The sequence below is a fragment of the Sprattus sprattus genome (genome assembly GCF_963457725.1).
Source record: "Sprattus sprattus genome assembly, chromosome: 3".
Lineage (NCBI taxonomy): Eukaryota > Metazoa > Chordata > Actinopteri > Clupeiformes > Clupeidae > Sprattus > Sprattus sprattus.
In genome coordinates, this window is record NC_137922.1 from 17,442,931 (window position 1) to 17,587,109 (window position 144,179).

A 144,179-nucleotide genomic window follows, 5' to 3' on the forward strand; every position below is an offset into this window, starting at 1 on the left:
ATGAGTGGCGCATTATGATGGGATTTTCTCTGGTTACCACAGCATCGATATTGTCATTGAGCAATGACTCCAGAGGTCACGCAAAGATAGAACTAATTACATCCAGAGCGGGCGACCTGTCTGACAGGATTCGTGTTTTTGCTGATGACTGGTATCGCACCATCAGTCACACACAGCTATGACAAATGCCCCCCTGCCTTTTTTATTATCACCAACATATCATTATCATTTTTCCTTGTCAGCACCTGCCTAGGAAATCTTTGACACAGCGAGGTGACCAGGATAATGCATGCCAGCAAGGTTGAAGGTGGTTGGTACAAGAGGTGTCACCATTTTTATTGCTAATACAAGCATTTTTGTAAGACATTAATTTAGTTCAAGCAGGATAAATGTTCAGTCATTTTGTAATATTCCACTAATTCCAAGGAATCTGGTTTGCACAGAAACAGTAAGAAAGTGGGGGAATTCTAAACATGCAGCACATGCACAAACAACGGATGTGTTAATTTTTACTGTAGCCATCTCAAGAACACATTGTGCATGTGTGTTTGGATTAATTTGAGAAGCAAGACAGTTCAGCTGGGTCTCGGGAATAATAATTGGATTTTCTTTCCAGCGTCGGCCTCATTATTTCTCTTAATTAAGATGTAGGCCTGTGTTGTCCTTTGTGGAGTCCTTTGTCACCACAGTGTAAGCAATCCCATTGATTTTATTTGCTCATTTCTTTTTAATTGTGTGGAGCCTCTCTACCCCCTCAGAAAGAGGATCTCACCACAACCACACGATTCATGAATCTGCCAGTCAATAATTTTCTCTCTCTCTCTCTCCTCTGAGGAGAATCTTGGGAATGGGGACTGAGGTGAAAAGCATTCAAATGCCAGTTTAGAAACGCACAAATGCTGCCAAAAATGTGTCGCTTCACACCCTGAGCTCAGTCTGCAGCCCACGAAGAAATTATGTTTACTTACTCATCAAGACCATAGAATTACATGGAATTTTCTGGAATGCTGTGGTTTAAATCATAATGCTAGTAAAATTCTGGAGTAAATGAGTAGTCTTAGTCAATTATCCTCTTGTATAAATTTAAATAAAGCTCATCTCCAGATGTCGACGTTGCAAAATGATTGTGTCATTCATTCCACAATACATGAGAATCATGTTTTTTAATCATACACCATCACCACACAATTACTTCAAGACAGTAAGTAGCATCACACCATGTCTTCAGCATGTATCATGCTGCAGGTACACGACACTGATTCTACAGCTTGGGCTGTTCATGGTTTCAATACATGCCATTTTGCTCTGGCATCACCTGGTATCAGCTTCTCATTGTTGGCCCTGGGAGGTCTCTCATTGTTTCTTTTTTTTGTTCTGCAGAAGATGATTGAGTCACTAATGGGCTCGGTGACAGTCCTGACAGGTGCAAACTCGATACTGTGCTCCTGTCTGTCAGGAAGCTGGGGAGAGGATGAGTTACTTCAGTCCTTCACAAAATATTTTTTTCCAAGCATCGTTTTCTATATCTAAACCCTCCCGAACTCCCCAGTAATGTCTGCTTGGCCCAAGCCTGTGGTTCTGTGTCTGAAGTGTGAAGCACAGAATGTCCATCTCCTATATATGGTTAATACATCCCACATACATAACGTATCAGGCACATACTTTGTGTTGTGATTTGGATTATAGTAAAGCTAGAATGAGCAAGTATTTTATTAAGGGAAAAAGACCAGGGGAGCAGCCAACCACAAAACCCCAAATTACAGTAGTTATGTCCCATTTGGGGCCTCATATTTGGGCCTCATTTTGAGGATGTGGCAGGAGGCTTACCTAACAGGACGTTCAGCTAGAACCTGGTATAGACAGTAATTCTGTGCAAGTCTTGCAAAAAATATGTCCTACAATGCTCTCATAAGGCATTGATCTTCCCAAGTTGTTAACAGCCTTCTCTTATAACCAGTGATTTATTATTCGTGACATCATTTGTAAGATGTACAACCACAATGAAAAGCGGCAAAATTTGTTAAAATGCCAACATCATAGCATGTTAAGCATTCATGTCCATATTCTAAACTTGTCTCGTAAAGGTGGTTTAAGGATTGAGGGCCTGATTTACTAACAGGATTGCACCCATTTCTGGCGTAAAATAGCGGTCGTAAACATAAAACGGTATTTACTAAGGGGGCGCATTTGAGTAGAGTCGCATATTAACGCTTTGGGGGTGTGTACCTGCCAACAAGTGGGATGGCACGAAACGTGGGTGGTAACGTGGGCGTAAAGCGCTATTTAATGGGAGGAGTGCGCCTAATGATGTATTGCGTGGAATTTACTAAACTGCCTGGCGAGCGCACGTCCCTGATTTGCGGGCTAAATTCTCCGCCTCATAAAAGCACGTCTTAACAGGAAGCGCATTTTCATTGAGTCTGAAAATTGATATGGCAGCAGTTATAAGAGCAAGAGCAGGTTCCTCAACTATTAAATCACTTAAATCAGATAGTGAACCTGGCTGCTAGACTGTAATGTGGTGCACAACAGTCATGCACTTAGTGATCCATTATGTGGACCTCCAGTGGAAAAGAGGTATTTTTCCACTGAGTCATCTCAACATGCCACTACATCTCAATTCCTTTTATGATTTATTTTCTTTGAGTTGGAGTGTCATTTGCTTCACTTATGGCCATTACAGAGAATGTTCTAAGTTGGTGGCTTAATGTGTTATCATGTTGAAAATGTTATATACCTATGAACTCTTTGTGTGAGTTAAATCTATTTGAAAGAGTAGGTTAACAATGTATAAGTAAACTCTGTAACACTTTAATTTAGGAACATATATTAACCACTGATACATGGTTAGTTTATGTCTGTATAAGTGCCCGATAAGGTCTGCATTTAGCTTCATTGATCATTGATTATTAGCCTGGCCATTACCAGCCTGTGACTCCATTTCATTCCGTCTTTCAGTCTGGCAAAACGCTATGCATTTTCGTTTCAGAGATGAGCGGGTGCTTAGCTTGAGGTTTAAAATCATTGGAGTTCCCTTAACCAATCAGCAACGTTTAGTAAGCATTCGGTAGATTTAACTCTTCCCAAAGCCAGTTGGGAGAAGAGCTACGACATCCTTTCCAATCATAAAACTTCTCCTTTTAATTTTCTGACGTTCTCGAGAGTTGAGACAACTTTTCCGATAGCTTTTCGTGTATTTTCCTCCAAGGCGAGTTTTGCGTCACAGCTCTGAACTGTTCGCTGATTGGTCCTACAGGATTTCGAGTCCTGGAGACGATTGTCAACGGGGTTGGGCCAGACTGAGTATGAGCTTGAAATCAATTCAGGCAGAAATACGTAGGCTGGTGTCACCAGGCTAATTGATTATGCCCGTATTTGCCAATTTCTTATTGTCACTGAATATGTTATATATTTTCAACCTAAGCTTACTGATATATAATTAGAATAAATATAGATTTTTTTTAGCCTCCTAATGAACTGAATTTGAATATAGGACAGAGTCATTGTAGAATAGGTATTCCTACTGACAAGCGATGTTTCATTGCTCAATGCAATGGCACAGCAGGTCCAAGTTATGGTAATTGTACTCACCCTGGCTGCAATCAGTGATACGTACATAGTATATCATTACTGATCCAACATCAGTTCCCAAAGGATGAAATACTTGTGAAAATACTTGTGAAATACTTTATTTAGAAAATGAAATTTCTCAGAACATATGACATATCCAAAGGGCCCTCCCATACCCCTCGAAAGTGACCATCTTTTGTTTCCACAACACAAAGACCTTTTCAAAAGCCTCCATCAGGCTCTGACAGATGTCTTTGTCTAGTGAGATTACAAGATGGACTTTTTTCAGGTAGTTTGCAGGTAGGCATAGCTATTCTACAACATACTGTAACGTTTTCAGGTACAGACAAGTAGGAATCCAAAAGCACGACAACAAACAGGGTGTATATAAAGTATCTTTATATCGTTAATCCAAAACAGGGTCAAAACCAGGAAATCAGTCCAGAGAATAAACAATCCAAACAAGAAGCAGGCAGAGTAGTCAGAATCCGATGGACAGGCAGGCAGGGTCAAAACCGGGAGATCAGTCAGTCCAGCAAACAATCCGACGAGGGGCAGGCAGGGTAAACGTAATCCAAGAAACAGTCCAACAGTCTAAACACAGGGTAGTCAGAAATAGCAGATAGCAAAAGTACAATCGCGGGAGAGCTTGGCAAAACACACAAGACAATCTGGCCAAGAGCAAGTGAGAGTAGACAGGTATAAGTACACTGAAACTAATTAGGAGATGAGCTGCAGGTGTAGAGATGGGCGGAGAATACCAGGTGAGAGTAATGAGGAGATTGCCAGGCAAGAGGGAGTGGCCAGATCTGAAATGACAGGAGATGGTTAATAACCAGAAACACGAAATCAGATGCACACAAACTAGAATTCAGGGGAATTCGTGACACAAACAGACAGTATAGTTAAAGGCTATAAACCTTCTTGATTCTTGCTATACATCCCTAACCTTAGGTTTAGACCAACCCGTTGGTTATCAAGGTTTTACCAAGAGTACATTAGGGAATTTAGTGAAAACTGGCCTAATAAATTATGAATGATGCTTAATCCAGACCTTATTGGGCACTAATACAGATAGAAATAAGTTGTGTGTTAATAACTAATATTGGTTTCTAAAGTAGTTAATGTGATCTTCAGTAACCATACATGCTATACATGAAACATCCTCATAAAGGCATACTGTTTGGTGTGGCTAGACCCCTGTAGATAACAGAGGTCAGACTTTGAAAGGAATTACTTTGAATATCACACAGAAAAGACGCATGGATCTTTGAAAGTTTCAGGCATCTACACTGCCATTTATTCTGATGTATATGGCATATTGATGACACAGTGAAAAAGCTGTAATGAAAAGATGAAAAATACAACGAAGTGTATAAAGGTCGAGGTCCTTTATGTACACAAGAAGAGAGAGATCATCCTTCACAAAAGCTTGAATTTTGGGACAGAACGGAGGTTGCTCTAGGTCAGGTCTACAGATTATATGTTCAAAGTTGGTGTGTGTGTGTCCATGAGTGTGTGTGTGTGTGTGTGTGTGTGTGTGTGTGTGTGTGTGTGTGTGTGTGTGTGTGTGTGTGTGCATGTGCGTGCGTGTGTGTCCCTCTGTTCACTCTCCAGTGCCACAGCAGGGGTCACCCGAGTGGTACATGGTCACAGATCCATCACACTGTGATCATCCACTTCTGCCTCTTCGTCTAAAGCAGAAAAATCCTTTCATCCGTGGTGTGGGGAGGTTGTCAGAGCTCTGCTATGCGTGCAGCATCACGACCACACTGCCATAGCATGCAAACTGACCTCCAGCTTTGAATTTCTCCCCTCTTTCTGTGGATTAACATGACTGAAACTGGGGTGAAAAACAGACCAAATGAGAACAGCCATCTTTGAGAGCGATATTCAACATTACACAATTAGTATCACAATAATGTATCTATAAATTAAGAAAAGCCTGTCAATTAACCCCTCAACTAAGCCATAAATTAACTTCTGACTTCCACCGAACAAATAAGAAGGAGCTAGCCCTAAGATTTGGATTACATTCAAACCTAGTCTTACCATGAGCCTTAACCCTCTACAGTTCGATGCCTTTTAGACTTTTCTAAGTTGTCTGACATGCCTTGATGTTTTTGTACATTTCCCTTAACTAAAAACAAATGGAATATCTGATTATATATTCTAGGAGACCTCAGCAATAATATCATGTAAGTAAAAGGAATGTAGTAAAAAAAGGTTTAATTTAAATCAAATGTAAACATAACCTACAAAAAAAATTAAAAATCCCGGACGAGGGATATGGACTGATGACAGTTAACCTATTTTTATTCAGTATTTTATTCTATATTTCCCAACGCATTTGTAGACATTTCATGACTGAGTGATTGATTCGATGATGCCAAAATATGATTGATGCTCACCACCATCATAACATTTCTTCAGGTTCAATTGCCAGTTCTTCAATCTGAAGTGACTGTGAAGCACCACCAACCATATTCCCTCTTGTACCAGCATTTGTCTTTGACTCAGTCTTCCACCCCCTTTGTTCCCGCCGGCCCCTGACACCACACAATCACATCACAACCCCACCCACCCCTCCTCTCCTGGGCAACAACTGATGAGTTTCATCTGTGCTCAGCCACCTGGACGGAGGTAATTGGTTGTTTTAAACCCTCCATCCGGCTAGGAGACCGCCCCCCCCAGTCACCTAGTGAGAGGGCACTGGGTACCTCATCTTCTCAGAGAGGAGAGTCCAATGAAGCCCAGAATGTGGGGCTATTCAGTGTTCTCCTTGTCCATTACTGCTTCAGCGCTCCTTGGAACCCATCGGAAAATAGTTTTATAATAGCAACTGGGTCTCGCCACAAACTCGGTGACCAGGTTGATAACTGCAGGCCGAAAGCTCCAGTGGTAGAAAAGAGGATATAGAGAGTGCTGTTGAGATTTGTGGGTTGGCCAGAGTTTAATTATGTAGTTCCTTTCCCTCTTTTTTTGTCAATCTGTACAGTGTGACAACAGTTACAATTAGTCAGCATAGACAGCAGACTTTACTTCAGATGGATGATTGTAACTATGCAATTAACAGAAACTTAATGAGCTTAACAACTGTTACTTTGCCCTTCAGTGAGAAGCTTTCCTGGTTGTGAAGGATGTTCTGCTTGTGATTATGGATCTGTAATTAACATTATGCATTCTGTTATTGCACAGTATTTGAGGAATGTCTTCCCCTTAAAAGCAACAGCCATCTTCTGTACCTTCACTCAAGGGTGAATGGGACAGAGAATTTCTTCTCTGTCAAAAACACAGCCAGGTAAACAACCAGAGGCAATCAAAATAAAGTATTCTGCATCTTAATAAAAAATAAGCCAATTCATTTAGCAATTATAGCATTCCCATGTGCTGTCATACTCATGTTTGTGTTTTTTCCGTTAACACAGAGGAGGGAGTAATTCACAGAAGCCAAAGAAGATGAGCTGAGATATGGATGAAATATTCATCTGTGAAACAAAATCAAAGAAGAGAAATCACAGTGAATATTTATTACTAAGATTAGACCCCATGTAGTTTTTACTGAAACATCCGGATCTAGGTCAAAGAGAAGGAAAGATGGAAGTTGTATTACTTCTGAAGTCCTTGAATTTCTGTTCTTTGCCCAATGTACCATATAACAGTTGCTTTGGCTGAAGTAGAACATTTGTAGTATTTTATAGAACAGTTCATATGTGTAAGTCATTGAATAATTCTGTGTGACTTAAAGTGCGTCTAAAATCTTAACTGTGTGTCAAATAGTATCTGTGAAAAGGCAGTGTAATTATTGGGTGTATATGAGGTATGAGTTTAGTAAGTTGTTGCTTTAAAATAGCAGAACGAACACAAATGTTGTGTATCAACACTCGCAAAGATCAAAGGGGCAGTTTGGCAAAAAATGAAATGCATTTGTATTTTTAGCTTGGCTCTGGAGTTGTCAGTCAACAAATACCTGTTCAGCATCCAAACATTGTAACCGCCCTTTACACTAAAGCCATGCAGTTTGAATTACTTAAGGTGTAATGTCAAAGTTAGATATTTTACACAACCACCTTTATTTATTTATATACATATACATATACATATAATATCACAGCCCCTTTGTTACATTGCAATTACTATCCCAGCATCGCATTTTGCATCCAACACACAAATAATTCACTACACAAAGATTAGAAGAAATAGTCTGTTCCAGTCCTTGTGCATGGAGCAAATGATTACCTCATACTATCATTGAAATCCCCTACTTCTCACTTCACTTCACGCAAGTCAAGATAAAGACCCATGCTTTGACAGTTTGATAGAAAGAATAGTGGTCTGACAGTATGTCACAGTGCCACAAGAAGCAATGTGAGCTTGATTTTTGCAGAGAAAAAAAAAACATTTGGCCAAACAACTGGACATAATGTAGCTTGTCAGCTAAACTATATATGGGCTAACTTTATAGTAGATGCAAATAAGACCTTTATTTCACCGACCACTTCTTTGAAAATATTTTTTGTGAGTTGCTTTGGTAGCTCTCACCGACTGATTATTTCACGGGCCTAATTTATGGCTGAGCACAAGGACCATAAAAAAGTTTTGGTGTAAAGGGGTAATAAAACATACACAACAAAACAACAGTATCCCCCAGCCCAGCCGCACCCCCACCCCGACTTCAAAAAAAGAACAATGATTCAGTACTCAGCGGGAGCATCAAATTCATGCCACAAAGTCAGCTGCATCACTCACTGGCAGTGTGGGTTTTTATGTGCCCCTGTATATCTTCAAGTTATTTGGGTTTTTGTTTTGCTTTTGTGTCAGTTATAGGATCCCTTTTATGCTTAACTTCCCAAGGCTCATCTGCTAGGGCTATAAAGAGAATGTATGATGTGCTCCGTTGCACTGCAGATTTTTTGATACGGTGTTGAGGGGGCCTAAGTTGGATTAGGGCGGATTTGCGACAATGCGGTGTGCGGGGTCTGTTTGCTGATAGACCGGGGGATTTGATTTGATTCTAAAGGTCTAATGCCATTACTCAAAAGCACAGAGAGAAAAAAAATTGTATGTTTATGTCTGCTCCTGAGAAGTCTCAGTTTGTCTAGAATATGTCCTTTCATTGTTATTTTTGCAGCTTCAGGTTTTTGGCAATTTCTGTGTATGGTGCATGAGTAAAAGTATTTATATATGTATATATACAATACTACATAACATAACCAGCACTTGTTTTGTTTAACGTGATGTAAAACTGTGTCGAATACAGCCAAATTATAACAGTCATTGTATTACAAAATCTCTACTTCATGAACCCCTTTTCAGATCCAATACCATATTTGTATAAATATTAATAAATGAGCATAAAGTAACAAAGACAATTCTTATTATGTTATTTGTATGAAAAAATGGAATGTGACAAGCTCCTTAAGGCTTGTCGTATAGTATGCAAACCATGTCGACTCTGTCTTGGTTTCATTTAGCTGTGCCAAGACCTTGATGGAGTGAAGATGAGTGACTCTTTTTAATAGGCAGATAGAAAAGATCTTCAATTATGTGAGAGGGGAGGGGAAAAAAGACCAACCACCCAAATAATTCCCTCCTGGTCTTTAAATAATCCTTTATCTCTGAAGCAGCCAAAAGGATATACTCACAAGATGCTAATGAATTCCTTTGACGTTTGCCACAATAAGGTCATTCCTGAATGTCTTCCACTGGCTGTTTATCAATGCTGTCAAATATAATTGAAAGACGGACTAATTCTCCAGAGATTTAACCCTATCTTAATTAACCCCAAACCTGATCTTTGTCTTCAGAAGGCTCTTGTCATAGAGACAGATACACTTCTTGTAATTCTTCTTAGGTGATCGTGTAATCATGTTGATCAATGGCTATCTTCTGCAAAGACATCTAAATAGAACCACTAGAAACCATGACAAGAAACATTGCATAATCTTTTATTTAAACCCTTACAGTATAATATTAGGGGTCATGGTAACCTCATACCAAATACCAGAATTCTCCAGATTAGTAATGCCTTACTTGCCTCACCTGTCCAGTTTTAAGCTACAATGCTTACTTTAAAAGTATAGAGATGAGCTACTTCATGTCTGTGTTTGTCAAATGTCAATGACAAAAATACTTCCTCAGAAAGACATTCTCCCAGTCCTTCATGCAACACACAAGCACAAAACACACACATGCAGCTCCTCACACATTTCTCTAATCTTGGTCCTAAGACCATGGATCACTCTGAAGAAAAGGCAACACTCTTTGTCCTTCCTGAAGTGTTTATCTCAGTCTCCCCTGGGTCTCATTGCCTTCCCCAGGGAACGTGCAGAAGGGCAATCATGTCTCAGCTTACAAGCATGTCATCCAGGTCCTCACCACCCTGCCTGAGGAGACGTTCCGGGGGGACATTTAAAGCCGAACAGAGACGGGAAGGAGGGGACATCTCTACCGATGCTGTGCCGCTACTGCTGGTAAAGACACTCCATCACTGCAGATTCCCGAAAAAAGTCATGGATTGTGTACTGGGAACCTTTACTACACCGAGGCATACAGTTTCACATTATTTTATTTGTCAGGAGACCACAAGGTCCTTTGAAGATCAGACCTCAGCCGTCAGAGGGTGTTGGATCTGACCATAGCTATCATCTGAGCACGAATAATGATAATATCGGTAAGAGACAGGAATCAATATAAGGCTGTATTATACTGGATATGATATGACCCCCCTCACCCAGTAACTGTAAAACATTTAAGTCTTTTCAATGATTTTTATCATATTACGCAATGACAGACATTGTCCTAAATGCTCTATGATCTACATATTTAAATTAAAATGTTTAGTCCATGTTGTGCAAATTCTGCTAAATGAGATTTCACAAACAAGGTCTGAGGTCATCCAATGGCTTAGAGACGCCTGCTGCTTCGGAGCAAGGTCAGAGTTTCCATGGTTTTTTTCCCAGTATGTGCTTTACAACCTGGAATGAAAATGTGCACCACAAAGCAACACTCTTGACACTCTTGCCTGGGCGGAGGCGAGAGTGCTGTGCTGCGGAGGCACACCAAACAGAACTGAAGAGGCTCCAGGTCAGCACACCCCACACACACCTCCGAGCCAACTCCTGCCCCATCCCCCCCCCCCCCCCCCCCCCCCCGCGCTCTGACCTCCAGCCGGCCCCTGATGGAAATCTAACCAAGCATCACGGCCAATTTGAAGCCCCAGTGTAAACAAACAGAAGGGCTCTTCAAAAGGCAAGGGGGACCTAGCAGAGGATGGCTATGGAGGAAAAACTGGAGCATGGCGGATGTAGCAGGCCCATTCAAAGACGCGGATCCCTACTGTGTCTCAGCTTAAAGCCTCCCCAGGCCTCCTCCTGCATTTCACCATTACCTTCTCAAAATATCTTTTGTGTTTTGATATTTTATTGTGGTGTTTTTCTCTCCATATTCTGGTTCTTTCACAAGAGACCTACGTGTGGAACAGATTAGTCTGTCTAATCTGAGTGACAGGTACTCTTAAATGTTGTGCAAATACAATATAATCCTTTTTTTTGTTTAGTGCAGCTAACGGTGTGAAATACAACGACACAGCACTGCTTACAGTGTACTGTGAAGGAACGACTTCAATATGAACAGAAAGCTTCACATTCAAATGAACAATGGTGTGTTTTTAGGTATGGTGTCTCTGCGTGTGTGCGTGTGTGTGTGTCTGCGTGCACATGTCTGCTAGCATTAAAAAGAGAAAGAGACAGAGAAACTGAAAGCAGGAATAAGAAAGACAAAGAGAGATGCAGAGCCAGAATAAAGAACTATTGAAAATCAAACTGGAAGGTTTTTTTTTCTGCTGAGTGGAAATAAAATCTGTTATCTCGAATCCTCTTGGGCCAAAATGTTTTCTCAGTTTGGACATTGACTATCATTACCTACGATGACCTCTGTAAGGTGGTGCCCGTCCAGTGTGGAGAACACAATATAAGAGTAAGGACTTTCCATTCTCACTCATAGTAGTTATGCCAAAGGTTTTCACTTGTAAATTGATGTGTTTTGTAAAATGTAAATGTATGTGTTTAGTAGATACTATGTACTAGTCACTATGCTAAATAAATCTATGCAACAATCTGCACTTTTTGAGGTATTTCTTTCATGAACAACTGCTTTTGGTATCATCTTCAAATGAATACTGATGGAATATTGTCATGTGTACGACAGATAAACACACCTGTCATCCCCATTAGATGTTCAGGCTATGCGGTAAGTAGTTCTGTGGTTCGGGTTGGAAATGACGAAATGTAAGAAAAAGCCTTTGCAGCGTGACATTGCCATAACCACAAGCTATAGCATGTTAGCAAGCTTTTTTCAGTGCCAACTAGGCTGTTGGTGATGTTTGCAAGGTTTTTGCATTCCTTTAAGGTAGGTAGCTCGCTAGTTTCAGACCAAAACTTGATAATGCGCCATTAAATGACTATGTTCTGAAATGCAGCATTTTCACCATCTGGGTCGGCAATATCAGTTTTTATTTTCACAAAGACAAAACTTTATTATCACTAAAAAGTTATTTTCCAGCACTGTCTCAGTCCTTTTCAGGACTCAGGCAGGGCGACCACCCCACCTTGGAGACGAATGTTGTTGAGACGCTGAGTCTGCCCTATGGTGCTCCTGCCAACGATCCAGACGTGCCGCAGAGACCCAGGAGAGCTGGGCTCAGACGAACGCTGACCTGATTCCTGGAAGCCAGTGACGGCTGCGTCCTGCCCAGAGGCCCCCTTCTGCACCACACCTGCAGCCTCTGGATGGGCTTGTCACCTCACATTACTGCATGGAGCGGGGGCGCCAGAGTGTTGGCCTCACTTTTGGCTTCCACAGGCCTTAATATTTTTAGACGTGACAAAGGTCGGTCACTGCCACTCGCCCATTCATATTTCATGTGTCTGTTGTTATTGTTGTTGTTGTTGTTGCCAGTACAGTTCACATACTCCTATGTAATCCCATCTTTTTCTTCAGACAATTTTGACAAAGAGCACAGTGCCCTGAAAACTGAACGATCACAAGGAGATTTATTGAGTAGGCCTATAATGAAGAAGAAAAGATTTGTATTGATCTAGAAAAGTCAAATAACCAATTATTCATTACCGACAAGGGCATTCTTGGGAGGGGACAATAACATGTTTTTTTAGAGCAATTTCTGAGAGGGACATCAACACGATTAAAACGCACACCTTTCAAACACTAAATCAGCAGTAAGGAGTTTTGGTCTGACACTTGTAAGCTACTATTTAGAAGGCATGTAAAAGTCTTGCATACACCACCAAAAGCCTTTTTGACACTGATAAAAGCTTGCAAACATGCTCACTGCGGTCTTTTGGCAATACAGTTGGCATTGTTGTGCTATGAAACTTCTCTTGCATTTTTGCAGGGTGTTCCAGCCCTGAACATAGAACTACACAGTGCATATCCTGGATGGCTAATGGGAAGGACACAAGTCATTGTCTCTCAAATCATGATCACATACTATCAAAATGAATTTGGAGATGATACTAAAACTAGTTGCCTACGAAAGCATCCCCCAAAAAGTGTCCGACTACATAGATTTGCCTTAGGAGACACTCCCTACTGTAACATGTAACTAACTGTAACATGTTTTATTGTATTGAGTGGTACAGAAATGTACAGAAATGTCTGACATGTCCTAATAATGCGTTATTGTCTGTAGTTAACACAAATGTGTTATATGATTCCCCCCCCATACCTGGGATTCCACCAATGATTACAGACAGGGGGAAAACATTTTCACTATTGGACTGGTCATTAAGTAACGAATGATGAATCCCCCCTGAAAGCCATCCTGTCCAACAACACAATTCTCATCTGGCAACATCTGGCAGCAACTTGAGCAAAGTATGACTTTCGGTTAATGATACAATTCTTGATAAATGTATTCCACAGCAATTTTGCATCATACATTGTAATAATCTAAAGATGTTCGTTTTTACTGAGCATTCTTCAGACTATGGACCTTCCATATCAAAGATAATCACTTTGACGTTGATGGCATCTGCACTTTTATCAAGACAACACTTTTTAATTCCTTAAATTATTGTGTGTGTATAAAGAAACACTTTATAAATGAGGATAATCATCTCTTATTAGCGGTGCAGCAAAGCATTGTTTATTATAGAAAATGGGTTCTTTCCTCGCAAAGTTTGACTGATGGTAATTGTACAACCAACTCCCCTAAGTGTTGCACAGGGATTCAAGGTTACTGAACAAACTGCTCGTCCGCGCACAAAGAGCACAAATGTACTTTTTTCAATCTTCACCAACCCATCAACCCTTGTCTATTCGCCATTGGAGTGAACCATAGAGGTAACATCAGCAAACAGTGCCACCAGGAACCTAATCAAAAATCCCTTCAAAAAGCGTTTTCATACTTCAGCAAGAACAGTAGCAATCAATAGTGTCATCCTACCCCAAGTAATGGATTCTAGATGAACACAAATTAATAACACATTGGGTTGTTCTTTGATGACATTTTTTTTATTTTAGAATCATCTATTCTGTCATCGATTCTTCCCATAATCCTTGTAGAGTAAACTGACTGCTGTGGATGCCCACCTCTCGTCATTCTCCGCATACAATCTTCTTCTTTCATTACACACTTCAAATCTGAAAGACCTAGCGGCAGTACATATTATTTCAAAGTCAAAAAGGTTAGCATAAAAATGAACCCAAAACTACATATAGCTAGATCCTCTTGTGTAATTGCACATTTGCCGAATACCACTGTGATGAACTGGGTTGACAAGATAGAAAAAAGGACCTCATGTCTCTGAAGTCAAGTCATGACATGAAAGTGCCAGTATGTCTGACACTTTCATCATTTCTCTTCTCTGTGTAACATACTGTAAGTGTATCAGTACACCTTTGAAATGAAACCATTCAATTAGGGTGATCATAGAGCCTAAGAACGTTCAGCAGGACATGACATACTCCACAACCATCTGTCAGACATGTTTCTTTCATCAGCAATATTTGACCCAGATAATCTACCATATAATCCACAGCAGTCTCTGCAAAATGGCAATGGCTGGTTCCTGACTTGTTATGTTTACTCACTTAATACACCTAGGGTGTGTGAAAAGGAGTACTGGAGGAGTTCAGGGTGGCTGGCTTGAGACCAATGGGGGTGTTGGTGAGAACAGACTATTTCCAGTCAGGATTCACAGTTCAATTTCTTTATTGGAGTGTCCGGTGATGATATGAGTAGGACTGTATGGATGTGTGTGTGTGTGTGTGTGTGTGTGTAATAGGAAGGCGTGTGTGTGTAAGGACGGCTTGTGTGTGGGTGGTAGGAAGGTAGGTGTGTGGTAAGAAGGTAGGTGTGTGGTTTCTAGGAGGAAGGAGAAATAGTGTACAAAGGGGGTGCCAAACAAATACATTGTAGAGGATGCCACAGCATACAACGTGCACTCAAGTTATACAATATAAGACATACAGTCATACAAATCATACAGTGTGCCAAATAATGATAACTGTACAACATAGTCTCAGCCTACACAGGCAATTCTTAAGTAAACAAACTTAGGTGCATTTCCATTAAGGCAACAAATTAAGCTAGCAAACAATCCCAGGCACATCTAACACAACTAAAACAAGATCAGTCCATGAAAGTAACCATCAATACACTTAAATGGTTCAGAAAACGCACACAGGAGAAGCACAAGCAACAGAAATCAACTTCTTTGTGTCTCTGAGTGAAAGGGAAGGGGCTGTGGGCACAGGTGTAGCTCATAAGGTTGGTGGCAGGGTGGCAAGTGATCAGGGCTAATTAGAGCTGAGTGCAGCAGAATGGGAAAATGAACAGGCTGGGTAAGGGGTGTGGTCGTGAGTCTGTGAGGGAAATATGGAAAGTGAGAATCTCCCAAACAGTGTGCGTTAAACAACACGTTATACACATAGGGTGTGTGTTAAACAACACGTAATACACCTAGGGTATGTGTTAAACAACACGTAATACACATAGGGTGTGCGTTAAACAACACGTAATACACCTAGGGTGTGTGTTAAACAACTTACATTTACTCAAATAGAGTACAAATTAAGACAATATTACAAGCCACTGCAGTAAACATGGTCACTTGAACTGCTGAGGTGGTGCAAATTAGAATGTTCCAGAAAGAAAATGTAAGGATCTTAATGACCTTTCCTTACCTCCAGGTCCTTGTTTTCCTCCTCCTCCCTCCCTCTTTCTCTCTCTTCTTGTACTGCCCTTCCACAGTTGCAGTGTGATGTATAAGCAATTTCCTCAGGTTTTCACAGTTAATTATGTTAGGCAAGGCATAACTATCTGTGAATCCTCCATAGCCGTGGTGGCTGTAATTAGTTATGAATGGGTACAGGAACATTAATGCCTTCAGGTAATTGGATTTTTATTATTTTTAACAATAAAAGGACTGTCAGTTCTAGACCTATTTTTCGCACCTTAAGGTAACAGCAAGCATCAAGCAAGTTAGAGTCATGGGGGGTAAAAAACAGACCGGTTTTCAGAGATTTCTCAAAAGTGTGCCATCTCGCCCAGTGAGATTTATTGTAAGGCGCACAGGTGAATAGGAAAGCGGCCTTTGGCTTGCCCGGTAAATCCTTTATCATGGTAAAGGATTAGACTCTTACAGGGGATGTAGACAGCCTGAGCTTTGGGCCCACCTCTCTGGCTGTGCAATGGATCAGCCTTCACACAGCTATTGAGTTCTTGATCCAGAACAGGGTCAACAGGGGGGACTTGACTGGGCTTCAGAACAGAAACAAGTGGCTATACTTTCAGGGAGTAAGGAGAGTTTTTAAAAGTATAACAACTGTAACTTTGCTTCTCTCACGCACTTCTTTACCTCTTGTTGTCAATCATTTTCATTTTCTTCCACGTGAGTGTTACCATAAGTTCCCTATTTATTTGTTTACTTTGTTTTAACTGTATGCATATCTGTGTATATATATACACCCACTCACAAGTTACTCATGCAGGTAAAACAAAGCCTAACTAAGTCTGTGTAACTTTAACGTGCCACGTAACTGTATACAGACTGCCTATATTCTGGACCACCTGGCAGCAGAAATGACCTGCTTACGTGTCCTGTGAAATACCTCACTGGGTAATCATTGTGAATGATGGCCCGCCGGCACTAAAGAGACAGCTCCTGGTTGTGGAAGGCATGCAAGGCAATAAAGTCCTCCATCTTCATCTGGCGGGGACACGGCGACACAAAAGACAGCCTGAAATATTTCCCCGAGCGTCTCATCTATGGGGTGGGGGGGTGGGGATAGGGTGGAGGGGGTCATTGGCAATGTATTTATGCTGCCTCCATCACCAAGTTGTGGATAAGGACAGGGTGAGAGATTGACAAGATGAAACACGATTAACCTGGATAATGAAATGTTTTTCTTGTGTTCCTATAGTGCTTCCCACTCCAGACAGCTTAGCAAAGTGGAACATGGTTATTACGCGAGCGCATGTTGGCAAATGTTCAGGGACAAGACGTTTGCTCTTCCGATTGTTAGTTCATGCCTGAGGAAAATCACATTATTTTCAGACTTCCTTCTCATTTTGGCGTCCTAGTGCCAGTTAGGTAACTTGGAGATTGATTTGAGTACATCTGCTCAAACACCTGCATTTCTCATATTAGAGTCAACTCATCAATGCAATTCAGAATCCATTTAAAGGCTTTCAGCACGCTCACACATGCAGAAAATCAATGATGGTCCTAATTGAATGTTTCCGCGGAGGAGGTCTTCATTGGCTGTGTTCATGTACTTTCTCTTTCTAGGATGTTTTAATTTTCAAAATGGAATGTGCAGCAATTGATCAAGCCTCCTTTGTGTAGTAAAGATTCCTGTTTTTCCCTTTTCTGAGACAACGGTTTGAATCAATTCTGTATTTCCATTTAGGTTAAAGGTTGTAGTTCCTTTGCATATGCAGCAGACGATGTAGTTACTCCATGCTCCATGCTTAGCCGAGGAAAGAAAAATAAACATGCCATTCTGATTGCAGAGGTTACATGCACCAGGGTAATTTTGTTCAAAAACTATTTCTACAAATAGTATTCTGTGCTGGTATGAATTTATCTAGTTTTGCCAGAAGGTATCTAAAATCGATTTGCTCCTATGTAATCAAAGTGTAAAAAATGTAAAAGTCTAAGGTCTATTCTTAGAGAACTCCTTCCCTGTACTGCAAATCACTTTGGATAACAGCATCTGTCAAATGAGTAAGTGTTGGGTGCCAAGCACTGGTCTTTTTGGGGCACAGCTGAATGTAGAAAGGTATGAGCTCGAACAATGAAGACACATCTCCCCAGAACCATTCATGATGCATAGTGCACAGTCAATCTTTTTTTATCTTTAGATTATCACCTCTGTTTTGATCGATCAGAACAACTCAAAACTTCATATATTGATCGCACACTGTGGATTTAAGGCCAGTGACACTTTAAAAAATTGGAGCCCTCAGCCACATAATGACCCCATTCCATTTTCATATCTGTCACTGAAGAAGGCATGACAAAGAGATCTGGGAAAGGCCTTTTCTTAAGTGTGTCTCCTCCCGTCATTTCACTCACTGCATTCATGTTTCTGAAGCCTGCATGGACACATTCCTCTGAATGGCGATATTGTGTTCGCTGCCCATTTCAGGACGAAGGAAATGTCTGCCACAGCTGTTGGCGCATCAGGGCCAAGCCAAGCAAGCGCGGGTGCAGCGATAAATGTCACTCAAGCCCCTTGAAAGGAAACACTTGCAGCTGAGTTGGTGTGCGAGGCCGTCCACATGATGCCCAGTGCCAAGATTGCGGCTTTAAGTCCAGAGGCTTAAAAATCAACCCCACATCTCACTGGCACCAGCCTGCACATGGGGAAGAAAGGGGGCCGCGAGAAAGTATTCAGGAAATTCAGGGAAGACTTTGGGTCTACAGCGGATTTGGATTTGGTGTGCTCATTATTTTTGCTTTTTAAGATCACTTACATCACGTATACATATATATTTCACACAGAGATGTACTGGTTTTCACATTTTAGACCAGCAGTGGGCCCATTATGGTTTGGTGTACTGGTAAGGTTTATTTGTCCTGACAAAGGTCTGCTCAGTGCAGACCTCCTCTTGGGGAAGATAGACCACAGCAACTCTCTACATACTGTATGTGATGTGCACATGACCAGGATCTCACCTTTTCACTGGCTGGTGTAACTCACATTTCCCCTTCGATTTTCAGTCAACAACCACAGGAGGTGACGGTGCGGGTGTTAAAGTGCACCACAGTCACCAAATCCAGCTGCGGCGTGAAATATGCTATCAAAAGCTGTCTTACTCGTTTGCCTTTTAGACAGCTTTTGATAGCATGTTTCACGCCACAGCTGGATTTGGTGACTGTGGTGCAGTTTAACACCCACACCATCACCTCCCAACAGTAGGATCTTAGTAAAGGGTCTCCGAATACAGATTTATGGAAAATAACACCCCCTTCAGAATTAATTTGATCGGGCACTCCAGTTCAAATGGGGTTACTTGCCAATCAAGTGTGTTTCGTGGGGGAGGGTGTAGTGAAGAGTGTTGACAATGCAGAGGCCTGCATCTCTTGACATGAGTGTGGAAAGCTGTTATGCACTTTCAGACCCTGCCGATGTAGTGAAGCCAACTGAATAATTACTTGATTAAAGCACAAAAATATGTTTTCAACATTTTTTAATCTAAAAATGTTTTTTAATCTTTTTTTTGCAATACGAGTGGGATGGCTTGGCCAGGTACGCACACTGACAAGAATATATTTTGTGTCTGATTGATGAGCCATAAACATTCTACCACACTTGCTCGACAACTTTCAGCTAAGATATGTAACGGTTTCTGATCGCAAATGTCCAGTACCCTCTTCGCCAACTAGCTTTCACATTATGAATAACAGTGAGACAGTTATCAGTGGAGATTTGTTTAAGAGAAGACAATCTTTTAGCAATACATATGCTTTACAGATTGTCCCCCATCTTTTAAAAATTATAGCGCAATAGGATCAAATTACAGTTACTTCCACTCCATCAAATCTGAAACCCCCTGTAAATTACGAATGGATGCAGGGGTATCGCGTTCACATGAACAGATATGGTGTTATTGCAAATCCAATAGTGCAGTAAAGCAGATAATGCAGTAAATGTGCTATTAATTCACCTCCTTTGACAGCAGGGACGGCTCGTATTAAATAGTTGTTGATTAAGGAGTTGTGTTAATATTAAAAAGATCGTCCTTAGGGCTACTACAGTGGGGAGCCTGGGGAACATCTCACGGGTGCCATCCATCGAATGTAATAGAAGGTATTGCATTCCCGTCTAAAGCATGGGTATCGTATTGGCCCAGGGAATGTTTTATTTCTCTGTTTCTCTCGTCTACACTTCCAATGAAATCCCTCTTTCCTCTGCTTTACCTGTGGGATTGTCTGGAGGAGTAGTAGGAGGAGGATGGCACGTACAGCTCGTCAGGATTCTTTCCCTGACCTACCCCCAGTTTTACCTCGTCGTTTATCTTGAAACGCTGAGCTGTGTCATTTGTCTTTGCTGCTTCTGTCTCTGCTGTTTGTTCCCTCTCTCTTTCTCTCCTCCTGTCTGTTTTGAGTCTGTCTCTGTGCCTCTTTCTCGCACTCTCGCTCTATCTCTCTCTCTCTCTCTCTCTCTCTCTCCCTTTCTGTCTCCAAACACTGAAAAATCACATTACATTGCTAGCTGCACAGTTGAAATGCTATCCTTTTAACAGGCACATACAATTACAAAATGTAATCTTGGTAGCGTGCAGGAAAACTGTGTTTCCCATTTGTGCATAGTTCCCCCATAATACTGTGCGGGCCTGGTAGTGGGAGTGATTCATGTTACAATCTGTGTTGTGTTCCATTTTAGAATGCACTCCTGTTTCCCTGCCTGTGTTAACTTCATTGTGTATTTCTGTTGCCATTTTAGTCTGTGTGTTATGTGTAATGCCCTGGTATAGTTTTCAGATGATTTGTTAAAAATTCTTTCTAATTGTTCACTAAACATCACCTTTGCCCAAACCAACCTCTAACCCCACATCATAAGGAACACACACAAAAATCGCAAAACAATCACAAAACAGTATTACAGTTAGAGTAACTATCTGCTGTAGTTCAGATGCTTTTGCTAATGTGTTTGTGCAAACTTTCACACTTATACTTAATAAGTATAGTATGCTTTAGTAATATACTATAGTACTTTAGTATACTTTCTTAATTTTTCCTCTTCACCTTTTCTCAATCTGTATCCTCTGCATCCTATTCTCAGGCAGAGGGACCCCACCCCATGTCAGTGCTGACAATTTCTTGCTCTTTGATCCATAATACAACTAAAATTAACTGAATTGAACTGGCCTTAATTTAATTGAATTTAATTTACAGTAATTAAGCTGAACTGAGGTTAAGTGAATTATGGGAAATGTAGAAACTAACAAATTCGTCAGAGATTTATTTTGGTGGGCCGTGGTAAACAATTAACAATCAAGTAGCCTTTGAAAACTGGTGGAAATGTAAATTGTGACTCATTGGGATTTGCGGTTGTCATTGTGTGTGTGTGTGTGTGTGTGTGTGTGTGTGTGTGTGTGTGTGTGTGTGTGTGTGTGTGTGTGTGTGTGTGTGTGTGTGTGTGTGTGTGTGTGTGTGTGTGTGTGAGTGTGTGTGTGTGTGTGCGTGTGTGCGTGCGTGTTTGTGTGTGTGTGTGTGTGTGTGTGTGTGTGTGTGTGTGTGTGTGTGTGTGTGTGTGTGTGTGTGTGTGTGTGTGTGTGTGTGTGTGTGTGTGTGTGTGTGTGTGTGTAAGTGTGTAAGTGTGTGTGACGGGGGGTGGGGAGGTGTTGTGCACCCTTCACCTTGCCCTCACCTCTTTGCTTTCAAGGTAACATTTGCACTGATTTCCTCCAGCTGATGTCTGCATACGTGTAGCTTTTCTTTGGACCTGCAGTGTAGAAGGTGTGCTACCACTACTATATCCTCCTGCGGTCAGCTCCCACCTATCAACGGTAGATATAACACTACTCAATCATTCTGATAAAGCACAGCCATACATTTCAAAATGTGTTCACGCCCTCAATGCGTATATGTCCACTGCTGTCCCAGACCCATTCCTCTCAGCTGATCTCAGAAAACATATGCTGAAGACACTGATCATAAGTAAGGTGTACTGTGTGAGGAGTAGAGGCTGTGGTGATGCCCTTGCATTCCAGGATATCAATGTTTTGGGGCGGTTTTGGAAGATTGCTGCCATCTCCGTTAGAGTTTCTCCTCTGGGAACAGCATAACTGCACTGTTTGACCAGTAAGAAAGAGGTGTTCATACTTTATTCAGTGTTTGTGTTGCAAAATGTAACAACAAGCAGGCAGATGATTGTACGCAGCTCAAGAAGTCAAACATGAGGCTTATTGACCTTTTAAGCAGCAGATGATTGGATAATTAAATGTTTTCTGTGCTCACGCAGTCAAGCCAACACACTGAAAGGCTGTTTATTTCCCTATTAGACCATCAAGTAGATAACAACATTTCTCACATTTCTTTCCATGTTCAAATTATGCATGCACCTGTGGCAAAACTATTTTGTTGTTGTTGTAGCTCAACTGGTGGTGGACAAAGGTTCTCAAAGCATCAAGATTTGATACCCAGGGAGCACCCATGTTGATAAAAATGTACAACTGTACTGTATGCTACTTTGGATGAAATCATCTACTAAATGTAAGATACAGTATATGTGTGTTTTCCTATTCTGACCACATCTCACATCCACCTACAGGGACTCAGTTTTTTCATATTTGCTTTATGGCATGATGTGTGGCATTCAAATGCAGCCGCATGACAAGGTGACATGGGATTTGCTGTTCAGTATCTTTGCTTAGCAGAGATCAGGCATTGAGTTTAAACAAAGCGTATGAAAATGAGCTGAGTGATGAATTACATGCAGTCACCATGGATAGGTTGATTGATTTCTTACACAATTGATTGCTGAATGTTCTGAAAAGAAATTACATCAGAATACGAATGTTCATTAAATATTTCCTTTAAATGATGTATATGAAAGGATTAAGATTAGGTAGGATGTAAGGTTACGTTTAATTAATGTATTACCGTTCAATTTAGATGTTCTGAGATCAGTGATTATATGGGTTGTGTTGTTGATAACAAAGAGACTTAGATGCAGGGTGGTAACATCTCTTTTATATGCAGTCATGAATGAACGGAAACAAGGTTGAACACAAACCCACCTTTTGGAGCGCAAAGGACATCTGAAGTAAGATGCTGACCTGAGAATATATACTGTGCTTGCTTGTTGTTTTTGTGATGTAGTCAGCTCTGTGGAACTGGCACACTAGGTTTTATTCAAATGAAGAGCTTCCCTAACTGAGTAGGACAACAGAAACAGTCGCAGGCACTCACTTTAAAAAATGTTGTCACGGGGAATTAAAATAGGTAACCTAAATAACGACAGAGAAGAAGTTTTAAAAAATAAACAGCACTGTCGTTTGAGAAGTGCTCTGTCCTTCATGCATTATTTATCAAGATGCCATTCTCCTCAAATGAACATTTCCACTGCTGTCGCAATAATGGCATTTTGACTTTTCATTCCGTGCATACAGATAACAAGAGGGAACATGTCATTGCGTGGGGTGGGGGGTAGGGGGTGCGAGGGATTGAGCACCCTTCACCTAGCCTTCACCTCTTTGTTTTCCTGGTAACATTTGCAATGAGTTCCTCCAGCTGGAGTCTGCATACGGGCCTGCAATGCAGAAGATGTGCTACTACTGGGATTTCTCTAATATTATTTAAATGCAAATGAATTCTTTGGGAATGTGTGTCGGAGGTGATATCCACCATGCAGGCACTTTGGAGTGAAGAAGGTGCTGGATTGGAGAGGAAAGCCATCTCATGAATCCGAAGTACTTCTGAGTCGTCGCACGGCTCAATTCACATAAAAAAAAGTAAAATAAAAAAGTGACTTCAAGTTATGTTTCTGAAGAGGCAAACCCAGAGAGGTCCTGGCAAAGAACACAAACACTGACCGAATCCTATATCAGAATTTCCAGAGAGATATGTGATTGTAATGTAACCCAAAGGGTGATATTTAGTTTCTTCTATTTCCCTCTTTCTTTCTCACTGTATCTCTCTCTATTTCTCTCTCTTAAATTCTGCACCAATGGGGAACACTTAAACTCCCCCCTGCAATACATTAGGCCCTGTTACAGGCCTAATTGCTGGCCTTGCAACTGATAAACACTGGCCACTATTTAATTCCCAGCATCTTGCAAGTCACATCCACTTTACAGTAACTGCGAGTCTCACTAATCTATTTACTCGTCGTTGTCTAGCTGCTCTCGGTTTTCTCCTGCCGCTGTTATCTGAAGTTAAAGGTGGGCATGGTTCTGACTCTCTGATGGCTGCTTGTGTATGCTCTCGTTTCCCTCTCACCATGTCGTTGCTGTTGTTCGAACACGGTTCGCTTAATCATTCATGTCAATTGCAGCACAGCGGTTATTGCGTTAGCATAGCGTGCTGCTGCTTGATCACGGGAGGAGCTGTCAGTGACGAGCGGTTTGCTGTATCACTTCGTCAGGGCCTTTGACTGGTCTCTCTCCACCCCTCGCTCGGCCCCATACCCAGCTAATTGCCTTGACACAACGTCACTTTGCAGAGGCTTGAAAGGACTTTGAAGCCAGAATGGGATGGGAGGCTTTTTATGTACTCAGATGTAAGGAGAAGAGAGATTCCTGCAAATAATGTGCTCTGTTATCTTGGGCGGGGGATAGATAGGTAGAAGAGTGAAAACGGTGTGAACTTCAGTGTAGGCCTACATGTCCCATATATTACGTAGGACTTTCCTCAAGGTGTTTTGTTTTCACACCCAGGAATATTTGTCCCAAGTTGTCTTTGCCAGTAAATAAATGTACAAAGAGAGATGTTTTTGGTGGTAGAAGTTCTGGTAGAGGAAATATTTCATATCATATTTTACCTGTGTTAGGAAAAACAAACAAAACTGAGAAATTAGGTTTATATACATACAGTGCCACTTTAAAGTATGTGAACCCCTTGACCACTTAGGAGTTTTCTGTTGTTTTACCATGAATTTTCATTTTTTTCATCAGCAATTTTTCATAGAAGGAATGTCAGGTTTATGTTTATCATTTGCGTGTACTTTTTTTAGAGGGAATTGTTTGAGTAGCCAAAAGACTACATGAAACATGGAATTAGTCCATATCAAAAGTAAGTGAACCCCCAGCTGAATTGGTAAAGTCAAGCAGGTAACGGATTCAGTGAAACTTATTTGGGTGCCTAATTAGTCAATTAAGCAAACCGATCATCTGAGACATCCTTAGGGCAAGGTTTGGGCAACACAGATTAAAAGAGAGAGGAAACCAACCAAACTACTGTAGTGCCAAGGTGTACCCACACAGATCAACAATGCCGAAAGGAAACGAGATATCCGAGAACATCAGGAAGAAGGTTCTGACAGCCCATCAGTCTTGGGAAAGCTATAAGACCATCTCCAAAAGATTCCAGCTCCATCCATCCATCCAAGACAAATAATTTAGAAATGGAGGGCATTCAACATGAACGCATCTCTGCCTAGAAGTGGACGCCCATCAAGACCATCACCAAGAAGCACCAGAAGAAGAATAAATCAGGTAAAAGTCAACCCACACATAACCTCTAAAGAGTTTCGGACCTCTCTGGCAGCATCTGGGGTAAATGTACATGGGTCTACAATCAGACGAAAATTGAATAGACATAACATTCATGATCGGGTTGCTAGAAGGAAGCCTCTGCTCTCAAGAAAGAACAAAACTGCCCGTTTCAACTTTGCCCAAGAGCACTTGGATAAACCAAAGGCCTTCTGGAAGTCCCTTCTTTAAACAGATGAGTCCGAGATAGAATTATTTTGTCACGATCAAAACCAACAATTTTCGTCTGATTGTAGACCCATGTACATTTACCCCAGATGCTGCCAGAGAGGTCCGAAACTCTTTAGAGGTGATGTGTGGGTTGACTTTTACCTGATTTATTCTTCTTCTGGTGCTTCTTGGTGATGGTCTTGATGGGCGTCCACTTCTAGGCAGAGATGCGGTCATGTTGAATGCCCTCCATTTCTAAATTATTTGTCTTGGATGGATGGATGGAGCTGGAATCTTTTGGAGATGGTCTTATAGCTTTCCCAAGACTGATGGGCTGTCAGTACCTTCTTCCTGATGTTCTCGGATATCTCGTTTCCTCTTTGCATTGTTGATCTGTGTGGGTACACCTTGGCACTACAGTAGTTTGGTTGGTTTCCTCTCTCTTTTAATCTGTGTTGCCCAAACCTTTCCCTAAGGATGTCTCAGATGATCGGTTTGCTCAATTGACTAATTAATCACCCAAATAAGTTTCACTGAATCTGTTACCTGCTTGACTTTATCAATTCAGCTGGGGGTTCACTTACTTTTGAAATGGACTAATTCCATGTTTCATGTAGTTTTTCGGCTACTCAAACAATTTCCTCTAAATAAGTACATGCAAATGATAAACATAAACCTGACATTTCATCTATGGAAAATTGGTGATAAAAAAATGAAAAATCATGGTAAAACAACAGAAAACTCCTAAGTGGTCAAGGGGTTCACATACTTTAAAGTGGCACTGTAGGTAGTACACAAGCTGTATCCTTGGCAACTCTGCTCTCCGACATGAGCCTGTCAAAAAATTGAAAGGCGGTATCAAGTTGGTTAAGACTGGTATCTTAATTTACTTGCAGTTGCGCAATTTCACCGGGCAAGTAACTTCAGGAAGTTAACTATGACTTTGAGCAAGCACAAAACTCCTTTTTTGATCATTTACGTAGATGACCTCCTCATTATGTTAGCCTTCTGCCTTTTATTCACCACAGTACAGGCACAGTTATTAAATATGATGCTGTCCTTTGTGCACGTACTTAGCGTGTCCTTAACTCACTCGTGTGGGAGGAAATTAAATGTGCTCCCAGTTGATTAGGCAAGCGCCGCTCAACTCCCCCTGCACATTGTCGACGGCCAGCTTCAAGAGAGCCCAGGCGAACAGATGCAGCCTCCGCAGTCCTTGAAACGAAGGGATCAAAGCCGGCTTCCTATGACTTGCCATTCACAGCCACTCACCGACTTGCTTTCAAGGATGGAGTCATGGGAGAGTTCCAGGGCCACATATATTTGTATTCAGTCAGAGAAAAAGAGAAGGGAGGTTCCCTCCCTAAGAATTTATATTTGCGAGCAGTCTGTGTGTGATTTTGATTGAGATGTTTACGAATAGCAGTCAGTCCCAGATGACAGTATATAAGAGATATTATTTTGTGTGCCATGCAATTATTTTCAACCGCAGTATTGATGGGCATGTGACGTGAGGTAGATTGTGAGTGCACTTATTTCTGTGTTTACAGCATGGGCCGGAATACTACAGCAGCCTTCCATTAATGTTTTAACGACATCTCTTCATTCTGTCCTTAAACTATCTGTGAACGAGGAATGGACCTGTGATAGAAAGTAATGAGCATCTTTAAAGGCACCCAGTGCAACTTTATGTAAACATTCAATTAAAAATAAACATTCAATTTCTACTATTTTTTAGACGTAGTAAGTTTCAATAACGCCATACCATTACATATCGACATTCAAGGAGCAAAGATGAGACGTCGTTGTGTGGTGAGAACTGATAGAAAATCGTAAACAACAACAATCGCCGGTGGGGAGAAGCCATTTTTCCATTGACTGGAAGCCTGCTTTATTTATTGCAGGTTAAAAAAAATAAAGAAAATGGCAGCGATTGTTGTTGTTATCGATTTTCTATCAGTTCTCACCACACAACGACGTCTCATCTTTGCTGCTTGAATGTCGGTATGTAATGGTATGGAGTTATTGAAACTTACTACGTGTAAAAAAGACTAGAAATTGAATGTTTATTTTTAAGCCTCGAAAGTTGCACTGGGTGCCTTTAAGTAATGTTTTTCATAGATGTCGTGGTGGGTGTCTGAATTGAACATAGCTACAGGCAGCTTAGTAGTTCTTTGACAGTTTTGGCAAACAAAACACAGCACCTTTATATACATGTGCACTGTGTAAAATAAGGCATGTTAATGACCTCTGGCCAGTGTCACTGTGATTATTTTCAAAGAAATTTGAACATGCTTGTCACAGTGACAGCTAAATGATTATGCAGAGAAATGTCCTGTAGAGGAGCTATCTAAAGATTTCAGACATCATTCCAATCCTTCAATTTGGATTTCATCCAAGTGATGGTGCAATTGAGATTTCTGCACAACTGTCATTACTGTCAGACATTTATGTATGTCACTAATGGATGCCCCAGACTTTACACAAGGTAGTTTTTTCATGAAATATATTTAGATGGCCAGACAGTCTTTATCTTTCCTCTGTGCAGGAGTAAGGCATGCAATGTGAATAGCAAGTCCTTCACCCTTTTATTACATTTTATCGGTGAGCTCAAAAATAGGATCAACTTTTCTCATTGTATTCTGCAGGTGTCTGTGTGTGATGTATTAATCCACAGAGTGCTGTGTGAATATAGCGAAAATGTTAACGTTTAATTGTGCTCAATTTGGGAATGTATTTTTTGTCTTCCTTCTTGTGTTAATGTTAGCATGTATTTCTGTTAGTATTTTTAGTTTGGCATTTAGTGTGACTGTGACACATGGATCACAGATCCACAGATCCTGTGTAGTTGTATAGTTGTCCACCCTTACCCACTGTGTCCTCCATTGTGTGTTTTCCCATTCATTATCTCCTGTGTGCGTCACGATAAACATTTGTTTTTTGTGAAGTGTATATGAACTGTTGTGTTGTGACAGACTTAGTGGACTGATGGATGTACAGAGAGTAGCAACATGATGTTTAAGTCTGAAATAGCTTTTAGTACCGTTAAAAAACATCTGAGCTAAGGAATGCAGTGACAGTTACAAAGCTTAACAAAATGCTATGGGATATGTTGGCTTGGCAACAAGAAGTATGGAACTAACGACGAAGCTTTGGCCATAGCAACCATCCGTGTAGAACTAGTAACGGCAGTTTGCCCTAATGTAAGACTCAATACATGGAATCTGTGAAAAGAAGTAGTCCTCCAACAAGTTGGTTTCAGTAATCAAAACATGGAAACTGTATTTCCAAATTAACATAACACAAGAGTGGTTACTGTGGTGTAAGTGGGATAATTAACTTCATCATTTTCGAGTTGCAGTAAATAACACACTCCAAGGTGCAGCATTATGTGTTGCATATGCGTTCCTTTCTGCTACCCAAACATCATGTCGTCCATTATCCTTTACATAATATACCTTTTGCAACCCTAGTGAGTCATCCACTGACCATGGCCTTGAGTCTGGATGGTTGTTTGCCATTAGTCAGATGAGCCCAATGAACTTTGCTGAGGTAAACAGCCAGATCCTTGACTGATGTCATTTTCCAAAAATAAGAGGGGGCAAATGGATGACATTGCTTCCCTGCTGATTCCTGTATCTCATTAGTAACACTGTTTGTACTGCTATTATTTTGAGGCTGTCATCATCACTGGAGCTAAATCTATTATTTTGAGTGGCTCTGTAAATTAAGTTAACATAATTGAACTTAGCCTCTTGCACTGTCACTTGGGGAGCAAAACACGCACACACAGAAAGAGAGAGAGAGCGAGAGAGAGGCGGTGAGGTTTGCGCTGCATTCTAATGTTGCTAACGTTCTCCTCCCCCTTTCCTCATTATCATATCTGCAGCACCTCAGCAGCTCTCCCACCTCTTACCATTCTGTGCATGTCCTGTGCTGGCAAATCCATTCATTAATCCCTGCCAACAAACCCTGTGGTGCCCCACACACTCCCACTCCCTCCCTTTGTAGATCGACCCATATCCCTGTCTTGAACTCGCGGCTCATCCAAGGGTAACAGGCCAGCATGGAAGCCCATTCCAGTTCATAATCTCCTCGCCACTCTCCATCTTGTTCAATCATTTATCTGCGCAGAGGTGAAGTCCTATTTGTTCCCCATCTCAGTGAATTGTGAACCGCCTGAGAAAAAAGGTGGATTTAGAAGGGGATGTGGGGTGAGAGAAGTGGTGGGGGGAGAGAGAGGGGGATTCTCTTTATCTCCATGTGGAAGTGGTTTCATTTAAAGGTAGGGTAAGACAAACTGTTGATATTTGAGATGGTCCAGATGGAAGTGGATGTCTCTTCCTTATAGTTGATGCAAAACAAACATTATAACAGTAAACGTCATGAAATGAGTGACATGCAAACTCACAAACATAGCATCCAACACAACAGAGTTAAGTCTGGCTAAGAAACTTCACAAACGTACAAATCCTAAATGACATCGCAAGTGATTTAACTAACCTAACCTAGACTGGGGGTTTGCAAACTATTGCTTCAGTTGCTGCTGCAGAGCTAAAGTTCAAATGCAGGGGCACAAGACGGTCTCCCAGAGCAACCACGGCCAATCCAAACAACGATACTCACAACTGTCCTGTTACAATTGCTAACATCACAACAAGTGCACAGATTGGCCATTTAGAAAATAAGATGAATGTCCATGAAAAAGTAATTAAATATTACCTGACACAGGTACCTCTTTTCTAACTGGGATGATCACAAACATTAGCAAACTGGTTGTGTGAAATAGCAAAACTAATATTTGTTTGTTTTTTTACCTGAACACACAGCTGGCGAACTGTGAGGAGACATTCACTGGATTTGGTGTTTTGGTTTAGAAACATGTACCCTACCTCTCAGTACAAAAAAGTCCACACCCAAGATGGATGATTTATTGGGATTCTCTCTCTCTCCCCTCTCTCTCTCTCTCTGTTTCTGTCTTTGTCAGTGGTGAAGGAGGCATTCCTGTTGCACCCTGTTTCATAACTCAAGTTCATTTTGACGTGAACATTAATGGCAATCTGCCCAGTTAACGAAGTGAGAGCACATTAACTGTTAAGAGAGGTGTTTTGATCATCATCATAATTTCATTCAATCATTACTTCACCTCCTCCTAATCAGGCCCCCGCAGTAGTTGGCGGAAAAAAGATAGAAAAGGTGAGGAAAAAGGTTAGAAAATAACAAGATGATGCTTTCATCATTATTCATACCAAATGCACCTCAACTATTCTAGTGTGCTTTTACAGTAACTCACAGAGTGGCCTATGTGACCTTTCAAGGACCCCAAACTTGGACAAATATGGAGGTAGTGTGCCCTGTCCCAGAAGCCACTTCTCAGTAGCTTCACGAACGATCACAGGAGCAAAAACATTTTATCATATTCTGTCATTTGACGGAATCTAATTAAGAATGAAAGGAAGAAATCACTTGCGGTAACTTATAACTCTGTCAGCATTTTTTTTTTTTTTTGCCAAGTACGCTGTTGCAATCATCACAACCAACATGGATTGTTTAGCGTTCAACCGAGAAAGACTCAAGCATTCATGCCAACATCCAGCAATCAGCTGAATTGATGTGCATTCAATCCGCAGATGCGTTGTTTGTGCTAACATGCAAATGAGCACCATGCAAAGCAAGAGCTGCCTGAATCATACATCCATTAATCATGATAGCTTTGAGCGCTAGCATTGGCTCAGTCTAGGGGCACCGCAGAGCTACCTAAAAGGGCCCCCAAGTGAAACAGATTATATATTTGACAATATCAAAGACGTCTTAGTCTTTTTAGTCTTTCTTTGTATGTAGCATTTCACACAGAGAAAGAATTGGAGGTGTTCTGACCTTACATAAAACAATGGGCCTTTAGTTTGAGTGAGAGTTAGGGTGAGTAAGTGGAACACAGTTCATCGAGGACATCGGATGACAACTCAAATGGGATAATTTAAAACCTTACAGCATAGATAATAAGACTGCATGGTAAGTGTGATGTGCCTGATTTAGCCTGGACATCTGCTAGACCAGCACATATGGTGAAGTATTATTGATATTTAACTGAAATGTATGCAGTTTGTCGTGTAAGCTGTACATTGGTATGCACTGATCATCTTCAGATGAGGTCTGAGTCATTGTGGTCTGTGTTAGCGGTTTGCTCGTTGTTGTTGTTTGTGAAATGCAAGGCTGTTGACTCAGGTCGCCCAGTTCACAGGCAAGCCATTCACAGATCGCTTGCTCTCTCTCTCTCTCTCTCTCTCTCTCTCTCTCTCTCTCTCTCTCTCTCTCTCACTCTTGTTCTCAGTCTCTCTCTTTCTCTCTCTCTCTCTCACTCTTGTTCTCTGTCTCTCTCTTTCTCTCTCTCTCTCTCTCTCTCTTTCTCTCAGGACTACCTGCCAAGCTTTGGTGACGGTAACCACTGTAGCCCCCACCCTTCAGCACTGTGCCATCCACCCGCCTCTGTGCAGAGGTGAGGAATGTAATCACTGCCAGATGATGTTCAATAGTATTCACAGCAGCAACCCCAACAAAGAGGTTTCTCACCTCACCCTGCCCTGGCGAAAGACAGATGATTGGAAAGACTCATGTCAAGTTGTTTTGTGCTGCGGTTCACCAAGGATGGAGTCAAGGTGTTTTATCAGTGGCTGAAAAGCACATCTGCATGATGTCTGGACTGAAGCATCATTATTGAATATTAACTGAAAATACATCTACATTATAACTGCTAAGTGTGAGAGGATATGTTCAGTTTTTCATTGATTGAAACTAAATGTATGTGTGCTTGGATGATACATACCACACTGCAATATTGCAAAATGCCTTTCATCCAAGCCAACCAATATACTGGACATAATAGTATCGATTTCCCAGTGTGTCAAAGCCATGATATTGGTGATGTGACAACCTTGCTGGGTTCAACTGGGTTGAAACCATAACATTATTATTTGACCAACTCTTCAATAACATCAGGAAACAGAAGATTTATATTGAATGTGAAATGTGAGCCATCTGACTGAGTCCTAGTTTTTAGGTTTTGAGTCTAAGCTCCTAATAATGTTTTTGGAGTTGAGGAACACTTTTTATCTTTTAAAAGAGATGCCGGTAGAAACATTTTACACATTGACATTGGTTTCAACATGCAAGGTGGGTCATATATGAAACATTGATTTTTCATGACACATAATGCTATAATAATGTGTGTTAACGTGTATACAAATGAACAATTTGGTAGTATGTGATTCAATAGCCACTGTCTGACATATTTCAGAATGTCCGGTGTGTTGTAACTGCCATGTTATATCCTACACTTTTAAAACATAAAACCCCTTAAACTATGCGAAAGCCCTTAATTCATTTTAAGAGATTCTCAATTTGCAAAAATGCTCCCCTTAATTTACCCTTAAGTCCTTAGTTACTATTTAAAAAAATGATTAGGGTCTTCCTGAGTTCATCAAAATTCAAGGGATTATTAAGGAGTTGCGTGTTAACAGATTGAAAGCTATGTGTCAATTATCCTAATAGACAGATACCTTGTAAAGTTCGAGGTCCTATGATTAGTCTACTTAGTGTGAACCCATTTTGTACACACATACAAAAATAAGAGTGATCACTTGAGCAAGAGTATTTCAGAACATGACATTGTCAGTGTTGTCCCCAAGACACCAGTTAGCACATTCGCAAGCTTTTATCAGTGTCAACTTGGCAGTTCGAGGTATTTGCATGGTTTTAGCCTGCCTTTTAATTAGTTAACTAATTAGTTTCAGAACAAATCTCCCTACTGCTGCTTTAAACGTAACAATGTTTTGTGCGTCTTGCTTAAAAAAACAATTAAAACAGGAGCTGTGAACTGTTGAGAGAAGAATGTAGTCGCTTTGTGTAGGACTGTAAACACAATGTAGATGTTAACAGTAAAAGTAAAAACTTAAAGTATAAGTACAGACAAAAGCACACAAGTGATTATGTACATTCTTTAAAGCTGTGTGACGTATACTTCATTTTCCCACTGAAAAGTCTGTTTTATTTGTAAGGCTAATTTCAGGGGTAAATTAAGTTTTGTAGTCGGAAGCAGCGTGAGTCACAGGCAGCACCGGCCGAAATCACCTCCATTTCACAGGATTTCATCACGGCTCCTCACAGGCGTCATCATCATAGAGGTCATTTTTTTTTCCAATTATTTGCCACAGTGTCAAGGTGTCTGACCTTCAGGGCTCAGACAAGGCTGTCTAGGGTTGTCACCTGATGTGTCAAAGGTGCAATGATTAGCACCAGATGCTAAAAGTGTAGAAAACGTTAGTGACGACTCCACATCGTTGGAGAAAGTCTTGAGTCACATTCTGAAATTCAGGCAATTAAAACGGATCATTTGAATCTCTCCTTTTATGACATACTGCTACCAATTAAATATTGACAGGTTAAGGTGATACTGACTGCCTTGACATCGTCTGGGGACCAGCAGTGCCAGAACATGGAGGCAGCCTGCAGAGGAAAAATTAAGTGCAAATAGAGTGTGAACATTTGCTTCCCATCATGGTGGGCTCTGCACGAGCGAACGAGGCAGGTCTGTCTGGAGTGCTTTACGAGCCAGCGCCTGCTAAGCAGTGGGTGATGGAAATGAGGAACTTATGAGCTCAATAACTATGGGGCAGGCTGCTTTGTGTCTCTGATGTTTTTTGTTGTGAATAATAACAGGCTGTTTCAGAGCTAAAAGAGGGTCCATCCTCCTTCCCTTGGCGTCCTCAGGTGTAATATTTAGTTTCTGTTTTATATTAATGCACTAAGCTGGTACAGTGAGTTTTGCTATAAGTTACTTCATACACTGACCATCTTGCTGTCATACTCTGGAGAAAGTATGGAAACACCACTTAATGATGGTGCTCTTTCCTATGGGGTTCAAGAGTTAATCAAGAAAACAGAAGCATAAGTGCACTCTTGTTAAAGTCAACAATACTTTGTTGTTGAGCATGACCATTGTGCGTTATGCAATTCTATGCTATCCTAAAAGGTTTTATGGCATTGAATAGCCAGCTGAGCTCTATGTTTTACAGAATGTATAATACAATGTTTGCTTAGGGTACTAAAATGCATTCCTGGATGCTTTCCAAGAGATTTCCTTTTAAGTCTACATATTCAAGCTCTACGAATCTGGCACTTCCCGTTATCCAATTGGAATATGGGTCCTTATCTGCTCAAATGATACTTGATGATAGCACTCCACAGGTGCAGGCCAAGTCTTTGGTACAAAAAAAAAGAATCTCAAAGCAATTCGACCTCGAAGAGATGTTATCTCGCCCCAGAGCACAGAGCGTACCTAGTGTTGAATGGAATGATGACTTCAGGGTTAAGGAAAGTTGTATTGCCGGCATTTATCACCGCAAGAAAATTGAGCAGATATATCTAGGAGAGAAAGAAGGAGGGAGACCGAGCCATGTGAGTTATTTTTTTCTTCTTCTTCCTCTGGCGCGAGAGTGTGAGGATGCGAAGGTAAGCAGTCACACCAGCCTTCATCTTTCTCCTGTGCATTCAGCGCACTGCAGGAGACACTGCATGCGTGGCCTACACAAAAGCCTACTTGTCCAGATGAAGATTAGATGCTTGATTGCTTTGCTTTGATGTCAAGGCAGCCTCGCTTCCAGATGCAGCCCTCACAATTTGAAATGAGGCACAGAGTTTTGCAGATACTCACTACCACAGCATGAGAAGGGGGGTAAGCAATTTGGTACATCAAGGGGTAAAAGGGGAAAAAATACAAATAAAATGAAGACGTAAATCGTTCCAGCAATTGTTTCCCCCTCTGTCCTGTCACCATTCCCTGTATTTAGTCACAAGGTGTAAGCTCTCGGCTTCCTCTAACAGTGCTCAGTGACTGTAAAGAGAGTCTCATTAAAATGTTGGACTGATTTGAGCCAGCCCCCAGCGACAAGTGCTAAAAAGGAAGCAATCCCTGCATCCCTCATGCACCTCGTCCTGTTGGGATCACCTTTCACACCTTGGCAGTGAAGACAAGAACTGGGCCACCAAAAGCCTGGGAGTTTCTATGGTACTGAGAGGTAGAAGGAATGGACTGGGAGAGAGTTTCTATGGTACAGAGAGGTTCTAGGAATGGACTTGGAGAAGGAGGAAGGAAAAGGGTTGTGGGGTGTCATGGCAGATTACCTGTACCCTCATCTCTCAACAACATATCAAAAGTACACAATTAAAATCTATGGTTGGAGTAAGTTTATAGTGCTAGCACTGTTGCCATCTTGAAATACCTTTTGAAAGCACTATTCAAGGTATATTGAATATGTGGCAATGGCAGTATAGACAGACATTTAAAACTGCTTTACCCTTGCCTGATGTCCTTGGTAAATACTGTAAAGGGAAAATGACTTCACAAGCAATACAATTTCATTGCTATTCATTTGATGAACAAAGGTACTTCATCTGTCCCTTTCCGATAAAAAAGCACCTTCCTCAACACTCTCAATAAAGGGTTACAGCAATTTAGTTCCAATGGCAGTGACTAAAAACATCCATTCATTCAGGTTTATACCGTCTTTCAGATCACTTTAAAGGAGTTTTTTTTAATCAAACTTTCCCAGAACTACAGCCATGCTTCTCTGAAAGACTGCTGAGATTCTTCAGCAGAAATTGCCTCTTCAGGTCACGATGCGGAACCTCTTCTGGCTTCTGGTCTGGACTCTCACTGCAAAACTCACTGTATTGTTTTTCTCAACTCTTAGCTGTAAACATTTGTAATTCAAATCATTTTCTGTTTCTGCGTTGGCTTCAACAGACAGACAGATGGGCAGACAATATCTTTAAAACATTTATGATGGACAGAAATGCACAGGTTCTCTGGTTACAGAAAGTCAAACGGGTCCTGAGGCAGCAATGCCTGCTTATAGAATCAGTCTTCTTCCACAGCTCTTGAAGTTTCTTCTACAGCATGGCATTATCACATAATGGATTGCTATGATTTTTCGAGTTTCTACACTAGTTATACCTTCATGCCTTACATGCTCTTACAGTCACTTTTGCAGCATTGATTAGCTGAGGGATTCTCTCCTATCTTGGTGGATAACACTTTGTGGTAGACACTTTGTTAAATTAAATGCAGATTTCCTTTGCCCAGAATTATACTTTGATTGACGACCTTATTTTTATTTTATTTTTAAATATGCAGTGACAGAAAATCAGGGCAGTCATATTCTTATGTCGCTGTTCTTATTCTGGGGTAAATAAACAAACAAAAAAACAGGTCTGTAATAAGCATATATTACTTAAAGAAAATAGATGTTAGACAACGAGCGAGCTAGACGAGTACAGCTCCTCTGTCATGGGATAGTATCGATAGTGACCCTTAAGCATGCATTACTTTGAGAGTTGCCTAGTAACAGAGGTGCTGGTCGGTTTAACGCCATTCTACTGGGCATGTTTTTGTTGGATTTTTTACCATATTCACAATGTAATATTCACATTGTTTTCAGTACTTTTTTTCTCTCTTTATAACATAATAAGCCTATCGTTAGTTTGGCTACCAAATGTTATTTCAATTTCAATTACATTTTTTTTATAGCGTCAAAACAATACAATTGTCTTAAGGTGCTTTACAGAGCCCTGTCTACCCCTGTCTCAGCTTCCTATCTAGCTAACAACCTGTTGACCAAGAAACATCAACAGCCTGGATTGCTGCTGTTCTACTTTGCTGTCTAACTATACTGGACCCCCTCATACTAGCCATGGCTTTCTGAGGCTTAGAGGTTGACTGCCAGGCTGAGGCTGTGTGCTTGTGCAACTCCCTTCTGGACACGTCAGATTGACTGTGACTAGTGCTGTTTCTGTCGGGATCAGTTTCTGTCGGGATCAGTTTGTGTCACAGAGTTTGTGTGTGGCTCATTGTGAGTGCCCTTCAGTATTCAACCTGTGAATTTTTCTGAAGTTCTCCTGCGGTCAAGTCTCAGCTGCGAATACTGTACACCTGAGCTGTCGTCATACCCCACCAGAGATGTTAATATCCACTGCGACTCTGGTCGCACCTTTGTTATGGATGAGCAACGGAAAAAATACCCACCTGACCCTGAGGTACAATGTCCCCCGAAGTCTGCTCTGAACGTTGGATGCCCACGACCGCCTGCTGTGGGCATCACTCTGCATTTCTGGATTAGATGCTCCTTGTCCCTCATCATAACCACCCAGCCGTGAAGGAGCTAATAACAGCTCTACGCTATCCTCCTACACCTCCTGCACCGATGGTCGAATAATTAGTGTGCTTGCCCGAAGGGAAGCACACTATTGTTCTTCGTTTTTTACTATTTTTTTTATTCTAGTAGTTAGTGTGCTTGCCCGAAGGGAAGCACACTATTGTTCTTCGTTTTTTACTATTTTTTTTATTCTAGTAGTTTTTCTTGCAGCTAACTACTCCTCGCCCGATTGAGATAGAGACGCCGTTCAAACACCAAAACGTCCGGCCCGATCCGGTGCAAGCTGCTATGACTTTTCTTGGCGGTACTCCTTGCCACTCCTTTTTTATTCCTCTTTTTCCATCACCTTTTTTCTCCATAGACTTGCATGGCAGAACTTTGAGGCATTATGACATCATAATAGGCTCATTAAACTGGCTTGCACCTGTGATTCACTGACAACTCTCACTGACACCTGCGCACGGTTCCTCTTCTCTCTCTGTCCCTCTCCATTCAACTGTATAACTAGGAATATTAAGAGACACCTTCCATACCAGGGCTCTACTCACTCATGCATACTCACTCATGTTTACTCACTCGTGCATACTCACTCATGCATACTCACTCGTGCATACTCACTCATGCATACTTACTCATGCATACTCACTCATGTTTACTCACTCATGCGTACTCACTCATGTGTACTCACTCATGTTTACTCACTCATGCATACTCACTCATGCATACTCACTCATGCATACTCACTCGTGCATACTCACTCATGTTTACTCACTCATGCATACTCACTCATGCATACTCACTCATGCATACTCATTTGTGCATACTCATTTGTGCATGCTCATCCAGCAGGGAGAGCTGGAGAGCTGACACCTGCCCCAATTCCAAGGCACTTGTTCTCTCGGTCATGGCCGCAACAGAGCAAGCACACTCTCGCAGTTCGTTCACGAAACGCATTCTAGTTATCCTTCAAAGTTTTTTGTGTTGTAGACTTGCTCTTTTAATGTGAGATCTCTCTCTAATAAGACTTTGATTTAATTTCCTATAATAATTTGGAGATTTGTTTTTTTTAACAAAGACTTAATCAAGTTGATCACAATGTACTTTCACGTCTTTTCCCTTGTTGTTTGTGAACTGTATTTGTATTTTATTGTTGTGAAGCAACTTTCTGTTTCTTGAAAATGTGATTTTAAAGAAAATACATTATTATTATATTATTGTTATTATTATTATGCTTTCAATAAAGTCCATGGTAAGTGCCCGTCTTCTCATGTGCAAAAGGGTCTGGTTTGAAGGCTGACTGTACATGAACCACAGTGCAGCATCTTCACTTCTCCTACCTGTGGCTCGTCATACATTATCACATCAAGGCGTGTAATGTGGACGAGCCCCTCTCCCAGCCCACCCAATTATTTAAATCCCTACTCAGTGGGTTAAGACCTCTAATCTGCATCAATACAAAGTGCATTAGAGGGCCCAGGCCAGGGCTGAAGGGAGTCGAATTAGTCAAACAGGCTAACATGGCTGGAGTCCTCTCTCAGGGCTCCCTCAGCTCAGCTTTGATTAAGAGGTCAAGGTCCAGCCCTGTCTGAGAGGGAGTCAGACTTTCACTTTAGGTAGCACCATTGCTAACATAAGCTTTGGTAAGAAATTATATCATTTTAAAAAGCACAAAGTCTATTGGACATTCTATGAATCACCAAAATCATCAAGTAGCATCAGCTATGTTAGGATCATTTGTTTAGGCTGGTTTGGTCCAATATCTCCATATCTCAATACTATTGCCAGTTGCTACCAGTACAGTGGTAGCCTCTGTACCTTGTCTTGTATCAGTTCTGCTGCTCAGTCTTGTTAATCTTGCACAAATCACAAAGAATTTAGATGATTCCAAGATTATTCCTCCCTCCTGCAGCTGCCCCAGGGGCATGAACCCCTGTTCTCAACCTCACATACCCTTATCACTGTGACTCAACCAGGGGGAGTGTGGTGTTTGTAACACACAAGTCATATAGTCGATCTCTCTGGAGCAAGGCATACTTTATTCAAAAGTTCAGTTTCCAGTACGGTAAATTGCTGCGGATAAAAGTAACAATGTCTATGAAATAAATAAATAATAACAACTTTCTCGACTGCCTTGGCTCAAAGTTTAGAAACCAGCAAGGTGTTGGGTTTGTGTTGGTACTGAGGGGGAATGTGTTGGGTTTGTGTTGGTACTGAGGGGGAGTCTGGGGGTGTTGGGTTTGTGTTGGTACTGAAGAGGAGTTGGGGGTGTTGGGGTTGTGTTGGTACTGAGGGGGAGTGTGTTGGGGTTGTGTTGGTACTGAGGGGGAGTCTGGGGGTGTTGGGTTTGTGTTGGTACTGAAGAGGAGTCTGGGGGTGTTGGGGTTGTGTTGGTACTGAGGGGGAGTGTGTTGGGTTTGTGTTGGTACTGAAGAGGAGTCTGGGGGTGTTGGGGTTGTGTTGGTACTGAGGGGGAGTGTGTTGGGGTTGTGTTGGTACTGAGGGGGAGTCTGGGGGTGTTGGGGTTGTGTTGGTACTGAAGGGGAGTGTGTTGGGGTTGTGTTGGTACTGAGGGGGAGTCTGGGGGTGTTGGGGTTGTGTTGGTACTGAGGGGGAGTGTGTTGGGGTTGTGTTGGTACTGAAGAGGGGTCTGGGGGTGTTGGGGTTGTGTTGGTACTGAAGGGGAGTGTGTTGGGGTTGTGTTGGTACTGAGGGGGAGTCTGGGGGTGTTGGGGTTGTGTTGGTACTGAAGAGGGGTCTGGGGTTGTTGGGGTTGTGTTGGTTCTGAGGAGGTGTGTGAGGTAAAGGACGCTTCTTCAGCAGAGCTATGAGTCTGTGGAGTCCCTTGAGTGATTGATCCACATGCATAATGATACCATTGATTAGCCAAAGCTTGCACCGCCACAGGGGGTTAGAAGAGGTGTAGGGGTCAAAGACCACTGGAGAGGTCTCCTTCCCTCTCTCTTTCTCTCTCTCTCTCTCTCTCTCTCTCTCGCTCTCCTCTCTTTCTCTATGTCTCTCTATCTCTCCTCTCAAACCCATATCAGGACATGGTGAGAGCAGCATGCAAACGATCCATCCCACCGCCAAGGTGATTCCTTTTGAGCGGTGCAGCAACAACCTGCTCATCAATCAACCCCTCTTGTGCGTGCTTGTGCTGATAGATAGCTTGGGCCAGAATACATTCCTGCTACAAAAGGATGGAAGGGGATGTTCCGAAAGTTAAATTGACCTGGGGCCTGAAATCCTCTCGGCTCCAGCGTACAGACATGTGCCGTCCTCAGCTGTGAAACTTTACAGGTTTCACCAGTTAATTATTTACACATTTTGTTTTCCTCTCCCGGTACTTGTATTTGATATTCAGAGATTCTGTGAAGTTATTTATTCGTCTGGTACGATGGAAGTCAGCAAGAATACATGGAATGGTTCAATTCTGGAAAAGTGTGGAACATTTTTCATTCTCATTTTCAATTTAGATTCATTTTCCTGGGAGACAGAACTATCATTGTTGTTGTCAGCTGCCGCGGCTGATAATGATGTTATCAGCCCAACTCTACAACTACAGATCAGTCGTTGTGGATGCGGATCATTGTTTTGTTAGTTTGTCTCGGCCCCAGGGTATGACCAGCACTTTAATTAATAAATTACTTTCGGACATAAGCAAGCAATCACTTTTCAAGCAAACAATTTTCAATCCGCTCCCTCTCCCCGTCATTTCAGTGCTGTCCCCTCTCACATTCATGCAGACGTGTAGCAACATCTAGTGGCTCCAGCTGGAAGCTTTTCCGATTAATATATTCATTGTTTACATCAGTCATGTTTATATATTCATAGAAATGCATAACTAGGAGGGGCAAAGACTCCAGAAAGCATTAGAAAACAAATTGCATTTACAGTTTCTGTGATGTGCTCGCTTTCATTCCCCCCCCCCCCCCCCCCCTTTATTCTTTCTTTCCTTTTTTTCATGGGGCAAAACATTTCATGCAAAATAATCATTTGCCTATTCAGTCTGAGTCACTCAGCTCAGAATTCTGAAAGCAATTAGTTTGTTGTTTTGACACGCTTGGGCCAGGCTCTGCTCCCCCACTCTGTTCCTCACCAGGAACTTGTGTCAAAACATTCTTTAGTTCTTTTTCTTGCAAAACACATTTGTTTCATTTCACCGGCTGGTCGAATTAGAACAGGGGTAACAAATACCTTGGGAGCTCGGAAACAGCTGACACGGTGAAATGAGAGCTGCTTTACGATCACATTTGTCTAAACCCAATCCACATTTGGTATCACTAAAATATATAAACTACAGCACTTAAAATGTTATAGCTTTTCACCCAGGCCTATAAGCTCAGAAGGACCCAGAAGGTGCTTGTGAAGTCCGCTGCTTTTTTGTTGTGTATCAGGCGGCCTGCCTTGTAATTAAATGCCAGCTGGCTCTTCACATTTTATTTAATACTTTTCTTCTGTTTGTGCGGGCAATGGCAGATCTCCTCTGATGTCAGCCATAAAACATTGTCAGCCTCTCACCCTGGATTACCTCCGCTATGCATCGCCCTGATTGTCTTGCGGATAACACTTCATTAATGGAAAAACAGATAAAACATTCACACAGACAGAAACGAGCGTCAGCTTCCTGGATAGCTGCGTTTGTGAGATGAGTGAGCGGCACAAGCCTTCCCGAAGCTTCCATCAAGTGTCGTACTCTCCTGTGGGACTTGGAAAAGCAGAGTTTGCGAGGGGGCCTTGAAGTTGGGTGGTAGCGGCGCTTTGTGGAGTCTCATCATGGTGTCTAATGCCTCCATGAGTGGAGAGAACTGTTACAGGCTGTTTGGGAGCCTGCCAGCTAATCTGAGATGGCACTTTTTTTTTTTTGCCATGCCTTAGACTGTGTTTCATAAGCGGTCGATGCCTACCGATAAGACCAGAGCAAATCTGTGTATCATCAATCCTTTCTCTCCATGTTCTTATCCAGATAACAGGCGCTGGTGATATCTGCTCTCTTTTGAATTCACAGTGCCTTGAGAGAGTGTGAGAGGAGAGAGAGAGACAGCGAGAGAGAGAGAGAGAGAGAGAGAGAGAGAGAGAGAGAGAGAGAGATAGAGAGAGAGCAAAATGCTGTAGATTGACATTAGATATTTATTAGTCAAGGCGATAACCCGAATGTGAAGAATCCTTGTTCGTCCTCTCATGAACCCATATCTCCACAGTTAGAATCCCTTTTGAACTGTTGTTTGAATTTGTAATGCTAGTGATTCACCAGGGCTACTGGGAAAGGATACATAGATTTGTTTGCTATGATGTGCAAAGTAGGGTTGACCTTTTGGCCTGTTCAGCCATATGCCTTATTGCATGATTTATACCCATGATCTTCAACTGCATGCATGCATGTGTTAAATCCTTCTTCCCTGCATATTTAATACTGCCAGAGATCCCAGGTTGTTGCTAAAGGTATGAATTCACTGTCACCTTGGGAAAAAATAGCCTAAACACCAAAGAAAAGAATGTACAAAATCTCACCTGCTAATTTCTCAGACCTTAAAGTTTAGCAAGGCACAGGTGTTTAGGCCTGTACACATATCCTTTTTGTTTTCACTCACTCACTTTCACTCTCTCTCTCTCTCTCTCTCTCTCTCTCTCTCTATCTCTCTCTCTCTCTCTCTCACTCACACGCCTCCTCCCTGACTCCTTTCCTCTTCAGCGAAGCAGGCCAAGGAAGGGATGGAGTCATTCAAAAACGGTCTGGTGGCCCACTCAAGCAGATGGCGAGGGCTCAAAGGATGCGCACATGAGGCTAGAGAGGGCCAGAGTGCTGGAACGGTCACCCAGAAGGGTTGGTAAGGGGTTAGCACACTCCCAAACCCCCCTCCCCCAACCAACTGCGAGGGGGTGGCGCAGGGGCATATTTACAAATCACACGACATGCCACCCATATGGTGTTATCACCAAGAATAAGTAAAAATGGCTTCAGTAGGTGGAAGGGGCCAGCTGCAGGTTCAAAAAAAGTGGGAAGGAAATAAATAGATAGGGAGGAAGAAAGAAAAGATAAGATAAGGAAGAAAGAAAAAAGGACTGAAAGAAAGAAGGAAGGAAGGAAAAAGAGGGAACAGAAGCAGTGAAAGGAGAGGCATATTTATGTTTGTTTTTAATGCGATTTCACTGCCTTAGACATTATCCTAGCAATGAGCAAAGCACGACTAATTGCATTAGCAGCCGAAATGTGAGACACAAACAATTTGTTCAGCTTCGAAAAGCGCACGTCCTGAGGGAAGAGAATCAGAATGCTGTGAATAACTTTTCAAAATCCATTATGGCAGCCTTTGATTTAAACGTGATTGGCTGGTGATAGGAATGGTTTACGATTAAAAAGGGGGATAAAGATATCAGGAACGTTGATCATTTTCTCCTTTTCTCTCACTCTCCTCTCAAAGCCCCTGGAATGCCACTGCATAGATTTCAAACAACATAGCCCAGAGGAAAGGATGTAAGAGTCATAGGCATTTTAATTCCAATCACCGAAACGAAAACTTGCGTCAACTGAGTCAGTACTACAAATGCAGTGTATTCACGACTATTCAAAAGTGTGATAATGTGAGAAACCTTTCTTCAGTAAATACTTCGGGAAACTGAAACTTGAACATCATTCCTTACACCCACTACTCCATGGCGTGCGATCAGTGGAAGAAACACATAATATAGAGAAATAACCGTCCCTGTCTCGCCCCCCCTCCACCACTCTCCACGGTGTAGTTTTTAATGAAGATAAACCCTCTAAAGCACACCTGACGTGCAGTGGAGACAAAGAGGTCAGCACAAATATTCTGATTGCTCACTACAGACATGATGGATAACACCAAGCCAAATATTGACTTTCTCTCGGTTGGGCGTCGTGAAGACCGCGTAGGTTATGCACGGAGCGCAGAATGAGAAGCAGCTTCCAAAATTCTTTGGACAGGAGCTCCGGTGAGTGAACATAACCAGCTAACAGCGTCCTGGCAGCCAAGGTCACACGCCTGTCGATACGGGTTTTCGAAATGAAGCTTGTGTCCACGTCAGGTGCCGTTTTAATCACATCGAATCGAGAGCTTGGCCTCTTTTTATAGACTTTTCACAGGGAGACATATGATACAGTAAATGAGATATTGAAGCGAGAAAGAAAGAGAGGAGATTAGAATTAGCTCCCGCCTCTTTCCTTTTCCTTATCTCGCTCTGACTCACAGGGGACAAATGGTGCCAAAAGACCCAGACTGGGGCTCACATCTCCAGGCCAATCGACAGAGAGCCTCCCTCTCTTCTCCTGGACATCTGCCTCCTGTCTTTAATAACTTGCCAGAGGGTCTGGCAAGATACCCACCTCAGTCTGTCTCACCGGCCCTCCCCAAGTGATAATATCACCAGATGGTGTAATAAAAAATCCTTTTCATTACGCTGTTGGTGTCATTTCTGGTGTGGAACTGAGAGGCGAATACTCCTTTCATTGTCTGGCCCACTATTGCGTTTTTTTTTTTTTTTTTTTTAACAGCGTCGTAACACCAGTTCTTTTTTTTCTTTTTTTTTTGTCTGATACAAGATCATGCTTAAGCATATTTCAAACAGACTAATTCTATGAATACCAGTCAAGGGATGCCCTCCCCTTATGAAGCCGCCTCTCGATGAAGCATATGCCAAACTCAGGCCTTCAGAGAGGCCAATCAGAGCAGATGTGTTCAAACCAAACCGACAAGCGCAGCCCAGCGGAGTGGTTCCACTCAGCCAGTCCATGCGTTGACCTTTCAGCAAACCACCCACCTGTCAAACATCGGTGTGACAGGCAAGAAGGGCACGGCTGAAACACACCGGAGAGACGCGGTGTCTTCGCTCCTCTAGCTCTCCGCAGATGTTCCTTCTACTGCAGAAAGTGAGAGAGGAAGAGGGTAGAGAGGGAACATAGGAGAGAGAGAAAGAGAGAGAGAGATGGGCAATAGGATGATGGTAGACAGAGAGAGAGAGATAGAGAGAGAAAGAGACGGAGAGAAAGAGAGAGAGGGATCACGGGACAGGCAGTAATGCAGGCTGTCTGATCTGGTTATACAGCAGGCCGTTATAACCGCGTCAGTGCGCATGTCCTCCTGAGTGGCCTGGAGGGCAGGCAGGAAAATGTGCCACTGGCGCTAATACCTTTGCCGACTGGGCTCAGCGCACAGTGACTCTGCATGTCTATCATCTCTCCAGTATCTCCCCCTCGCCACTCTCCACATGCATGCACTCTCACTTAAGAGGCTTATGGCTGGGGAATGAAGTTCATCCCACCTGTGACTTTTATATTTCTTGACTGCCATTAATGAAGTGGCGGTGGGATTATGGGAGGCTGTAAGAGCTCGCACATTCAAGCGAAATGTCAAATAGATTTAACACCAGAGTGGTGTCACTTTTTTGTGTACAGGTCGTTCTGTACGCATGCTTTATGTTCCCGTGTACACTTAGCTGAAGCATCAATTTGCATGTAGTTACAGCACATTAACATTCACACATTAGAATCAACCATACCACATGAGCAGCACATTTAAGGATTAATATGACATGAGACTGTCATATGCTGATTTTGAAATTAAAATGAATCTGTCACACATTCTTAAGTATCACCAAGATGTAAAATGTGACATACTGCAGTTTACACTACAGTACATAGACATCATTTTTATGCACATTAAGTGAGCAGAAAATGTTTGCTGACAAATAAACATTTGGATAAGACTCACTTCTGTAGTCACGGCTTACTAACGTAACAAGTGCAGAGAGGAATGTTTGTCATGCTGATATGGTACAGCTGTGGAAGAAGTATCCAACGTGGTATTTCAAGGTCAGCAGTGATTGTGTAACCCATGGATGACCTGCCATGTCTATGAGGCTTCTTCAGTTTTCCACATCACAACAAGGCACGGCGGTCATGACAGAGTACACGTTCACATGGTTTGGTATTCATTTAAACAGAAGAGATAAGCTACATTTCTAATTTTGGAATGCAGTGCTTTTCGGCTTTTAAGTTTGTTTCCAATTTGTGAGGACTTGCGCAGTAGCCTTCAACTTGATTCAGATTCAGCTGATGTCATACAGAGGCCAAGCTCTCATTAAATTTGTCCACCCAGATGCAACAGCGTACACTATCTGACACACTGGAAAATGTCTCCCCTCCAGATGAATATGAACCACATATAGTTAATACATTACTCATTAATGGAACATATTTACTTGGCCCCACTTGACATGCTTAAATTAGCATACTGCACACACACATCTCCATTTTACAAACATGTCTAATTTGACAAATGTGTCTTTACTGTCAATCTGAGGTCAGGGGTTATAAAAAATGAAATTGTACTTAAGGGCCACCATACATGGATATACAGCCGCGGAAAAAATTAAGAGACCACTTCAAAATGATCAGTTTCTCTGGTTTTACTATTTATTGGTATGTGATAAAGTAAAATGTACATTTTTGTTTTATTCTATAACCTACTGGCAACATTCCTACCAAATTTCAAATAAAAATATTGTCATTTAGATCATTTATTTGCAGAAAAATGACAATTGGTCAAAATAGCAAAAAAGATGCAGTGTCTTCAGATCTCGAATAATGCAAAGAAAACAAGCTCATATTCATTTTTAAACTACACAATACTAATGCTTTAACTTAGGAAGATTTCAGAAATCAATATTTGGTGGAATAACCTTGATTTAAAATCACAACTTTCATGTGTCTTGGCATGCTCTCCACCAGTCTTTCACATTGCCGTTGGGTGACTTTATGCTACTCCTGGCGCAAGAATTCAAGCAGCTCGGCTTCTTTTCATGGCTTGTGACCATCCATCTTCCTCTTGATCACATTTCAGAGGTTTTTTATGGGATTCAGGTCTCGAAATTGGGCTGGCCATGACAGGGTCCTGATCTGGTGGTACTCCATCCACACCTTTACTGGCCTGGCTGTGTGGCATGGAGCATTGCCCTGCTGGAAAAAACACTTCTCAGAGTTGGGGAACATTGTCAGAGCAAATGGAAGCAAGTTTTTCTTCCGGGACAACGTTGTACTTTGCCTGGCTGAGGTTTGTAAAAGACCATAAGGATTGAAAAAGCGGACTGGAGGGTCTTCTAAGATAAAATGGGGACATGACTCTGGTCCACCCTGGTCCATGGACTAAAGAGACTATAAACATATCAAACATATACTGTATATAGGCAATATGAAAAAGAAGTGAAAGTGAAAGGATGAAAGTGAGAGATAACTAATAGAACATAGAACATTACATGTTCAAAATCATTAATCATAAAATCATAAATATGGATAAAAGAACAGAAAAAAACACCAAAACAATAAAGACACAATACAAAAATAACAAAAGCATGGAATAAACGTCGGACTGACTAAAAGCACATATAAAAGCCTGTCCTCAGAGTAGGCAAAGTGCAGCTAAAAAAGAATGCTTCACTGAGTTAAAATCCAAGGAAAACCAGTGTTTAAAGTGGGTTTTTTATGCAGGCAGTAAATCTAACATAAAATGGGAGACGATTCCATAACTTGAAACCAATTACAATAAAAGCTCGGCCATCCTCTGATTTAAAATTAGACAGAGAAAAAATCAGTAAAAGCTTAAATGTGGACCTTAAGGTCCTTGATGGAGTGTAAGTGGAGTGGAGATGAGAAATATATATTTCTACAATCTTAAAAATCAACCCTGAACCATGGGAGCCAATGTAGTTGGACTAAAACTAGTGTAAAGTGGTCATACGTCTTGGTCTTAGGTGGTATAACGTCTTGGTAGTTAAACTCATCACTCATCACTGTTGTTAAAATGCAAAAGTGAATCCATAACAGGTCTAGGTCCATAACTCTGACACAGCAGTGCAGTCTTTCCAAGTGAAGGAAACCCTTATGCAGTATGTGCAATAATGTATTCTCCACTCCAGTGTTCTCACGCGGTTATGGTTATGGTAATGGTAAGTGCCAACCCGAGGCATTGAAAAGACTTCAGAGGCTAATGTAACATGCATGGCTTACATAGCCCATCCACACCATTAGTGACAAGGTGAACTCATCCCTCATCACTATTGTTAAACTCATCACTCATCACTGTTATTAAACTTAACTCTGTCTTTAAACTCCTCACTCATCACTGTTATTAAACTTAACTCTGTCTTTAAACTCCTCACTCATCACTGTTGTTAAACTCATCACTCATCACTGTTATTAAACTTAACTCTGTCTTTAAACTCCTCACTCATCACTGTTATTAAACTTAACTCTGTCTTTAAACTCCTCACTCATCACTGTTGTTAAACTTAACTCTGTCTTTAAACTCCTCACTCATCACTGTTGTTAAACTCATCAACTCAGGTCTGCATGCCTCATTTTTGTAATGGAGACTCCCACACACGGATACCCTTTAACACATTATATACCTTTTTTCTATTAACATTTGTGTGCACATGAACTAGGCACAGTGACCTTGGTTAGTGCTGTTAGAATGATATGTGCTGTTTGTTTGGCATTCAAGATGCTGGTAACGGCAGTCTATTTGCAAAACTAATAAAGGATATAAAGTATCTTTTGAAGAAAAGTATCATTGGTTATCACATTGACTCCACACCACTAGGTACCAAATATGGTTTAGGTTGGAAAAAAATGTAAATATATAGGCCTTTAGAGTTTTAATGTCATTAGTAATGAAATGAGATAACATGTTGTATATTAGACTAAATATTATGATATATCCTATGAACCAGACAGAAGTACATCACATACATTCAGAATCATTTAGATATCAGAAGGCTCTCTGAACTTTGATAGCTATTGGGTACTTCTTTCAGTCAGAATGCCCTGCTGTTATCAGTGGGAAAGGGTGTTATTGCACTCCTGTACGGTAGGGGGCAGTGGAAAGCTAAATTAATCCGTCTGTGATAAACGTCAGAGAAAGAATACATTTTGTTTCAGCTGCTTCCTGGACAGACTTGGTGGCTTGATAATAGGACCTGTAAGACTTCTCTTTTAAATTGTAAAAATAATTCTGCTACTTGACATGATATTTATTTTGCATGTAAGTGACTTTATGTTTGCTTGCTTGCAGGTCACAGATTCCAGGTCGATCCGATTAGTGGTATGAGAAGCAAAACGACATCTTTGCTAACTTCAGCATTTGTAAGAGAATCTTGACAGACAGTAACGATATCGTTACCATTAAATATGGGGTTAGGAACACTGTTTAGTTACACAAGCCTCATTGAACATAGTAAATACGTAGTTAGACTTCAACTCACGATGTTGCACATAGGCTGCATAATGGCCATAATTCGAATTGCAAAATATTTTTAAATTTCAATGCATTCTCCGGCATAGTGAGTGCAAGTAAAAGGTTGAACCCAGGCACTCTGACCATCAAATCAGGAATCATGGTGGAATATTGTGCAGATGTTCTTAAAGATGAGGCAGCTATTGATTGTCTAATTCACATTATGTACCTCTGTTGAGATATAACTCACATTATGCAACCAGTGAAAGGGCTGTAAGAACATCTTTACTCTCAGTCTTTAGACTATGACTTAACGTGAGTACGACTGAAACAAGGAATGGTTGGATTTCTTTGCAGGGATTAGTGGCCTTTGTGCTGCCAGCAGTCCAGATGACTCAAATCTTTGTTTATGGGACACTGAAGAAGGGACAGCCCAACTACTTCAGGATGTTTGACCCTGTCAACGGGACGGCTTCCTTCTGTGGCCGAGCCAGCACCATTGACAGGTTCCCTCTGGTCATCGCTGGCAAGTACAACATCCCGTTTCTCTTAAACATTCCTGGAGAGGGTCAGAACGTCCAGGGGGAGATCTACTCCGTTGATGACCAGATGCTGGCATTCTTGGACCGTTTTGAGAGCATCCCCCACATGTACCAGCGCACCCTGGTGGGACTGAAGGTGGAGGAGCGGGTAGATGGGGCTGGCTGTGCCCATACTCCAGGGAGCACGATAGAGGCCTTTGTGTATAGCACCACCACCTACCAGCCAGAGTGGGTGAAGCTGCAGAGTTATGAGAACTATGACGCATATGGCGATCATGGTTTAGAGTATGTTTTTCGTGAAGCCAGGGATGATTAGAGCCTGACACTGTCTCACAAGGCAGTTGCTCCAGAATCTGATCATCTTCAGTAGTAGATAAAGTAGTTCAGTTAGAATAGACAGAGGGGAAAGCACTTCAATATCAGGGTCTTGTATTGGTTAAAGGAGTGTCTGGTTTAAAATCAGGTTTATACATCTACTGTTGTCTATAAATGTATGTGGCAAACCTTTACTTTAGTGGTTTGATTTGGGCCACTTAGACTAATGTAGGCCAGTAAGGCCAGTATGAGTACAGTTAAGCAATTTTCTGAAGCACTTTTTAAAATCGAACAATGTGTAATGAAGCGATGCTCTGCAAAACATCGTTATGGCCTATTTTTTAGTTGTTTGATTATTTTTTGTCTTGTTAAGTGAAAATCACACAATCGCAAATATAAATAATAATATTTATAAAATATTTAAGAGGCATTCTTAGTTGTGTTACTGAACTAGTACTGTATCTCAGGGTAGGGTCAATGGGCATTGGAGCCCTTGTTTGGTTCTAGACACTTTCTACTTCAGGAATGATTTCATTCTCAGTCATCCTGTCAATCACTCAGTGTACTGGTCACCACTGCATACTCCTTACTTTCCTGTTTTGTTTCAGAGATTTTAATCGACAGGCATCAATAACACTCCATGTTATATTTAAAAAATGAATTAACTAAGTTGATCTCCAGGAATAGTAATGTGGTCTTGTTATACCTCTGGCTGTCATGAGTAGGTAGGTTTGACGTCACATAGAAATATCATTATGTCTATTTGTTAACGCTGCTCTCATTGTTTGTGTGGACGTTCAGCAGAAGGAAGCATACTTACAGCAGATTCATTTATTGGACTAACAGCTTTTGATTTTTTATATTCTACCTAGCTCTTGGTAGTTCTATTTTTTTAAGAGGCACTTTACTTGGTTGTCTTTGTGAGAAAGAAATGTGTGTTTGTATGAAGGCAATGCTCCTAGAACAATGAACAATGAACAAAGTGGAATAGTAATAAAGTTGTTGAAATAAAGGAATTTATTGAGAAAGTCATCCCCTGATTGTTTATTTTGATCTTATTTTATGGAAGTTCTTATTTCAGTGTTCTTCATATACTACAGATTATCACTTTAAATTTACCGCCATGGTTTTCCTTCTAATATAATCCATCTGTTTAACATTCAACCAGGGACAGGTTGAACATTAACAAAATTAACAACAAGAGTTCAATACTTCAGGGAACAAAAGTGCGAAAGCGTCCTTGAAGTCACCGCTACAGCTGAAGGTAGTTACATTTATATACCTTTGATTAGATAGGAACCGATTTATTCAACTTGTGACGTGACTGTGGAACATCTTTACTCCTGATTTTCAGAGACTTCAAGAGAGAAGGACTGTATAGGACATGTTTGGATTTCTTTGCAGGGATTAGTTGCCTTTGTGCTGCCAGCAGTCCAGATGACTAAAATCTTTGTTTATGGGACCCTGAAGAAGGGACAGCCCAACTACTCTAGGCTGTTGGACCCTGTCAACGGGACAGCTTCCTTCTGTGGCCGAGCCAGCACCATTGACAAGTTCCCTCTGGTCATCGCTGGCGAAGGCAACATTCCATTCCTCTTGAACATTCCAGGACAGGGCCAGCACGTCCAGGGGGAGATCTTCTCCGTTGATGACCAGATGCTGGAGTTCTTGGACTGTTTTGAGTTCATCCCCCATATGTACCAGCGCACCCTGGTGGAACTGAAGGTGGAGGAGTGGGCAGATGGGGCTGGCTGTGCCCACACTCCAGGGAGCACGATAGAGGCCTTTACGTACAGCACCACCACCCACCAGCCAGAATGGGTGAAGCTGCAGAGTTATGAGAATTATGACGCATATGGCGATCATGGTTTAGAGTACACCACTCACTTTTAGAAACTGTTGATTATCTTTTTTTTTTTTTACTTCTTAGCAGAAACCAGCTCAAGCACAATAATTCTGAGGTTTTCTGTGCTAGTGTGTTTGTTTTTTTTGCACCCCGGTTGGGGCACTATTAGTTTGGAATCAAGAAATCCGCGTTTTAGAAATTAGTTTGCTAAAAGTGATCCTGTCAATCGCTTAGTGATACCACTCCTCTTCCGTTTCAAATCTGAATGAGATCAGGACTAATATTACTGCTTGTAATATTTCATCATTCCATAAACCAGGTACATCTCCAGTATATGTTTTGCTTTCATGAGTAGGTAGGACTGATGACATTCAAATAAGATAATCCCGTGTGTGTCTTTTGTATTGCTACAAAAGAACACGTATTCTAGCAACCAGATGAAAAATAGTTATGTGAAACAGGGGAAAGAGATTCCATGAGTTCATTTTCTGTATTTGACCTACCTGTTTGTAGTGTCATGGAAAGGCACAGGGTGTCCAGTGGATTAGAAGAACAATACGAACATAAAACTATTTTAATATGGGGTTATAAATAAATGCTATAAAGTAATAACTAAAGCAGTTAATAGCAATTAAGTGGTGCTGAATTATTATACCTAGCTTACTCTACTTTTCTTTATACTGTTTTATATCTTTGTACTTTGGCACACAGACGATAAGGACACACATTTACAGTAGAGTATGTTTTAACAATCACTACTACTAAGTTAAAACGACCAAAGTGTCATATTTATTGTGCACACACTGACCATCATAAATTTCCTTCCACATATAATCCATTGGTCCATCATTCATAAGGTGTTTTTCTTTATTTCGCATTCCTGTAGAGGAAACACTATTTTCTAAAATGGTTCTTTGTAAACGTTTCAACATTTAAAAAATGATATGAAAGCAAAGACAGCGTTCAGAAAAAAATAAAAGACAAATATTTTGGCACTGGAACAGGGATGAAAAGGCAGCAACTGTCCTTTCGAGAAATAGGAAAATTGGTGTTGCGAGTGAAATGGACACAGAAACGAAACATGATTCAACATTATGTTTTAGAAAAAAAAGCAAAGTGGTTCACAGTCCTTATTAAAAATTGTATAAAATGACGACCTACAAAACAAACAGGTTCCAAAAAAATGGGTAGAAACACTTAGAAAGTATCCGTGGTAGTCTCATGCCAGCAACTGAACAGCACCAACACATTATAAAAAAATGTCCAGATATGCATAGACACTGTTTAGATTCCTGTGAAATGTAAAGTGAAAAAGAAAATCCAATCAAATCAACACAAAAAGAGGATATTGTGTGGGACCATCCAAATGACAGAACAGCATGACGTGGCCATTGGTATGCTGCCACAGAGCAGAAAAGAGTGTTAAAAAACGAATGGCTTATCCTCTGTGCAGCTTGATGAAGAGTAACCTGATTGCGATGCCAGTGGGTAATTATTTTCGCTGGGGTGGCAGGATTAGGAGTGATATGTGTTTGTGAAGAGGTGGGGGAAAGGGAGAGTGTGCCAGGCTCCCCCTACAGGTGCTCTAGGTATCAGTAGGGGTAGGGGTCCTTCCGGCTGTGGAAGCGGGCGTGACTGCAGGAGCTGGTGGCACTGCGGAGCACCTCCATCCACCTGCGGGCAGATAGAATACAGAACAGCAAAGTGAGACGTTGGCACGGTTACTGGGCAACAATGCAAGAGGCTGCAGTCAAGACAGGTGTGCACTGTTAGGAAGCAGTGAAACACATATTAATGAACATATACCACTGCGTTGATATTAAGGGGATTTTTTTAGGCATTAGGTAAACATTTTACAACGGTTACGCTATATAGCATTTGTAGTTGACAATTTAGCTTCGAAAAGCCAATAATTTGCTATCAAAATATGTGTTTTTTTTTTTATCTTGCTGAATGTTACTCCTGATGTTAAATCATGAAATCTTTGCCCAATACAAACATCTGTTCCTATAAAGTTGAAACTGAATGTGGCGTGAAATGAAACAGTACCTCTCAAAGGTGTACTCGCTCTCGGATCTAAAGTAGTAGACGTGAGATTTGAAATGGAGCTTGAACACATAGTCCTTGTGGATGTTCTCGGACTCCGACGGAATCGTTATTGAGTACCCAAGCAGAGGAAGACTGGCCAATGGGTAGTCATCCTGAAATTCAACCAATAAATCAAATCAATCATTCAAATAAACCAACCAACCAAAATGTGACTTGTTTTACGGAGCACAACTAAAACATAAGCAGAACTATATACAGGAGTGGTTGAAATCCTTAATATGCAAAGGCCTGTTTACCAGAATAATCAACATTAGAAAATGTTTTGTTTCATTTCAAAAGGGACAGGGTCTATGTCCACTATACACATATATCATTATGGCAATGGTCCAACTTTTTAAAGTATTTCCTAAACTACATATTCCTCAACATAAACTCCAGTGTTGATGGGGCATAACCTGATGGGTCTTGTAGAAGAAAAGGCTGAAGTTGGTGAAGACGACCCAAAGCTTCTGCCAGCCATTGCTGTTTTTGAACTTCCTCAGCAGATTCCCAGACAGCTGATTCTAAAAGAAAATAGACAAATACAACTTTAGATATTTTAACCATTAGCTATATCAATAAACAGTTCATAACATCTGCATGCCTACACAATCACTATGATGTCACAGTGGTATGCACGGTGAAAACTGGACGTTCGATCACCATATTGCCTAGCTTCAACACGAGTTAACCCCTTCAGGTACGGAACTCACTCATAACCCTCAAAATCACCCCTAGCATTCTGGATGAAGTGTAGACTTAAGTGTAGACTTGGTGAGTGTGGAAAACAAATCAGGAATCTGTTTAATAATGTTTACCCTCCCCCTGCCCCCGCTCATCAGTGAATCTTGGAAAAATGATTTCAGTTTTTTTTTTTTTTTTACATATTTATCATATCTATTTTAAATCATGAAGCACTTGTGTAGGATTTTACTATGGCTAACGTTGTTGTTAAATTAATTCCTCAACATCTATGCTGCATTCACTGACCAAAGCACAACCTAGTCCAACCTTGGCTGCTTCAAAGAGCTGCAGTTGTTTGACATATTGTGGTTCACCTGAAGTTCATGGTGTATGCCACTGGCATTTATTCACTTGTTTTATTCTTTCATGAGGCGCACTCTCTCTGTTTGAATGCATAATTACAGCTTCAGGATATCTGCCATGGAGCATCCTCATTTCAGAGAGCACAAGGCTTGAATTAGACTAGACATTACATGGGCTTGATGTCATACAACTCTGAGAACTATGACATTTCATTACAACTTACAAATTTGTCAGCTGTCACAATTTGGATTTACATACCCAGTCCAACGTGATTAGAGTCATGCCTCGTGCACTCTCTGAAAATGACTTTGACCAGGCTTAAAGTAAGCGTGGTTGATATAAATGGCCTGGTAATTACTGACTAGACACTCTTGAACAAAACAAAGTCTGACAGGTGAACATGCTTGTTACAGCAGAGAAATCTGAAAGGACTACGGGCTCTTAATGAGTAGTGTCAGTGAGCCCTGCCAAACCAAGGCAAACCAATGTACAGTAAACACTTTCATCTCGCTACGCCTGCCGCTTCCCAGAGAAATGACAAACAGAAGATGATAAGCTCTATGGGAGGATCTTATGTTCTATTCTGCTACCGTCCCCTTCTGTCACTGATGATGTATGGTAGTACACCATCCAAAATGTTCTTTCTTTTTTCTTTGGCATATTCCATTCAACCTGTTTGAAATGAACTTCTCGGAGACTTTTACCAACACTGGCACAGGCACTTTTGCGGTTAGGTTATAAGGTTTAGCTAATGTAAGTTATCATTTCAGTTCTGGGGACAGTGAAAGCAGAAGAGGCTGAAATCTAAACAGCCCTTGGCGTTAGCGAGGCCTTCTCATTACCTCTCTACTCTTGAGGGAGTCACTGAGGGAGAGGCTATGGGCTCGATACCAGCACACCACTGAGACAGACACGGGCCCCTGGCCTCTGAGGAGCCGTATGGCATCGGGGCCCCTGACTGGCCTAGGGTCCTCTTAACACGGGAGGACAGGCAGACACAGATACAACCAGAGAGGAAGACGAGGAGACGTGCAGGCGATGGAGACAGACAAATAGAAAGAAAGGCAAAAGAGACAAAGAGGACCACATACACATAAGTTAGAGGCAGAAATGCAGAAGTTTAGGGACAAAAAAGAATTTAGGAAAGTCCACCAGCACCATCACCACTTTGAGGTGAGAAAGGCAGCACATAGTTGTACAATCAAGGCTGCTTGACCTGTAATGTATTTAATATGAGATGTGACTGTTCAGAATGATCAGATCTGGGTATGTTCTTTTTAGCATTTTGCAATCATTAGCATTTTAGATGCTTGTCCCGATCTGGAAAAAGGTGAGACTTTCAGAGTTGGTCAGATGGAAATCTACAGGAAAGGAGAGAAAGAGGAAGCAAGAAAACAGTAAGCTGCCTCTACAGGGCATGACCCTATACACTGTGAGACCCTTACGTATGTGGCGTGGTAAATAAAACCAGAGCGCACTGTGTAATAGCTGCCTCCCACAGACAGACGAAAAGTGAGAGAGAACATGCTATATGCTACACAAGGCTATTCAGCACTTAAAATTACTTTGCTGGAGTCAACATTTTCAAATCAAAGAGGCACCTGTATACTAGCATAAGAAGTGCAATCTCAGGCCATTTAAAACTAAGGTCTCAAAGAAGGGCTCGAAGGAGGTCCATACCGATTAAAAAGTGATGGAAGAGAAGGAAAGATTAATACACCAAACACCAAAGATGAAGGGAGAAGACACTAAATAGACCACAACAGAAAATACAGACATACACATACACGTATACAACCATAAACACAGATGAGGGTACGGCTTGGGGAAAAATACCTCCACGGCAACACTAAAGTCCACCATGGACACGCTGGTGTTGCGGTGCCAGCACACGTGCACCGTGGTATTGCCACGGTGAGGCGCCTGCCGCTCCAGAGACGTGCGCGAGGCACTCAGGTCATCCTCGGACTCCTGGTCCATCCCAGGGTCATCAGGGGATTCTGGGAAATTCAGTAAGGGGAGCGCTTTAATGGTGGAGGAGGGGAAGGGTTCCTGTTTTGTTCTCACGTGAGAAATGTGTCACCGTCACCGAGAGTGGGTACTTCTCATAGAAAATGTTGGTCTCATAATTCATCCATACTTACTGGTGTAACAATAAAGCGTCTTTACATTTTTTTTAACAATAGGCAAAGAACACCAGAGACTGCCTAGACATGTGATTTCAATGAAAAGTTTGGAAAAGATTATCATCATGGCCAGACATATTGTAGTGTTAGACCCTTTTTTTTCTATGAATCTCCAAAATAAATCTCTAAAGAAAAAGACACCAATCCAGTGAGAACACGGGACACAAGAGATGCTGGAACAAAGGTGGGAGGGACGTTTACAGGTTAATGTTACCATCTCTACCTGTAAGAGACAAAGCCGTGCAGAGGATTTAAAGGTTTCAGGGTGCCAGACTTCTCAAGTTGCCGACCAGTCAGGCTAACAACATGACGGCTCAAATTAGCCACCAACTACAGTCATAATTCTTATGCTGGCAAAGTTATAGACATTTAGTAAGTGATGCTGCTTTCAAATCATTTCACCAATAATTGTCAACTCTAGACTCTAAACTGCCATTTTGGAAGACACTTCAAGTATATACTACAGCAGCCACACATGTTGACCTCATGCCACATAAAAGGATCCAGAACTTAGTGCACATATATAGTATTAACTTAAAAACAATCACCGGCCAATACCGAGCAGTCAAAGATAGCATATAAGCACAGGTCACTCTTAAAAAAGTGGTTACACGGTGGGGGGAGTGGAGGGAACCTACTGCTGTCAGTAAGACTGCTGCTCAGAATTTCTGATGAAGGTCCATTGCAATTGTCTGCCAGATCTATGGCTATCTTGATGTCCTCCATCCATTTCTCCATCTCAGAAGCAGAGCTGATGGAGTAAAATGAAAATATGTAAGTGTTGACATACCAATGATCCAAAGCTCCATTATTTCTTGATGCGAAGTGTTCTAGTAGACTGTAAGTAAACAAACTAAGTAAACTATGTTTATATTTTCTATGCAGCAATATAATACACAGGACAATGTAAAGACAGCTGTATATCATTGTGAAACAATGCTGTTGAGGCCAATACAAGACTCCTTCACTGGAGGCCATGGTCTTGATCTGGTATGGTTTACTCAATTAGAACTTCTTCGAAGTGTTCCTTATTTATTGAACACCCAGTGCTAACTGACTAAAATGGAGATTATTTTGCAATTATGTAGATAATGAATAGCCAGTGCTAATAGTAAGTGCAGATTGATTAAAATGCAGGGAATAATTCTATACTGAGAGAACATTCCACAAGCAATGTGGGAATTTTGAATATCTTATACCGTCAAAATGAAGAATGACATTGTGTTGTAAAAATGTTTTCTGGTAGTTTGTTCAATCAGTGAATTTGTGTCTTGCAAAGGGGAACCCACCTGGCTGCAACCACCACAGACTGCCGCTGTCCGAACAGGGTGAAGGAGTGAGGGACGCCCCATTCATCTTCACTTTCTCTGATCTGAGAACAGCCGACAGACACAAAACATCAGTGTCCTAAATAGTGCCACCAAGACCCAGACACGCACAATTTCAACACAGACCAAACGTGAAAGCCATACAAATATATAAACTCTCCAGACACAATTGAAAGAATTGTTAAAACTGGTCAAGTTGAGTTAAATATGACTGCACAACCATCAGTACATTCACTAATGCACTGACCAGCAGGGGGCAGGCTAATCTAAAACTACAGCTACTCCTCTGTTTTGAATAGTCCTGACAAAACATTGCACGTACTTAAAGATGCAATCTGTAATTCGGTTTTTGCAAAAGGTTGTTGTTGTTGCTGTGATGTTATTAATTACACCCCTCCTTTCCGTGCTCCTAGAGCATGTGTGTTGATTGGCTGGAATTGTTTATCACTCTGTCCCAGCCATTATGTTTGATTCCCATTTACAAAGCCAGGTCTAAGTGCAAGTTTTTTTGAGTGCCAAACATGGAACCAACCTGTTAAAGGACTGTGAGGAGCAGATTGCACCTTTAATATAATGACCCACTATATCTGGAGAGCTGATAATCTTACCTACGCAAAAATAACTACGCAAAAAAAGCATCAACACCAGCAACACACAAAGCACCCATCATAACATTTCCCCTGCCTCGATACTGTTTGAGCCCCTGTAATTGTTTTAATATCCAATCAATGGTCTAATAAGTTTACATAGTGGCGGCATGGGACCAACCATCCTGCTGTGAGTGCCAAGACAACTCAATGCACTGCCTGACTCCTTACTGAAGCATGCTTATGCAAGGGAACAATGGCTGCTTCTGTTTGTGTTAGAGTGCAATTAAGAGAGCGCCCCAGAGGGAGGGGAGCAGTGAAATTAAAATCCATTGGCTCCAGTTTGCTCCGTTTGCATAGTGGGAACCTGAAGCTGGGCAGACAAGGACAGCTTAATCTGCCGCTGTTGAGCAAACGATTCCAGATCGCTCTATAACCTTTGCTGTAAAGAGAGCAAACTACGAAGACTGAGTTCAGAAAAAGCTCCTCAGTGCTTCGTGTTAACCTCTGTGTTGACAGAGTGACATCCCATATAAATGCTGAAACACTTTTCTCTAGAATAACTGGCAGCACAGAGGAACAGTCTGCCCTTTTTACTATCTTTCTTCCTTTCTAGCATGCCTTCATTCTTTTTTTCTTTTTTCTTTCTAGTTCCTCCTTTCAGTCAAAGTGAAATATCCTTGGTATACTCTTCCAGACAGTCGAGCTACACACAGTGGTGGAATGATTATTCCGATCCTTTACTTAAAAGGTACAGTCTGCGAATCTGGCGTAAGTTTAATGATCGTTGAGATCAACAGGCCATCAAATTACACCCTTCCCTTTTGTGCTCCTGAAGCTTTCCACTACTGGGAACACACATGTTATCAGATGGCTGAGTGCATGGGTGAAACACACACACACACACACACACACACACACACACACACACACACACACACACACACACACACACACACACACACACACACACACACACACACACACACACACACACACACTTTGTGAAGTCACACTTCCACATTAAAACTTCACAGGTTTTTCCAACACAGCCATTAAATGGCTACTTCCATCTCCTAGGTCCGAGACAAGACACCATGGGCAAATGAACCTCGGGACAAAGGGTGCCATTCACACAACTCCACGGTCAAATAAACTTGCTGCTAATTGGCCACACACACACTTTTACTCCCTCAACTTCAGATACCCACATCAACAGATAGAAAGATGATGAGGATGGTGGTGTGATGATGACTCACCGTCATGCCGTAGAGAGGAAGCTGGCCGTGCACTTTGAACTGATTGGCGGCTGTCATCCCTCGACTTGTGTACAGCAGGACGTCATTGAACTAAGGCCACACAGGAAGAAAAAAGTAAAAATAGACTAGGATGAATACAGACACACACACACACACACACACACACACACACACGGACACACACAGGATGCTGCAGTGACCCAATGAAGGTCACCGTCCTTTGTTGTCGATGTCTATTCACACAGTCGGCAGGCAATAGCTCAGCTCAGTTGTTTAGCAGTCTTCACATCTGTGGTAGCCGTGCTCCACCTCTGCTGATATCGTTATCAACTTTCTAGAGATAATCAGTATGTACTTTATGATAACTGCAGCTGCTATATTTGTTTAACCTACAGTAAAATGTAATGTTTTTTATATTTTATATCCAAAAAAAATGGAGAAAAAATGTTTGCTCCTACAATAAATGCAATAAATGCATTTGCAGATACAGACAAAAAGAGAGAGAAAGAAAGAGAAAACGATTACCAGGAAAAACATTCTCTGCTGCAGGCCTTTCCCAGACAGCTTGCTGAGACAACCCAACCTGATAAACTCCTGCCAACAGGACAAAAAAAACACTGATCACTTAAATGAACAAAAACACTGATAAAACAGAATTGTATTCACGCTCTGGATTACCTCGAGGGGGAAACCACAGTGGCCCTATTCTCAAGGTAGAGCAGGGTCTGGACTTTGTAAAACAGACCAGCTTTGTATCCTAGTGTTACTTTTCACTCACAGTGTACAAAAAAGAAAAAAAAGAAAATGTACAGCAGAGTGGAGACTTTAAAACACCTTGTATTTGACCTAAACTTACCCGGCCAGGTAAAACCAGATTGTCGATGCCCATCAGGTCTTTTTTCAGCTCCAGAAGTTTCTGGAAGTTCTCCATCTTGATCATGGTGCCGTGGAGCTGAGCCACCATCTCTGATATGTCTGCCAGAGCAGCTGCAATCAAAAGAATAATTATAAATACTTCACAAAACTTTCTGTTTCTTTTCTGATTACTTCACTTCATTTCTTTAATTCCATGTATTCAATCTTCAGATGCTGATCCAAACTGACGTACAATAAAGCTGCCTTCAAAGAGTAATTTCCTTTCATTTTAGTCTTATGCTAAAACTGGGTTCTAACAATGAATTGAACTGAATGAACGAATGAATGAATGAATTAAGTAATCATTCAGTTGCATAGGACTTTGTAGGCGTCTATTTATGATTGACAGATGCTGTGAACATGTTGTACAGGCCTCATCTTAACGTATTTTCTAGCGTGTTCTTAAGTTAGGAAATCTGTAGGGTTGTGGTCAAATAGTCTTTTTTGCTTAAGGAGGTTCATAACGGAGTGAAATGACCCGGATTATCAATAAGTGGCAGCCATGATAAGAGCTGTTCGAATTCTCTAAATGCTGAGGGGGAGGTGCTTCAATGCTTCTCAGCTTCTTAAGCACTGGACCATCCTTTACGAACGGAAAGGGGATAAAGCCATCCAACAATTGAAAAAATAAATAAAATAATGGCAGACATATAATCACATGGTCTAGTCTAAGTGCTAGATGCTAAACTGCATTTCGTTATCTCAGTACTTGTACTCTGTATAATGACAATAAAGTTGAATCTAATCTAATCTAAAAAAAAAAAAAAGTGCAGTTGTATTCTCTTAGCACCACGATAGTCTTTTCTCAAGTCCTTATGAATTATCCTTCACATTTTTCCATGACCTCATGACGTTTTCTATCAAGGTCAAGGAAAAGCGGTTGGGAAAAGACATAGAACTTAGAACCTTTTTGACTTTATTCGACCGCAGCCTCGAATCACTTCAGACTGATGCCTTTGGCCTCCACTAACCAAACCACACCCTCTCATTGTGGCACGTACCTCTGGAGTCCCTGAAGTCTTCGTGGGTGGGGGGGTAGTGTTTGCAGAGGCGCTCCAGGATCAGCTTGTAGTGCATGAGGCGGTGGAGCGGGCGCAGGAAGAAGATGTTGAGTGGCAGGTAGCAGACCTTCTGCAGCTCAAAGTCACGGCACAGCGCCTCCAGCCGCCGCGAGCCCCGGCACGTCCGCTCCAGCTCCAGCAGGGCCTCGGACTGCTTCTGCAGGTGACCCGTCATCAGCTGGGACCAAGACAGAGAGAGCGAGAGAGAGATGCAGAGAAACATTCAGTGGATAGAAGAAAGAAAGAAAAAAAGAAAGAGGCGGAGAGAGTGAAATAACAGAGAGAGCAAAGTGTTCTAAAGTCCAAGCCATGAATACCACACTACTCAAAATACTGACTGACACTGATACCACTATAGGTATATGTAATAATGAATGGCACGGCACGGATATGTTATACAGTACATTACATGTAGGCTGCATATTAATAGAATTGAATGTATTGATTATTAAGGTGTGTTTGTGCCTACAGCTGGCTAGACATGATAATGGTCTCCACACCATGTTGCTAGCAACAACATGCAAATAAAGTCTGTGCAGTTTTAAGGCAACACAGCGAGTGACATTCCAACCTTCAGGCCCTGAATGTTCTTCAGCATGACGTCTCCCACACGCTGGTAGTCTCCTTTGATGTGGGCGTTGGACCGGCCTTCCCTGGTGGAGAAATGCAAAGGGGAGGCACATCCATTAGTGCTTGTAGTGGTGGAGCTCTTTCACTCAGGCCACGTTACAAAGAGATCCTAGATTTCTATCTTTGCATTCAAAAGGTGTTTCAAAGTGTCAGTTAACTTGGCTCACACAGAAAGAAATAAGGGCCGTCTTTAATACAGAAAGACTGATGGACCTGTGCCTCCTTATAAAGTGAAGCATCACTAGGCCTAACCTTGGCAGTTTGGGGTAAAATGCTACTTTTCAGTTACTAGGTACAAGTTGGACCCCTTAGAAAATATACAAAAGGATTTACTAAATGTCCTCCTACTAACACACATGAAACATTCTTCCCAATGCCATGGGAACAGTTGCCACACAGCAGGCAACAGTCGAGTGGCCTTTTTGTAATGCTCAGTTTTGGCCACTAGAGGACTCTACAGCGCAGCATTCAATCAGCCACAGGCTTTTGGAGCAGAGCAATGGCATTAACTCTTCCATGACCAACCCCTTGCACACATACACACACACACACAGTATAACTCACAGCTCAGACCTGTCAGTAGCAGCAACATCAAGCCAAGGTGGAGACACCACGAAAAGGAGGACACAAAAAAAAAATTGATGTGATTTATCTGTGTCCTACAAGTGGAACCGACTCTGCCTTTCTCAGCAGATTGGGCTGTGGCAGCATGGGGATAAATTACATTACGGTTCATCCAGAACGGCACAGCAGAACGACACAGGCAGAACTGGGGGGGCTACAGGAATCTCTCCTCGCTTGGTCCATTTGTTATTGTCAGATCTCATTCTTTTTGAGGGGGAAAAGGGGGCCCCGGTGAGAAATCATGAAACTGTCGGGTCGACTCACAAAGCCTTCTGTTCCTTCTGTTGTCTCCCCCTCCCGAGATGCCCCGGGAAGGACCATGATATGACAAATATGCTGACTAGTGTGTAGTGTTTCTTTCAAAGGTCCAATAACCCTCCACTTCCAGGCCCCATTCTCCTGTGTGTACGCCTAATGCTTCAGTGAGAAGCGGACATGTGGAGACTGCTGAGAGATAACGGAACAATTGAATTGTTATGTGATTGTGAGGCTCATCCTAGTCTTGAACAATAACAGCATTACTGATTAGAACTGGATGAACTAGAAACTTCTCTGTTGGCCGTAGGGCATTCGACAACAGAGGAGTAGAAGCATTCTCTGACCGTTTCAGGTCACTGTTCTTGGCATCCATAGTAATGGGCGCTATAATATGAGGCTTTCTGTACAGCTAATAAGACACTTCAGAGCAGTGATGGAACCTCCTCCCACACTCATAGCCCCGCCCCTCCAGGAGAGACCAACATAGTCTTGCCACACCACTCAATCGCCTTGGGCTCCCAGTTGCCGTGACAACCTGTGAACCTGAGACGCTTTGAAGCTGGATATGATGGAACAGGTCCCCTTTCCCTGACAGCAGAGAGATTAGCAAAGCAGCCTGCCCATGGGGTCAAGACGGACCAGATTAGACGTGGTCACCACGGATCACTGAAAAAGAGGGGGGAGTGCTCACTAAGGCAGATAATGAAATAATTAACGACGTGAACTGCATGGTTTACTTCAGCCACTATTCATTAGGGGCCATTGTGTTGTCAGCTAAAAGCATTGCTGGGTTTCCTTACCCATCTTGATATGAATTATTCACTGGACTTCAAAGGCTTAATTGCGGAGATTTTATTTTTCATTTTGGAATCACTGCAAGGACCTTTTTTTTTTTTACTTTAGAATAAACCGTTTTAATGTGAAGCCAGAACCAGACACTACTTTTATTCTGACTGATAAATATATACAAAAAAAACAATCTTTTATTGTAAAAACAGGTAAACGAGTCAGTCTGACTCCCATCTCAGGAGGGTATTTATGTGTGTTGCAAGCCCTGTAACCCTTAACATCTTCATGATTTGGCTCAGGTACTGAAGACACTCAATACCTTTTCATCTCCCATGTGAAGAGCTCAGAGCCTTTAGGACAGAGCTATTTCATGCAGTGTAATTGCTGTTTTGACTCCAACATGAGAGGGATCCATCATCAACCTACTTGGGGAATAAAGACCCCAGGTTTTTTTTGTATGTGTGGAAAAAGGCAGTGATCACCTCCCCCTCCACACACACACACACACACACACACACACAGACACACACACACACACACGAGGTCCACAACACTAATACCTACCACTGTGCCAGTCGCTGCTCCACCTCCTTCAGGAAGGCATCATGGAACTTGAAGACGGGCTCGAAGTTGGCAAATATTACATTCTTGAGCGTGTCCGGCAAGGCCTCTTCTTTCGACATGAATTTATGGAGCGCCTGGAACATAGACAAATACACATACACGCACACACACACATCTAGCATTAGGGTCAATAGCCGGATGTTGAACCATTTCATATCATGTTGTTTAGAGAAAGCCACTCACTCACCCACTCACTTCAGAGCGATTAAAAAACGTGCATTACAAACACCACAGGAGTAAACTGTAGAAGTAAATAGCTGCACGCAAAGCTGTAAATTGTTCCACTGGTGGATCTTGTCAAAATGTCAATGAAAAAAAAACCTAATTTGAAATGCACTTAAAGTGACTGATGACCATTCACTAAAGGGCAGGCCACACTAAGCGGATTTTCATACTTTTGCGGAAAATAACTTGACAAACTGGCCTCCCGGCCAGATAAATCTGCCATTTGGAGCGTTACTTTCCGTCAAGGTTAGAATCCCCTCTCCAGAGTGGGAAGGTTGCAATCTACCCTGCTTTCAGGGCCTGTCTGGCCGCAAATCGGGTTTAAATCCGCGAATCTGATGACGTAATTATCCCACGTGAACGCTGGAAGCTGTCAAGTAGTCACGTACATCTTCCCAATCGCAATAAAAACAAAAAAATGTAAGTCTTCTGTTCTGTTTATGGCTGGCAAACAACGATCTAAGAAGGGCACGTTTTATTCACTGAGTTACCAAAGCAGTCTTCTTTATGGGGACTAATTTACACTGCACTGAATTACACAACTAATATTACCAGATACATATAATAGTGGACATTACACTACACTACAGCGTATCAACATAAGAACAGAACATAGCTAAATCTCCGCTTAGCGTGCTAATCACTACTAATAGCACTAGAAGGTAGCCCAAAATGTGGTATTTAATACACACGATCTATCACAGTAGCAACTTCATGAAAACCCTTACTTTCATTAGGTATGCACATAATGCATCACATACAGGTCGAACAATGATGATTTAAGCATAGGAAATGTATAAGGCACAGTATGGTCAACTACTTGGCGACAAACTGAACTGTCTGCACCAACTTAACTAGTTGTAACTTGTCGTCTTCTTCTACGAGTCTCCTTCTCCATTTCCGGTAGCACCCTTCACAGCGCCACCAACAGGCCTTGCATATGTACTACAGCATATTCACCAGTTTCAATGGGTGTGTGTGGCCGTAGAACAGCGCAGCACAGCTTTGTCTGGCAGCGATTGACTAAACCCGAATACGTTCCCGAAAGTATGAAAATCGGCTTAGTCTGGCCTTACTCTAAGCTAGCTCCACCACAACCCAGGAAGCCAAAAGTTGGTGCACAACTCTCAGGGAGGTCTTCAGAGACAGAAATAATTTGTATTGTTTGCACAATTGGGTTGCATTCTTGCATTAAATCACTGCTGTTTTGCAATTACTGTTTTTTTCTTCTTCTTGCTTTGTTTTGTTTTAAACCATCCCAGTCTTGCAAACAGTAACCTCAACTAATGAGATGAATCAACTTCCTCTCACATGTGGGTGGAGCAAAACAAAACATATACAATAATAATAATACTAATCAACAACAACAACATGCTAAACCTCTGATGATGGGGGAGACATGTGTTTGGGCCCAGTGAAAGCGGCTGAGTAGAGGAGCGATGATGTGGTTGAGGGTGCTTTGAAGGCAGAAGGTAAGCACAGCTGTTCAGTGTGGAGGAAAGGGCTGGAGTGGGCGGGGCTCCCTACCAGTTGCAGACGGTGGCTTTCAGATCCCGCAGCCAAGGAAAATATTTATGAGAAGTGTAAAAGCGTCGCTCCCTCACAGACACGCATCTGTACACACACACACACACACACACACACACTCTCTGGTGGCCCCTACCACCCTAGACTTCAAAGAAGCTGGAAAATCAGACATCCAGGAGGAGATACAAGAAGTAAGGGAGTGAGGGAGAGAGAGAGAGAGAGAGAGAGAGAGAGATAATGTAGAGATAACGTAGAGGGAACAGTGGGAAAACTACAAAGGTGGGGGGAAGGGCGGTTTGTTTGTTCTTGTAAATAAATCAGCCACTGCCCCTTTTCCGGGTGCAAGGGTCTTCAACAGAAGTGATAATATTTGCCCTGGTCGTCAAAACAGTGCCTTGCAGAGGAAAAGGCTGATGTTTCGGGCAACTGCTTAATAAACAGCCCTAAGGGGACCTCTTGGATGTTCAAATGGAGTGAGTCAAGACGCTCATCTTGATCGAGCAAGCGGCCTTGAGCACAGTCTCCCAGAAAGACTTGTCTGCCAGAACTGTCGCCTACGGGAGATAAAATTGCCCAAACACAAAGCAATCCGGTTTGCAGCGTTTTCCCAAACACAGCGAGTCAGAGTTTGAAATGATTGGAAGCCTGAAGCTGAAATGTGTGTTCCTTGTACTGGTGTATAACAGGGTAGCAGCAGGCAGCCGCGGTTTGCTCTGTGTCAACATGGTGCTGAGGGTCGAGGGGGAAACGGCATTTTCAGACTCAACTCATCCATCAGCAGGGTCTTACCACAGTGATGACCTCCAGGTCCTTCAGATACGTCCGCTCTGTGGTCAACAGCTCTTTGGCAATGAAGTACGCTTTGTCAGTGGGGAACCTCTGAGGGATGGAAGAGAGACACAGAGACAGAGGCATAGCGAGAGAGACAGGCAGATAGAGAGAGTAAGAGAGAGACACAGAGTGAGTAAAAGAGACAGAGAGACAGAGATGAATAAATGGATAAAGGAGTATTAAACCACTTTGGGCTCATGTCATTTAACAGGCTGAACCATAACATGCTAAGGCGACACATCAATTAAGAGATTTCCTTTCCAAAGCTGTGCTGATGGACAACTCCCTGCCATGCACTTTGTTTGGTTTCTGGCTCAACCTCATGTGGAGCCCACTTTAGCACTGATGCAAAAACACCAGATCGACACCAGATCAACTTTGCATTGACTTTCTACTGCTACTTAAGACTGCCAGTACTTTCTAGCTGTCCCACATAGAAGGGAATTTAGGTTGGCTTATCTGGGTCTCCGGCTATTTTGGGGGGGAGGATGAAACCAGGGGAACATCCAAAAAAACAAATGGGTATGAGTTTAAAGGACCCCAACTTCAGTTATTCCTGGCCAACTTCAGTTATTCCTGTTAATTCATGCCCATATCTACCGTTGCCTCTATTTCTAGCCTTCTGACTCCATCTCTCTTCATGTCTCTATAGCTGCACGTCCTCAGTTCATCATACTGATAGCACAGTAGGGCTGTATACAGGACTGAAGGAATGAAGGTCCTCAGTTGTCCTCATATTTTCTTTCCTTTCTTTCACCATCTCTCTCTGTATCCTCCACACCCCACTCCACCCCCCTTTACTCTTCTCTTCTCTTCCCTCCCACTGAAAGACAAACCTTCCTCCGAACCTCGTCCTCGTCGTCCGTGCGGACGAATCCGGCGTCGGTCAGCAAGGGGCTGGTGAGGGGCGAGGGCTGCCGGCCATCAGGGCTCTGGCCTAGGCTGAGAGTCTGCTGCTGTTTCTGGCCATTCACCATCATCATCCTGGGGACAGCCGGGGAGTCGCTCAGGCCCGGGCTGCTCGGCAGGGGCCCTGGTGAGAGACAGAGAAAAAGAAAAGTAAGATGGAGCTGAACAAGGTGTGTTTACATTTACACTGTTAATCGGTCCAAAATTAAAACAGTTCAGTTAAGTATACATAGAAACATTGATTGAGAGATGTAGTTGCAAGAGTGTGTCTACTCTACAGAATTCTGATGAGTTTCATGCTTAAAAAAAAAGAGAAAGTAATTTCAGACTATCTATCATTAGTGAAGCTAAAAGTGCTGGCAAGAATTAAGTATCAGGTTTACTGCCAAATCTGACAAGTAAAATAGAGAAAGCAACAGAGAGAAGGAGCTCTTGGAAAGTGAGTGCCTTGAAGATGAGCTAATGTTGCCTTTGCTAATCATGAGCGTCCAGACGCACAGTCACTGGGCTAAGTGAGTCATCATTTGTCCAGGAATCTGAAACCTGTAAGAGTGCGGCCGTTTCTGACCTTCATCTGAACCCCCAGGTTCAGATTGTGATAAATCAGAAGTCTACAGCAACTCAACTATGCAGGTCACTACGTCTACGAAAGACACTACTCCACTACAAACTGAATGTGCAGTATACTTGCCCAATACTCTTTGGTCCTCTGAACTCACTGCTAGGTTGAGACGGACTTCTAAGCCACTGCTAGCATGGAGACCAGCCTGGCATCCAGAGCAATAGGGAACGGGTGGTAGAGTTGCGAGGCCAGTGCATAAAAACCTTGTCAGGTAACACATGTAACACAACTGAATGGACCCACACAACCACCAGACTTAAGCCCGAAGACGCACTGAACACGGCACAAAACTAGCCTACTGTGCTAATCTACCACAAAGACAAGGGAGGGGGGCTAGCAGCTAACAGGGGAGACCCCAAAACAACACTGGCCCGAGAAATGCTTGGAGTCGTGCTTCAACAAAACTCAATTTTTATTGCGACTAGTGCATAGTTAAAAAACCATGTTAAGAAGTGTACCATACAAGACAATCACAGACAATCATGGGCTGGGACAAAACAGTTGGAAGGAGTCTAATGGCAGTTAACACCACAAGAAACCCCAAGACAAAACTTACAAATATATCACAAGTGAGAAAGGAAAAAGCCAAGTGTATTATGAAAGTTCCCTGATCTAGGAAGTCCTTTTGTACACGCTTAATGTTTAGTGGAGAAGTTTCTTTACTTGCAGTAAGGATGTTAATCAAATAGAGTTTTTTTTTTTTTTTACTTAAGTCAATCAGTGAAACATAGCTGTCGCAGAATTTTAAGACACATAACACAATACCACATCTGAACTGCACAAACTAGGCTGCATGGACCTTAAGCATGTCTTCCTCAGCATTTCAGACTAAATACACAATGTTTAGTAAACCTACTTTAAGGGCATTAAAGGTTTGATTTACATTTGATTTGAACATTACCATTGATTTTAAAAACTGTTAAATCTCACAGTACCAAACGTTAAGATATTAGACATGCCGAGAGTCCATTATGATGAGGGTGTCAGTAAGGGTACAGAAAAATAAAATTTGGGTTTAAAACATCATGTGAATGAACTGGCTTGTTTAAAAGGAGCGTGTCAAATGCAGGTACATTTAGGTCATACAATGTTCTACCTCCCACCCTGGTACCATCAGTTATGCTACGTTATTTGTCAAACACAGAAGAAATCAAAACAACTGCACTATTAAAACATGACTGAGCAGACATGAATCGTCTGGGTACACCAAATCTGTATTTACAATTTCTGGAAAGTTTGACAAGGCTGTGCAAGGACCTCCCAAGAAAAAAAGCTTTCAAAAGCCAAAGCTTAGATTCCCTTCAGAAAAGCAGTGAGTCACTAACTGATTCAACACAAACCTTCAGAATCACTTTTCTGTGGCACACAACACCGTCAAGACCGTTTTTTTTCTCCATTTGAGTGATAAGTAGGATAAACCCCATTATCTTTTGCACTTTTCTGCACTTATCCTTAAAGAAAATATTTACGAAATCACGTAAAAGGTCAGACAGCCTCAGACATATTCACATACAGAATCTTTTTTTTCTCTTTCATGTTAGTCCCTTCATTTTGCTAATCTGTTCATCTGGTAATTGTAGAGCATTCATAGCACTGTGCGTCTGTACCAGTTCTCTTCAGCTAATGACACCACTGCAAGTCAAGGGAAAACAAGCCATCCACTCACTTGCCTTTGCATTCCACAGGAAACAGGGAAGAGTGACAGTAAAACAGAAAAGGAACAGGTCAACATGCTTTTAGCAGAAGAAGAACAAAGAAACCATAAGAACAGACAAAAAAGGGAACAGTAAGAAAGTAGTGTCCAACAAGTAAAGAAACATGCTGAAAAAAAGAAACAAATAAACAAACAAACAAACAAAAAAACCTCATTGCACTGATAAAGTTATTAACAAACAAATGGCAATAAGAATGAAGCATCCAGTGACCACAATGCCATTACAGCAAAAGAGAATGGGGGAAGATGCAGTAAATACAGATCAAAGAAACAAATTGAAAATGAAATGGAATACATGCAAAGTGTTTGCAAGCCACACATGCAAGAAAGCTGGCAAGCTTCGTCAGGCCATGCCAGGCACCAGTGGTGTTGCAGGAAGCTGCCCTTAACAACTGTTGGCAGGTGATTGTGTCAAATGTGTCAACAGATCATGTCAGTAGTTATAAGCAACCTCTGCCTGGATCTGCACCCTTAGATATTAGTGCTCGAAAGAGAGAGATAGAGAAAGTGACGTAGAAAAGAGCAAGCACCACTGATCTAATGGCCAATGGGCCTAACCAATGATCATAAACGAAATTATGTAGAATATTCTGGGGTTTGTAGCTCCACGTGCTTAAAAGGCTATGAGGAACTGTAACTAAAGGAACCCACAAACAATTAAACCTCTATCTGACATTGCAAGTCAAATACTCTGTACTTACAAAATTATGCCAATGCTACCAAAAAAGAAATCACTCTTTCTTCTGTACATAAGTGGTGTATCCCATGTAAAACTATGTCAGCATTGATTACTGTTAATTACCACACTCAATCAATAAAGACCCCTACTAATGTGGAAACAGGCCATGGCATGCATGATACTATGGCACATAACCCAGACCTACACCCTGACCATCGTAAACATGGCTCTAAACGCAATTTAAACAAATTAGTGTGTGTGTGTATATATATATATATAAAAATTATATCATATTGTGAAGTGGATTAAGACTTTTGCCTGTGTTTCATGACTATGATGAGATTTGTGTGGATGCAATGAATGTATTTTAAAGACATTTGGCACTAGGCACAATAAATCCATCTTTTTAAACGTCTCCAATCTGAAAAATCTAGAGAAATATTTTATGAACTCTGAATACTGGACTGAAAGACCTGGGGCCCTAATTTCATAGGGCAATGAGCACTGCTAACAGGCTTCACGCATCAGCAACCGCGCAGTGGGGATAGGCGGAGATACCTAGATTTGCTATTTTCATTGACACAAAGCAAGCCACAATCAAGCATAAATGGGTTGAGTAATTAGTGGATGTATCATTAGTGGATAATGTAATTCTTTATCAGCCAAATCACAATGATTCGAGCCCACCTTTTTAATGTTCACACGGACGTCAGTAACTGTTCTACTAGAACTAATAGAGCAAAGAACTTATTTCCGGTCACAAACGGAGCAGTTTACAAAAGAGGAGAAAGAGGTTCTTGTGTGGAACGTCTGCCCGACATAAAATCAACCGGAGGTTTCAAGGTAAAATGTGTTGCTTTGAACAACTCATTTATACATGGATCTCCCATGTCTGTGCGCTGACACACCCCAGCATTGTGCCGACCCGCCTATGTTTGCGCTTAGAATCTTGCTCGTGTTATGAAATTAGCTAAATCATTTTGCCAAGTTATTAAATTAGCTTTCATGAACGGCAGACTTTGCGAGTTGCCCATCAATGAAATTAGGAGCCCTGGTCTGCATTAAAATATGCATAGTATGTCTATTATGGAAACTTTTCGACCGAATGTCTTTTAAACTGACTTCATGGGCCATTATTTTGCCCCTATTTTGCCCCCACTGCAAATGGGAACAATGTATTAATTTGAGGAAGTCAGGCTCAACCAATAATCTTATCCATCTGTGACATCACACAGATTTCACAAAGATGCGTTGGGAGAGTCCTACGCTGAGAGGAATATCTGGCTAAAAAAGTGCCGGAGCACCATTTATACCGAATGGCACACCGTTTAACAGCTAAAGACCCTGGTGCTATCCTCCTCATTAAAGTGATAACCAAAACTGTCCTCCTCAACTACGGGCACCTCTTCATCGAGTTGAAGGCTGCCAAAAGAGTATTTGCTCCTGGGCATTGGGGAGGTGTTCACCGCTGCTGGATTTCCATAGACCAATGGATGGCCAAAGGACCCACTACCAGCCTCTGACTCGGTGTCGCTAGACTCCGTGCCACTGCTGGTGGAGCCATCGATCATCTGGGGCGTGCCCAAGTTATCATTGGCACCGAGTCGGTTCCCAAACATCCTCTGCCCAGTGTTGGACCGGGCTTGGCTGGGTACCGCGAGCCCATTGGTAGCCATGCGTCGCTCTATGGCGGCTATGCGCTCCACCCTGGACACGTTTGGCTGTGGCTTGTGTGCCGGTGTGGAACTGATCTGACTTAGAATCATGGGATCAGTGTCGGAACGGTTCCTCATGCCATTCTGCAGCTTTTGCAGATGTGGGGAGCGGTTAGCGATGGGCGAGTAGCTGCCATAATGCAGCCCGTCGGCCCCTAGCTTGCCATTCATTAGGTAATGCCCGTCATCCCAGTGATGGGAGCGTGCGTTATGGCCATTCTGCTGGGGATGGCCAAGGGAGCCCGTGCGGTTAAAGCTGTTCACCACAGGGCTGGAGGCAGCGCTCCTTGTCTTACAAGACCCCGTCATGAGCCCACGCCTATCGCCCCCATAGAACATCTCATCCACCAAAGTGCTGTGGAGAAGAGCCTGGGCAGATCCATTTCCATAAAATGACCCATTGGACACCTCGTGATTGCCTTGGAGGTCACGGGTGGGACTGAATGTATGGTTACTGACGAGAGATAAATCCCTATACTTGTTTTGGCCCAACTCTCGGGCTGCCTCTGGGTGGTGCACCCCATTGGTTATCCCCTCCCTGCCCCGCCGGCCCACTGGGCCATTCTCATCATTGCCATAAGTACGAGAGCGGCACCTGGTGATGAGACCCTTGACCACGTCATACTCGCTATCTGCGTCACTGCTGTCAATGTAAGGGATGGAAGAACTGCTGCCCTGGGCTGATCGTGGGGCTTGACCTGTGTTAATGTGATCAGAAGACAGCTTCTGCTGCTGTTGTGGCTGCTGCTGCTGCTGCTGCTGCTGTTGCTGTTGTTGTTGTTGTTGTTGTTGTTGTTGTTGTTGTTGTTGTTGTTGTTGCTGCTGCTGCTGAGGCTGCCTGGAAGAAAGGGATGTATGGTTCCTTGTGTCATCGTCGTCCGGCAGCTCTTCGTGGTGTCCGTTGGGTTGGGAGACTGGGCTGAGCTGGTGACGCTGGATAGCTGGGTTCTCGACCGTTATTTGTGCAGCCTCGGCGGGCCGACCGTGCCTGAGAGGGGAGTCTGTCCGGTCTGCTGTAAGGCTGCTTGCTCTTGGCCTCTGAGTTACAGAAACATGATCACACAGACGGAAGAATGGCGGGGAAAGAAAATAATAACATTATTCCGTTGGTACTAGTTACTAGAGGTAATCATTTGTTATGTAGTTCAGAGGACCTCAGGGAAGTACAATTAATAAAATCGGCTTATTCAAAAAGTTATACTGTCTTTATATATTTTTGAAGAGCTACAAAAGGGTCTCAAGAAATTTTAAGCACAAAATTCCTTGGCAAACTATGATACGATCACAACCTTTCTGCAAAGTGCTACAGGTCTGATGAGTGAGTAAGTTTTACTGCGTTGAGCAGATGAACACTGACTTCTTTAGGCACTTCTGGGCTGAGATGAGATAGGCTGCTGATGGACTGGATCCGACTGTGTTTCCTAGGAGATAGTGGGGGAAAAAGGAAATTACATCACATCACAGGAAATCCAACTGCCAAAGGCATTACGCCCCTGCTATTATTCAGTGGATTCATTCTGTATTCTCTGTACTGCACTAGCAGTTCAATTAGTGTTTCACTTTAATGAGCTTGCTAATTGCCTAAACAAAAATATCTATCACAGTCTCCCTTCTAGCATGTTCTGTTCGTGGAAGAAAAAGGAGTCATGCAGCCCGGATCCAAGAACAATGACAAGAATCAAAGGGTAACTGTTGTTATACAAAATGAAAGGATTGATTGTATGATCTGTTTGCAACAGCAATGCTAACTTTGAGGTGTATGTAAACTTCTGTACATGAGTGAGAATCTCACCTTTCAAAGGGGACCTTTCTAAATTCGGAGTCTTTCACATAATCGATCACCTGCTTCTGTGTGCGTCCGCTAAAGATCAAAGGCAAATTCTTAAACCTCAACATATCCACAAGATGATTAGGACAGATAATGCAGACTTGCGTAACTCTTTCATGGATTCTCAGTCTGTGTCAAGACAGTTTATCAGTTATCATTTCATCACGAATAATTTACTGACATGTTTGGCCTACTTCATAAAACATATGAAATAAACTGGGATTTATGTCCTTTGGCATCATGCAAGAGTATTTATGATTAAATAAAAGAAATCACTTAGTTTGGCACAACTTAATTCTTGGCTTGTTTTCAGGAGTAGGGTTCCTAGGCTGTGTATTCAACCAATTTGCCAGCAGGTGCCAAGTCCTGGCGTTCATTACCTGAACCTGAAGGAGGACCCTCTGGTGAACAGCACAGGTTTAGGCTTGGGCTTGGGCTCTTCAAACAGACGGAAAAAGGCGTGATACTCCACACAGATCTTCCAGAAGATCTTGCAGCAGTCCCGACTACCCATCATGAACTCCAGGGTGTCCTGGCAGTTGCTCTGCTGTCACAGATTAACACATGTTAATGAGGCATTCCCTCGTTATAACGGCAAGATATATTTCAAAGGGTAGCAAATACTTCCAAGTACTTCCACAAATGAATACATTGTTCTCATTTGCGGTGGGGGCAAAATAGGGGCAAAATAATAGCCCATGAAGTCAGTTTATCAGACATTCAGTCGAAAAGTTTCCATAATAGACATATTTGCATATGTTAATGCAGACAAGGGCTCCTAATTTCATTGATGGGCATTGCGGCTGGAAACCAGCAAAGTCCCCCGTTCATGAACTAAAGCCAATTTAATAACTTGGCATCAGTGATTATGTGGAGGTTATTCTGTGTACTATTGGTTTGTGAGGCCACCCTTTTTACAGTATTCTCCATGTTCAATGAAGTGCTTCTGGACAGACTTACATTTAAGTCTGGTCGCAATTTGATGAGAAATCTCTTCCTCTTGAAGCTCAGTTTTCTCACTTTCGACCAGTTAAACGCATTGATTCTTGTGTGTCCCTTTGGGGACAAAATTACAGAAGAAAGCAGAGGCGGTTAGAAAAGTGATTAGAATCATGAAAGGCTCAGAGATGGATCATTAGTCATCATACTTCTACATCTGGTTTCATCCAGCCCAGCTCTGTCGCTCTAATAATCTCAAACAGGTGAGCCGGTTTACAGCCCAGTCCAGTACTCCAAATTCAACACAGGCAGATAAATCACCCGTGTCTGCAGCTCCAAAATTAGAATTGCTTCTCACAATTCCCAGAAATGAAACCATGCTAAACCAGAAAGTGCCAAAGTAGTTCCAAACAGAGAAAGGGAAAAAAATCTAAGCTACTCGGAAATAACTAGCAGGGAATATAACCATTCTTGGGTCAAAATCGTATTTAATGCACGTTATTGAATCTGGTTGCTCTAGGCCTCAAGACCTTCTCACCCCAGTTGGATCCCAGTCCTATTTAAGGGCATTATAGTATCAGTTCTACACAAACATCCTGTACCTGGAAGACCAGGATCCCTGTGTGGGAAACGGAGAGACTGAGCCTGGTTCCCTCTCGGTCCTTGGCCGGGTGAAGCCTCACTCCGTACATTTCCAGCCGCCGAGCGATCTCCAGCAGCTGGAAGTCTGAGACGGCCGGGGTGTGGCCACTGGGGAGAGAGAGAAAGGGAGAGAAAGAAAACATTTTTTTTGTGAATCTTTTGGACACTTCCTGTCAGTACAACTGACACAAAGGACGTCTGATTCATCCAACTAAATGTTATTTCTTGTTGGTGCAGTAGAACACCTATCTGGCAGTTTACAGATGTTTTTGAAGGGCATTCTTTTAGGATGTTTTATTTTGGGAATTTATTTTGGCATCTTAATTAGGATTTTCAAAGCAGCTGAAGTTGCTTTTGGGCAGGGTCAAATTAATCAACAGCATAAAATGGACTGAAAATAAAAACCCTGATTAAGACTTCAAACAGATTTGACTCCCAAAACAACCTCCTGTTTTCTGCATGTGATATATTATTAGCAAGCCTTTCCCCTCTCTGACACGCCATATGCAACAGATGAATCATTCAAGAGGTTTCTGAAGAGGGAGGGGTAGCAAGAAAAGACTAAATACAAGAAATGGATCAACTGCAGACCTTGCATTTCATGTCCACTCTAATAGGACACAATGCTCTCAGCATTCAGGTCGAGGAAGCAGTCACCTCTGAAATATGGTGAAATATGATGATAAATGACACCTCAATTAGCCATACTGTCAATCGGGTGAGAGTTTCCACGCCAACGCAAGGGTGGAAGATGGTTTGTGCGGTAACCAACACCGTGGGAGTGAAACTGTCAGTGTTGGCTGTCCCTCACCGACAGTTTGACACCCTACCTATTATCTTATGATTTGTAGCATACAGCAGGGTTCACATGCTCTGTGCGTCGGTGTGAATATACACTTTGCATGCCATTGTTACAAAACAAAAACAACCAGGAGTAGAGATTGTGGTGGTGGTGGTGGTGGGGGGGGGTATTGATCCATTTCACCACCCCTCCCAAATGTGATAGTGTGTGACAGACATGCACAAGTGGGTTGAGTCTGCAGCACTCACACATGCTTGCGATGGTAGTCAATGATGTTGTCCGTCAGGGCGTCCTGGTCAGGAATGTACTTGTTGTTGAGGAGGTGCTGTCGACTCTGGACGTCATCATAGTCACCCACCTCAGCTGAAAACGAGATGAAAGGACGTTCATGAGGGAAGGCTAACGTTGAAACATCATGATTTCCTGCAGTAATTTTGAAATCATAGTTTACAAATGGCCCAAACTAGTGGTAGAAATGTATTTATGCCATAAACTTTAAAAGATGAAGTGATAAACCCCTTTTATTGTCTTGTCCCCTCCATTTAAAAACTACGAAGTGGCTGTAACATGATTATAATGCCTATTTCCCCAAATCACATCAGCCTATTTTTCTTTACAGCCCAACCTAAGGCAAACTAGTCTCTAGAGCCAGTGAGTGTCATCAAGCTGTCTAGTGGAGACAGTGCACATACTGGGAGTCCTTTCTCCGCTGTTCTTCTCAGTGAGCAATTCCACGGCAGTGCTCCTCATTTCCAAAAGGGAAGGGATACCGTTGTCTCCGTGGCAACAGAGATTTGCAATTTGCTCTTTGGTTTGTTCGACATGATTTGAAAATGGTTTTGCATGAATACTGACAACAGGCCTAATCCACCCTCTCCACTTGGCTTGTTATTCCATCAGTAAGTCAGGAACACAGGGTGGGATTTCATAGAGCTCCTTGCAAAAAAAAGTATGAATACAATTAACCCGTCCAAGCTCTGGGCACGCGATGTACATTTACAGAGTCCTTACCATATCAGGAAAAATCAACTTTTCTTTTCAATGTAAATTAAATAATGCTGGCTAGCATTACTTTTAATGAAAATGTATCTGTTAACTTAAGTTCAACAGATATAAGTGAGTTCTAATGCCACAGTAATACACACACTCAAACATAAATCCTAAGAAAAGAGGTGAAATAAAATCAGTAAACAGTCAAAAAGCTTCCGCTAGATATAAATACAAACACTCTATTCACTTCTTACATTGAACAATGTGGGAAACGAGGAGAGCAGCACTGGTGTCATTGCAGGTCAGTCGTCCACAGGCCAGGTCGTGTTTTATCTGCAGAGCAAACAAGTACCTGTGCGAGAGAGCAGGGGAAGAAGAGAGCGTTTGTTAGAGCAACACGGCGGAATAAAGGACTTCTTTTATTCCTCTCCCTTTCTTCCCCCTCCCTCCGTGTCTTGACGGATGGCTGACAACGTTTGATTTCCAACCTCCAGGGACATGCCATATTTCATGCAGCCCGCCGCGGGACGACTGCACATTAGCATGCGGGTTAGACCTCTGCCAGTATCAGCTGATACTAATGGGAAGTAGGTTGTGATAAGGAGTCAAATTATTACACAAATGTGATTAGAACTGCAGTTCTTTTCCTCTGACATGACAAGACACGCCGCCAAGTATTCGGGTAGCTCAGAAATATGGAAATGTTATTTGGCGGCGAGCAGAGCAACTGTCAATCATAGCAGCATGAATTTATGCAGCACATGCCTGTGGATGAAGTGAATCAATGTACTGATGGGACAGTCTGCACAGATCTATAAGCATGAATAGCTTCCAAGGGTTCGGTTGTTCATTTAAATATGTAGCTGAAAAAGGAATAACATTAAGCAGACAAGGCTGCATTAGTGCAGAATGTTTGTTTTGTTGTGCTCAAATGAAAGTATTCTTTACACTGTGTTGGTCCTACCAAAGAAGGTCAAAATAAATCTACTGTGTAAAAATAAATCTGGATTATATGCAGTGCTGTGCAACTTAATCTCATACACCTCAGTTTTTCCAAAAACCATTAACCAATGAACACACTACCACTCACAGACCTACACATCTCAACAGAACAGCATTTTGTCTCTAGTTTTGTTACAGATTTAGCACAAAAAGAGCACCAAATCATCTGAATGTGGAAATGGCTTCTGGAGAGTAAGCGAGTTGCCAGGGCATGGCACTGTAATCTAATCTCAAACTATTAAAACTACTAGCGCCTGCCAGCGTTGTTTTAAGAGCTGGCCCGTTTACCATGGTGGTTATAGGTCAGACAGGAGCTGTCAGTTTCAACAAGAAAAGATAAGTCCCTTTGCCTGGCAGGTATTTGGCTAGTCTTGCAGTCAGGTAAGATGCAGGGTCAGGTACCACGCCGGAGGATGGAAAGCCAAGGTGGAATCTGTTCAAGATTCTGAGATTGTTAGTTTGTCCCCCTTTCATCTGTTCTGGAACCTGTCAGATGTTCCAGAACAGCAGATTCCTGCACTCAGACTGAAAGCCAGCTGCTATGAGAACACAGAGAGGCTCATAGCACACAGAGCTTCAGTCAATGGTGAGTCAGACAGAGGAGTCTAGGGAAGATGCCAACACTTGAGGAGCGCTCATAGTTATCTGTGACAGGAAACCTCGATTGTGCACAGCTGTAGTCACTGCCAGCATTGGAAGGGCTACCTTTTCATTACATCAACCACCATGTGCAGGTTTCACTTTGTAGGACAAGTGTGGAGACTCAAAGAATGTAAAGATGGTTATGTAATATATATGTGATTAAAATCTTTTCTTTAGCAGACACACAATCACCTTCTACTCTCGCTCATTTTAACGTTAATCTGTTTGAGAGTTGAGGTCTGTTGTCGGGGGATGGGCGGGATTAAGGGATTATCAGAAATGATGAATGGATTATTACTTCCCAAATCTGTGACCTGTATGTGCAAGCCACAGATTTATCGCCACATGGGGGAAAACATGATTTGACTGAAAACATCTGATAAAGTTTTTTATTGATAAAAATAAACGTAATGAGCCAAAATAATCTACACACAATGTAACGCATTAGCAGCTACATTAGCTCTAATATAATGATACATCTCTGTCCAAGACGTGCACCCATTTGATGGCTTGATTGAGAAGAGCACTATACTTTTGCCTCAACCACTAAGGCATTGTTAAGCTGAATTCAGTACTGCATTAGAGCAAATGTGTAGTTAGTCTGAACACAGTCGCCCCCCCCCCTCATCTACTTCACCAACTCCTTTCAAAGGGATACTAACAGAATTCTCTAAAAATCATTTCACAATGTTATCCAAATATTCACAAGATATGCCAAAAACGTCACTGCTATGTTAAAATTTCAACACTCCCACGTCTGCCAAGATGAAAACAGCAGTACTCAGCATTCCGTGCTTCCCAGACAAGAAACAGGCGTTCACAAGAATGCGTTAACACCACCTGAAACTCATGCGAGATTTCTCCTTTTTCGCGTGCCTACTTCCACATATCTAATTACCCTTCTGACAGATGGGCGGATTGGAAAGAGGAACGGTGATGGCAGTACCGTGTTTCGCACATTTCTGTGCCGACTGGTGTATCCAGAAGGGTGAATAGCATTCAAAGATTTCGTGAGAGAGATGTGTGACCAGACGCAGGGTCGAGAGCAGGTAGCGAGAGATAGAGCGCAGCTAATGGCTTCTGTCTAACTGCATTAACAGGTACAACTGCCTCTGTCCTTGCAGCACATGCAAAGCACTAATGCATCTCAAAGAGGCAGCAGGAGAGTAGGTAAGAGTCTGCCAGAATGTCGCTACTCGAGAGGTTGCACGCTAGCTTTATTACTTACAGTAGGTGTTTCTGCCTGTTAGAGATCATCTTACGCCATTCAAATGCAAGATGTTAAATAAATTAAATCTTTTGACTTTCAACTGAAAATGGCAGCAGGTATGAGGTTGGAGAAGACAGGATCTCTCTATTGAGGACACCTAGTCGATTATAATGTCACCAAGTGCTCATGGCAAGTCCAGCAAGAACACTTGTCCCTTAAGATGAAGATGGGGGAAATACATTTTCATCAGGAAGCTCATGACAGGCAAACAAAGGAAGGAGGCGTCTGCTCTCTTCCTTTTGGGAGTTTTCCATGGATGAGAACTTTATCTCTACCTCTCTCTCTCTCTCCCGGTCTTTCTCTCTCTCCAGACTGCTCTCCAGCATGGTTTTGCACTCCAGTTGGAGTTGAACAAGTGCAGGTTTTAGTGCCAGATCCCCAGAAAAGACTCAAAACCCTGCTGAGCTTTGACAAAAAATATCCCTCAGTTTTCACACCATGTGTCCAACATGAAGTACTGAACGGTCACGACTGGCAAGACGCAATGTTTTAGTACAGTGCTGTTGACGTGGTCATTCAAAGTCATTCTTCAGGTTTGACTGTGTGAGTGCTCACCTGGTAAGCTCCTCTGAAAGCAGTGTGTGATCTGGAGGGAAGAACTTCACCACAAATTTCAGTATTGTGTTTTTGGGCCCTGGAAGAGGAAGAGGGAAAATTGCAATTATGACCATGTGTTCCGATTCGCCATTTAAAAGTGTTAAAACACAAAGATGCTGAACGAAAGATGCAATGCATACTTTGAACAACATATTTCTGTGAAAGGATATGATCATCTTTTCAGTTCAGATCAACACATGCAATGTAATATTATAATTACATACAGTGTTCTCTTCCTAGTATGCATACTTCTTCACAGTGTTAAGAGTACTCACTTCTGATCTGCTTCACTACTGGCTTCAGGAGATCCAGCCACACCTGCAGACAAGGAGAAAAACAGATCCCTGTTACCAGAATGACCATCAAAGGCCAACGCCTGTTTTTGTTGCTGGATGCATGAGATGACCTGAACGATGCCTTGTTCCCACTTAAAAAACAACTCTGGGAGTCTAGCACACATTTGATATTGGGTGTAGCCACAAAGATTCCCTTCCAGTACAACACAATAGAAATACAGGTCACAAGGATACATTCTTGGATTGGAAGGCGGTTGCCCTACTCGTACTCATTTAAAATAGGAGTCATAACATTTGGACTGAGTGGATTCCTGAGTGAGTATTACATTATGTCGAGTGGATATTACATTACTGCACTTCTGTGTACAACAAAATGACATCATGGCAGAAATATAGCGAACAAGCAGCAAACTGAGGACATGGAGAGTGCTAGGTAATCATGCAAGTGCTGCATTGCGTGCTTCTAGACTCGGAGTTTGTTTTACTAAAGGCAGCTGAGCCAGGTGGTAACATTCCAGCTGGTCTCAGGGTCATGGTCTTCTGCGTCACTGTTCACCTGCCTCACATATTTCACTGCAGGAGAGCTGAGGCGACACTTTACTTCAGGTTCACCAATGATGCTAATGGCAGCCACGTTTTGTTTTACTGCATAGAGGGGATAAGGTTCAAGCCTTCAACTTTGCATTAACTTCTGCACACTAACACAGTGTTTTAACGGGTAAAGACTGAATCCCTCTTTATAGAGATGATGGTGTGATGCTCTATGAGGTTCCCCTAACAATACAGCCATTTTAAAATGACATCGTCTGAGGGTAAATTATGCACAGACAATGCAAAAAAAAAAAATCACTTTGTGCTTGGCCATCATTCTTGTTAGTGAAGTAGTGAGTACCATACTGAGGGGTATCAGAGCATTGCTTACAGCTGCTGGCATCTTTGAGGGCCTATTTAGAGGAAGATGATGGTGAACCATTCAAACTCAGTCACCAGTGAGTCTGAAAATGCTTTCAGTGACTTCATTTCTTTTTCATGAAGCTCCTATTCCTTAGCTTAGCATCCTTAGCTTAGCATCAAGGCTCTCTGGAGCGCTGCCTTCAGATACATTTCTTCTTATTTTCTGTCGTCCTTGCTAGTCCCCCGCCCATACCAATCATGACCCTGTCAAACTTGAACTGCTCCGTTGCAGGTCAGCACTGTGATGATTACTCACCATCATTTTGCGGTGGTCCTGATACTCGAGGCCAAAGTAGTCCCCTTCCACAAGGTTAAGGTGAGCACACACAAGCTCATGAAGAAACTTGCCTGCGGCCCGTTGCTGTAAGGATCAGAATAAAATGGTTATACAATAATTAAAATAAACAAGCAAAATGGCCTAAACTCTAACCTGAACCTTAGATGAAGGTCAGTTCCTTGTTGAACAGTTACCACTTTACTAGATTTGATTGATAATGGCACATTATGATGAACAACACCCAAGACCTGAGCAATTATGGAATGACCTGGAGATGCTTTGAAGAACACGTGAAATTCTCTTTCACACACACGCACACTTTTTGTGAAGTCACACTTAAAACACACATAAAAGCTTCACAGGTTTTTCCAACACAGCCATTAAATGGCTACTTCCATCTCCTAGGTCCGAGACAAGACACCATGGGCAAATGAACCTCGGGGCAAATGAACCTCGGGACAAAGGGTGCCATTCACACAACTCCACAGTCAAATAAACTTGCTGCTAATTGGCCATTGCTTTCCAGGCAGAGGCTTTAACAAGCACTTCAGTCAATGACCTCTCACCCATGTGAGAGTGCCGGGCCGAGAGCGAGGGCTGCTGGGAGCTACGGCGTGCGTACGGCTCTCGGCATCTGGGCTACAGCTGGGTCCTAGCCGTCACAAATCACCACACCGGCCAGACAGGCGGCCGGGAGAGGACGGAGAGGTGCGCTATTTGCCCATACTGTCCAGATGGATGGCTGGGCCAGAGTAATGAGACAGAGATGAATCAGAGGTACTATCTAACTGTACTCTTTCTGAATTTCTAACATTCAGTAGTGATAACATCTGTTGAGAGCTCAGATAATTGATCAAAATTAGAGTTGGAATTTCCATGGCAATTCTTATCGTCAAAAATCGGCTTGTGAGAACAAAACACTGGACCATACCCAAATAGAGACACAGATCATTCACTTAAAACAAATTGTATTCCTCTGCAATATATTAGCTCTGGCTTGGGGTTCTGTGTCTGAAACTTGGACTAGCCCACTAAAAAGGCCTAAAATCTCCACTGAAAAGGTATCCTGAGGATATGTTTTTCAAAAAAGAGACATGCCTTTCTACATTCTTTGAACATCTGCTTGGACAGATGATACAAAGCCTGCATTGGCAAACCTTTAGCAAACATTAGCCAGAGTTTCTGTGTAGCATTACAAAGATTACCCAAGTAGGTCTAAGTCGCACAGTGATGACCACACATTAGGCATTCCACTGAGCACGCACCCCACCCCACCCCACCCTGCCAAGACACCACACAGTATAAATCCCATTTCGTTATCTGTCCACTCGTTCCCCAGAGCCACTAGACCAGACAGCATTCCTGTGCCCCAGTCTCTTCCTGTGCAGCAGAGCCCGGAGCCTGTTTACAGTAATGCCAAGCAGCTCAGAAAACCAGTGAGAGCTGTGTGTGTGTGTGTGTGTGTGTGTGTGTGTGTGTGTGTGTGTGTGTGTGTGTGCGTGTGTTTGTGTAAGTGGGTGTAAAAGGCCCCTGGAGAAGAGCCACCCCACCTTCAAACAGGCATGGCATTCCAGAGCAACATTAACACGTAAACAACCCTGGAGAGCAAGGGCACGAGAGACAGATAGGCATATTTGTTTTCATTTGAAAGGCAAAGAGAGCAAATGGCCATGGATGCCACCCAGACATCTTGAGAGGGGGGATAAAGAGGGGGAACAGAGCTCTGTCTGTTACCTTCTAGGAGTTGCTGAGGAGGATATAGAAAGCTAGGAGAAAGGGAAACAACCATTGTGAACCCAGAGATCTTCCTCATTTGATTTATAACATTTGATTTAACAGCATTTCACATTCCTAAACTCTTGATGAACAATTCAAGCTCAAAACATAAACACAAGGAACCATTTAATTTGTACAATGTCTGCACGTAGGGGGAACAAACCAACCAAACCAAACAAGTGTCACAAACCAACCAGAATGTATGACTTGCAGACCTGCACCCAACGTGTTTTTCTGTTGTTTTTTTCCTAAAGACATCCGTGGCTCACTGAGCTGAACCAAAACACAAGCCTGCAGGCTGGTTGAGGTACGCTGCACAGACGAGCCTCAGCTGTCAGGCTCCTGCTCACCCATTATGCTCTGCCAGCCAGCCAGAGTGAAGCACTGGTGACAGCAACTGATGTGCAGCTCTAATCACAGTCAGGGCTGAGGACTTAGATCCTTTGCGTGTCGTTGCACAACACTTTTGTTTTGCTCTGTTACGAAACATGCAGGGATTAGAGAACGACACAAAAAGTTCATGGCATAAATTATGGACGTTAAAGTGATGAATCATGTAATATTTTCCCTTAGGAATGATGAGCGTTCATGAGAACCTTAACTGCAACCATCACATAACCTTCAGTGCTGGCTCAGTGTTAGCCTAGCAACCCTCGCTTCTCGCTCCCGTCCGAGAGTCAAGCTGGGACCTCTTCCAACACCGCACCCTCAGGCTCTGGCTGTTTCCGGGATCCAGCACAGCTCGCAGCCAGCTGGCACTGGGCACCACGCCATGCCACACCACACCACACCAGAACACTGGTGAACAGCTGACCTGAGGTGAGCATGCCCAAACCGAGGTTACAGGGGAGTATGGACACCGAGCTGAGAACATGTCCCCTAAAGACCAGGTAATAATAGACACGCATGCACAGACAGACGTGGCAATGACCCACACACAGACATAAACACACGTAGGCTTTCAAGAATGCACTCGTGCACGTACAAGCTTGCATGAACACACACTCACGCATGGCTGGATATACATGGACTAACACTAACAGACACACACATAAACAAGCACTAACACAGACACATGCTTGATGACCAAACACACACACACACACACACACGCACACACGTGTCACACATCTGATGCCTGAAGTTTCCCATACACGAGTCCATCTGCATTTCAGAAGCCCTCCTTCCCCCAGAGGCAAAAAAAAAGCCTCAGTAAAGCATGTTTTCTTTGAAACACGAGCCCAGATAAGAACAGACGGTAATTGTTGTCTGCTGGAGAAGACACATGAACAGAAGAGGAAATTAAAGCGCTCATGGATACAGATGGATCAAGATGGGTGGGGGAGGTGGTTGGGTGGGGTACAGGGCCTCGGATCCACTAAGGGTGTCCGTGCCAAAGGCAGACATCCGAGCTGCTGGATGAGATCCAACATAATCCGAGGTGTATCCACCAATGGAGCGCTGCCCATTATGGGCAATAAATCCCAATTACAACCGCTGCCACTACCACTCTGCATAAATGTCAAGGAAGTAAATCTACTTGCGCAATGTAAACGGAGGGGTAAGAAGCCAAATATGTTGGCCTATAGCCTTCATACACTTTAGAGGGATTATAAATAAATTATGTTTTAAAAGAAACAACATATTGTGAATGCTAATGAACATATGTAGCCAAGTGGAAATATACACAGTGACTTTTTTCTTATAAAGGAACAAATACCTCTAAACTGTTTAACTGCATTATGGCTAAACTTATGAAAGACGCTGCATCTCTTGCTGTTTTGCCTGCATAACAGTATTATGGCAGATCTGGCAAGAGTGGGCAGAAGTCATGCTGTACTCTGGCCTCCTAAGGCACTGGCTCTAGGCCAGCTGCAAACTGCACATTTGTGAAAGAGTCAGCACTAGCAGCACTAGAGGTCAGGGAAGGAAAACTGCGGGTCTGCTTTGGGAGAAAAGGAATCAGTGTTGTCTATAGCTACACCATACCTCTTTATCGGTAACTTTCTTAAATCACTCCCGTCTGATTCTTTACTTTCTTTGTCATTTCGATCTCTTCTCTCTCTCTCTCCCTCCCTCCCTTTAAGGTCCCGACTGCTGTAAACTAAGGCTGCAGGCACGTTACAGTAGCAGATTCATTCCCGTTCTCCGGCGCCCAGGCGGTGCGCTCATTTAAACCAGATGTTTCTGGCCAGCTGGAGCCGCGAGCTACAGAAAAACGCTACCCCTCCCCCGGCCCGCTCTCCTCTGAGCCTGCTCAGCCAGTCACTGTTAAACTTCACAACCTGTCCGTGAACTTCCGCAGCGACGAGGCAGAGAGGGAAAAAAGAAAAAAAAAAAAAAAAGTCATGTACACGTCACCTCCATAACGCAGCAGAGTAGCGTCAGGGAGCGACAGCTCCCATGGGCTAACTGCAGGCTCAGCAGCGACCCTGTTTCAACCACATCCTCAAGAGAGAGAGAGAGAGAGAGAGAGAGAGAGAGAGAGAGCAGACTTCTTAACTGTAGTATTTATGGCTTGGGACAGTGTAAATATTTATACACGCCATTGTTTTAAGGCTGTGGAGATGAAGAAGAATGGTGGGAGGAGATGACTACCAAAGCTTTGACTCCGCAAAAAATAGCCAAGTGACCTGAAATAGAAATCAAGCAGGAAGGAAGGAAGGACTGTAACTGAATACACTGTGACTTTAACTATAACTGAGTTCATAAGCCACATAAGTTGATAATTCACTTTAAAACCTACAATTAAGGCAACAACAGTATAAGACTTATCCATAACATAACAAACAACAAACAAACGAAAAAAAATGGCCTTGAGAAAGTAAGGGCAGATTCTCCAACTAGACAAAACAAAGCACTGTGATGTCTGTTCCAGCACAATAGGCTTGATCCAAAAACAAGCCGGAGTCCAGCATTGTGCTGCAGTGCATCATTTGCTGGGACAGCGAGCCTCTTAGAAATTCAGGTCTGGCAGGAGCCAGCCTAGCGGGACAAGAATCACAATTAGAGGAGCAACTCAGGCTTAACACAATTCCATAAGATTAGCATGCTACCTGCACTCACACACTCACACAGCAAAAGCTGGGCGAGAAACTATAAGCAATTCCGACAAACTGTTTTGGGATCAAAGGTTAAAATTAACACTTTAGACCATATAAACCAGGAGATGGACACTATGGGTCCATACTGGATGCTGATATGGCTATATAAGCTCTGTGATAAGAGTTTGCATTCACGGGTCACCAATACTTCTTCTACTTATACAGCCAAACTAGTAGTTATTATACTTCCAGTGTATGCTTACTGCGGGAAAGGCTGTTTGCTTTAAAAGCTTCTGATTTACGGATCAGATTTCATGTAATCCTCTTCCAATATTGTTCCCCTGGTGTTTGTGGCTAAGGGCTCAAAAGCCAAGAGGTCACCACACGGCTAACCGGAAAAGCTCCTTGTACTTAATGATGGGATTCTCCGCTGAGGGAAAAGCGTATGTGACAAGGGTTGATATGCAGCATTAGAAATAGAAAAATGACATATGTGTGTTGCACATACTGTATGTGTGTTGCATATGTCATTCCATATGCAACAAAACAGGGCAGGTGTCAATGAGCTCCGTCTTCAGGTATTTGTGATGGTAGATAGATGGTTCTTGAGGACCTACTAACACAGGTAGTTCTCTCTGAACCATCCTAGCAAGGCACTTCCTATCAGGGATGTTCCAGTCCTCTCAAATATTAAAACATTCCATGAATAATGCGCTAATAATGTTCAGTTTCCTGAACAAATGGGTATGGCTGAAAGGATGAAATAAGTGCGTAAGTCTCCCTCTAAAATTTCTCTTTTCTCTGTCAACTTAGGTTTACTTCATAGTGTTAGCCTAGCTTCTCATCTTATTTAGCCACAAACTGTTAACAGATGCTTTGCATCTTGTGCATCACCATTGTTTAATCTTTTCTTTAACATAGCTACACTTGATCATGAACATTCACTTTAAGCTGCTGTCATGATCTAGTCTTCTCTTCAGTGTTCTAGTGCTCTACTCTCATCAAGTTCTGATATCTTCATTTAAACCGCCACAAATAGTCTGCTCCAGGAACTAAAGGTCCCCTTAATGTCACAGGAGTCATTGAGCAACCCTAGTTAACCATTAGCCTCCAAAACTCCATCTTTTTTTTCTCTTTTTCCACTGGCCTGTTCTGGTCAGAGTGAGCGGAAACGCATCAATCTGCCTTCCATTCCCACGACCTTCCTGCCTCCCCGTTCTGTCCCTCAGTGGGGCATGGCGTGTGTGTGTGTGTGTGTGTGTGTGTGTGTGTGTGTTCTGTCCCTCAATGAGGCCATGGCAGAATATTGCGGGACACGGACAAAGCCGATAGCGATCATGTGCCGCATGAAGCGCCTGTGTGAGCTCCCTTCGACGCCCAGACATCGGGCCATTTTACAGAGTGGTTGCACCTCCAAGTCTAATCAGATTTATGTTCTGGATCTGAAAGCCTGCTGCAACCTTCATGTGAATGAGGCTGAGGCCTATTTAAAAAGTTCCTTGTCAACAAGTGTGGAGAGACGACTCTGGAGAGAAACAGAGAGCGAGCAGTATTCAGCAAGTATTGACTGGGGCTTGGCGGAGAACTGTACAAGCTGTGCGGGGCGAATGCAGCACCCCCCCCTCCCTTCCCACTCTTCCCGTTGGAATCACAATTGGTCCATTCATGGGTCGTTTTTGAATGGAGCCCTTCTCATGGAGATGGCCCCTCAGATCTCGGGGACAGGCGCAGATCTAAAGATGACTGCAGACTCATGGGGCTCTGCGCTTAGATTGCACTAAAGGCTGTTTCTCAATTAAGAAAAGAGAGAGACAGGGATAGATACACAGACAGAAACCTAAAGAATGGAGAATGATAGATAGATAGGTGTTTGAGATCTGAGCTGTGCAGACATGACTTAATTAAGTTATACACAAATGACAGTCACACACAAAGCCTCAAAAAACAGAAAAGAAAAGCTACAGAGTTGGTGAGGAAGGAAGTCAGACAGAGAGAATATGAAAGAGAGAGAGAGAGAGAGAGAATTAAAGAGAGCACAAGAACATGAGGGAGACAGTAAGGCGCGTCATCCTTCTGCCTGCAATGATGGATAGAGGGAGAGCTCCAGAATGGTTTAACCGCTCCGGTTTCACACTCGGTCCAAGTACAGCAACACGCCAGATGACCGTACCACTAAAAGTCAGGCACGATAATGCAGCCAGGTTCTCTTAATGACAAACAGACAGCTGTGTTCATCTGGGGTCAGCATGCAGCCATAGCAGATGGGAGAGGAGATAGAGAGAGAGAGAGAGAGAGAGAGAGAGAGAGAGAGAGAGAGAGAGAAAGAAAGAAAGAGAGAGCCAAATTTCCATTCCACTGTTTTTTTCGGTGCTACTTACTCACACCGAGGTAACCTTCGGTGAGGAAAATCACGTAATGAAAGAGTGTTGTAAACCCAGAACTGGTGAGAGCATGGACAACCGCAGTCTCAAAAAAGCACATGATAGTTAAGGTTTAAAAGTAGAATGGCTAAAAGAATGGAGAGAGAGAGAGAGAGGGAGAGAGAGAGAGAGAGAGAGAGAGAGAGCGAGAGAGAGAGAGAGAGAGGGAGAGCGAGAGAGAGCGCAAGGGGAAAAAAGCCTGTAGATAGTAAAAATGGACATTTTAGAGGCCATCCTAGCACAGTGAACTGAAATAGATTTAGGGGCGAATATAAGGGAGAAAATGTGTGGGGCTGTTATATATGTCCCAAGCAGTTTAAAACAAAAAAAAACACAGTCAGTTATACAATCAGTATTAAAAAAGCTGACAGAACGTTTATGAGAAGCCAAGCTTACTGTAGTTTGGCCACTCTGGATGAAACAATTATGTTTAGTGCTTGTGCTGACTGCATGCACCTCCATCTTTTGGATGTGGCCGAATCGAGGCCATTGCTTAGTATTCTTTTATGAATGGGGGGGCGGTCATTTCAGCAAGGCTGAACTAATGGACTAAAAATGTCCATTAAAGTGACAGGACGGGGTAGAATTATAATCACCCAAGTGTGGTGACTAACAAAATTAAGTCAGTGAATACTGCTCGCTCAAAGTCAGTGTGCTTCATTCACTTATGCATAGCTCAGCAAAACTACTGTATTTTAGAAGTCTGAGTGCAGGCCATTTTACAGTCTTTGTTTAAGTGTTACCTGCTGCCCAAAAGAGGTAGAAACAGACAAAATAGCTCTTTGATCCTCACAACTGTGAAAATAAGAGAAAAGACTGGTCCCTGAGGTCAATCATAGTTCACAAAAGGAGAACATTGGGCCCATTTAAAGCCATTTTTCAACAGGCTGACTTTTTCTCAGGAAAAGTGCCTTTTTACATGTTTTCCCTCCAGTACACTGCCAAGCAATATCAACATGCCATTATTCACGTTAATAAAACATGGCTGGTCCCAGAAGACATCGCCAAACCCCTATATTTATGCATCACTGACCCATGGGCTCTCGCGAAACCCTTTCAGTCCTTGTATGACCCAAAAGAAAGAATATTCCAGGGTGCGTGTGTGAGAGTGTGTCTGTGTGTATTAATGTGTGAGTGCGTAGGTATCACATATCCCATACTAAGTTGAGTACAGAGGGAGAGAGTTGAAGCATTAGGAATTCCTTAAAGGTTTCCCGAATGCTTCCGCTAGGTACTGTCTTCAGCCTTACCCCAGCATAAAGAAAGAGATGATATGTCTGCAGCTGGACTACAACTAGATGGGTGCATGTAAGGATAGGCCACCTGTCTATTGAATTTAGCAATGAAATATGGAGGATGCTAGTTTATTTATATTCTAGTAATTACACATGATGACGTCACAATGAACTCAATGAAAATGTACACCCTACTTATATTCTGAATTGCTTTAAATACATGAATAAGTATAAAACTGTAAACGAAAGACCGAAAAGAATCTTGTCAGACCATTAAGAACAACCTCAAAATTCTGGAACAGGAATGTGTCAGACCAAGCTGCCTGCATGCATGATTGTATGCTTCTGGGTTTTTTTCATAATAAGAATTTCTTCACCATTAACATGCAGAGACCATAGCCATACCTCCAACGCTAATTTCCTAATCAGATTGCCTGCGAATAGGAGTTTAGGAAGTGCCAGATGCATGCCTACGGCTGGTCTCAAGGTGAGAAAAAGACAGACCTCCCAGGGGAAACGCCATTGTCTCATTATCGACAAATTAGATTAATTACAGAGCAACAGTGAGGGTGAGGGTTGCCAGCCAGAGTGAGGAGAGATCTGCACTGACTGCTGTTGTCTCATGTTACCTCACTCATTAACTACGCCACATTAAACACCGACACCAGGTAGGCGGTGGTGATGAGGGAGACTAAACTAAGTTAAAAGTGATCAGAGTGCTCATAGGCAAGGACAACAGCGAGTGTATAGGGAGAACTCAGCCGTGCAGATGGCTCAGGGATAGGTAAGGTGGATCTTCCAGATCAGCTAGCTAGAGGAGCCATTTGTACCTGTAGTCATGTAGTCATTTTTTCTGGCTCATTAATTTCTCCTTTGGTTAACTGCTATGCACATGTTGCCTGTGGATATTGCTGGCATGTGAAATGTATAAAGGCAATTAACAGGTGTTCCCTCACAGGTAATGGTACATTAGGGCTTTAGAATTGAATATGTTGCTGCATTAATGGCTGACACTTGATTTTTAATTAGCAGTTGGAAAGAGCTGGAAAAACAGAAAATTAAAAGTATTCAAACTGAGAGCTCTGCATGTTCCATTTAGAGGACCTAGGCTGGGATTTCGACCTTAACATTGTGGTCAAGTTCATCTCCATAATCGGCAAGCCAAGCATTCTTAGCAGTGTTTCCACCCCTCTAAAAATGGGTATGTCGCCAACTGTTGTTAATTAACATTAGACTCTAGTGTCTCCCAGCACCAAACATAGGGAGGGGTAGTCAGGACAAAACCCTAATATATTTCCCCCTGACATCTCGCATGCCACTCCCATGGACTCATAGAGGCGGGGATCGTTGCTCTTGAAAGTATGATTGGCCTGAGGATTAAGGAGACTATGAGTGTCCTGTCTTTAGCTGTCGAGCTAGGTGTAATAGATTACACTGCAGCATCAAACCAGGCACAATTGATTACACTGCGGCATGATCACAAACCCATGTCCCGTCGATCAGTTTCTGAGGACGTTTAATGTCAACATGGCAGATTCTCGCCCCCCCCCCCCCCCCCCCCCCCCTCCCCCCACCACACACACACACACACCCTCCCCCACACACCCTATCAAAATAAAATAAAAGCCGACCAGATGGAGAGGGCACCCTCTCAGCTACCACCACCACTATCCCTCACCCCAGAGACCAATCGATTTGCCTTCTCCGGATTAGGTTAAACTACTTAGCTCCCAATACGACAAATCCAGTTACTCTCCACTTCTGAGTTGAGAGAAAGCATTTCAAAGCGTCTAAGAAAGAGAAAAAGGACTTTGTTGAAAACACTCTTCTGCAGTAGTTTTAGCCGCCAACAATTAGCTTAGATTGGGCAGCAGGGTGGTCAAACATCTGAGGAGGGCCATCAGTCTGAAAGCCCATGAGAAGCCCGGTCAGAGAGGCACAGCTATGTACAGTTGAGAGTAAGTTCAAGGCGTCAAGTGAAATGACATTTTCAAACGCATACATGAAATTCTATCTGATGATTTTATCTGGGGAGTGGCACAGTCTATGTGAATTAATGAATGCTTCGAATGGCAGCGATGACAAAGAGGATCTTCACTAAACCACAAGTGCATTCAGTGCCACCACAATCAAGCAGCGAAAGAACAAACAAAAGTCTTTGGCTCTGCACATCAAAGGCCAATACAAAACGACCTAGGGTCACTCGTCAAAGACGAAACAGAGCACGATGTGAACATGATCTCATAGTTTAGTTTTGAAAGTTAAATAGGCTACAGATGTACAGACCATTTTTCAAGACTCCTCACAGCATTGGCAATGTAACGATGCCCCTCAGTGCATAAGTAAGCTGATGGTAATCCTCAGATATGTGGAGACAGGTCATGCTGTGATCTCAAGGCTTACGGAGTGACTAAAGCCTACGGATCTCTGACTAAAGCACCGATGACCAAAAAGAAGAAGAGGTCACTACTATTTTTCTCAGGCATTCATATTTTCTGCCACTGATTGAACTAAAAAGCCTGTTTTAATGGGCAAGAGCAAAAAAGGGCTATGTATATGCATATGTTGTCTTGAGGGCATTAAAGTATTTAAAAAAAGAAAATTCAATAAAAAAAAAGCATTTTCACGATGTTGTAACTTCTAACTATTCTAACTAGTAGATTTGCATAGGGAATTGTAAAGCAATTTATTGTACTGTTCTGCATCAGACTGCCTTGCCTATGGTGCCAAGGTGCTAGGGAAATGCCATAAAACAGCTTTCCAAAGCATACAATTAATGTAAACAGATAAAACTGCATGAATAGACTACGCCAGGTCAGCTGGCACAAATCAAATGTGAGTTTAGATGTTTAAAATATAGAAAAAGGTTTAACTGTTGTCATTATTTATAATAATAAACATTGTCGTTGTGTTTTCTATCAATCCAGTATAGGATGAGGTGATTAATAGGCAGCTTGGGTAGGGATAATATCTTATTAGGCCTTAAAAGTGCTGACTATAAATAAACAATACAGAAAAAGGTCAGATCTCTTGTTTAAAGTTCAGCCACATTACAACTCCTTAAGCTTGGCACCATTTTGAAAAATATGGTGTTAAGGAAATGAAAGCTAACACACAGGGCATGGAAACTTAACCAACATGTTCCCATCAAATTAAATACAAATGTGTGGTTCCCCTAGGGTGTGGTATGAATGTCTTGATGAACCTCCAGCAGCCGTTTAACGAGCATAGTCCTAGTCCTGAGGCAGTGAAGACAGACTGTATGGTTGGAGTAGCTGATCAGTAATCACCATGCTTTTAATGCTTTTAAACCTCAAGTACCCACCCATATGCAACAAAATGACAACACATACAGGATTATACATATTGATTTAGCTGAAACAAGGCAAGCATGGCTAACGACGCTAGACATAGATGTCAGCCCCTAAAATATCACACTTATGTGATCTGTGTGTCTGGAGGCAGCAAGATTCTGCCACATATTCTCATTCTCCAACACATTCTTCAAAGTGTTCTCACACCCAATCGACTGGCCTCTTTGAACGCTCAGATGAGCGGAGACAGGAACTCAACGGGGCGCAGTCACTAACCTCCCGAGTTCTGGGGGAAAGCAGAGAGGGCTACGTTTCTGAAGAAACAGAGAAGCTGGATCTGTGCCAAACAACTAGAGGGAGAATAGGGTGTATACGGTTTATACCTGGATTCTTCCACTGTTGTCCCAGCTACTGTCCTGTGGGCTTACCATACAAAGACCTAGAGCTTCTTCAAAATCAATCACTGGAAAGGCTTTGGAAAGGGACAAGATTCAGTTGAAGCTGTAGTCTTGAAAGAAGAACTCAAAAGAAAAGGAAAAATAAACTGGTTTCTAAACACACTGTGGATAGTTGAACTGCCTCATTTAAACCCACCCTGTGAATAGCAGGGATATTAGGGGCAACAGTTACATAACGCAGACCTTCTACTAAAAGACAGGGTTCTCATTCTCGTCAGCTGGATACCCCCAGAGATGCTGAGGCATGAGCTCCCAGCAGGACCGGAAGGCCCTCTTCTCCCTCCCTGCAGGCTGCCCAGAACCTTCCCAAAAAAGCTTCATTGAGGAAAAAGGCCCTGGCTGGCCCTCCCAATCCCTGGCCCAAATTGAGATTTTTCTCATCTCTTCCTAGTCCCTTTAACGATGTGTCCCCAGTTCACAGCTTGACATGATTAGTTCTTTATTACCGCTTATGTAATAACCCCCCCCCCCCCCCCCCCCCCTCCATTCTCTCTCTCTCTGTTCTTCTTCCTTCACTCTTTTTGTCCCCCTGCATTTAATTGGAAGTTCCGCTCCACAGCAGAACAAGGCAAAGCAAAAATGGACAGAGTGATCCTCTGGTGATTCAACTCTCAAGGCTGCCGTCGAACTACAAAGCATGAGGCCAGCAAAACTAGTGATCAGACAAGGCTCCACTTGTTCTGCCACACAGTCCTACTCAAACTCTGACCAACTCTGACTATGCCTTTAAGAGTGGCATATGACCACACTGCATATGCATTACAAGTCGTCAGTGTCGCACTCAATGACAAGCATTAAAAAAAAAAGGCACCACAAACTCTTTCACCAGTAACTGAAGGAAGTCGACTGTTTATTCAGACAAAACTCCTTGTGTGCTGCAGAGCTGTTTGTGAGGCGGACTCTCGCGCCTTCTCCGATGAGGTTGTTTGACTGGGGAGGTGCTGAACTCACCAGCAGGAGCCCAGACCCAGCCTAACCTTCGTGCGGCAGGCCCTGAACAGGGGCATTCACAGATGGCTGTGTTGGCACTTCACGCCCTCGCATTCCTGAGGTCGGAAACAGTGCAGGGACTATTGCTGAGATTGCCCAGAGAGAGAGAGCGAGACTGACATCTAGGATTTAGAGGGGCGTGAAGGTGAAAGGGGTTGGTTGGTACCTACACTGCCTGTTATTTATCAATGGTTGTTATTCTTTGGCGTTGAAACCGAGAGGGTGTGAGTGTGTGTTTGTGTGTGCGAGCGTGTGAACGTTGACTCACCTCTGTTTGCTTGACGACATGTTTTGAACAGAGACAGCAATAAATAAAACTTGAAAGATACAAAAGAAAGACACAAGAGTAGGGAGAGATAGAGAGAGCGCGAGAGAGAGAGAGAGAGAGAGAGAGAGAGAGAGAGAGAGAGAGAGAGAGAGAGCGAAAGAGAGAACCTGAAAGAATGACAAAACACAAACAGAGAGAGAGAGAGAGAGAGAGAGCAGCAAAAGCAAAGAGATGGCATGCCCAAAGTACAGTTTACAGCCCAACCAGGAGGCCAGGTGCCCCGTATTCCAAATGAATTAGCATGATGACTTCAGAGTAGGCATGCATAATTGATGTGAAGCCGGCATGAAAGAGAGATGAAAAGGATGGAGCAGTCAGACCAGACCACCACCCACTGTGCATGACCAGGATATAACCACAGAAACACAACACAGTTCATTTTCCATTTCTAATAGTTGGTGGACCTGAGACTGGGTGGAGTTGTAACTGAGCCAAGATTGATGAAAAGGGTTGGACAGTCGTAACAGTGGTGCATACACAGTCTGGCATTTGCTTGTACATTTTTGAGATTTCAGCAAGCCATGTCATCCCCTCTTTCCCACATATCTTATCAAACTGAAAAAGAGCGTTAAAGTGGACCCCCCCCCCCCCCCCCCCCCCTCATTTGACTTGTACCTAAACATCATGCACTATTACCAATGCAGTGGGACATGTGGCGGCTGTTAACCTATGCTGCCTCATTACAGCACCTGAGTTCAAAGGCAGGCAGTGCAGACAGCACACCCCAGGGGGCTGTGGCAAGACGAGGGACGGGGGAGGAGAGAAGACCCCCCCCCCGCCACCTCAAGGACCAACAGCAGCTCTGGAGTCCTGGAGCCCTGAAACCACAGTCTGCCACCTCACCACCCCTCAGCCAACAGCACACTCAGAAGCACAGACACACCTGGACAGGACTGTGTTAGGAATCATTACAGCCACGCAGAGCACACAGCACACACACACACACACACACCGCTGCCTTTCTCAAGGTGGAGAGACTCCACAGCCAGGCCTGAAAGGGTAAGAGAGGGAGGGATGGAGGGAAGAAGAATCTCCTGTTTCCATAGGAACAGCCAATGTACGCAGTGTTGCTACACTGCAGCCCAGTGCAGAGGGGTTTGGGCGAGGGGTTGTTAGGAAGGCACATTTGTTTTACGACTTAATGAGACAAGGGAACAGTGCATTATTATTCTGTTCTGATCGTATGAATATGTGGGGAGATTTGAGCAAATTAGCATAACAATTAGATTACAATCCCCCAAACAGGCTCGCTTGACAGCAAAAATATGAATACTTTGTTTCTTCATTTTCCCACTTTATAGGGTGGTGAGGATATTAAAAAAAACATGTTATATGGCAACCTCAATCCTAAAAGGGGCCACCTTGGGGCATAATCTTTATTGGCCCCAGAATCCCACACGCTGCTTTACTAGTTCCTTAGAACCCGACAGTAGGGTTTAAGATATCACTGCTTAACTTTGTCCACCTTTGATGCACAGAACCTCCTCGTGAGGACTACAGCAGTAGGAGTGTTCTCAGCAAGGCTGTGGGGACAGGGAAGAGAGGTTTAAGAGAATGACCACATTAAAGACCACGCCATGTAGGAGGACGTCTGAGCCATTCAAAGCAACATACAATCATTTCAAATCACTGTACAAAGGATCACTAAGGGAGAACATTCTCAGGGAAAGTTACGGTTTGGGGGAAAAGCCTTAAATGCGCATCCACCGAAACCACACTCTCCCTTAACGACCAGGTTAACATCCCTGCCTTTCAACAAACTCTTTGCCCATCCAAATTGATCCAAAATCCCTCACCCCAGCTTCGGAAAAGAGTACAGTGATGTCCAGCACACAATCTAGAAGCAAACACATTTTACCCCAAGCGTTCCCCACACTGTGACCACAATGCGTTCATGCATACTAATAGCACAGATAACCAACCGAATGGCAACCGAAAGTCATTTCCTGCCAATGAAAAAGGCTGTTTAGCTGCCTCACAGGGAGTATTCCCACTTCCAGATTGGATTGTCTAAATAAAGCCACTGAATGCAGTTAGGGGTAGAAGATGTCCTCAAACATAGCTGAATAAGGCGTTTCACTGCCAAACACGGCAGTGTAGGATGCATTCAGTGGTGTTGAGACGCATAAGGGTTGTTTAGAATGCAGATAAGCTGAGATGCATGCAGACAGCAAACACATTAACAAACAGACACGTACATACACAGAGAGAGAGACACACACACACACACAGCAGAGGCCTGTTGCATTCAAATCACGTTTGACACATAGTGGGAGTAGATTGTCAGCTTTGGGGGGCTTCAGGTCACGGTGAGAGAAGCACTGCTTTGAAGCCCAGCATGTCTCAATCCAACACACGTACACACACACACACACACACACACACACAGTACTAGTGCCATGGGATATACACTATGACGCCATCAAGAGACACTCCATATCCTTCCATCACCATGGCAACTCATGGATGGATTGGCAGGCAATCATTTCATGCAGTCTGCTGCCACAGCACACCTCAACAGATGTGGATTTGGGTGCAAGCAGCAGGCTCTCAGCCATTCAGAACACACACACCTTTTCCTGAGCTGATGTTAGAAAAAACACCTGTTTGCTTTTCCCTCAAAGAGGCTTACCTGTATAAACATATGATTTATGAGTATATGCATACATGTGTGTGTGTGTGTGTGTGTGTGTGTGTGTGTGTGTGTGTGTATCAGACATGCACGTGTATGTGTGTATCAGACTACTTGGAAATAATCAGTGTGTGTGTTGTGTGTGTGTGTGTGTGAGAGAAAGAGAGTTTGTGTTTGTGTGTGTGTGTGTGTGTGTGCGCGCACACACACACAAGAATCACTATAGGTCAGGAGAGAGAGGCCATGCTCATGAGGTGGACAGCCTCTCCTGCCGTGCCTAATCAAGGATGAAAGAGGCAAAAGGAGGAGCCGGAGTGACTCTGCACTGCGCTTGTTATGATTACCACGGCGGAAAACAGCAATTACAGCAGTCCGGGTCAGCTGAGGGGAGAGCCGGTCAAATCTAAGATTAAACTATGCCAGGGGGGTGTGTATGGATAATTGTTCTAATTTGTACTGGGACTTGGGCCTACAAGTTGAAAGAGAACTACAGATGAGTTATGAAGCAAGGAAATATACAGCATGTCTTTTTTCAAGCAGCACAGCAATGCTGGCTAACGTCCTCGAACATTCCCCTGCTTTCAATAATGAAATCATTTGATGGGACTCAAACATGTGTGCAGACATGCAGAGAGTCAGAGCCATGAGCACAGAAATGTCAAATGTCCGCGGAACGGACAGCCATCCTGTTAGCGAAGCGGTCATTAGTCAAGCAAACCCTTGTGTGGAGACGGCAGTCTTAAAGTAAACAGAGGGAAATTGTTAATAAGTCCTCCAAATACACGGACTCCCGGGCGGTAGGCGTTATCGTCTAAGCAGGATATAGGAGTGGGCTAAGGTAAATAAATGTCTTTCTCTAACACATATGCACGAATATTCACACACACACACACACACACACACACACACACACACACACACACACACACACTTCTTTTTTGGGGCCATTAGGTAAAAGGACACATTTTTCAGTGGTTATTTCAATATAGTTGTATTGCCTCCTATTGACATATATCTGACATCATAAATGAATAGGAGTTCATGGCTCCAGTTATATTTATCATGCTAAAAGGCAACTTATTAATGCAGCACACCACCTTGTTTCTCCAGCTCAGAATGACAGATTAGACAATAATGCAAGAGGCTGGATCAAACCATCTAGAATTATGGCCTAATGCATATAAATTAGAAGACCCAATCAAGTCATCTTTCATTCTCTTTAAAATGCAGACATGTTGTCCTGCAAGGACAAACCTTGAAAAGGCCTATATTAGTAACCTCCTCTAGTAATAGGAGTCATTACTTACACAGCTGTAGTAAATACCCTGCTTCACTTTCAATTTACATGCAAGTCTGTGTAATGTGTGCATTTAGATCAATGGACACATTTAATACCAGGCACTATTTTACATATCTGTGATCAGTATTAATCAGTCTCAGCAGGGACCTCATCAAATCCACAACTCCCCCACATCAACTCAAAAACGTGTTTGTGAGTATGTGTGTGTGTGTGTGTGTGTGTGTGTGTGTGTGTGTAGACTAGAGCCCATAAGCACACACAAACATAACTCATGGCTGCCCCAGTGGCGATATACAGAGGCCAAAGCGTCCAATCAAACGGAAGAGAGGCGCAAAAGGGCTTGGCAACAGACGGCATTGTGAGGCGGCTGAAAGGATTACCACGGCGACAGGGGCCTCACCAGGCCTTTCCTCTCTTGCTCCCCCTCTCTCTCTGCCCAGGATGATTAGTGGATCCACAGAGGGGTCTCCAGAATCACGCCCCGACGAATTAGTGAAAATGAGCACGTTAATCGTGGCCAAATGATCTGTGTTCTATGGTGTCAGAGTAATGAGCGTGAGGGGTTTACACATAGCAGACTGTTTCCTTACATTTACTGTGTGGGGTGCAGAAGGTTTGAGGGAAAGCCAGGTACCATGGAGGCGGGGGGGGGGTGTTGGTGTCTCCAAAAGCTAAGCCAGAGGAGCTTTCAACCAATGCGCTGAAAGCCAGGTCTTATCCACCTGTTTGGTTATCAAACATCTACAGCAATTCACTCCACATGGCCAACCATTGCTGTGCTTCCAAATATGGTGAATACTGGAGGAGGCTTACAGCTTCAAATGCCCAGAGTGGTACGAAAAGTCGAACTCAAACATAACCATGGATTAGTATAAATATAATATATATGTGTTTCCATCTCTGTAGCTGGTAGGGGTCAAAGGAACACTGACCATCGGACAAAAACAAAAAAGCCATATCAAGAAATGATCAGCCCTTTTGCACTATTTGCACTGAAATGCAATGCTTGCTTCAGATTAGTCATGTCTATACCAGACACATCCCTCAAAGTGTCACAGCTGGCTGGGGTGGGGAGGAGGCCCAGAAGTGTCTGACTGATAAGAGATTACCCATCTGGCCAGCCATGATCCTTTGTGGTAGATCAGTCAGCATGGCCCAGTTTGAAGCAGGAGACCCCATCCATCACCATGCGGGGACGGATGAGGGACTTTCCAGGGAGGTGATCCGACAGGGAGAAGGCTGGGCTGTGGATTAACCAAGGCTACGGGCAGTTGTGGTAGTGGCGGTGAAGGTAGTGGTAGCGGCTATGGTGATCATGGTTGCATTGATGGATGTGCAACACTCACGTAAAACGGTCACGTCACACAAACTCTCCAGAGGTTTGCACAGACGCCACACACAGGCTGTCAGAGCTCCTACAAGTCCTAGAGAAACCCAGGCAGCCCAATGACTGGGCCCTACTCATGACCTCTGCCAAAACCTACCTCTTTAATCTCTATGCGACTGTGGTCAATCGTTTCTCATTCAAGCTCAGTCATCTATTCCTTCAAGGGCGGTGCATGGTATTTTAGAAGCTTAAGCCATGACGGATGCAGTAAGAACTTAGACCTTGATTACAGAATTAAGATGGAAAGAGAGTAGCTTTACAGTAATTAAGGGAGGTCGAGACATAAGCTGCAGTGATACCCAGCAGTCAGAGTTTCCGGTTTGTATATTTGTTTGCTAGTTGGTTCCATCCTTCGTAACAATGACAGACGTCTGTTACATGGGAACAAACATCTGGAGCACTCTGCAAAGACTGACCTTGATTGCTTGCGCATAATGGTTTATCTCTCTGCTTTGGTTTCAGTTTGTGTGTCAAACTGACAATTTTAAAAGGGAGGGTAAACATTAAATATTGACGCAATGATGAAAGCAAACTGGGTCAAATTGTCCCACTTCAAAAATGGCATGCGTAACAGTGGTTATGCAAAAGAAATGTTTAAAAAAAAGAACAAATCTCCTTCATTTGGCCATTAATAAAGGACCATTTATTTCAGTTTTTGTTGTTGAACAAAACATCTGACTAATGGTTTAGACAAGCAAGTCTGTTTTTTTTTTTTATTGTATAAGACAGGGACGTCAAAGTGAGATGCAGAATGTGGGGCCACCCTGCTGACTCTGTTGCTAGGATACAATATGCAGCGCAAGAATAACATATGCGCTAACTAAGGTTATGGTGGGATAGGATGATTAACATCGTCAAAGTTCACTAAGCCAAAAATAATGTCTGGCTATTCAGCATTTAATACTGGGTGAAAATCCTTATTTTCCATGAAGAGACGTGAGATTTCATACATTCCAGAAACTCTGGAATCCATAAGCTGCAATATAAATGAAGAAACACCATTTAGCCTATGAAGCTACATGCTCCAAGACGATGATGAGAAGTTACTTCACAAAGCTTGTACCACTGTTTCGAAGACGAAAGAGAAACAACGACAACAAAAAAAGTAAAATGACTCATCCAGAACTTGTCGAATACACGGATGAACACTGAACAGCTGAAAACTCTCAAAGCGAGGAAGTAACACTACCTAGTCTTCATTATTTATAAAACCTCACTTTATTTCTCATCTAAGAGGCAGCGGCCTTCTGAACAAGCACGTTACATCGGCTCTACCTCCCAGCTGGTTAATTATTCATACCACAAGAGGCAGGGCTGCCAGCACAGTCACCCACCCCTGTAGGGTAGCAGTTCCTCCATGCATCTACTCATAACCCTTAGGCATGTGAAATTGCGGATGGCCGAAACGTCATTAGGGCACAGGGTGTAGAAAAATAAGGGGAAGTTATTCTTACGAAAAAGCAAAAGCCTGCCTTGACCTAAGAGACTAAATTTAAGAACAGCTGATTAATAAAACACTGGTCTGACCATACGGCATACTTAACAGTGGAACAACACAAGACGACTTTATTTTGCAGTACATCGAGAGAGCTTTTAAGAAATTTACAAGGAGTTATTCTTGGTGAAACCGATGACTTGACATGAAGAAAAAAAAAGAAAAAAAACACACACACTGGCCAAGAGTGCCCATTTAACTGACAAAACCCATACCAGGACCAGTGGGAAGTGCAGGTACGTAAACACATATATTTCTGAAAAGCCACAGTAGCGGCCAAACCAAACACTGGTTTCCCACAGTACAAAAATATCCAAGGCACAAGCTGCCCACATTTATAAGCCTGCTTCTACTTCGCCCTCTACCAGAGTGAATGCTGTGTTCGTGATGGATATAAAAGACAAAAGAAAATAATGAAACATTTGGCGAAGGCCATGGAAAAGAGAAGTATTTCCACGTGCTGAAGAGTTTTTCCCCAACGAGAAGAGCGTGTCAGGGGTATCTGGTGGCTTCGCTTCTCTTGCATCACAAACCGCGAAACAATCTAATTCGACAACCCCACAACTGCAGCGTATCCACTCGACCAAACAATGTAGAGTGGCTTCGACCGCAGTATCTGTTTGGAAACAATCACCACACTGCAGTGACCCTAAGGCAACACTACTGTGCGGAGAACTCGCAGACCATCAGCTTGAGCCATTTTGTGACATGCATGTTCACATAGATGCGTAACGTGCAGAAATATACTATACATTTAGACTCCCCGTGTGAGTAACTGCTATGAATGAGGATTAGCACAGGAATGTTTGAACTAAAACAACATTCCTCAGCCTCAGGTCAGACTATTAGTGGATCCGAAGAGGTTCTATGAGTCATCCAGCACTCTGTAAGAAAGGACTCCAGTCAGTTGGTAGAAGGAGGTCAAAACACCTGAAAATCCAATGGCCTACATTTATAAGAAGTGAAGTGATGTTATACTCTCTTGTCTCACATGATCCTGCTGTGGAACACAATCCCCTGGGTTCCAAACACACAGGCATCAAATTCAACTGTGAGTATTCTAGAACACAAGGCAGTGTGACTCTACTGCATTTCTTTGCATTTCCTCTGTGCCTGGAGGCCTGTGGAAGCACACGGCCAATCGCTGTGGCGGTAATGAGGAACAATCATGCCATGGGCCATCATGATGGTGCCACGCTAAACAAAACACACAACCAGTGGAGACTACAGAAGCTTTCATAAACAGTGCCATCACACCTGCCCACGAGCACCCAAACCAAAACAATCCCAACAAATATTGTTTATTATGTTGCATGTCTACAAGTGTAGGCAAACAGCCAATGAGGCATGGAAAAAATGCTCCCAGAAAGAATGCTTCTCCCACAGAACAGCAACCACAGATTCCAAGCTCCCAATAACGTCCCCAGACAGTCAGACACACCCTTGAGGCTATGACACAAAACCCATCATACACATAACTGCCATTTTCGGCAACAATTTCAACTGACGAAAATGGGAGCTAAAATTTGGATAATTATACTAGCGTTTAAAAAAAATTGCATGGGTATGGTTTGCAGAATCTCTATAAAAGACCAGTAAGAGGCATCTTTGCTACATTTATGCTTCTTTTACAGTGAAACCCCCTCTGTTTAACTTAAAACACTGTTGTGGCTGTTCTAGCTTGCAAGCAAACAACAAAGAGCTTGAAAAATATGTGCAGGTACTACACAACCTATTCTAACTTACTTGTACACTGGAGTGTAGATGTTCATTACGAAAATGTAGCCAATTTGTGGTTTTAAGAGAAAGTCTGATGCAAGGGAATATCTTTTTGAACTGTAGTAAACATAAACAAGGAACATTCTTTGAACCATCCACACTTCAGCAGCTATGCCTATAAAACTAATTGTATGTCTGCTTACACCCCCCCCCCCCCCTCCCCTTCTCCCCCCAGGTAAGACTGCAAGTTGGGATTACACCCAAATGAACTGAAACCAGAACTCCCTCATGACAGCGCCCCACCCCTCCTATCGGATTTCCTGCCTACCGCCAAACAGAGCGTGAACCCACAAGGAGAGGGAAGCAGTTGGACCCACGCAATCTACAGTATTTGCATACAGTGATTAACAGAGTGCATAGTGTGTCTATAGATAGAGCTGATATCGGTCCATCTTTCCTTTCTTTCTTTATTTCTTCCTCTGTTTGGCTGCCAAGGCGGCGATATAACGGAGGCTATTTAGGGGCTACAGGGATTTCCTTGTTGTCATATAATCTATGGGAACTTCCTGTACAGCAAGTTGGGCCAGCATAGCAAGGAGATACAACCTCCCCCTTTGTCATTGCATCTTTCAAGAAGACAGGAACAGGCATGAAAGCAGATGTGATTCCATACATTCTGAATAGCTGGTGCAAAAGGCTAAAAGGTGAATACCATCACTCCAGCACTTGGCTAAACATAATAAATAAAGACCACTAGACTACCCATCACTAAAGAATGCATTAACAATTATATTATGGAAACACATTTAGCAGTACTTCACCAGCAATCTTTTAAAAGCCACCTTTTACAGACAACTCCAGTGATATAGGAGGCTAATATCCTCCTGTTGAAACACTACCTGGCCCTCACTATATACTGAAAACCACTCTAACTAACTTAACTGCAGTCTGGTGACTAACACAAACAAGGTCAATCAGTTTTCAAAAACCATTTCCTCTGTTCCGACCAAAACCGTTCCTTTCAATAAGCGCCAGGTTGCTCACACAAACATGATATTGGGTTTCAACCATTCAGTGCACACAGACAGGAGGGATCAATGGAGACATGATTACCAGTGGGCACCTCTCAGGAGCTCTCCCATAGGGCCCAGCCCTAGCCTCCAGTCTGTAGACCTTCGAAATTTCCTGTTAGTAATAGGGTGCCATTGGGGAAGGGAAATTAGAAAACGCTCACTTCAAGGGCTTACTCCAGCCTCTACTGGCACTGTCTGCATGTTGACGGACTCTCCCTATGGCAAGCCGCACACAAATATTTTTTGGGAAAATGATATAACTTACGGTCACAATGCATTTTAGCATTGACTGCCGTTATGTAATTTTTATAAGAATGACCATAGACAAGTTCAGATGAGGTTCAACTTCCCATTTTATCTTGTAAAATTGTAAAACTAAAAATTCCAAATTTCTGATCAGCAATTACAAAAACTAATATTTGTAGAAAAATAAACAAATGGTCTCTAGCAAACTTTGGCATAAAAAGCCTCTGTTGATTGTTGATCTTTTCCCTTTAAGGTCTGGTCCTGGGAGGCTCCACAGGAAACTTCCCTCTGCTCCCAAAATCCTCCTGGGGTTCTCTGTAGCCATGGAGACAACCAGCTGAGCCAACATCATGTAGACACCAAAGTTCAACCACCCACTTCAAAAATGACATGTATACTTCCCCTTGCCACCAACGCCCTGCCCTGTCTCTGGCAATAGCCTTCATTTTGCCCCCATCCAATCCTTCCTTTTAAGCTAAACATGAAAGAGCACACCACTGAATTTTAAAATCTGACACACCGTGAAATTCCTCTATGTGTAACACAATGCTGAAAGCATACACCACAGGTAACTGTGCTAGAATGGTGCTTAGTGAAAAGGTTTTCTCTGACCTTCACTTTGACCAAGGTCACACTGATACAGTTCTTACTCATTTAAACAGTGATTACAGGAGACGTTGTTCTCTACCGGTGATCAGTCATCCATTGGGAATCAAAATGGAATCAATCTTTGTTCTTTTGTCCAAGCTTGATTGGAGCAATGATTTTCCAAGAAATCACATTGTCTGTCACGCATCTACCATTTATATAGTTTAAAGCCAGAGTACATTTCCTGCATATTTATGACTACGGTGTCTTTTGGTCTGTATAAGGAAGATATAATAAAAAGAGCTTTCATACATTTTTCACCTCCCCCTAAGTTTCCTCTTTTTCTTGGCAGGGCTGAATCCATCCCTGGCTCTGTGTGACGTGATAACTGAGGAGTGGGGTTAAAGCCACCTTTGATCTTAAAACTCTTCTCAGAATGGATTCGCCCAGATCCACCCAGATATGCCAGAGCACTATTAAAAATCTCAGCCTTTCAGGGGCTTCATGGTATTGCAATAAAGCAATGGTCTCCAATTCAAAGCTAGTGAATTTTTCCAGAAACCTTTTTAGATTATTTTAATACATATAGGCCTATATTTGTTTTCTGGTGGTATTAAAAAAATGAATTGAATGGCACCTTTCCTATTGCACAAGTACTTCCAGGTCAAATAGTGGTATGAGTAAATGTTAATTACATATGACTGATACAAAGCAGTGGCAGACCACTGATCATCAGTGGTTCATTAGAGCATTGATTCACTTAATTAGCTGGTTCATTAGCAAATCAATGAACAAGAAAGCATCTACTTCAAATGATTATCTGTCATTCCCTGTGCATTGCTACTACCAGACCATAGGGAGCAATTTTAGGCTTGAGGCTTACATCTTGACATGTTTCAGCTGCAAATGTAAGGCAGACGGGCAGGCAGGCACATATTTTACAATCCAGATTAGGAAACCATCAGTCACTGGTCTCAGAGCATTCCATACTCACATATGCTTCAAATAATTCATATTAAATACAGAGGATATCCATAGCACCTGTATGGAATTGGGAAAACATACCGCTTTTAAACCCAAAAGAACAAAGGCTACAAGCCAACTCTCAATTAACCCCCAAGGACCCTATTCTTCCACTCATCATAGGTATATTATATGAAAATTGGGCTCTTCATGAAGGCAATGAAAGTAAGATTGTGGAAATGAATCAAACTGTCGGGCGAGTTCTTTCCTTTCGGCGAAGTCATACCCCTTTTTTTCTTGTGACGTGACAGACAGTGCTTTCACAGCAGGCAGTGCCGTAACTAGAGCAGTCCTTTCTAACAATGAAGGACCGGGAGGGGAGCCACCAGGCCAGAGCATTAGCAGCACTTGCTGCAGCACAGGGGAGTGTTCAACTGTCAACACACTGCCCTCAGGGGCCAGCCAGCCACTCGTATACATTTCAGCTGAAAACCCACAGAACAGCCACTCTCAGATGTCATCACAGCCATTTGGCTTAGCAGACTCCCTATGCTGGCCATATGACTGCCTGGCATCATTTCACTGCTCCCTTGTCCCTGCTAATTTTACAAGCGGCGCTTCAAAATGGACGGTATAAGCCTCCCCCTCAAAGTGGCCCCTGTTGGCTCTACAGGCAACACACACAAAAGGGTCCTTTCCAGGGTCATCTACCTCATGCTTGAAGGAAGTATGGCCCCAAAGGGTGAGTAATTGATGGGCCCAAACCCTCATTATTGACTGTCCATGGTTGCGGCATTCTGACATCATTAGCATTCACTGACGGATCAATGCAATGCACTGAGGTGTCTGTGATAAGCGCCTGGACTTCACCAAACACACAAAAAGCAGAAATATTTTCCCTCCAACGATTGATTCCTCAGACAGACTGATTGTCCTGTATTCCCTGCCCAGACAGAGTGTATTTTCACAGCTTTCAGCTCTCTCTATTCCAGGGTCTTTCCAGCTTAACCGAGCTGTCAGCACAGCAGTTCATGAAGCCAGCACCTTCCAAGATGAATTTGGTTGCCATGCCAACTGGTAAAGTGGTAACCCATAACAACAATTTCTAATGCACTCATCAGGAAATATATCTATAATTGCCCACTGCACCCGCACGATAGTTTCCCAAGGTATAAACACCAAAGTATTCTAAAATGATTTTACTGTTTAAAATTCACCTTTTTGTATTAGCTGCAGAGGGATCATTCTCACCAGATTCAAAATGTCAAACTGTCTGATGTCTGTGGTTTTTATCTCTAAATAGTTTTCTAGTTTATGTGGAGTTTAAACAGAAACAAAAATGATTTCTCACAAACATTTTAGAAATATCCACCACTTTTTGATTGCACAAAATCCTGGACGGACTGTAATTGGATCAGTTTTGAGTAGTATCCGAAGACTGAAAGAAGAATTTAAAGAATGATCCATCAAGCCTCGAAATGTTCCCAGGTCGTTAGTATTTAGAGTAAATCCCCCAAGTTCACATCAAATGACACTAATGAATGTGGATTAACTCACCGAGATCTCAAAAACCTCCTGGGTGTCATCCAGCATCTGGACCCGCACGGAGACCTGGCGCCCGGCGGGCATGGTTGGGAGGCGCTGACCAGGTTCCAGGGTGCTGATGCCCAGGCTCTCAGGGGCTCCCAGCCGCTGGCCTGCGGTGGACGGTCTCTCGTCTGGCTCCACCATGGTGCCTGGGAGGAGAAAGCACCAGTTAGGACACGCCGATGATGATCAGTCTAAAGAGCTCTAGAAATGACAGTTTGAGATACCACGTCTAATAAGGATGACTCCTGTATCTTGCTTTGGAAAAATAGGTTTTTCAAGATGACTTTAGTCGTTACGCATGTTCTATAACCCCCCTGCTAGACCGAGACATTTGTTACAGAGTTGTTTCCATGGGAAGACCCAAATAGCATCCACAACTGTTTCAAAGTTGGGATAGAAATATCGGTAAGGTAAGGTACACACTCAAACACCTGACCACACAAGTGCTAACATGAGTGCATGAATTTCCAAATAGGTGTATCTATGCCACGTCATTCAAAGCCGGTTCACCTGGTTGGGATTTATAACACTGTAGTTATGCTCTTTAGCATGATCCCTCTGGGATAGCAATGTGGTCTGTCACAAATGGCATCGCAAATGGTCCTTGTCTGTTGTGCCAGCTTCTTCAAACATTAGAGCCCCTTTCCAGCAACGCTGTTTGATCTGCCAACAAAAGTGCTGACTGGCTCTTTGTATCTATCCTCGTTCTGTTTATGAATCATCAGGCAACCATTTGAGTTGGCCTGTGCAAACAGCTTATTCGCTGAATTACTGACAGCACGTGCACCTCATGTTCATTTGGATGCAACATGAATTTTCACCATGTGTCATCATCACTGTGAAATTACACAGAACTCAGAAGAGATACATTTCCATAATAAAGGGCAGAGCCTTCAAAAACCAAAATAACAAAATGTAAAACAGATAGTCAACGAGCCCACGTATTGCACTAAGGAAAAGAGAGCTGTTGGAATATCACCAGTCCAGAATATCAGAAGGCCTCATCCACATGAAGATCACAAAGTAGGCTACACCCCAGGGCAGGCCAAACACATCCATGGGCATAATTAGTCTAACCATAAGAGGGAGGCCCATTCAAAAGAGGTCTTGGATTATTTGGAGCAATGGTAACACAAGGAAAGTGTCACTCTCTCTCTCTCTCTCACACAGAGAAGCAAGAGCTTCAGGTGGTGACGGTCTGCAGGAGGCTTCGCTGCAGTCACAACATGGACTGGCTCTCCACGGAGATGCCAAACACGTTAATCATCAGAGGTCACCTTCCGTGCAAGAGGAAATAGGCTAATAGCTGGAGAAGCCATTAAAATGTCACACCCCCATGCCGTCTTCCTTTAAAAGCTACATAACAAAAATATAAAATCTTGCATCGAATTTGAGGGAACAACCAATTGCCTTTCATAATATGAGTGAGAGGGGGGGGGGGATAACAAATCTGTGACATTTTCAGTGGGGTGCACAATTTCGAACTAGATTAAATGAACCAATCTAAGCGAGTGTCACTCTAACAGGAACAGAACAAGGTCATCGGTGGTCAGTCATGTGAACAGGCAAATCGGCCACAAGCTGGAAATCCCCTGCCGTTATGTAACCTCCGTAAACATATCACCCCAGGCTCGACCCGAGTTCCTCAGACACCTCTCAGCCTGAGTGAGCAGCTGACACTAGCAATGTACCAGAGAAAAAACCCCGGCCTCCAAACACCACAGAGTTTACACAGCATTCCTCCCAACTAAAGAGAACCTTGGGGGTAGGAAGGTGGAGGGGAAGGGAGGGGGGAGTTCCACTCACCATGACAGCATGGTCTGGTAGTAGTACAACCAAAACAAACAAAGAAAAAACATCTTGATATATTCCCACATCCCAGAGGAACCAATTGATTGCTGCCAAAGCACATCTGACTGCTGCATCACAACCTCACAGCAGCGATGAATTGTCAGTGAGGAGTGGGATGGTGGGTGAATGAGGGAATGAGGGTCGCTTTAGCAAAGAGACGTAGCTCCTAGACCAAGATGTGTCATGACAAGCTCAAGTCAGACTCCAAACATGCAACAGTCAGCAAAGCAGAAACTCAGACACACACTACTTTCAAGACAAGCTCTTAGCAGGAGACAGAACAGAGAGGGATTATCCTATCATTGTGGTGCTTTGTAGTGACAAATCTGCCCAAAAAGGAGCTTTCAAGGGTTCGATAGCATCCCCACCTAATACCATGGGTTTTGAAAGTGTCTACATAAGATTAATGTGAGTTTGCTTTAACACACACACACACACACACACACACACACACACACAGACACAGACACAGACACAGACACACACAGACACAGACCCTGAAATGCCCGGTTGGACTGAAAGGCTAGAGGGGATCAATGGAGCTTACCACCAAATTGACCAAATCCTGTGCAAACGCTTCATTTGCACATCATCACATTGGCCTCAATCACCTGTGGTACAGGCATGTAAAGCCTGCATAAAAGATTGCCACGCTGGTCAAACTCAGGCACTAAAGCAGATGAAGACTGAGAAGGGAGGTGTGGTGGTGCATGCCCCAAAAATGAGAGATGTAAAGAGGAGCACATATCATCTTTTCACCAAATAGGCTAAGTATAATAGAAGGGACCTTGATTCAGTGACAAAGCCTGCAAATCTGGCGTGAAAATTTGTCAGACCCACAAATACAGGGGAGATATAGAGGGACAGATATGAGGCGATGGCAGAGAAGAAAAGAGAGGGGGGGGGGAGTGAGCGAGTGAGAGAGTGGAGAGCTTCCTACAGACACACACACACACACACACTCACTCACACACACACAAAATCACTGTTGATACAATCCTCTGGTGATCCAATGAGGCCAGCCTATGAGCACAAACAGTGCAATAAAGGGGCCCTTTCTTTCCTGTCTCGGGGCCTAAGCACCTGAGTTACTGGTTACACATTTAAACGGTGAGAGTAATTGAAAGCAAACTCCTTTGGGACCACTTTATCACCAGCACACAGCAGCTTTATTGTGCCATGTTAGGGACATTGAGTCAGTGGCCCAGGACCCTTCAGTTCTACAGATTATGGACTACAGACAGTCTATTTACAACGTGTGACCAATTCAATCCTCCAATGCCCACTCTTGCTAAGATCCACTTCAGTGTAGACCACAATACATAAGGTGCTCCATATACCGTTAACCATGATGAAGCTATTTAGCTACAGTTAACATCCAAACACACACATATTCACTGCTGCTGGTTCGGTTTCAAGAATTTTAAGCCTTAATCTTGATCAAGCACAAAGCAGCCATCTTTTCAAATGACTTCCTCCAAAAACTGATCAGTGAGTTGCCATTTTAACTTTATCTCTGATTGGTCACTGAGATTTTCAGCAGCACCCATTTCCTCTTGAGAACTCTGAGCCTGAAGTAGGCCAGTTCCTTACAGCTTGTGGTCTGAGAAATGAATAATCCGACAGTGTGTGTCACGGCAGTGTCACAGAACCCCCTACAGAGGGCATAGAGACAGGCTTAACAGGTTTGGCCTCTCATCATGTCATCACAATGATATCTGAATACTAGCAACACATTTTGTGCTTCAGAAACCTAAACTTCAACATGACAGCAAAAAAGAGTCGTTGAATTGCATACTATGAGATTTGCATACTATGAGATTACGTTCAAGAGTATGGACAAAATGGGCCCATGGCCTCTGACGAACATGCAAAAGAGTTTCATGGTCAATAGACATAGAGAACAGGTAGGTGACACCTGATAAGGTCAGCCATTGTGCAAACTCATCCTGTGTTGGGGTATTTTGTTCTGCTCAGAGGGTTTCAGATTTTCCAGTCACAAAAGAAGCCTGTCTGAAAAGAGTTCAATTGCAAAGTTAATTGCCTCGTTTTTTTTTTTTCCCCGCTAGGGTTAATAATTTACCATTGGCAGGATTTGCACAAAAAAAAAAGAAAAAGAAAGATTTTTTTTTGCCGTAGGACAAAATACAGGTGCCATGTATGTTTCTCAAAACAAAACTGAAATATTAAAACGGAATAGGACGCCGCAAGGAAAATAAACATATAAAGGTCACCAGGTCTGGCTAGTGATAAAGCCATAAATCATTTTTATGGACCTGTTTAACAGGAAATGTTCCTGGACTAGTTGCCACCTAGGCCTAGACCAAAGTTTGACACTAGTGTCAGAAGTTGGGCTGACATTTCTTGTGTGTCACTAACACACTTTGAATTACTCTCTACAGTACGGGCTCATGGCTCTCTGGTGAAACACAGTTAATCACAGCGAGGAGTGTTAAACTGTGCAGTCTGTCTGTATCTGTGTGCGTGTGTGTGTATGAGTGTGTGTAAAACTGAACATACACACTCTGCATCGGAGGAAGCAGATTGTTGTTAAACTCACACACAAAGACAGCTACTGTGTGGGCCACTTTCCCAGACCCAAGTCCTGTGGGTTATTTAACCTGTCTTTGAACTGGCAAGCCTGTCATTCCCCAACACAGCGGCTGTGAGGGAGTGGAGTTTGTGTGTATTTGCCCTGAATCATGTGGGAGTCCATGTACATGGCGTTAAACTAGATTAAAAATACGACTCACACACATCAGGCCATTTAATCTGTTGTATTGTATAGTTTTACAAAATCATGAAGTCAACAACTTGCCCACATATTGTTTGCAATTCAACCTGTGCATTTTAAACAGTTGAGTTAAAACAGACTACTAACGAGAAGACTATGTTTTACCGCAAGAGATTGCATGATATTAATGTAATTCATCCCAAAATTAAAATTAAAAGAAATTAAATGACATGCATTGTTCCACTCATTTAGAGGGCCACAGATTAATCACAGTTCCCACTAGTTTATTATTCCTACGACTTACTACCATTAAGTCGTGCCTACGAGTTATTGATCTTGTGGTCAGAAATGACTAACTCGTGGCGACGAAATAATATTTTTCCTACCAATGCCACCCGGGGGGATTCGTAGAATCAATCACAGTTGTTTATTGCCGTTTTGTGTTAAACAGAAAAGATGAGGCTGGATTTCCGCCTGAGACAGCCAGGCTACTGAATGTAGGTTACCAGAGTAATCCTTTAGGTTAAGATGTTAGTAGGCTAAAGTGTACTGACACGACACATAGTAGCACCACAAAATGAAGGGACCAAAATTAGAACTAGATCCTTTCAACCAGGTGGTCTGCTCTGATGTTACAAGTGACTGAACAGCTTTGACGTAAAGTAACCCCCAATTAATAGGTGAGGACGCCCAGTTCCTAATCGGGTTGTGGTAGGCCTACAACAACGACTCTCCCGCGTTAGATAGTTAAAACATAATTATTTGCAAAAGCCTGGCATCTGTTCCAAGTAGGCTACTATCCCTTTTACGCAGTCACAGTGGCGTAGCCTAGCCTAGCCTACAGAAAAACGTTAATGAATACATGCCTACCTGGTCAGGGACGAATAAGGGAAAATACACCTCAGTGCCGTAGCCTATAGGCAACAAAATCCCCAAAGACTTGTGCTAAACTGGGTGCAACAGGAAAACACACCAACTAAAAATAATATCAAACCTGCCTAAATATCGTGCAGTTTTGCTATTTTGTTCTTTAGAACCCTACGCTACTCTGACTTTCAAAGAGCTTCAGTAACCTAACTTGGCGAATGTCGAAAATGGGTGTCTTCTTAAATGACGTTCTCAGTCTAACAAAGTAGGCGACAGCGACGCGTGGCACCTATGTATCCAGAAAAGAGCGTCAGAAAAAGGCACCGCTAGCTTAACAGCACCAACACCACAATTTGCAAACCCAGTGAGCACCCATACACTCCACTCCTCAAGTAAGTTAAACCGGCCGGTCTTTGATGTGTGAAGCACACATCGGGATGCATGGCTTCTTACCTTTTTTGAAAACGCAGTTGTAATGCTAGGCTATATTCCACAGGATAATTTCCAAAGAGCGCTGGACTGTTTTATTAAACTATCACGACTCACACTCACTATTTCAGAATAACCGCGGATCTCAGATGGAGAGAGCTCTGAGCCGAGGCGTCTTCTCGGTCGCCATGTCGGACCGACTTATGTAGGAAGGGTTACATTGAAACCAAGGGCAGATTCCGACTGGGTTCCCGGCGCGAACAATACGGGTGAAACACTGCCTCCAGCTATTATTACCGGCACTACACTTGACGAACAGTTTCTCGTTGTGGTTTTAGGCAGCTCTAGCCCCATCTAGTTGGCACGCACGTCTACCGTGAGTTAAACTACTGACAATGTGAAAAACGTTTCGTCTACTAGATATGTCTAATCTACTATACTACTGAATTGATAACTCACTTTGATTAGTTCCAGGCCAACTTACCTTAACTTTCAATTAGTCACGTCACCAAGGCAAATGACGTCCGGAAATGGGGTTACGATTTGAGTTTGTATCCGTTAACATTTCACTACACTACACACTCTGTCGGCAGATTACTGCATAGTCTACGTGAAATGACGAGAAGTGGCACAGAGGCTCAGGTGCTTGCTTGCACTGCCGCCTAACAGCAAGGTCCTGGACTCGATTCCCGCATGGGGCGCTGTTGGGACTGGGGGGGGCAGGTTCCCCCCAGGCCTTCAGTGCTCAGGTGGGCTATCTCCCGGGCCATTCTGAGTTTGCATGTTCTCCCGGTGTTCACAAGGGGTTTCCTCCACTAAGAACCCCAACAGAAAAACATTCAGAAAAACGGAACACTCTCCTGTCCGTCCCTGACCAAGACAAACGGCTCACTTGACTAAAGGCTGCCCACCACTGATCCTGGAGGAAGGACAGTCCGGGATGGGACAAATGCAGAGGACAAATTCACGGCGACCCCGGAATGCTTGTGTGTCCTGTGTCGCCACCTGATATGCATTGTGTCGTTGTGCTACAATGAACTGACTGAAGTCAGCCTTGTTTGTTAAAAGGAAATGCATAAACACAAGAAATCTACACAAAAAGCAGAGTTCACTTGAATAATCCTAAAATCATATACCTGTAGCATTACATCATCTAGTATACCATGTCATTGATAAAGCCAAAGTCAATTCACAAAAGGAGACAGGAATATGTGACTTCCAAGAGAAACTTTATTGGTCGAGATTTGTCATCACCCCAAAAGATTTCAATTTTTTTCAGATTTTCCACAAAAGGGTACTGACAAGCTTTAGACTGAATTGAATAGCACAATGGGTGGGTTTAAAAAAAAAAAACACACACATGAGCGACTGCAGGAGGTCCCCAACCCAAACACCACTAGTTTCCACAGGTTGAACCAATCTACAGCAAGAACTCATCCTGGTTGATTCTTCAATCAACTTCAGGATAGGCATTACACCCATCCAGATCTCCATAATGCAAGCCATCATATTTCCCCTGTTCTCGTTCAATTCATGAAGTGAGCAAGCTGAAGACAGATGTTAGCTTCGCTGACAAGTCAGCACTGACGCCATATCCCCCCCGAGTCCATCTTGGAGACGAAAAAAAAAAAAAAAGCCTAAACAAAAACATCTGACGACATCACAGGCCATGTTTGGCTCCCTCAAGGTTCCCCCTTGACCCATCCTCCACCATACACAAGTCCGTTTGAGTCCAATTCCATTCCCATCCTTTACGGTCCGGATGCAGGGTGTAAAACCCCCACAACGGACAAGGGGGAAAAAAGGAGACACCCCCTTTACTACACTCAGAGACGCACATGGCATAAACAGAGCACGACTACATAAGTAACGCATCTTGGTGAAAGGGTGAGCGAAAAGTAAAAAGGATTTTTTTAAATGTATATCTCCTACGCCAAGTATTCATAACTAAGAGGAAGATGTATGACCCATGTTAGTTTTTATTGACCCCCTTTTCTCTTTTTATGGTGATTCCTCCAAGAGAAAGACTGAACTCTGGGCCTTTTTTTCCCCCCACCTAAGCTGGCCCTTTAGAGGGTGGACAAATCATTCACTCACACACAAACAATACGCATACGCACAGGACCTGCAGTCCTCGAGTTGGGAGTAGAGACTTGGGTGAGATTTTTTTCAGACCAAGCAGCGAAGAGGTCCACATACACACACGCACGCTACAGTTCATTGCTCAAGAGAGGAGGGGAAAGGCCAGAGTCTATAAGATGTTTATCCCCAGTGCTAGGATATCATTTTATTATTATATGGGCTGGCAGAGGGGGCGCCTTTGCTCAGGCGGTGTTGAGCAGGTCTTGGATGGCCTTCTGCTGTGTCTCATTGAGCGTCGATACACACTGTGTCCATAATCCTCCAGAGACCTGCAGAAACATCAACAATAAAATAAATATTCAGAGACTGGGGAAAAAATATTCTTTCCGGTTCTTCAAGTAACAGAGCTAAACCAGCTGAATGAGTTGGACCAAGCTTCTAAACCAGACCTGGGCAAAACGCGGCCCCAGGGCCATTTGGCTGTCCCTGACCGGCCCTCAGAGATCAATGGTAAATTAGGAATCAAACGTAAATACCTACATATTCACTGCTGCAAAAATGTATGACTGCCGTCATTGGCAACCTAAATGGAACATCTACTCTTACCAGTAGCAGTTAATCAAAACCATACAATTTAATGTTTTTTTTATAAAGAGATACAAGTTATATTGAGCAGAATTGAGTTCAGCCTATTGGTCAGGCCTTCCATAACAGTCCTGCTATCTCATGTGGCTTCTTGGGGAAATTAATTGCCCACCTCTGCCAACCCAAGATGCATAGTTAGATTTTTTTTATAAACTGAATTAAGATTCACACACCTGTACTTGACGAATAACATTGGCCAATCTCTTGCTGCATCCATCCTCTACTTTCACCGACTCGCTCATAACACCCTCAGCGATAATCACAAAGATCTTGGGCAGGTTGGCATTGTCAGGACCAAGAACAATGGGATTGTTGCTGTAGAGAAGATGGAAAAATCATTAATGACAAAAACAAAAACATTGTACAAACTTTTGGTGCGAGTGCTGACGAGAAAGCTCACCTTTCAATAAGGTCACACAGGAAATCAAAGGTATGGACAGCTTCCTCTTTGTCTTCATTGAGTGGCAGCCAGGACAGCCAATGGGGGAGGATCTCATTAACGTTGACGCACTCTGGCCGGAACCTCATGACCTTGCCGACGGCGGAGATGCAGTTCTCTGTGGCGTTTACGTTCTCCTTCACTTTGGATTCAGGGTTCTGGATAACTCCAACCAGTAGGGGGATTGCCTCTGAAGAACACAAGCAAACACCAATGAAGACCATCATTAGATCATGACAACAAGCTCACACAACTTTGGATTTGAAACTGAAATAAATCTTTGCAGGCATTTTCCAAGGTATAATTTCAAGGTTTAACTCATACGTTGAACTAAATCCATGAAACTGAAGTAAATGTAAACATTGTATAGTAGTTTTATTTCAGTGTATGGGTCGGTATTAACTGATAGTAAACACCAGCAGCTCTTGGTGTGCCAATGTCAATGTACCAACACCACCATAGGCCCATACCTGTGCAGAAAGGTCTGTAGCTCTCGCCTCCAAACTGGGCCATGACGCCAATGCCATAGGCGGCAGCCTGGCGCACCTCAGGGCTGGTGTCACACAGAGCCTGAAGCATGGGTCGCAGGAAGTAATCGGCAAGCTTAAAGGAAGTGGGACTGCAGTGCTCAATGACGTCGTCGAAGATGCACAGGCCCCACTGCCTGTCTGCCCAAGGTCTGTGTGGGCACTGGAGGAGTGAAGCAGATGTTACAAATACTTACATCAGCCATTACATACATACAAAACTGTATACATATTACCTCACTATAGATGTTTTGAATGCACCCCTTGTAGTAGCGTGGGAATTACACATTGTGACACTCCAGAGCTGAGGAAAATGTACTGAAGATTTGCTTCGATAACGGTTTGCTTTTAATTGATTAATTTGCCATTAGCTATGCATTTCCTATACCTCAGATTACTGACAGACTACTAAGGAGGATGAAGACTAGTTATGGTGAAATGAATTAATTAGTTATGGTGAAAGTCATCTAGCATAGATCGTACTTACTATGAGATTGACAATGAGCTGCAGGAGCTGCTCAAACCATGGAAGTACTTTCTCTTTGTAGCTGCTGAACAAAGAGTGCAGAATGTCTGACACCTTGGTGAGTATATACACGTCATTCTCATCCTATCAGGGGGGAAAGGACAAAGAGTCAGAAAGGAGAGATTTAAAAAGGAGAAAAAAAATGTCACCAGTCACTCGAAGACAAATTCTCAATCTTGCCCCCATGTAATCCTTTACATTCTACTTTGAAAAAGTCTCTTCATTTTACAGGTTGAAGATCAGGGAGCACTCTTTGCGACTTCATAATGATTTATTTACAGTGCAAGACTTGTGTTTACCTCAAGAATTACAAAAAAAGTCAAGACAGTGGAGAACTTTTAGTTATTCTCACTCCCATGACAGACTAAAGCATATCAACAGCATACAGCGTCACATCTAGAAAGCTTATAACAAGCTATTGACAATCAGTCATCAAAGTTTAAGATATATTTAGGCTTTCAGCCATCTGCAACATCTGTAAAGTAACACAAGGCTGTAAACACTGGTGCCTTAGCCAACTAACCTCATCTTGTAACGTTTCTTCCACTTCCTCATCGTAGTCCTCATCTTGTCTTTTGGCTGAAATGGTAAGGCAAAACATACACTGAAAGATTAGTTCTGAAATTCAGATAATCACAACCTTATTTATCTTCTGATGATGCAACCAGTATAACCACTAAAGTTACACAACCAAAACAAATTGTTAAAGCACATAAAGGTTCTTTAAAATAATCCTGTGACTGAAAACCAGTAGGGTAGGGCTTACTGTAACTAACAGAAGTAGGTACCAACCTTGTCTGAGTTCTTGGTTTTTAAAGTGCTCCTCCAGTTTTCCCTTCAGAATTCCTCCCAGTTCCTCAAAGTGCTCGTTGTTGAGGCAACCGTCTCCCATTAGCTCAATGCACTGAGGAGAGGAGAGAGAGTCAGAAAATAAACCATCAGATTCAGATCAGTCTCACTCTAATGGTACATTAAAATTCTGAATATATGAAACAATATTCACTGACTTAACTGATCTTAGCTCTTTAAAGTAGTGTTGAAAATGTACAAAGAAACACCGAAAATTACAGCCCTGGTAATTACATCCATAATAATTTTTGTTACCAATAACTTAAGCAGGGAAACATTTCCTATAAACACATCACAAGCCAACCATAACACACCATCTTAAAACCTGGTGATGGGTCAGTTTATGAGGGTGTTTGTGTAACTACCTTGGCGAAGGAGTGCATGATCTCCGACAGCACATCCGAGTCTGGCTCTGTGCCGATAGCCTTGATGAGGGCGTCGCACATGAAGTGCCACATCTGGGTGAGGTACTCGGGACCCCGCACACGGGCACACTCCAGAAGCAGGGGCATGGACTCCGCAGCTGCCACCCGCACCCGTAAACACACACAGTTAAGGAGGACACCAGCCAACTGTACTGCATAGTTCAACAGTCATTCCTATGGACTGTTACAAATTAAGCAACCCATTTAAAGGGAGCACACCTAGGATAACATATACGGTCTACACTTCAGCTGACCTGAAAATAATCTCATCTCGAAGAGGGGGAGAAAACAAAAAAGCTAGAACACGAAGCCCTAGTTTTATTCTAGCAAGTAGTACGGTTTGGTCACTTTAATGGATGGGCAATTAGGCAAGACATTTTAAAAGGAGCACACCAAGTTTAATTTATGCAGTCTACACAGCAGGCCTAGTTCTATTCCCCATAAAGGAAGCATCTCAGCCCCGTCCTCAGGAAAGGATATCATCGTGGAAGTAGAACTTCAGCAGAGGCACCATCAGCTTCACGACCTGCTCTGTGTACTCCACAAAGCCTTCCTTCAGCTCCTTGGCGTAACAAACCTGTGAGCAAATTTAAAGAGAAATTACATTTTTACGCTGAGGGTCATTACAAACACAAAGATCAAGATTGGCCACACTGACACGCTCTGTAACACACAAATTCTTTGATGTACCCACCAGCATCTGACACGCAGTGGCCTTCTCCTCCAGGCCAGCAGTTTTGATTCCAAAGCTCTGTTGATCTCCCAGATTGACAAACTCCCATCCATCATCCTCAGACATGTTCTCCATGTCCTGGGCTGAAGGCACACACAAAAATGGGGCTCAGACTCAAATGTAAAATAAATCTCATACATTTTTAAACAAAAAAAGAACAAAAAGCAGAGAGAAATATCATGGAAATAATTTGCCAATAGGCAAATAGGGGTGCATTCATCATGGGTGGAAAAGGGGACAGAAGTGAATGCTTATGCTGCGCCATTTGACATTGATGCGTGTCCACTAGCAGAAGGATTTTTGGTTGCAACTTGGGTGGGGCCTAGTAAGTGATGTGATTGGGCAAGCCCAATGTAAGTAGACAGTTGTTGCCCATTTTGTTTAAAAATTCTATCTGACCCGCGGTGCTTCGGCCCAGATTACAGTCCACCTCTGCCACAGGGTGAAGTGTAATGGCTACTTGGATGAGACTAGGACAACCCCCACCACACACACACACACACACATTTCCCCCTGCAGATTTAAACAATTCACGTGGAGGACTGAGGTAAAAATGGTAAATTTGGGACAAGTTTACACCCCTGGGGAAGAATCTTCACAAATGGGGTCTAAATCAACCAGTTTGTGTAGACTGACAAAGTAAAGTAGTCTAGCACCAAATCCTGACAATATTAAAGATGACTTAATTGATGCTTACTATCCAGGAGGGCCACTTCTGGTTTAATGGAGGCAGTCTTCATAAGGGGGCCCATCACAACAGGCAGGTACTGCTGGAACTCCTTCCCCAGGATCTTACACATGCGAGCCCAAGCGGAGATCATGTAGGAGATCTGCATTCACACACACAAAAAACAAGTTTCAATGTTTATTCATGAAATCTGGATCTCAAAATAAAAATGTTGCCTCTCAAAAAGGAGCTGTGCATAATGAACTACCAAAGTGTTTCATTTAAGCAAAACCAACCAATGACTAAACTGTAACTAGAGAACAGAATAATGGGCTATTTTCTGGACTTACCTGTGGATCATCATCTTCCAGGTCATTGAAGTCGGTTTGAGTCTTCAACAGCAACTGCATGACTGCAGAGGCATCAGGCATGAACTACGCACACAAAAATGGAGCTTTTGTAAGAGCTAGAACAGGAGGGGGTCATTGATCATCATTGACCATGGATCATTGTGTAACCATGTGAAAAATGTGAACATTGCTTTAGGTCAGCCATGAACCAAGGAAATTAAGCAGAAGGAGAGGCACTACACACAGAAACGCACGGGAACATACCAAGGGCATCCTTTCCCCTCATGTTTGTCAAGTAAACAAGAAAAGCTGGCGTGAACGAGAGACTGTACACCAGATTTGACATGAGTACATGCCCATGTGGTTGTCAAGTGTTGGATATGTGTGAGGTGTTTCCCCATACAAGGCTTGACTTTTTAGAACCACCCAAGTGCATTTCTAAAATCAGATAAATAAAACATGTATTTGTAACTAATGGCATGAAAACATATTTACTTCACCTACCTACACCCCCCCCCCCATCCTAAATCTTTAAAAAAAAAAACCTACACCCCTCAACTTTTTCAATAGAAAAAGTCTACTTCAAGCCGATGGGAAACACTGGAGTGTGTGTGTGTGCACACATGCATACCTTGTCCTTGCCAACAGCCAGGCCGATGAGGCTGATGCACTCGATGGTCTTCCCCCGCAGCAGTCGGAGCTCTTTCTGCACGGCGTTCTCCACGATGTGCTTCAGGTTGGGCATGAACAGGTCGTAGTAGGGCACGAACTTCTCCTCCGCCGTGTCCGCCACCGAGGCGATGGACGTCACCACCTGCTCCAGCACCAGCTTGGTGCCCTTCTGAATCAGCTGAGGAAAGAGATCAGACGAATTACACACACACACACACACACACAAAATAAACCTGACTCCATAAACACCAGTTAACAAACTTGGACAGCTCAAAAAACTCCAAATGGAATAATGTGTACACACACACACACACACACACTCACACACACACACAACTAGGTTGAACAGCTTTCACATAAGTTGGTTTTAAGTTTTGTAAAAAGGTCAAAGATTGTACACATGTAAGAGTTTAGGATCATGGACATGGATCATGCCCAAATCCAGGGAAGCATTAAATCAAAGATGTTATAAGACAACAAACCACTGAACGGAAATATACTGATGTTTCACCCACATTCTGTTGATTTCCACTGTCGTCATAGTAATAGCCGCACCGCAAAATGTGGTGCATGCGCAGTGATCAAGTAATCATAACATTTAAAAATAAAAATGCGTCGCAATTGGCAAAACTAAGTTTACACAATGTATGTCAGATTTAAACACGGGTTCACATGATGTCATTTTAGAATCGGTTTGATCAGGCTATGAGGAGTTATGACCTCTCCCCATTCATTGAGATAGGAGCCTGGTCTTATTTGCCAAAAACAACTGCCTGGAGGCGTTGCCAAGATGGCTGCCAAGTGGAGAGTTGCCTAAAAGGACTGATTAAACGAAGTGTGTAAATGCAGAAGCACCTACACTAGCTCTGCAATGGCCCTCATGTTATACCAAGACAGTTTACAGTGCATTTTCAATGAGGCGAGCTCCCTTGTAATTCCAAGCAACGCACCTCTTGCAGCTTGGCCACCATGATGACGTGGAGATGCTGGACCAGGCTGTCAAGGTAGGGGACGAGCAGGGATTTGGGGCAGTCCTCAGTGAAGTTTATGAGCGCTGCGGCCGCATGGGCCTGCACTCTGGGGTTGGTCTGGTCCTCCATGGTCTGGAGCAGGGCCGAGATCACCTGCAGGGAAACAAAACAATTCCAGAGAGAAGGTCAGAGAAAAGTATGTGTGAAAGTTGGAATTGAGGAAAAGCACTTAAGGCTACAGTACACTTGGCAGATGGAGTTTATTTACTCTTGTTAAAAATAAAACACGATGCAACACACACATAACAGTATCAGGTTGGGACACAATAAGCATTTAGTTGCTCAATAACTAGTTCTGTTTCTAAGCATGGACTCCTAACATTTCAATTCTAAGTAGTAGACAAATACACTAGAGACACTACAAACACTTGATCTACAGCAAGTAGTACAAGCAGCCATACCTTATCATGGAACTTCTTCTGGAAGGTGGGGGCGAAATCAGTGGCCATCTGTCCAATGGCGTTGCAGGCAGCATAGCGGACTCTGGGATGCTGGAAGGTCAGAGGTTAAATGGTTAAACGCAGTGCAATTACCTACCAAGTGAAGAGAAATGAACTGGGTAGGATGAACAAAACTAACAAAGCAAGAACAAGTCCAATCACACCTTAATATTCACCTCAACTTTAAATACCTCACACCCAAGCCTGGTACAGGGCTGGTATAATGCCAACATGACTGAACAAGAACACCAACCATGTCTCAATAAATAACAGAAACGCTGTCAAACGTCAATAAGCCAGGGAGGGTGGGTGTGGGACAAGCGATCTGCTCAGAACAAGTAAACAGATACTCACAGGGTCCTGGCAAAACAGCAGCACGAAGCTGACAATCTCGTTCAAGATGGCCTCCATCTGCTGGTGGCAACCCTCGCCGATGGCAGACAGGGCCATGAGGCCGGCGTGGCGGTACTTCCAGTCAGCTGAGGACAAACAACGGCCATTACATTACTACCAACTGCCATCTGAGCGACATTTCAACACACACAATGCAGGGAGAGTATTAACAGTACCAAGTGCTTTCACTTTCCTAGGAATACACCATGGTGCTTTATAATTTTTTTTTTTTTTAAAAGTGTCAACATTCTCACAGAAACATAGGCATTTCAGTATCCAAAAGCCCAGAGCATAAGGGCAACTGCATATACTACCATATCCATAAATAGATTTTACATGCTTCAGTCCAGATGGCTAATACTACTTTTGGAACAAGTGGTGTTGTTACTGTACTTTGCTGATGGAAGTATAACTTATGGAGAACAGTAACGTTACAGCTGTGTTTTGAATGTCTCTGAAACCGGGCTATGGAGGCTGCACGGGGAAGCAGACGCCATGCATTACATCGCAGAGTTCCCTTTATGCCTGTCAATCAAAATCCCACAGATCAGCACTGACTAGCTGTCTCTGGGAACCACCAGGCAGAGAGTTCAGGGTCACAGTGACCAGAGAGAACAGAGGGAAAGCACACACCAGACAGAGGTTTCGTAAAACGGCATGAAATCACAACACTGGTGTTTATTCTTCAAAACACACACAATGCACAAGTAAATGTTTCCCCATGGCATCATTACAACACTTTGTGGATCTTGTCAACATGTACGACACACACACACACACACACACACACACACACACACACACACACACACACACACACACACACACACAGTGCATTTACGCAGGCATACTTACGGTTCTGAAGCATCTGCATGATGTGCTGCTTGATCATGGGTAGCACAATCTTCCCTCCCAGGCCACAGGCAATTCTATCCAGCGCACTCTCTCCAGCCACTGCGTTACTGAGGGCGAAGACAACATTTACTGCAGGATTAGAGTTTGACAGGCACTGTCGAGCCATTACCAATTACTGCCATGCTGCCTGCATTGTCCAAGGGGCTAAATATTGTATCTGGCCAATATAACCAAAAACTGACCAATACATAAATAGTTGTGATGGCAAGCATATAGCAATTGTTTATTTGCATTGGTCTCTTGTGTCCTACCTGTCGAAGTCATCATCCTCTAGCTCATCAGCGGTGGCCCACTCCTCATCCTCCTCCAGATCCACCATCATAGCCAGCATCTGGGGAACTAGAGACACAACAGCATCACTACCAATCTTTAATCATTTATCCCATTTCAACTCTCGGAAATCTATTGACTGGAAAACCCTGGATACAGCAGTAAAAAGTACTGCAGGACCAAGACCAGGATATAGACAGCGCCCAAGACTCATTAGGTGACATGTTTAGACATCTGTAATACAGCCCAGAGGGGAAAGTTCCCATTACATTAATTTCAACAATGCTGCAGGATGACATATCTATGAAGAATGCAGAGCCACCTTCCATTTGAACACTGAACATAAATTTAGAGTGAAAGTCAAACCAAAATATTTCAGGACAGCAGCTCCCCTTTGGTAATGCCCACAACTGGTATAGAGCCAAGTTGGTCGCAAAGCGAATGGTTTGTTAACATGCATACGCAAAGCACAGCACAGAAATATATTCAGCTCAGACCATTATGAAGCTAGATGACAAACTGGACTGGCACTCAAATGTTGCTCCCAATGAGGAGCCAATGCCAGTTCTGCATTCTTACCGCTCTGTGCCACGATGGCAGTGTGCTTCCTTAGCATGGCGGCGGCCGTTTCGGACAGGGTGACAATGACCTCCAGGGCCAGCTGCCTCTGCATGTTGGTCAGGTTGGTGTCTCCACAAAGCTGGAGTCCAAACAAGAAAGATGTAAACAAGCAATCCTAGAACTTCGACAAAAGATCCTCACAATCCAAAAACTCACATCATGGGGGCAACGGCCAATGCCAAGGCTGTATTGAAATGAGCGGCAATTCACAAGCTTTATTCCAGATATTAGTTTTGATTCAGACAGTAAAAAGGTCCCGTCAAGGTTGTGCCACACAAACAACCAATTTCCTCCAAGCACCGCTTCTTGGTTTAGGACCATTGATTAGTGGATCACAATAAATGTTTAATTTCAACCCAACAACGTTTCACACTGCCAACAACACATTAATTAGGAAACACTAGAAGTATTAGCAGGGAGAGTATTAACAGTACCAAGTGTTTTTACTTTCCTGGGGATACACCACAGTGTTTCCCACACATTGACGAGACTATGGCGCACCGCCATAGTCTAATTTCGGCCGCCATAGTCTCTGCGTGCACATTTTTTTTTTTGCTCAGACGAAGTTCGTGTCGCTCTCATTGGGATTGCATGAGAGCACGAAGTTCGGCTGTCTGCCTGCGACTGTGCCGAAAACAAAACACTGTTGAGATATGTTAGTGTTTCCCCTACCATTGAATAAGGGGGTGCCCCACCCCCCCAACGGCACCCCCCCCTGAAAGGTCAAGTTGACTTTGCTCAATTTAATTTTCTATAAAGCGCCAGATCACAACGGAAGTCAGTTAAGGATACCTTTCCTATAGAACAGGTCTATACTCTATAGCTTGTTATTTTATTAAACACAATAAATAGCTTTGTGTTATTTACCTTATTTGCACAACGGCATGTCATTTTTGTCACTAGATGATCGCGCGTTTACAATTGTCCTCTGCGGACTTCTGCCCCGATGCGCACACGTTACTTTCTGTTTGAAGATAAGATAGCAGGTAGTAGTTGCCGGCCATCTAAACCATCTAAAATGCATATTTTGCTCGCAATATATTTGGAAATACAGTCAAAAAGCTGTCCGATTTGAATGGGGGTATTTATTCATGTATATTTTGTCATCACTCGATCTTGAGAGATGTCTTCAAGTAACGTTAATGTTCCAAAGTGAAACATTCTAATGTGTGCACCCAGTTTCAGAAAGTTACTAGCCAGACTAGCGGTAGCTAGCTACTGAAAGAATGCCATGGATCCAGCAAAGCGTAGAGCTAAACGAATGTATTGTAATACTCCAGACAGTCTTGGTCAAACTAATGTGGGAAACTTCCCGTGCTTTATTGTTCCAACAAGCATATAACAACCGAGTTGCTGTTTCAGCCACAACTCACGCTTTAACTCGAAATAGACAGCACCAACTTACTAACTATCATCTTCACTCTCACACCTGCACACGCACACACTCAACTCCACCCCCTAAATCTCCCTAAAAGGCACACAACATTTCAGGAAACCTAACAGGCACAGAACACAATATCACAGGATATTACAGTATGAATATGAACACCGGGCCTTCTTGCCTGAATGGGAGGAATTATTTGCGGAGCGAAATGGAAAACCCCTTTGCTTAATATGCAGACGTCACGGTCGCATTTTAAAGCCTTGAACTTGGATGCTAACATAGCCCAGGAGTTCCTAAAAGCAGAGCTGGGCAAGCACAAGGTACATTCTTTGATACATCAGTCAGACTCGGCTAAGTACTCTGAAACGGTCAAGTTGGCATCGTATCAGGTGTCATGGAATATTGCTCGATCAAAAAAGTAATATAGTGAGGGAGAGTTTGAAAATTGAACAGAGGATATCTGACATTAACTATAATGAGCACCTTTAGACCATTATAGTCTTCAATATGTTTATTTTTGTGCCATATTTTAAATCTACATTTGTTAATTTCTCTTCCTAAAACAAAGGGAGGCAACTGCTGATATCAAGCTCTTCTCCAGGCACAGTCTGTTTCTCTGCTTTGTTTTGATCAGTCATTGCAGAGAAGGAGGCCTCACATTAATATGTGGAGGCAAAGTGTAGTAGCTGTTCCTAAGCTTTCTCTCCCGGGTCAGGGTGCTCTTGCTTCACACAAATCCCAAACAAAATCTCAGCAGATGTCTTCAATATGTTTATATTTGTGCCATATTTTAAATCTCAATTTGTTAATTTATCTTCCTAAAACCCACTAGAGGACACTATTTAAAAGGTTATTTTAAAAAAAAAATCTTATGGGAAATAATAGGTTTTATGTAGGGGCTTATCCCCCCCAAAAGTGGGAAGCTCCCGCAAAATCAGGAATTTTAGGCCGAAAAAACATCCCCCCCCCCCCCCAAAGTGGTAAACCGGTAAACATGCGCCCACCGCGCGCACCCCCACCCCCGGACATGTGCGAGGGAAAGCACACCAGACAGAGGTTTCGTACAACGGCATGAAATCACAACAACACTGCTGTGCACACAGAGGCTAGTTGTCTGGCCAAGAAGAGAGCCTTGTCTTGTGGCTTTTGAGTCATGAATCTTGTTAACACTACGGAGGAACCGTGAAGCTGGTATAGATTTACCATGTGATTACAGGACTGAGAAATGATACTGTTTCAAACCACAATCAAGTCAGGAAGTAGTCTAGTAGCAGTGGGTGATATCGAATTATAAGAGCCCAGAACAGTCACCCAGCCGTGGCTCAGGTAGATAAATTACCTCACCTTCAGGCTGAGCTGTAGGGTGGCCTCCAGGTTGGGTCGCAGGTATTTGGGTGCCGTGTCCGCAATCTCCACAAGAGACTTCAGCACAGAGTCGTCTCCCTGGTAACAGGACTCATTGACAGCCTGTAGAGGATGGATGAATGTTAACTTCCAACTCTGCACAGCAGGTTCAGACAGTAATACAAAAAAAATAAAGCTAAGAAAACTTTACTAAAACACAACAGGAAATTGCAAAAGCTGAAACATTAGCATTCCAAAACAAGATCATCAGGGAGTAAATACTGCAAACTGAAGTATGTTAGTCAGTAAGGGTGTATTGTGTATTGATGTTATATATTTTTGTGTAGTCTATATTTAAACATTTTATGGGGAAATGTAGATGATCCCATTGGTTAGGTTTGTAAAAACCTTCAGTCAGTCCTGCTCCACTTCAGACATGACAGAGCAGGTAACTGGATAATGACTGCGCTTGGCGTAAGTACCTGGAGAATGCCGGGGAGCAGGTCTGAGAAGTGCTTCAGCAGGGCTGTGTTGCTCTCATTGGACAGGACAAAGGAAGCAGTGGCACGGGCAGATAGAGTACGGATCTGTAAAGAGTCACAACATTCAGACACTAGCAATTAGAGCTGCTTAGACAATTACAATACAAGTATTGCAAGGGGAAACGTACATAAGCAAAACAAAAAGTATTTGCTTGGGGAAGAATTATACTATAATTTTGTTGAAATATTTTTAAGCCTAGTGTGTGCAGAGCATTATAATAACATGGCTAATAACAGAACGGTATAGGGTGCAGTGGCTCATGGGAAGGGGCATATAATAGTGTGTACACACCTGGGGATTCTCCTGGTCTTGCATACACTGCACCAACATGCGCTTGATAACCTCCATGTAATGCTGCTGCTGGTTGCCAAAGATTCCGGGGAAGTTCCTGCAATCAAGCAACATTATGGTTATCAGGATTAGGGGTTCCAAATATGTGGTTTAGCGACCAACATAGGTAGGTTAACGTGGCCAACCTTCTCATAGAAGAGCTTTGCTTTGCTAGGGGAATGAAGACATATCTCTGTATTATCTCAACTTAACCAGATTTAAAAAATAAACCACAAACTTAACCCTATTTAATACCCTCCAGGTTACAGTATGCTGTATGCAGAACTTCAAAATCAGAACCGTCAGCGTTAGAGGGAACATACCAGAATATGTGCAGCGCCGACTCTCTCAGACCAGTGTTCTGCGAGTTGACTGAATCAAAAAGGAATTTGAGGATCTCTGGCCACTGGTTGTTTCCGTCATCATCTGGATTAGAAGAAGGCAAGAGTGGAGCGAGTTATTTGAGCGATTGTGGTCAGCACCAGAAATGCAGAAGGAAAAAGGGGAAGTAAACAAATACTCTGTGAAACCATCCTCAAGCACGCAACACTAGCAACTTTCTTAGTTTTGGCAGCTTCCGGTTTTATAACCGCGTGGTTCACAGAGAATGTTAGGGGAGGATAGGAGGGAGGCTTGGTATGGGAAGCAATCTTCCTCTTGTGGCCTTGGTACTCTTAATGGTTTAGATTGCTTCCATCCCAAAGCCGGCCAAAATACCACACAGTGCTAAAAAATATTCTGTGATTTTCACAGAGGTGTGTTTTGTGCAACCTAAAGTGTGACTGAGGGTCTAACGAGAGCTGGCTTGAGAGTTTAATAAAGAGTGTTCCCATACCGATGAGGTTGCGGGTGAGCTCGGCGGCGACGTCGCAGATCTTCCTGCGGATGCTGGAGGAGCCGTCGGCCTGGATGCCGATGATCAGTTCCGACTTGACGGCCGTCTGCATCTCTACAGTCAGGCCGGGGTAGATCTCCTCGAAGGAGGAGGAGAAGAGTCGCCGCAGCAGCACGGCGGCCATCTGCTTGACCTGAACAGGGAAGGAACATTTCAGTCTTAGCGATCACAGGAAACGCGAGAATACTGAGGACTCATTTTGGCCTATATGCTTGATCTGACGTGTGTATGTGTGTGTGTGTGTGTGTGTGTGTGTGTGTGTGCAGGCGCCGACACCACAGGAAGCTCCCCAGGTTTACATCCGGCAGGCTTATGGTTTCACCCAATGAGAACTTCAGCATTACAATAGAGGAAGTGGGAGATGCTTGCTAAGATCTGATGACCATCACCAATGACCCTACGTTAGTTCCTCAACCAATCGACACAAGAGAAAAGCTCAGAGTAGCCTTACCCTACCCTAAACCAAGACAAAGAAAACCTTTCAATGCTCTTAAAGAATGCTCACTATAATGGCAGCCCACACACATACACCTCTTCCTCCATTATCGGATGTTGGCTTTTAGATGAGAAGCTACAAGAGAGTGCACTTAATACAGATTCCAGATAGGGGCCATTAAAAATAGATCCATCTGGTTGTTCAATGTGGAATCTGTGGGAGAGAGAGGGATAAGAGGAGAGGTGTGAACTGCGGAGGAGAGCAGGGTCTTCAGTCTGACTTACAGGCAGATGGATGCAGGCAAGCACACAAAGGCACTAACACACTGAGGCGGATCACAAAGACACTCTGAAAAGCCTTCTCCACGCTGTACAGAGAACTGAGGAGCATTCCAGGGCAACTGGAATAGAGGGCGTGTTCAAACCACACTACTGCTCATGTGTCAGTACCAGGGTCCTATCCATCCACAATACATGCAGAACCATACATTCCAGTGTGTATCCATTGTATACATCTATAGAACAGAGTGTGAGACATGCAGTAATCAAGAAAAGACCAATTACAGCATGAATTACATAATGCTGTGGGTAAAGTCTGAGGTAGTGGATGCTGTATTATGCCTTTCTGTAAAAGGTAACGAAAACACATTTATCATTCTGAAAACAACAAACCTTACACTCACTACAAAATAGCTTTTTCTGATGGGGGATGTTGAATTGTAACCAATACCATAGACTGATTGGCAACAGGAAGTAGATAGTGGAGATGGATCATGCCTGATGGGTGCCCTAGGGTCAATGCCTGACATAACTTGATCAGAGAGTGAACTAATGGACTATGCCACTGAGCACCATGTGGATATTTGACATCACAGACTGTTTTATTGAAGTATTTTTAGATATTGCAAAGTCTGAAACTACATACAGCAAATGCACTCATAAATACATGAATCCCACAAGCCACTAAATATATTTAGCTGGCAAGCAGAGCCACGCCAGTCAGTGAGATGAAATAATAAGCTCTGATGACCAAATATAACAGAGCAAAGCTAAGGTTCCTTAAAAGCTTAACACCTCCTTGGCACCAAGGCAACCTATATAGTCAGTGGCATGTCATGCATTGATGAGAAATGGCACTGACCAATTTGACTGAAGGCTAAAGCTACAAGCATGGCACCTCCCCATACCTGAACACCAGGTCTGGAATTTAGAGGGAAACGCCTTTACAAAATCATGCAGAATAACTTCTACTGTTCACAAGTAAATGTCCTAATTACTCTTTTACATGTCATTTGGTTTTACAGCCATAAACTGGGGGCAGATGATGAACCTTGAACCTCTTTTTTTTTTTTTTTTACACCAGCCATAATTCAAAGCATCATAACAGGAAAAGTGAAACACTATCCATATGTTGGGACAACAGCCCTAATGTTTTTACAATAATGGGATGTAAATCCCCATGTGCCATTCTGCAGTTGAGTAACAACAGGCACCTTCACAACCCCTGTGCACAGTAATGACTGTAGCACTATGTGATGATACAAACTGAGACAACCCTGAGACTAACCAATGGCTTCTCTGGGAATGATGACAGCCAAACCCAAATGAGCTCTAACAGAAGGATTAACAACTAAATTCAAAAGGAAGGAATCACAGCTAAACTGAAACTGAATGCAAGCGCATAGCAGTCTCTGACGATGGCCATTTAACACATAGCTAGAACACCAGGGGCCTCCAGCAATGCTTTGAATGCCTTGACATAAACAAGCTGGCAAGTAAGGGGTGGTTCCTAAATGACCGATTGGGACTAGAAAGGGGCCGGTCAGGAGTGTTCCTTGAAGCGGCCCCGTGGATGAAATGTGGGACAGCTGCTCACCTCCTCTGCTGCGGCCACATCGCGAACCGCCTGCAGCAAGAACGTGATCTTCGTCGGACCGGGGATGTTGTCATAAGTCTCCTGCAGGAAGGAAGGACAGCAACAGAAGAGATGGTTAAAATAAATAAGTAATACAACCCTACTTTCTACATTCAAGAGTGTCAGGGTAAATCCAATATTAGTTTCAAAGGATGGCGAGAGCTAAATATGGAACCTGGCTGCATGTTTTCAGCGCTGACTCACACATAGAAAAGAATTAGTTTTAGCTGACCAGTCTGTATGTGTAATATCTCTGGAATGCTCCTGGAATGTTCTGGTGAGATCCCCCTCACCAAATGGGAAACCACATTGCATAGGCACAAGACGCAGTGTGTCATGCAGAGTGGGATGGAATTTAAGCATTGACAAGTCACCGTTCCTACTGACAACAGACCTCAAACCCCAAATAACTAGAAAAGGGCCTGGCTTCACTCCCACCCAGTCCCATTCAAATGGTAAACTGAGGTACAGCCTTATCCTCTTTTGTTTCATTGTGTCAAGAATTAAAAAGACACATGGGTCCATCTTGAGAGGGACTCTTTCCTAAACTGATTCTCACTACTTTCGATAATAAGCAGGTAGACTTGCACTGCTAGTGATTTTAGACAATGATCACACAACCACCAAGCAAAGAATGCATGCACACAACACAAACTTTCACAGCTTTTGGTTGATTTTAACACCCAATTAGGTTGCGGATCACGACACAGAGGGAAACGACTCCTGCCAAAAAAAAAAGTTACCACGTCTGCCAGACCAGGATTCCAACGAGTATTAGCAACGCGTCAGCCAGTCATTGTGTGTGATAAAGGAAAGTGCTGACCGCCGAGAGGGATGAGCGTGATAAGATCCAGTGACGGGTTCCTATGATGCGACTAGCCACATCAATGCCGCCTGGACTCCCGGTTAAGCTCTAGCATGAATACGCTTAATGGTGTGAACAAAAGAATGAAGTGCAAATCGGCCCGCAATTCTCCAGATAGCCAGGTTGGGGGGTGTCTGATTGGGTAAAAGCTATTCCCCTCAAACAACATACACTTTAAGACTGAAAGAGAAAATACTTAAGTGTCCTATCCAGCAGAGCAACATTTTATTACAACACGCAAACAAGGATGTGACGAAATGCGTCACAACTAATCTTAACGTTCCTAGCCAGCTCAAATAACGCCGAGACAGCTGGCCATTACATTTCAGGATGAAAACATACAAATAATTTATCTGAAGCTGTCGGGTCCACTCCATCGCCAGCTAAAGTTGGCAAGTTGATGCCACGGAGGCTAACCCGCCCTCTCAAGCAGCTAACTGTGAAATCACAACTCATGACTTTCGTGCACACTTAAAAGGTTAGACATTTGCTAGCTAGCTACTTTTAGCCAACTGGATAGTATAAGTGTAGAAGATCAATCAAACACTAACAATATAATAATAGCTAGACTGGTTAGATATTAGCTAGCATCCAACCTCTCTTGATCATGGCGCTAACACAAGTTTCCACCGCCCAACGTTAGCCAGCTAACGTTAGCAGAGTTGCATTTCGACGGGTATGGCGCAACTCTGACGGGACAGCAATTACTAGTAACCATAATGAAAGATTGCCTGATATAATCTGCGAATTTGCTACATAAGGACATGCCATACTGCAATCCACCAATGTAATGTTAGGTTATGGCATACTCCTAGCATGAGTTGGCCAACCTCTATTTGCTAGTTGTGCTAACTTTATTTAGCGATGTTCTATAAAGAATCGTGTAACGTTAACCTGGTTGCCAGTCATTAGGCCACAGGCAAAAAAACTATATCAAATAACGCTAAGCGATGCATGGCAAACAACGTATTCCTATACATTGGCTGGCAGACACACTACGTTTATACATTTACAATCTTCAACGGGCTAACGTTGTGGTTGCTAGCAAGCTAGTGGTGCTCTAGAACATACTTGGGCTTCACACGTGGGCTGGGCCACGGTGAAACGCTGCCTTCGTACAAGTAGGAGATTTTCAAGAGAGACACATACGACTTAACGGCAGTTGATTAAACTCTTTTAAACACTTTCTCATACCTCTGACTGCTTCCTGACATTGTTGTCAGGGCTCATCAGGTTGCCCAGTAAGAGGTAGAACTGCTGTTGCTCCGCCATTGCAGTAGGATCCAGAAAGAAACCAACTTAGTAGCGGTGGGAAGGTAAGCCGGCAGGCGCTGCAACCTCTCACACCGGACACAATGGCCTATCGCTGCTGATTGGCGCCCAATGTTAACAATTTAATTTTATGATTGGCTCAGAAATCGTCTTTAGCCTAAAATGATTGGTCTACAGTTTGCATGACCATATGGCCCTGGATTGGTTAACCCTTTTAGGGAAGTGAGGTTCCTATTGGGAAATGCATGAAGCATCTCTAAAGTTATTGGCAGTTTCTGCAGCAAGTCCGCGGGTAAACGAAATGGGGCGTGGTTTTCCGGAGCAGATGATGTCATTGCAAAATAACACAGTCGAAAGCGCGGGAGATTAACACGCGTAGTAAATGATAATTTGATCAGTTTAGACATATAAATAGTGCCATTCCGCCATTAATCCAAGAAATCTAAATATACGTTACATTCCTTTGAATTAGATAAATGTTGTTTACTTTATGTCATTAAAATATTAACGCACATAATTTGGATGTACAGCCGCGGAAAAAAATAAGAGACCACTTCAAAATTATCAGTTTCTCTGGTTTTACTATTTATTGGTATGGGTTAAAGTAAAATTTACATTTTTGTTTTATTCTATAACCTACTGGCAACATTCCTACCAAATTTCAAATAAAAATATTGTCATTTAGATCATTTATTTGCAGAAAAATGACAATTGGTCAAAATAGCAAAAAAGATGCAGTGTCTTCAGATCTCGAATAATGCAAAGAAAACAAGCTCATATTCATTTTTAAACTACACAATACTAATGCTTTAACTTAGGAAGAGTTCAGAAATCAATATTTGGTGGAATAACCTTGATTTAAAATCACAACTTTCATGTGTCTTGGCATGCTCTCCACCAGTCTTTCACATTGCCGTTGGGTGACTTTATGCTACTCCTGGCGCAAGAATTCAAGCAGCTCGGCTTCTTTTCATGGCTTGTGACCATCCATCTTCCTCTTGATCACATTTCAGAGGTTTTTTATGGGATTCAGGTCTCGAAATTGGGCTGGCCATGACAGGGTCCTGATCTGGTGGTACTCCATCCACACCTTTACTGGCCTGGCTGTGTGGCAAATGAAAGTTGTGATTTTAAATCAAGGTTATTCCAACAAATATTGATTTCTGAACTCTTCCTAAGTTAAAGCATTAGTATTGTGTATAGTTTAAAAATGAATATGAGCTTGTTTTCTTTGCATTATTCGAGATCTGAAGACACTGCATCTTTTTTGCTATTTTGACCAATTGTCATTTTTCTGCAAATAAATGATCTAAATGACAATATTTTTATTTGAAATTTGGTAGGAATGTTGCCAGTAGGTTGTAGAATAAAACCAAAATGTACATTTTACTTTAACCCATACCAATAAATAGTAAAACCAGAGAAACTGATAATTTTTAAGTGGTCTCTTAATTTTTTCCGCGGCTGTACGCTATCTATGGGTTTTTCGTTTTATGGGTGAGACCGGTTTAGTAGCCTACCACCCTTCCTGGAAATCTGATACAAAAGTAAATTAAAGCACTACACATTGTGCTTAAATCGTGCCCTAATGCTGGCATATGCTGCATATTAAAATGAAAAGCCTAGATGCCGCAGAGATGTGCTCACGATATTTCATGTTATATAATAGATACATGTTGAGCCCAATTTGATATGACACTATATTGTAGCGTAATTGTAATATCTGGAGGGGATCTGTCGACGATCCTGTTGTGGGTATGTAGATATATTATTGTGCAGTCTCTACTGTTGTGACCATTGCAAGCCACTAGATGGCAATGAGTGAAGGTGAAAATGTTGCAAAATGCAAGCGCTTGAAAATCTGATGTGAGAACTTGAAGAACCTAGTCACCTTTTTTCAATTGTACAAAATATTCACACACCCCTGAATGTGAAGTCACAGATTTATTTTAACGTGAGTCCATTTTTCAGTACAACCACAAATCAGGCTGTTTTATTCGACTCCATAAAATGTAAGTAGTATCAGACTTTCACTCCCTACCTGCACTTGAAGGAATCCCTGCTGTTATCTTGAAGTACAGCCTACTGATGAGAGAGCACCCTGTTGAAACTGGTTTGATTTCAGGGCGGCAAACTGCACTTCAACAAGCCTGCAAGTGAACATTTCTGCCATAGATGTGTGGCATTACATACAAAGCAGCACTCAAACAGTCTGTTTGGAACAAAGAGCAGCAATCTGCATCCAATTTACAAAACTGTCTCTATTGTTCACAAGGAATTGACAGCTAGGCTGGCCAATGTATAAATAGCAATTCATCTGAAATTGCTACCAAATGTGCAGCCAGTGGAATTTAATGGTCTGAATTTTAAGGGCACTCGTCCACATCACTTTGGCAAAGTTGTTGATGCTTCAGCTTTCCTGACTGTTTACTACAAGACTCTTGAATGGTCATTAATGGTAGTTTTTTTGTAAATAATCTCTGTGGAAGTATCCGCCTAGGCCTGTTTCCGTCAGGGTCATCAAGTCAGTTTGAGCATCTGTCCAACATCAACAGCTGTTTCTCTCATCTGGGAGAATGTCCTGGGTCACCCAGGTCCTATGTCCAGAACCTGGCCTGTTTCATAGGATATGTCTGGGCAAATGATCAAATCATGATCTGATCAGAGGAGCATAACCAGCCAGATGCTGACTCAGTACGCAGATCCCGATCTCACAGGAACCGCCCAAGATCTCACCAGAAACCGGAAAACTAGGCTGTTTAGCTAAATATATAAAATGTCTATTGCAACACTCGGCTCCCATCTGTGATACGCACCACTAAATTTGCGTGTCCAACAGCATCTGGCAATTTTCTGAGAAGACAAAGAGAAAAGAGATAGAAATATTGAAGAGAGAGAGAAACAATGACTCTGCACTTTTTAAAGGTTTCGCCGGGTGCTGGGCTGCACACAGTAAAGAGTGTTTCTGATTGATCTGACTCAGCAGGCCTATTTCACACTTGCAGTCGACCACAACAGGACAGCGCACACAATGAGCCGCCCGCTGTCTGCTTTTATTTATGCCATCATATAATAGACTGAGCTACTCCATCTTACAGTTTTTTACAATTGCTAGAACACTAAAACCCACTGGCTGAACAAAGTTCTCAGTTGCCTGAACTCATGAAGCTAATTGTGCAGTCTGTTGTCAATACCTTAAACTATTTCTCATGGTAAAACACAATTTTTCGGGTCTCACTTAGACTTTTCAGCAAAACTCTAAACACATTCTCAGTCTTAAAACACATTCTGCACTCTAATTCACATGTCATCCATACTGGTAAACACAAGTGGCAACAATCAAATACAAATAGAGAACAAATGTCATTGATTGAACACAACCACTCAAAATTGATTTACGTAACTTGTATCAAATGATGTGACACAACCAATATGAGCCAGTTTAGGGAGCAAACAGGTTGTTGAAGGTGGGAAGGAGAAAGTCTGAGAATGAATAGAAGAAACAATGTGAGGGGAGGAGGACAAGTAAACACCACGTTGACTCCTTTGATTTGTGTCCCTTTTACTGTGGTAGTGTATATTGTAGTAGGCCTACAGTGCATTGTAGGCTGTATAAGGACAATACGTAAACATGTTGTATGGCCCTGAACATTGTGCTTTCTATTTGGTAAAGTAACAGTACTGATTGCTCAATAGATTTTGACTGGTTGCAGGTTCATATCAACAAAGAACAAGAGTGAGTTGTGAGTAGTGAGATGCAGGGTACAGTACTATAGGGGTACAAGAAGGAGAAAGAACCAACACAAATTAGAGCAAAGCAAAGAAGTAATTTCTGATACATTTGTATAAGCTACTATGAGAGAACATGTTTTCATTCATCAAAAGTCAATGATAGATAAATATGAAATTTGTTTTGAGGTAAAAAAAAATGTACTTCTCCCTGAGAACTATATGTTTTGAACAATGTGTTTTCTATTTTTTGGTGTATTGTTTACTGACTGCTTGAAAGTGTATACAATTTTGAACACTTTGTTCATGATTTGACAGCAGTGTTTGATTTTGAGCACAGGTAAAACTGTTTTGAGGCGAAAGTTTCATTTTGCAAGAGAATTCAGGGGTTTTGTAAATAGTGCTTGAAGATGAGGTTTTGTGTTTAGAGTTTAGAGAAAATGAGTGACTGTTTCAAGAATGTGTTTTAGCAATTGTAAAAAACTGTAATGGGATTGGACCCCTCAAAGTCACTTCAGCCAGGCCACAGCAACTCTCCTGGAGAGAAGAGAGAAGGGACTTTGAGAGAGAGAGAGAGAGAGAGAGAGAGAAGGACTTTGAGAGAGAGAGAGAGAGAGAGAGAGTGAAGAGAGAGAGAGAGAGAGAGAGAGAGAGAGAGAGAGAGAGAGAGAGAGAGAGAGAGAGAAGGACTTTGTGGTGTCGAACAGCAATGTGGAAATAGCACTACATATCTTGACAAGAGGAGGATAGTCTCTCTGGGGTGCTTTGGACAGAAACCAAGGCTAAGTGGAACACTCAGAATTGGAGGAAGAGAGAGAGAGAGAGAGAGAGAGAGAGAGAGAGAAAGAGAGAGAGAGAGAGAGAGAGAGAGAGAGAAGAGAGAGTAGGGGAGGGAGAACTAGAGAGAGAATTTACTGCATGGAATTCTGGGTCTTCGATCATGCTAGGGAGAAGAGTTGTGTGTCATGTCTGTCGAGTCATTTCCTGTACGGGACTTCCTCTCTCAGTCGGGTAAAAGCTCTGGCTGAATCTCAATCCCCCTTATGTATACTACTCTTATGTTGCCTTTACATATATCCTACCCTACTGGGTAGGACAAGTAGGCCACATATTGTTTAAAGTAAAGAAATATGTAATATCAGATATGGCGTGCTGTATTTCATGTACTTTATTTGATGCCGCTATAGACTGGATTTGCCGGCTGTATTGTAGAGTTCCTCAGAAAAGACTTCAGTCCGAAGGGCGTTGATCCAGTGGATAGTTTCTGATCTAGAGGCTTCGGTGAGAGAGGCTGCGCCCGTAAGTGTTGAGCCTGAGTAGTGACACGGATGGTGGCAGACAGTTACCATCAGGATCAGGCAGTAATAGGGTTGTTGCCTGAGTGGCTGACCTCCACCCAAGGTGTAATGCTTTCAATTTAACACCATCACAGGAACAAGAAGGACTGAAGAACTGACTGCAAGATGGTTTACACTTTACACTATTTTGTGTAGTGCAATTTGCAGTTTTACATCTTTTTGAACATCTGAGTGGTATCTATCTAATATTGGACAGCACATGTTCAGGCAGGGGTTAAGGAAGCACAGTTGCCGGGTTCATTTGAGTGTCAAATAAATGCTGTAATTTGCAATAAAGTGTGAAGGATATTATGCCTTTTGCCTTAATAACACGTTTATGGAGGCTTTTGGAGCCCTGCCTCTAGCCTTGACATCATGCAGGATGTTTATCTACACTCCTTGTTGTGTGCAGAGTTTCTTGGCCATATGGGCGTTGTTTGTGTTTACGTAATGGAGGAGTTGTATTACATTTTAAGCCTAATGCTTCTGCAAAGCAAAGTTTTCTTTTAAGCCATCCATCTTCACATCCTGATATATTATCAATAAACCAAGTAACTAATGAACCATGTCATAGCTACATATTACCTGCTTATCAAATATTTGACAATATTGTGTGTCATACCGGTCCCAGACAAGTTTGGTGACAAACAAGAACTTTCTTTTTCGCAATCTTCAAATACTGTATTAGTATGTAATCTGCATCAATATCATATTCTTTACCATCCACATGAAATCATATATTGTATACATATTTAAAATGGGATGAACGAGCATTTACAAAAGAGTAATGTATCTGTGCTCTTGGTTACACTGTGTCAGAATAGCTTTTTGTCAAGGGAATATATAAGTGTTGATTTACTTTGAGAGAAACAAGAAAACAAGAAGAAAACAAAAACAGGTTGGCAGGATTTGTTTTCAGTTTCCACCAATACAGGTGTGAATGATTACATTTGCACCCTCCGCATCCAGCATTCGGGGAAGTTAAGTGAAGTAAACTGTCCATGACTTGACTGAATGTGGGTGTCAAGAGCCATGCGTACAGTATAGCTTCTGTATGAGAATCTGTAACTGTGTCTGTTTTCTGCATAACCTGTAGACAAACGCATTTGAGCAGAAACTAGTTTCAGGTTTGATTAGCCTCAGAGTACCCATATAAACCTCTCTGCCAGACTTTTCAACTAGAGTTGTGGTCATTCTTTCCATTTTCCCGATCAAATTCTCAGTTGTTTCATGAACGCCTGCAGTCCTGAAACAGTACTAAAACTGTTGTTCCACTCATCATGGTTGCACACTGCAAAAATTCAGCTACCTGTGTCAGCAAGTATTTCTCTTCAGCAGCCAAGCCAGGAAAAGCATACAGTTGAAGGAGTAGACGGAGCCAGCTGGACTAATGAGAGATGTGACTTGGTCTTATGCACCGTTTGATGAAGAAAAGTAATGGTGCTAATTAGCTTGACAGCAAGGCATTTTTTTACAGCACTAATGAAACATTAGCAAATGATGAATGCAGCACGTCTGCTCTTTCGCATGCTCATGGTCAAATCAGTGGGTGGGGGATAGTGTGTGGGGGTGTGGGTGTGGGGTGGTGGTGTGTGTGTGCGTGTGGGGGGGGGGGGGGGGG

The 144,179-nt window shown here is 42.8% G+C and overlaps 4 protein-coding genes across 5 annotated transcripts; 2 read left to right on the top strand and 2 right to left on the bottom strand.

Annotated features, from left to right (window-relative positions):
- The first annotated feature begins 49,635 nt into the window (after positions 1 to 49,635).
- Positions 49,636 to 51,735, top strand: LOC308362568 (gamma-glutamylaminecyclotransferase-like). 2 transcript variants are annotated; one of them, XM_080835287.1, is made up of 3 exons: positions 49,636 to 49,670; positions 49,764 to 49,834; positions 50,283 to 51,735. In XM_080835287.1, the coding sequence occupies exons 2-3, from the start codon at positions 49,796 to 49,798 to the stop codon at positions 50,781 to 50,783; spliced, it is 540 nt and encodes a 179-aa protein (XP_080691413.1). In that variant the 5' UTR covers positions 49,636 to 49,670; positions 49,764 to 49,795; the 3' UTR covers positions 50,784 to 51,735. The 2 variants fall into 2 exon arrangements, with proteins under 2 accessions (XP_080691413.1, XP_080691414.1); XM_080835288.1 differs by having other exon boundaries at positions 49,646 to 49,670; positions 49,764 to 49,793.
- Positions 51,736 to 52,219: 484 nt separating this feature from the next.
- On the top strand, positions 52,220 to 52,675 carry LOC308362648 (gamma-glutamylaminecyclotransferase-like; the record flags this gene model as incomplete). The annotated part of the gene is made up of 1 exon (XM_080835377.1): positions 52,220 to 52,675. One exon carries the CDS (start codon positions 52,220 to 52,222, stop codon positions 52,673 to 52,675), a length of 456 nt encoding a protein of 151 aa, XP_080691503.1.
- A 1,459-nt stretch (positions 52,676 to 54,134) lies between these two features.
- Positions 54,135 to 111,184, bottom strand: farp1 (FERM, RhoGEF (ARHGEF) and pleckstrin domain protein 1 (chondrocyte-derived); the record flags this gene model as incomplete). The annotated part of the gene is made up of 26 exons (XM_080834441.1): positions 54,135 to 54,302; positions 54,678 to 54,829; positions 55,133 to 55,240; positions 57,600 to 57,763; positions 58,588 to 58,700; positions 59,239 to 59,321; positions 61,124 to 61,213; positions 61,649 to 61,717; positions 61,980 to 62,110; positions 63,040 to 63,277; positions 63,671 to 63,752; positions 65,965 to 66,098; positions 68,566 to 68,655; positions 69,444 to 69,640; positions 74,945 to 75,284; positions 75,604 to 75,667; positions 76,039 to 76,107; positions 76,455 to 76,621; positions 77,035 to 77,130; positions 77,616 to 77,763; positions 78,706 to 78,820; positions 79,702 to 79,799; positions 82,917 to 82,995; positions 83,234 to 83,276; positions 84,465 to 84,569; positions 111,011 to 111,184. 26 exons carry the CDS (start codon positions 111,182 to 111,184, stop codon positions 54,221 to 54,223), a joined length of 3,231 nt encoding a protein of 1,076 aa, XP_080690567.1. The 3' UTR covers positions 54,135 to 54,220.
- A 6,952-nt stretch (positions 111,185 to 118,136) lies between these two features.
- kpnb3 (karyopherin (importin) beta 3) lies at positions 118,137 to 137,553 on the bottom strand. The gene is made up of 26 exons (XM_080834276.1): positions 137,415 to 137,553; positions 135,317 to 135,397; positions 132,946 to 133,138; positions 132,434 to 132,536; positions 132,072 to 132,168; positions 131,720 to 131,824; positions 131,238 to 131,360; positions 128,468 to 128,588; positions 127,870 to 127,957; positions 127,559 to 127,665; positions 126,665 to 126,789; positions 126,272 to 126,361; positions 125,790 to 125,963; positions 124,799 to 125,017; positions 124,168 to 124,251; positions 123,848 to 123,980; positions 123,112 to 123,233; positions 122,898 to 122,994; positions 122,358 to 122,530; positions 121,936 to 122,047; positions 121,667 to 121,722; positions 121,105 to 121,227; positions 120,561 to 120,780; positions 120,052 to 120,280; positions 119,825 to 119,966; positions 118,137 to 119,335 (listed from the first exon to the last, which is right to left on the bottom strand). Exons 1-26 carry the CDS (start codon positions 137,490 to 137,492, stop codon positions 119,249 to 119,251), a joined length of 3,282 nt encoding a protein of 1,093 aa, XP_080690402.1. The 5' UTR covers positions 137,493 to 137,553; the 3' UTR covers positions 118,137 to 119,248.
- Positions 137,554 to 144,179: the final 6,626 nt, after the last annotated feature.

Coding starts and splice junctions, on each gene's coding strand:
- LOC308362568 (XM_080835287.1), top strand. CDS start 49,796: ATGAGAAGCAAAACGACATCTTTGCTAACTTCAGCATTT. Junction 49,835..50,282: donor CTTTGCTAACTTCAGCATTT/GTAAGAGAATCT, acceptor ATTTCTTTGCAG/GGATTAGTGGCCTTTGTGCT.
- kpnb3 (XM_080834276.1), bottom strand. CDS start 137,492: ATGGCGGAGCAACAGCAGTTCTACCTCTTACTGGGCAACCTGATGAGC. Junction 124,252..124,798: donor TGGCTGTTGGCAAGGACAAG/GTATGCATGTGT, acceptor TTGTGTGCGTAG/TTCATGCCTGATGCCTCTGC. Junction 122,995..123,111: donor CCACTGCGTGTCAGATGCTG/GTGGGTACATCA, acceptor ATTTGCTCACAG/GTTTGTTACGCCAAGGAGCT.